The 144,179-nt window shown below is 43.6% G+C and overlaps 2 protein-coding genes across 4 annotated transcripts; one reads left to right on the top strand and one right to left on the bottom strand.

Annotated features, from left to right (window-relative positions):
• Positions 1 to 2,359: 2,359 nt before the first annotated feature.
• On the top strand, positions 2,360 to 16,114 carry XAB2 (XPA binding protein 2). Its single transcript, XM_077262300.1, has 19 exons — positions 2,360 to 2,492; positions 3,139 to 3,287; positions 4,940 to 5,063; positions 5,165 to 5,362; positions 6,179 to 6,313; positions 7,370 to 7,534; positions 7,647 to 7,791; positions 8,106 to 8,257; positions 8,345 to 8,464; positions 9,368 to 9,499; positions 10,381 to 10,512; positions 11,770 to 11,883; positions 11,968 to 12,130; positions 12,226 to 12,416; positions 13,194 to 13,316; positions 13,427 to 13,607; positions 14,702 to 14,804; positions 14,896 to 14,999; positions 15,986 to 16,114. The coding sequence occupies exons 1-19, from the start codon at positions 2,469 to 2,471 to the stop codon at positions 16,045 to 16,047; spliced, it is 2,517 nt and encodes an 838-aa protein (XP_077118415.1). The 5' UTR covers positions 2,360 to 2,468; the 3' UTR covers positions 16,048 to 16,114.
• Positions 16,115 to 17,354: 1,240 nt separating this feature from the next.
• Positions 17,355 to 109,582, bottom strand: CAMSAP3 (calmodulin regulated spectrin associated protein family member 3). Of its 3 annotated transcripts, XM_077262297.1 has the most exons (19): positions 109,004 to 109,582; positions 61,716 to 61,969; positions 43,335 to 43,463; positions 42,819 to 42,902; positions 41,934 to 41,966; positions 32,978 to 33,025; positions 28,258 to 28,396; positions 26,049 to 26,188; positions 25,875 to 25,950; positions 25,701 to 25,752; positions 24,520 to 24,557; positions 24,364 to 24,436; positions 22,445 to 24,275; positions 22,174 to 22,307; positions 21,727 to 21,959; positions 21,533 to 21,635; positions 20,933 to 21,051; positions 20,537 to 20,655; positions 17,355 to 18,504 (listed from the first exon to the last, which is right to left on the bottom strand). In XM_077262297.1, exons 1-19 carry the CDS (start codon positions 109,113 to 109,115, stop codon positions 18,202 to 18,204), a joined length of 4,020 nt encoding a protein of 1,339 aa, XP_077118412.1. In that variant the 5' UTR covers positions 109,116 to 109,582; the 3' UTR covers positions 17,355 to 18,201. The 3 variants fall into 3 exon arrangements, with proteins under 3 accessions (XP_077118412.1, XP_077118413.1, XP_077118414.1); XM_077262298.1 differs by lacking the exon at positions 32,978 to 33,025 and having other exon boundaries at positions 109,004 to 109,563; XM_077262299.1 differs by lacking the exons at positions 32,978 to 33,025; positions 41,934 to 41,966 and having other exon boundaries at positions 109,004 to 109,545.
• Between the last annotated feature and the right edge of the window lie 34,597 nt (positions 109,583 to 144,179).

Below are 144,179 nucleotides of genomic sequence, written 5' to 3' on the forward strand. Positions count from 1 at the left end.
TAAATCCCCAACACCAACCAGCAAAGCACCCCCACACCATCACACCTCCTCCTCCATGCTTCATGGTGGGAACCAGGCATGTAGAGTCAATCTGTTCACCTTTTCTGCATCACACAAAGACACGGTGGTTGGAACCAAAGATCTCAAATTTGAACTCATCAGGCCAAAGCACAGATTTCCACTGGTCTAATGTCCATTCCTTGTGTTCTTTAGCCCAAACAAGTCTCTTCTGCTTGTTGCCTGTCCTTAGCAGTGGTTTCCTAACAGCTGTTTTACCATGAAGGCCTGCTGCTCAAAGTCTCCTCTTAACAGTTGTTGTAGAGATGTGTCTGCTGCTAGAACTCTGTGTGGCATTGACCTGGTCTCTAATCTGAGCTGCTGTTAACCTGCGATTTCTGAGGCTGGTGACTCGGATAAACTTATCCTCAGAAGCAGAGGTGACTCTTGGTCTTCCTTTCCTGAGGCGGTCCTCATGTGAGCCAGTTTCTTTGTAGCGCTTGATGGTTTTTGCCACTGCACTTGGGGACACTTTCAAAGTTTTCTCAATTTTTCAGACTGACCTTCATTTCTTAAAGTAATGATGGCCACTCGTTTTTCTTTACTTAGCTGCTTTTTTCTTGCCGTAATACAAATTCTAACAGTCTATTCAGTAGGACTATCAGCTGTGTATCCACCAGACTTCTGCACAACACAACTGATGGTCCCAACCCCATTTATAAGGCAAGAAATCCCACTTATTAAACCTGACAGGGCACACCTGTGAAGTGAAAACCATTCCCGGTGACTACCTCTTGAAGCTTATCAAGAGAATGCCAAGAGTGTGCAAAGCAGTCATCAAAGCAAAAGGTGGCTACTTTGAAGAACCTAGAATATAAGACATAATTTCAGTTGTTTCACACCTTTTTGTTAAGTATATAATTCCACATGTGTTAATTCATAGTTTTGATGCCTTCAGTGTGAATGTACAACTTTCATAAGCATGAAAATACAGAAAAATCTTTAAATGAGAAGGTGTGTCCAAACTTTTGGTCTGTACTGTACTTATGGTAGGACACCTGTGGCTGATACTTATGGGGGGACACCTGTGGCTGATACTTATGGGGAGACACTTGTGGCTGATATACTTATGGGGAGACACCTGTGGCTGATATACTTATGGGGAGACACCTGTGGCTGATATACTTATGGGGAGACACCTGTGGCTGATATACTTATGGGGGGACACCTGTGGCTGATATACTTATGGGGGACACCTGTGGCTGATATACTTATGGGGGACACCCGTGGCTGATATACTTATGGGGGGACACCCGTGGCTGATATACTTATGGGGGGACACACGTGGCTGATATACTTATGGGGAGACACCCGTGGCTGATATACTTATGGGGAGACACTTGTGGCTGATATACTTATGGGGAGACACCTGTGGCTGATATACTTATGGGGAGACACCTGTGGCTGATATACTTATGGGGAGACACCTGTGGCTGATATACTTATGGGGGGACACCTGTGGCTGATATACTTATGGGGGACACCTGTGGCTGATATACTTATGGGGGGACACCTGTGGCTGATATACTTATGGGGGGACACCTGTGGCTGATATACTTATGGGGGACACCCGTGGCTGATATACTTATGGGGGACACCCGTGGCTGATATACTTATGGGGGGACACACGTGGCTGATATACTTATGGGGAGACACCCGTGGCTGATATACTTATGGGGAGACACTTGTGGCTGATATACTTATGGGGAGACACCTGTGGCTGATATACTTATGGGGGGACACCTGTGGCTGATATACTTATGGGGGGACACCTGTGGCTGATATACTTATGGGGGGACACCTGTGGCTGATATACTTATGGGGGACACCTGTGGCTGATATACTTATGGGGGACACCTGTGGCTGATATACTTATGGGGAGACACCTGTGGCTGATATACTTATGGGGGAGGACACCTGTGGCTGATATACTTATGGGGGGACACCTGTGGCTGATATACTTATGGGGGAGGACACCTGTGGCTGATATACTTATGGGGGGACACCTGTGGCTGATATACTTATGGGGAGACACCTGTGGCTGATATACTTATGGGGAGACACCTGTGGCTGATATACTTATGGGGAGACACCTGTGTCTGATATACTTATGGGGGAGATTCCTGTGGCTGATCTAATACCCGTTACTTTTAGGACCTTCCTAGTACAATTGTAGGTATAGTGTGGCCCTAGCGGTGGGACAGTGTGGCTTGTGGATGGCGTGGACTCTGTGTGTTGTGCCCTCTCTGACTTTGCCCACAATCAAAATGGCGCTCTGTGCATTGATGGGCGTCATTATTCAAGCGCACGTACAGAACGTCCGATACGTCACACTTTTGGCGTGCTACGGGTTCCTTGCAGGGACATTTCCCGGTAGTGGCGTTGTATTAACGAGAGGCTGAGGCCACAACATGCCGGAGAAAGAAATCGCGTTTGTAAGTTCCCGGTGACTGAGAGACGTGTGTACCGTGTGTGATGTGTGCTGAGGGGTGAGCTGCGCGGCATGCTGGGTATTGTAGTCCCACTAGGCAGCCTGTACCATGTTTCAGGGACATAGAGTGGGACTGAGCTCTTCCAAACATTTTTAACCGCTTCCTGACTGGGCGTTTTTCGCTTTTGCACTTTGTCATTTCTCTTAACCTTTTGCAGTATGAGTGGCATTGTGTTTTCAGCCCATAATGTTTCTGTGTGAACTTTTCACAAGCCTTTCTTAAAGGGGTTGTCCAGTCTTGGGTACGAGTCTGCAATTACATTAGGTGACTGCATGAACCGTCACAGCGCGCACTGTCGGGATTCTCCGGGAGCGGGCGGTCATGTGACCACAAGGATGTGATTATTTTCTATACTTCCGGCCACAATCCAACTAGACTTCCGGCTTCGGTCAGTTCCCATGTGTAGAGCGAGGCCGCGCAAGTCTAGTCGGCATGTGACCGCATGTATATAAATCACACACCTTCACCCATAGAGAGCAAACAGACGTTTTTGGAGGTCTCCTGTTTGTTCCCCTGCCACCCCCATTGGTTTATGCTTCCTGGCAGGAGTATAGCTACTGATGGCAGCCGCTGACTATCGCTCTTACAGGAGGAAGATGACTTGCAGTTTGAGGAGGAGATCCTGCGCAATCCCTACTCTGTCAAGTGCTGGATGCGATACATCGAGTCCAAGCTCTCCGCCCCGGCGCACACCCTCAACCTGATCTATGAGCGGGCGCTGAAGGAGCTCCCCGGGAGGTACGTGTCCCCCGCAGCCGGCTCCAGCCATCCTCTGGATGTCAGGTTGTGTTCAAATGTGAATTATAATTTTTTTATTTTTGTAGAAAACCCATTTACACTAAAAATAAAGTGCACATTTAGGGTCTCTCTATACACATGTAATATCAGAGCACAGTCTGTGGCTCGCCTGTCTTATCTGGATCAGTTGATTTTTATCCAACATGGGATTTGGATATATTTTTTGGTATTACGATCTGGGCACTTTCTTTTTGGCTGATGCCACATTTTATTTATTTATTTTATTCACTTATATAGCACCATCATATTCTGCAGCGCTTTACAGACATCATCATCACTGTCCCCATTGGGGCTCAATCTAGGTTCCCTATCAGTATGTCTTTGGAATGTGGGAGGAAACCAGAGTACCCGGAGAAGAACATACACACTCCTTGCGGATGTTGTCCTTGGTGGGATTTGAACCCAGGACTCCAGCGCTGCAAGGTTGCTGTGCTAACCACTGAGCCACCGTGCTGCCTCTACATACATCACATGTGCATTGGTCAAAATTACATTGTACATGAAACCTGTGTAAGGCTACGTTCACATTTGCGGTCAGCGCCGCAGCGTCGGGCGCCGCAGCGGCGCCGCATGCGTCATGCGCCCCTATATTTAACATGGGGGCGCATGGACATGCGTTGTGCTGCGTTTTGCGCCGCATGGCCGCAAGCGTTGGACGCAAGAAACGCATCAAGTTGCATTTTTTTTGCGTCCAACTTTCGGCCAAAAAGGACGCATGCGGCGCAAAACGCAGCGTTTTAGCGTGCGTTTTGCCGCGTTTTTGTTTGCGTTGTGCGCTGCGGCGCCGACGCTGCGGCGCACAACGCAAATGTGAACGTAGCCTAAGTCGTCACATGAGGTCCCTGCTTTCTTTTAGATCTGGGATCTTCGTGATTTCAAGAGATATTCTACAAGATATGCCATAAATGTACAGCACCATGGAATCAATGGTGCTATATAAATAATAATAATAAATGTATGGTAGATGTACGGTAAGTCACACCAAAAGGGCCCAGGCGGTGGAGAGGTGGTTGCAATTCCCTTGCACCTTCCTGTGTACATGCGATTGAGCTCCCACCATCCACCCAGGACCCGTCTACCTTACCTTTTATGGCTTACCCGGTGGGAAATGCCCTTTTAGCACCATACGGCTATCTGTAGTCGCCACACTGATGTAACTCTATATGGGACCCTTGGATAATATTGCAGTTACTAATACTACCCAGCTTCTCTGCAATACTCCAGGTTCACACAACCATGTTTTCCTTCAGTCCGCTGTCCTTGGATCGCACATTGACGTTCTTGGTTTCTTTTCTTTATACAGTTTTTGAGGCCAAAGCCAGGAACTTATAAAAAATAGAAGTCACATGTGAAGGAAATCCTGGGATGTCTCCTATTTTTGAATCTTGGCTTTAGATTCTAAAAACCTAAACATGTGAACATGCCTTTAGGGCCCAGACTAGAACTTGGCCAGTGAATCTGAGACTATGTCCCGTCTCACGCCAGGTCCAGGCTGCAGATCTGATGGCACCAGGAAGACTTTCTAATTAATGGACTGTTCTGCTGTACATTCTGGTTTTACTATTAATCCTTTATACCATTGTATCCTCCAGCTACAAGTTATGGTATGCCTACCTGAAGCAGCGCAGGAAGCAGGTGAAGAGGAGGTGCATCACCGATCCGGCCTTCGAGGAGGTGAATAATTGCCACGAGAGAGCCCTGGTCTTCATGCACAAGGTAAAGACATTACATTGCCTCGGCAGTGGTCGCCTTCATGTTCATCCTTCCTCTGTTTGAGACTGATCTTCTTTATAATGTGATCTCTCTGCTCCGATCAGATGCCCCGCATATGGCTGGATTACTGCCAGTCCCTGATGGACCAGTGTAAAGTTACCCGCACGAGGAGGACATTGGACCGGGCTCTACGTGCTCTTCCCATCACCCAGCACCATCGTATCTGGCCCCTTTACTTACGCTTTGTCCGTGCACACCCCCTACCAGAGACTGCGGTCAGGGTCTACAGGAGGTACTTGAAGGTCGGTGTCTGACAACTTACGTTCCATATACTCTAGATATCGTTGGTGTGACAGCCCCCCACTCTCCAGCTGAGCGTGATTGTGTTCCGAATGACTGCCGCTGTAAGTCCATTGTGGCGGCTCATCTCCCCTGAGGAAATGAGGATTGGGCATGAAATTCTAGTGCCTGATGTTTTTATCTCCAGGTAGGAGGCCACCATTTACCGAAGGCTGGTCCTTCCAAAATTAGTGAGCTCTCTCTACTTGGGACAACCCAATCACTATGTTCCCCCCCCAGTAAAATAATAACACTTTTACTTACCTTTGGTGCAGCCGCCATTCCAATAGTGTTGGCACCATCTCTCCCAGGGCTTGCATGACATTGTCACGTGAGCCCTGCAGCGGGATCTGTACTGGTTTCACTCTCCCCTCCTTCAGACAAATCCAGAGGAAGTCAGAGCTGCTCTCTCACTTCTTCAGATCTCAATTGGAGAAGAGAATGAAGATCTCTTCATGTTGATTGGTCACTAGGATTGCGTGACATAAAAAAAAATGTCTCGCGAATGGCTCCCGGGAGAGCCAGTGTCGACACTGCTGGAACTGCACCAGAGGTGAGTGTAGGTGATATTATTTTACTGGGGGGAAACACAGGGTTTCACATCGGGATGTGTTAATCCATAGTGTATGCCAACTTTACAAACTACAGGCACATGGCAAAGGTTGTTTTCCAGCATCAAACTACTCACTGCATCATATCTGTTGAGAGAGGTGAGAATCACAAGACCCTCGGACATGTCTCCAGTATAACAGCAACCCTTTTTCTCTTGTTGGTGACAGCTGTCTCCTGAGAATGCAGAGGAATACATTGAATACCTGCGCTCTGTTGACAGATTGGATGAAGCAGCGTCCAGATTGGCAACCATTGTAAACCAAGATGACTTTGTGTCAAAGGAAGGAAAGTCAAATTATCAGGTGAGTGTGAGAAGAAGGGTAGAGGCTTCCATCTAAAAAGGTGAAGCCATCTGATTGCCACTGGTCCAGCCTCTCGCTTTGGTGCACTGCTGTCAGCTGTTCTTCATTCTCACTTATACAGGGGTGATCCAGTGTTTACAATGCCCAAGGTACTTTCTAAGGGTTATCTGAGAAATGCGAGGCTCCAGCTGGTTGCTGTCTTTCTCCCATTCTCAGAGTGAAGTAACCACACATGTATGGCCGCCATGTCCCCAATGACAGTAGAGGATTGGTCCTTGTTAGTGATAATCCGACTCATGTTCTCGTGCTCAGATAACACATTATTTAACCCCCTCTTGAGAACTGGGCCGCTTTTTATTGATTTATTTTTTCCTGCTAAGTTGTAGTTTTTCAATGGCATCATTTATTTTACCATAAAACGTATTTAAAAAAGTTCTGAAGTAAAGGTTAAATGCTGAGAAAAAAACACAATTCAGTCCTTATTTATAAGGATTTTTTCTTCTGCGTGGCAAGGTGTACTTTTTTCGGTAGTTATATATTTTTTTCCTTCTTTGTGGGTAAGTAAAGTGAGGTGATCATGTTGCAGGAGAGGGCCGATGGGCGCCTGGCAGTGAGTGGGAACCATTTAAATGCCACTGTCAGTTTTTGATAATGGTATCCAAGTGGTTTAGGGAGTTGTTCCCTTTCAATTAAGTTTCTGCCCCATTGTTATTAAACAACGAACCTGTTATACTCGCCGTCACCAGGTCCATCAGCGAGTCTCCTCTGCTGTTCCCGGGGTCTGGCATTAGCTGCGATGCTGACATCACGTCGACAGCATGGCAGGCAATTGGTGCATTCAGTCGCTCTGCCAGTGTAGACGGGTCGCCACCATCAGTGCAGCCGATCTCATTCATTGACTGCTATCCTGTCGACGTGACGTTAACGTCACAGCCAATAGCAGGCAACTGGAGCAGTGGCGGAGACTTGTTTGTGGACCTGAGGAAGGTGAAGCTCTGATCACTGCTGTTACAGGTGAATATATATATATATAACCACTAATTCTTTCCATTTCAGCTATGGCAGGAGCTTTGCACCCTCCTGTCCCAGCACCCAGGTTCTGTCCGCTCTCTCGACTCCGCAGCCATCATTCGAGGCGGCTTGACTCGCTTTACAGACCAGAGGGGCAAGTTGTGGTGCGCCCTTGCCGAATATCATACCCGCAGTGGCCATTTTGAAAAGGTAAAATCTGATATTGGCCATATTATCCCTGACATGTGATTTCAGCCCTTTTTCTTCTTTTTTTCATTTTATGTTCTTGCTAGACTTCTCATTACATTGTTCTCTATCCCAGGCTCGAGATGTCTACGAGGAGGCCATTCAGACCGTGACTACTGTGCGAGACTTCACTCAGGTGTTCGACAGTTACGCTCAGTTTGAAGAAAGCATCATTGCTGCCAAAATGGAGACAGTCAGTGAGATGGGGAAGGAAGAGGAGGGTAAGAAGCCACTTAAATGGGTTATACCTTGTCAATGTGCTGGGGAAATACCTTACTGATTCCTGGGGGGGTCTGACTACCGGGCCCCTCTATGATCCTGAGAATGGAAATTGCTAAGAGAATGGATGGAGATATGGTACTCTTGCTCGACCTCCGCTCCATTCATTTTGCAGACCCCCTTGTGTCAGAATTGCTGGGATTCTCTATGACCAGTACGTTGCCCCGTATCGATAAAGGGGGAAAACTTGGTAAAAATTCTGCAGTTATCCTCCTTGTGCTTCAGTGTCCTCATACTGCCCCCTATGTGTCGTTAGATGACCTGGATCTGGAGCTGAGGTTGGCTCGATTCGAGCAGTTGATGGAGCGGAGACCCCTTTTACTTAACGGGGTGTTACTACGACAGAACCCACACAATGTTCATGAGTGGCACAAGAGGGTGCAGCTCTACCAAGGCAAGCCACGAGAGGTGAGTTGCGCGTTAATTCTGCCTTTATATTTTTGCTCCTCTTGTTGTTTTTAGTTTTCTCTTATTAAATGCATTTTTATCTTCTAGATTATTAACACCTACACAGAAGCTGTCCAGACAGTGAACCCAGTGAGGGCAACTGGGAAACCGCACTCTTTATGGGTGGCATTCGCCAAGTTCTACGAGGACAATGGACAAATAGATGACGTGAGTGTTGATTTATACCGGGACTAGACCCTTGCAGTTGCTTGCTATCTATTTGCCTAACAAATAGGCAATCTCTGCATGTGTTCCGTCTGTCGAACATATTATTCGAGCACGCCGGAGATACTGTTAGCACCTGAGCATGCTGAGATAATACCTTATCCCAGCACATTCACTCATCACTACTAAATAAGCTTCTCTCCGGTAACCTCACTGTCTCACAGAGGGGGCAGGGGCAGAGACTTAGGCTATGTGCACACGTTGCGGATTCATGTGCGGATTTGTGTACGAGAATCATAAAAAAACTGCGGTAAATCCGCAGGTAAAATGCAGGGCGTTTTACCTGCAGATTTACCCCAGTTTTTTGTGCGGATTTCGCCTGCATTTTTAAACCTGCGGATTCCAATTATGGAACAGGTGTAAAACGCTGCAGAATCCGCACAAAGAACTGACATGCTGCGCAAAATAAACCGCGGTATTTTCCGCACCATTGGCACAGCGGATTTGGTTTTCCATAGGTTTACATGGTGCTGTACAACGCATGGAAAACTGCTGCGGATCCACAGCCAAATCCGCAACGTATGCACATACCCATATAGTTGATACTGAATCTACTTGTGACTTCACAGATTTATAGGATAAAAAAAAAGCATTTCTGCCAAAAAACAGCACCACACCTGTCCACAGGTCGTGTGTGGTATTGCAACTCTAATTTACTTCAATGGAACAGTGCTGAAATACCAGACACGACCGATGGGCTGAATTGCCACTGTTGTTGTTTGTTTGTTTTTTTTGTTTGTTTTTAAAGGAAAGCTTCCAACTTGGAGATGACAATATTACCATGTGGTTAGAAACTGGTGTGCAGAACAGACTGACTCGTGCATCTTTCCGTTTCTTCCCCTACAGGCTCGGGCCATACTGCAGAGAGCGACGCAGGTGCAGTACACGCATGTGGATGACTTGGCCTCGGTTTGGTGCCAGTTTGGTGAGATGGAGCTGAGACATGAGAATTACGATGAAGCGCTGACGATATTAAGGGTACGGAATGTAGAGTTTGCCTCTGAATTACACATGGTGTCGGATTGGAAGTCAAAATCTGTTAATCCTGTAGAAGTCCATATTTAACCCCTTCCCGACAATGTTGGGTCCCTGTAAATGGAGCGGGTTCAGCTGCCCAATGCGCAGCAGATGCGGACAGTGTAATACAGCCCACATCATCCTCTAACCGCGGCGATCGGAGCCAAGACCCAAACCTGCCGCTAACCCCATAAATGCCTCTGTTTATCAAAAGGGGAATGTAATTACAATTTGTATCCAAAACTAAGGACCCGATTCATCATTGCCTTTGTACCTGTTTTTTTTTTTTTTTTGGTTTGTTTTTGGGTTTTTTTGGCTCCCAATTCATTATTCTATTTGCGCCTTCTATTGAAGTCTATTTATATATTTGTTCACTTTTTTTAATTGCTTTTCCAACTGATTAATCAATTGCGACTTCTTAAAAAAGTTTTCAAATTTGCATCAACTCCAATCCAGTCTCCCCTTAGTGTATTTTTGAGGACGAGCTGGTGCCAAGTCACAAGACCATGGAAAAAAAAAAAAGGCCTTTTGCGCCAAACTCATGAATCACGTACACCATTTCTATGAATTTGGCCCCAAAACCTGCAGCAAATGTCATAAGACAAAAAAAGGAAAGTGACATAAAAAAGCAAACATAAATGATGGATCGGGGCATAAATGTGTTTCCGTTGTTGCGTCCATTTTTGCTGTAGTGACAGCAGCCAATTGTGATTCTGGTGGTCACATTTGCGTTCGCTTCTACCTAATTTAGAACTTTTTAGCTTTTTATTATGCAGCCAACAGTTATGTGTACGCCTCTTGTACTTTGAGTATAGGTAACGGTGTTATGTCTTTGCTTGCAGAAAGCCACGGCGATGCCTGCCCGCAAGGCTGAATATTTTGATGCCTCGGAGCCGGTGCAGAACAGACTGTACAAGTCCCTGAAGGTCTGGTCCATGCTGGCGGACCTGGAGGAAAGTCTGGGCACCTTCAAGGTACTAATATAACTCGTCTTCCTTAGGTAATACACTAACAGTAAGTATATCAGGAAATGCCCCGTTTCTGGTCAGTAGAGGGGGAGTTTAATTGGAAAGCCCAAGAAAAATCTTTACATTGACGGAAGGATTTCAAAGGTACATTCTCCCCTACTAAGTGATTTAAAAGGAATCCGTCGGTGGGTTTTTGCTATTTAGGCCATGTTCACACGGTCAGTATTTTACATCAATATCTGTAAGCCAAAACCAGGAGAGGAACAATCGGAGGATCCTGCAGTGTGAGGACATTATAATTAATCATATTTTACATTTTCTAAAGATAAACTAGGTTAGATTTGATCAGTTAACTCTTGGAACCTCTATAATTTGCATGCTCATTTCCTTATACTGATAGTGGTCCCTTAATGTAGGGGGTTACCACTGGCCATTCACTAATATGTTTCTTAACACGTAAGAGCAAAAATATGGTAACCATTCCCCTTCCTCTATGGAGATGCCCGTGTCAGTTGTTGGTCCCATGTCTATGTAGACTAATTGACCTTGGTATTTAGAAGTTCAGCAAATTGGGGCTGTAACATCCCTGATGAAAGAAGTCACAAGTTTCCGAAACGCGTTGGATTAGGAGCACAGACTACAATTCTACGCGACTATTCACACGGGAGTGATGTCACTATACCCCATTTTACTAAGTGGTGATTCACCACTTGGGTCGACCGGCAGTGATTCCCCTTGCGTCTGCCACCAACCAGGTCAGCGCTTAATCAATTAGAATCATTGCTTATAAGCCGCTTTGAACTTCTACCGATTTGCAGTAACCACTTGAAAAACTGCATTCTCAATTCATTGGTTCTAAGCGCCGTTTGGTTCCAATATTTTCTCCCTGTATAATAGAAACACGTCACCACTTCTGTATTTATCACCCACTCCTGGTTTTGGCTTACAAATACTGTTGTAAAATACTGAACATGTGACTGTGACCTGAATCTGAGAGTAGCATGATGTAGGAACAGAGAGCCTGATTCCAGAAATGTCACTTGCTCATCAGCTTTCTGTAGTTTCAGTACAACTGGTGTTTTATCAGCAGGAGATTATCACTGCAGGACTAGGTGTAGCGTGCCAGGCAGTCCAGCTCATCTGTGTAACCCCTGCCTCCACTGCTATTTGGCATCTAGACCTGGCACTGCCAGGGGTAATGGCTCTTATTTCAGGTCCTCACTTTCTACAATAAGATGTTACCTGATTTTCTCTCCCCCACAGTCCACTAAGGCGGTATACGATCGCATTATTGACCTCCGCATAGCCACCCCGCAGATCATCATCAATTACGCCCTCTTTTTGGAGGAACACAACTACTTTGAAGAAAGTTTTAAGGTAGGTGTCTGTCTTACCCCAATAGGGGTGCACACGTTCACCTCTGCCGATTATTCTGTTAATCATGATGCCCCTCTCCCCCAGGCTTATGAGCGTGGCATCGCCCTCTTCCGGTGGCCCAATGTTTACGACATCTGGAGCACTTACCTGTCTAAGTTCATAGCTCGCTATGGAGGCAAGAAGCTGGAAAGAGCTCGGGACCTGTTTGAACAAGCCTTGGATGGTTGTCCACGAAAGTTTGCAAAAAGTTTGTATCTAGCAAAATCTAACTCCCGAGATGTTGGACGGTGAACCGTCTTTACTTATTGTCGTTCACCGTCGCCTCTTTCTTATATCTGATAGATATATTTCTACTGTATGCAAAGCTGGAGGAAGAGCATGGTCTGGCCCGGCACGCCATGGCTTTGTACGAGCGAGCAACTCAGGCGGTTGAACGAGAAGAGCAGTATGAGATGTTTAACATTTACATTAAGAGAGCGGCTGAAATATATGGCGTCACACACACCCGCAGTATTTATGAGCGAGCCATTGAGGTACGGGCTTTCCTGCGAAATTTCACAGAAATGAACAATTTCCACTAGCTATCCCGCTTCTTCTGAAGCCTTCGTTATAAGGGTAGAAGACAATATCTACCTTTCGAATCCTGTTGTGCTGATAACGTTTCCACTCTCATGCTCTTAATCAGGACCGAAAGTGATGATGTCCCAACCATCAGTCATCTGACTACAGGGTTAGGTGGCTGGTGGTCAGGATATCCCCTCCAGTCCTGTCAGAGCATCAGAGGAGGCTGGGGGGGATTCTAGTGGTATTGCGTTTTTTTTTTTTTTTTCTTAATATGCTATCACCTCTGTCTGAAGAAAGTTCTCACCATTGGGAATCATGAGGTTAGCCCCACATGCACGTCTCTCTCCATTCGCTTCTATAGGAGTTCCGCAAATTACCTGGCAAGCAAGTTTAGCAATTTTTTAGAACTCCCACATAAGTGAATGGAGAGAGCATCGCATGTGCGGCCACGTCTTGATTCCTGACTACGCGAGACAAACACTTCTCTTGAGATCAATCTGGGTCTCACCTCTGGCTCCGATACCCATCTCAAGAATGGGTCCTTATTAATGACGAGCGAATGTGCTCGGATAAGGTGTTATCTGAGCATGCTCGTGTGCTAGCCGAGTGTCTTCGGTGTGCTCGATAAATATGTTCAAGTCCCCGTGGCTGTTCGACAGCTGCAACACGCCTGTCTGTTATGGAATCCCTGCATATGTTGCAGCTGTCGAACAGTCGTTTATGGTGCTTTGTGATTCTTTTCTCAGATTTTGCCGGATGACCAGGCCCGGGAGATGTGTCTACGGTTTGCTGACATGGAGTGTAAATTAGGAGAGATTGACCGCAGCCGAGCCGTTTATTCCTACTGCTCTCAGATGTGTGATCCCCGGGTGAGTCCTTGAAGCCTTTGTTATTCCCGGCCAGTACAGAGAGTTATTATTCATTTTACTTTTATAGAGGCCACCATGACCTAGTGTTAACATAAATTTTCCTGTTGCAGTTGACCGCAGTGTTTTGGCAGACCTGGAGAGATTTTGAGGTCCGGCACGGTAACGAAGATACCCTGCGTGAGATGCTGCGGGTGAAGCGTAGCGTACAAGCCAAGTACAACACCCAGGGGACCTTCCTTGTGTCTCAGAGGTTGAGAGCAGAAGGAGGAGGCACGAATGAGGACGGCAAAGGTAACCCTATTGTGTAGTAACCAGTCTACAGTGAGGGGGCAGGTAGTACGATTCACATACGGGGAGTGTAGGGTGCAAGCGGGCAGCCGCAAGAAAGAGGTAATGGATAGCCGGAAAATTCAAGAAATGCTCCAGGCAAAATCTAGTGCAAGGTCTGTGAGTGTTGTACATGAAGCAGGGGCTCGGATAACACCAGAGAGAGGGTCACGTCTGGGCCCGAGACCCTGTGTTCATTGGCTTCCCCCATGTTCACTCTATACATAGCCTTCCCTAAAAAAAAACCTTTATTTATCATCCAGAATACTACTACTTCTTAAACCACAAAATGCCACAGGAATGTCCATAGAAAGGTAAGAAAAACCTACAGCAAGACTAAAACTTGCAGGCATTATCCGGATGGTGCGGTTTTCTTGCACCATGGTATGAATGTGACCCACTTGGCAAATAAAATTTGTGCTGCAGAACTTGCCCACTCTTGTGGGATGCACCATTTTCCTTGCCTATGGCAAAACCTATAAACTTTGAAATGTCTGAACCCCTCAACTTTGCCAAGATCAAATGACACTCATCCTGTTTAGAGCGGCTCCATGTTTCTTATGGAAGTCGGGCATGTTGATGATGTCTTTGTTCTTGCGGCCTCTTCCTATATTCCTCTTTAAATATATCTTTCTACTGTAGACATATCGATAACGATCTGATTGCTCAGGGTTGCACAGACAACTAGAACAAGTGTCCTGAGCCCACCATATAGTATAGAGGTCAAGCATGGGCTTTCTTGATTAATTGTCTATGGACCATTTGGGCAGTGCCGCATGACAATGGGGCATTTCAGTTTCTGGGGGTCGGCCAGATGCCACCAGGTGATAACTTGCAGCATTAGAAATAACCCTTTAAGGGAACGTTTGCAATTCCTTTATCCCTGCAAGTGTTCACAAACCACCTCATTTCCCGAACAGATCCATAGTTTCACAATCTGAGAGGAGGGCAGTTTCTCTTGTCCTCAGCCTGTCTATCAGACCCTAGGGGTGATACCGTATATTGGTCTGATCCCACAATGAATGAGTTGTCACCAGGAATATCTCGTATCTTTTCAGAACCGGCGGATGAGATGCAGGCTCTGGAGCAGAGAGCGGCTGTGGTGGCAGCAGAGGCCGAGAAGGATAAACCTCAGATGAAGGAGAAGATCCTCTTTGTCAGGTCGGGAAAGTCAGGGTGCTGTATCCACCACTTTAGGGGCCACTGATTTACCTTGCCGTTACTTAATGGACCTCTTTACCTTTTGGTGCAGATCTGATGCCTCCCGCACAGAATTAGCAGAGCTGACGCTTCAAAACAATCCAGATGAGATAAATATTGGAGATGACGATTCTGAAGAGGAGCTGGAGCCGGACGGTGAGTGAAATGTTTGCACTTTACAAAGCCTCCAATGCGACTGGGCGTCCATGTGTGGTATTGGACAAGCTTCAGGGCTACACCTGTGGGGCTTTAATTCCGGATAGATCATTACATGGGGAAAATGGCCAACCTCTGCCTGTAAGTATTGTATTAGATGGTTCATGGTTGCGGGTTCAATCTTTTTGACAGTAAGAGAGCCATGGTCTGCTGCACCATTCTTGCTGACTAAATTACTGGAAGTTTGGTCTTGTCAACACTTAGAAATCATAAGACAGGTTATGACAGGACTGTCCTGGAGATTATACCTGCATGCTATAGTGGATATGTGTTCTATTCGTGAAAAGCATCTTATAAGTTGGAGGAGGATCGGGACGCACGGACTGGAGGTTGGCTATCCTGACCTGAGCATGACAGCTCCATAGAAATACTTGCTGCCAGGCTCAGTTGGGGAAAGCCGATGGCCAGTCCGAACACTGCGATCCTTGTCAGGCCATCTTAACACACGTAAAAAAAAAAAAAAAAAGACTGAATGATGCCCAAGCGGCTGTTCACATCTTTGTGCTTTTTTGAGGATAGACTGTCCAGAAAGAAGAAAAAAGTCTAATCTTTCATTCAAAACAATCAGATCAATGGGTTTGTGAAGAGCAGACAGAATCCAAATGGCGGTTTGTTTTCTGCATACGAGAAAAGTGAATGTCGGATGCCACACTAATGGTAGAAATGGAGACATTGACCAAAAAGGACAAAAATCCAGCACATAATGTTAGGCCCTGAACACACCTGTGTTGTAGTTTCCATTGAAGTCCCACCAATGACGGGTAGAACTAGTTTTGGGCGTTGTTTTGATTGTTGAAACTGCAGCATTCAATGAATCTTTCCCATATAAATATATAATTTGTAGTTTTGTTTTTAAGGCACTTTAACCTATACTCCAGCTTTTGACACTGAAATAATCCATTTTTGTTCTATTTGTTTCCCCCCAGAGGTGCAGCTGGAGCAGAAGTCAGTCCCTTCTTCCGTCTTCTCTGGTCTTGTTGATGACTGAACCCCCTTCTCCTGCAACTTTTTCCCCACCAATTCCAGACCACAAAAATAAAAGACAAACCACAACATTTTCATTCTCCTTGATTGATTTTTTTTTTTTATATACAAATAATTGCAAAATCATTTAATATAGATATTTATAATAAATCTGTATGTATATTATAAATACATGTGGCGGGATAGCTAGTCATCAGCTATGGAGTCCAGACTCGCTGAGACTGTTCCGCCTACGATTCATCCATGTTATCAGTAATAGGTTTATAAATAGTGTATGATGCATTGCTTGAGTTCTGTGGGGGGTGTTGCCTTTTATCCTCAGGGGTGGGGCTAACAATCAGAAGGTGGAGCTAAACAGTTTAACTTGCCTCTAAGGAGCCAAAATATCAAAATTTCTCTAGTCTCCACCCTATCGCTACTGTATATGGCTAAGCACTTAATAGGGAACTTCTAGGTTGAAAAATGTCTTAAGCTGCGGCATAAAAATCTGGCTCATTAAAGTTTCTGTTCCACGGCAAGGAGCCTACCCATCGTATTACAAAGTGTGCTTGTGCAGAGCATGGACACCCTCCCTGCAGTTTTATACAGTAATTGTTTGTGCTGACTATAAAGACATAAGACTGTAAAAGCTCAGACCAAATAAAAAAAAAAAAGGCAAGTTGTTTTAGGATGGTAGAAGAACCACAAATCTCAGCATTCTATAACAGTGGCAGGGTGCAACAGAACATCAGTAGCTATGGTTTATGCACACAGGCAAAAGTTAGTTTCAGGTAATATAGTTATATTACCCAATTCAGGGGAGATGGCTCAGTGTGTACATGCACCAGGCTTACAGACCTAATCCAGAAAAGAGCACCGCTTGAAAGCAGTTAGGGTAGATATATGTAGAGCCAGCGGCAAGCGTCTGCCGTGTTGTTCTTAACCAAGAGGATACAGACTTATAAGCTAATTGGAAAGTCGTGAACTTTCTTAAAGGGGCAGAACGCTTAGAGCTCATTTCTTTCCCACCACAATTCTTACACATTATAAACAGCTTCCATCCAGGCTTCAGCCTGTATATTTATAATATACAAATATTATCTACATCTTTTAGAGAATAAAGAAAAGGCAAAAGAGGTGCCAGCCAACTTATTCTCCAGCGGGTGGCTAGAATATACACGCCACCACCCTTTCTTACTCCGCCTTTTTGTCAAAGTCAGGGGCGCCTAGGCTACTAGGATCCAGCCCCTGTAACTTAGGATTTGTTAAAAGATTTATTACTGAAAAGAATAGGCAAGCTAGCTTACGTAAAAAAAAAGAAAAAGCCTTCCGACAAGAAGGAAAACATTTTTAAAGCATGGATTAAGGAAACACAAGACAAGGGCAATTCCTTGAGCAGATACATAGCACTGGACAAGCAGCACAACAATGAACCATGGACGACCAAAGAAGCCATGGCAGTGGTGATGGGTAGGTGAAAAAGGCAAGGCAGTGGATACCCACCATGGAGTAGTCCATGGTTGCATTACAAATGGTACAGGCAGTGAAAGGATGTGCAAAATCAGTGAAGAGCAGTAAAGAAAACCAGTGGTCCAAGTAGCCATGCAAATATGAGATGAAGCAGCCACCTAGCGACTTTCAGCAGGAAGGAGGTCACCACAAGTGAATTGGACTTATCGCTATGGACAATAACAAGCTAACCAAAAATGAAAAAAGACCAAGAATGGGTGGTAGTAGGGGGAGAACTCAGGCCATCTTCACGAGCAGATACATTTGCCATTTTGTACTGTGTAAAGTGTTGAAGGCACCGATGCAAAAACTGGTGTAGACTACAGTAGTGTTAGATATGTGGCACCAAGTTCATGGAAGGCACCAGCTTGGCACATCATAGAGGGTGAGAAGACAGAAGAACTATTTTCTCCATAGACAGGTGGAAACTACTGGGCCTACATTCAGAAATGTCATAGAACACCAGTCATCAGTTTAAGATCGGAGCCTATACAACCAACAAAGCGTCAGACATTCGAGAGAACATGTGAGGAATAGGCACGACCTGACCTACACTGTGAACTCTAGATCCCTCACTGGTGTTCAAAGAAATAGTAATGACAAACCCCAAGGAGGTGAAATTAAAAAGCGGCAGAAGGACATGACCTATCCAAGATTAAATTAGTACAGTTTATTTGGGAGTGCCAGCTTTTTTGGGTGTAGTGGGCCTCTTGCTTTGCCAGAGATGACCTTGGATTGTAAAGGCATCAACGCTCATGGACATGGTCTTGCTGGGTATCTGCGTAAATCGTTTGCGGTCCGAACTGTACTTGAAGATTTCTTCCACCATGGTCAAATTTATTGTTCGTGGACCGTAGCCGGCCAGACGAGTGAGCTCATCAGTCTCCGAGGAAAAGGTATAAACCGCTCGAAACTGGCAACTGCTGTCACGAAACAGGATGAGAAAGTGGTTGGCTTGGCTCTTGTCCATGTCCTAAGAAAAAAGAAAAAGAGGATTTTGGCATTATACATGTCATTGTTCCATAGCAGAGCCATTATCAACATTTCCTGTTAGCCACCACGTCGGATTAATAGATTTGGAGTGAACTTGTCAGCTTGGACAACACCATTTGCCTACAAATCTGCAGTTTAGTAGCATTACAATGCTGCCTGACCACCTTACTGAAAGTGTGGCTATCCGGAGCCGCCAGCTTTCAGTCATGGGGGTATAGACAAAGAGGTTACAGTCACCACTCACTATACTGTGAGCAGCAGCTGTAACCATGCCCCAGACTTTGACAGGTGGCTCTGTAGCTCATCTGTGGAAAGTGAGCCATCAAAGTGCCAGAGCGTGCTTATGGCCACTCGATGTATACTGAGCGGTGACTGAAGTCAGGTGGCCACACCTCTATGACTGAAAGCCAGAGGAGATAAGTTTATTTTCTCCTGGCAACCACACGTTCAGTAACACTGCAGATTAACCTTATAATTCTCAGGTCCCATGTGTATCTCAGACCTTGCATTGAGAATGTTAGCTCAACATTAATAGGAGTTGTCAAGGATTACACAACTAAAGCTCCCACACATTAATTTTACATTTCAAGCAACTTTTCAACATTTACCAAAAGTGAAGTGTTCCTTGCCACGGCACATGAGCTCTCAGAATAAAAATTCTACTTGTAAGGTCATGGCACATATCTTCCCACCTCATCTTTTTCATCACTTACTGTTCAATAGCATGCAGCGTCCGTAAAAACCATTATATTGGCAGCACGCATGCTCGGCCCACATATCTTACTACACACGAGTCTACGGACAAATCTCTAGGCATCATGGAAACTGTAGGATGCTTAGAAATGGCCACGATCCAGATGTAAACCAAGCAGCCCAAAGAAAAGGAAAATTTTTAATATGCAGATATTTAAAGGAGTTGTCTGACAATAAAATTACTTTTAATCAATACATGCAAAAAATGTAAATACCCCCCAAAATAAGACCTATCATAAAAATAAGCCCTAGCAAGATTTTACATGATTTTTGGGGTATGCTTGAAATATAAGCCCTATACCAAAAAAACAAACAAACCCTAGTTACAATCAGGGCCGGCATAGGAAAGGGGGGAAATCTGGGCAATTGCCCAGAGCCCCCAGCATTTCTATTCTGAGGTTAGCACTGCGTAAGGACCTTTGGTGACATCGCATTCATGTGACCAAGATGACATTAAAAGGTCCCTTAACTGCAAAAGTCTAGAGGAACTAGGCTGGTTTGTAGCGTATGTGCAGTGTATGTATATACATGTGTATGTATGCGCAGTGTGTGTAAAGTTGTGTATGATGACATTATTATTCTTGAATAAATGTTGATTTTTTTTTCTTTTTATCAAGAATAAATGTGGATTGTTGTTCATGGAAAGAAATAAAACATCCCTTGAATATAAGCCCTAACTAAAAAAATATAAGACCCCGTCTTATTTTCGAGGAAACACATACGGTACATATCTTATTATCAGACAACCCATTAGTTTAGACGCTTTTTAAAAAGATATAAAAAGCTTATGGAAAACCCAACTTATAATTAAAAATGTGCTAGTTGCTTTGAAGTATTTAGGTCAAATCTAATTTAAAACTTTTTAATTGTAACACAAATTTGCACCTCCCGCCATGACGAGACAAAAAATTAGGTCAATGGAAATCTAAGCTACTGACAACAATATGAAATCAGTGAGCTGGGATGAGCGGAGTATTTTTTTTTGGAAGAAAGACAATTTATCACAGCAGGGGTCTCCACTCCGTATACTCCGCTCATGCGGGATTCGTGCACTTCAGAGAGGTGTCTTAAGAGACCGGTGGGGTCTTGTGGACCTGGACCTCCTCTGATCAACACTTTGCATCTCCTGTAACATGTTAAAAACTTTTTTTTTTAGTTACCCTTTAACTAATTTTGCCGTAGCCTCATGTGAAGGTAAAGATGCTAACTGTTCATCTACAAAATAGGAGCAAAGAAAAGGACAATCCGCATCCACTCACCTCTAGCACTTTGTTCTTCTGCGGTTCATTGACTTTGCCTGCAAGGCAGCAGTGAGACAAAGCATTGTGGATGATAAATTTGTTTGACTTTGCACTTGGTTCTTTGTACAGACGAGGCCCTGAAATAAAGAAAAAAATATATAATAATGATTAAAATACAGACTAAGAAATATACCAGCATGAAGAAGTTGGGGTAGCCATTTCTTTTGCAAAACTGCAGTAAACAGAAGTCCACTCGGCCTCACGTGTATGGATGGAAATAGGAAAGGAGGCTTCTGAAAACTTACTGGTTTTGTCTGGACAACTGGTTGATTAGAAGTATAGAGCTGGTTTGCCCGTGATCATAACTACACGGTACAAGAAGTAAAAAGTCAGGTCCATGAAGACGTAGATTACCTGTATACTCTGGGATGGAGGCTGGCGACGATGCAGTAGAACCAGTATCCCAGTCCTTGTCTCCATTCTGCGTGAAGAGACCCCGGCTGGGAGACATTAGTCCAGAGGGGGAGACCGCCCTGAGAGGAACAGGAAATGTATTAACATATTAGGAAATTCCCTGATAAGTATTGGTGCTTATATCAGTAGTGCATGACTGCATGTTTTACATGCAGATTTCGTTGGGAATTTGCCCTTAATTTGATCCCATGATAGCTTAAAAAGGCACCATCACAACATAAACCTGATTAATAACAATAGGTTATGTAAATAGAAATCTCACAATTTTCACAGAGCCCAGTAGAGCTTTTTCAAACTCTACAATATCCTGTTTCAGGAAACAACACATGTACATTAGCGGCAATAAACAGACTCAGACACTTCTCTTCAAAAGATAGGGTCAAATGAGCATGTGCAAATGTCATTACGCAGCGAGATGGAATCAGGGTCAGCAGTGAGTGACATCACCTATTGTGATTGGTAAATCCTGTGTTATTAGCGGTTTTAGAGGTGTTACACTATCTCCATAATGCATTTTTTGTATAGAGATAAGATCTTTACCTTGGTGATCGAGGTGATTTTTTATATAATCCGCTACCATTATCATTTCCCACGGTAGAGAGGGACATGGTGGACTGAGAGTAGACTTTGCTCAGTTTGGAGCCTAAAAATTAATGAAAAAGTCACTTCTATTCTTCCCTTTCACGCAAGACTGCTGTGTAATCCACCACATTCTCTATGATCGACAATCTTACCTAACAGTCCTCTCACAGGACTTCGGGAAATAACAGAGTCATCATGGAAGACTGTTTTTGGACGAGCTTTTTTAACAGCTCTAACAGTCATAGGTTTTTGTCGAAGGACTTTATCTAGATCTTCCATTATCTTTAGTTGATGTCGGCGCTGGTACTCTTGCCTGGTGAAGTCCCCTCGACGATGCACTGCCTCTTCTTCCTTGCGTTGTAGCTCCTCCTGCTGTTGCTGTCGACTGGAAAGAAATGAAAAATAAATATATAACTAAAAGTCAGAGGAACTTACATTGGAAAGCTAGAATTGTTTCATCCCATCATGTCATGATTCACATCGCGGGGTGCTCAAGCAGAAAAATGGTTTGTGGAAAGATGATGTCAACACAGCTCCTTGACTCCCCTGCCCCCGATTCAATTCCACATCATCTAGAAGTAACAGTCCTGATCTCGTACCTGGCCTCCTCTTTCTTTTCCTTTTCATCCTCTTGCCATTGCTTCCTCTTCCGTGCTTCCTCCACCCTCTTCTGCTGTTTCTCCAGCAGAGCCGCTCTCCTTTGGGCCATTTCATCCTCTGTCCGCTCCTCACCCTAAAAACAGAATATGATTTACATCGTCAAGACCATTTATGGTACTTTATTTCTAAAGAAGTATTAGAAAATGTTCAACCGGGAGTCACAGAAAAGAGTACATTTTGGCAAGTTATAGGTCAACTTGACTTTCTTACTTTAAAGAAGAATCCAACTCCTCTCTGCAATCCTTCTTCTCCTGGAGTTCCTTCTAGTGAGTCCATCCCATCGACTTCAGCATCTTCTGTAGGCTGCAACTCAGATAATGGGATCTCAATCAAACTAGTTCTTTTGGCTTCTTCCCCGGCCAATAACCCAACGCCACTGCTCTGAGGAAACACTGAAGCCACAGGGCGCGAGTTTCCATGATTTTCATTAATTGGCTGAGTTTCCTCATTTTCTTCCTCTGCGAAATGTATGGAGGACCGTGTTTGGACTGTAACTTTGCTGGGGGAGAATTTTCGCAAGTGAGGTATAGTGTCCACATTCTGCGGAGGGGTGAGTACTCTATTCAAAGGTGGAATCTTAAGCTCAACAGGACGAGTATTTTTGGGACTTTTAGGTGCAATTGGTTGTATCTGTAATGATCGTCTGGTATTTGGCTGGGGAGATTTTGGAGCCATACGTGAAGGAGACTGTGAAGGAGATGCCGGGGAGGAACGAGGAGTTTGGATCTCCCTAGTAAGTCTAGTGGGGGGTGAGGACTTTGGCCGATGGGCTGGAGGCGAGGACTTTGAGGCTGGTATAACCCAGGCTTTACTTTCTTTCTTCATTAGCTTTTCCTGTTGATCTGAAAGTCTTTTCATATCGGTCTGGAGAGAGGACAGTGCAGTATTCAGTTTTTCTACTGCCCTATTGTACTCCCCCAGGTTGTCCTCTAGTCCTGCTTTTGTCACTTCTGGGGAAAAACTGACTTGTTTCTCACTACGACTTTTTATAGATGCATCAGGCATCCTGCTGTCATTTTTTTCTTCTTCTTCTTCACTTGGTTTCTTAAGTTTTTCATCTTCATTTTCCTTAGGAAGCCCCTCATCTGGGGACAACTTCAAATCGTCCAGTCCTTCATCTTCTCCATCTTCTTCTCCATCCCTCTTTTTTAACTGGAGGAAGGCGCTCTTTCCAAGCCGTTGTCGATGCTTTGCAAATATAGCTTCTATTCTTTTTTTCTGGGCCTCAATAGCCCTTCGTTTCTCTTCAAGCCTAGCTCCGAGCTGACTCATCTCCGAGTTCAAGGCTGGACTCTTAACTGGAGACTCTTCAGCTTTTTGTGCCCATGTGGTTGTATTAGGAGAATTAACAGGGACTGAAGATGGAGAACAATCTGAGTTTACTTTGGCATCAAGTTTCTTTTTGCGTTCAGCAAAACTTGTCATCTTTGCACTTGAGCCAGCAGAAGAATCAGCCTGGGAGCTAAGTGAGCTTCGACTGGATTCTTGAGTATGTCTTGTCTCTTCTGCATCAGAATCTAGACTATTATCCCTCAGCACAGAGTCATCATCTCTAGAATGCCTTCTAGAGCCATCATGAGTCCTGTAAACACCCAAGTTTGGGGCAAGCTCTTCTTCCACTTTGGATGGCTTAGATTCCTCAGGCGAATGAAGATAGAAACCATCTGGTGCTCCGTCTGGGAGAAGCCGGGTTTCAGAACTGTGGATAATCTGCAAAGCTTCTTCAATGGTTGGGAGATCAGTCTGTGTTCCTTGACCACCACTTGGTTTCTCCTGAACCTGTAGGTCACTGGTTCCTTTCACCGTTAATGGGACTTTTTTAAAGGTGCGGGGTTGTATTGGAAATTCTGCTCCGTCCTCAGTAGGGGTGTAGGTTGACTTTTTAACACAGTTTGGTGAGGATGGAGCATATACTGGAGGAGTAGTCAAGCTGTCCGAGCTAACAGACCGAAGAATGCTTACAGGGTTCCCCATTACAATGTCTACGTCACTGTCAAGCCCAAATGGTATACTAAAGGAGACTGCCTGAGACAAAGGATGACTATGGAAAGAGAAAAAAAAGGAAAAGTAAATACAAAGAAACTACAAATTATAACATTCTCCAACTTCTAAACAATATACCAACACACCTTAATGGGTTTTTCGACCAGGTCTTTCCAAATCCATCCATGTGGGACATTGATGATGAGTGAGGCAACGATCCTACAAGACCAGGACAATTGTGATTTAAAATTGACATATATAAAATAAATCTTAAAAATATTTCCAGGAAAAGTGAAATTTACCTGTGGTTCCAGGTCGAAAGTTAAACACAGGAGAACCCCTGAAAAAAAATAAAAATAATAATAATAAAAAACAATAGCTTTTTGGTGCTATGGACAGAGTAGTAGTAAGTGGGCAGAGAAGAGGTTAATGGGAACTAAGACTCACATGGACAGTCAGGAACTGTCAACTCTCCTGACAGATCTACTTACTAAATACCTGTATTTCATAATTAATACTGGAGTATGTTTTGGAGATTTTTTTAATTCTGTGTTGTGTCATTTCTCCTTTATTCCTGAAAATATAATAACTTGACAATGGGGTGTTACCAGTTTGAGGTGTGTCCTCGCACAACCCTGACATTGTCCAATCAGTGCTGTCAGTTTCAGACAGTATGGACACGCCCCTTTGGAATAGTAATACCTATTTGTTAATTTACTTATACATGTCTAGGGAGGGAATAACATCGAAATGGAACGACACAGGGTTATGAGAAAAGTGGCTCCAAAATAGATGTTACTGGAGGAATGCAAATATTTACCGAGATCGACAAGTCTATAAAGCTGGCAGATCCTCAAACTGACCACAGCTCAGCATATATACACAAACTCACATACTACACTTGCTTACTTTTGACAGGGAGCTCTCCAGAAACAGTTTGATAACCGATTTCAATGGTATCTGTATCATCTGGATGCAAATACAGTTGAATTCCATGGTGGAACAGGGAGCCTTCTGCTCCTTGCTCCACCATTCAGCCTGTGCACCCGAGGACTGAGGGGACTTCATACTGTGTTGGGGGACATTATACTGTGTGGAAGCAATTTGGGCTCATCGTACTGTGTGTAGTGTAATTCTCCTATGGAGTATTAAACTGTGCATGGGGAATATCATAGTGTATGGGAGCCATGAAAAAGGTGTCGTAATGGGTGAAAAACACTAAGCGACTTCAGTAGAGGTAGAGGTAATCTTTAAGTGCTTGGGAAGCAGCACATGTCCCTTTCTGTGTCTTTAAAAGTTGGGAGTAATGCACTTCTGTGACCGACTATGTTATGATCTAGCCCAAAAATGTTTTGGGTTTTTGTGATTGACTTATGCCCCTAATTCCGATCCTGAAGAAGGTACTTTAGCTTGGTGGCCAACAAACATGCCATAATGTGAGGTGAGCTAGGTGCCGCATATAAAGCCGGCAGAGTATACCTACCCCCCGCTGTGTGCACTGGACGGTGTTGTACTCTCGTTTCCAAGCTGCAAGTCTACAATTGAATACCAAAAGTCAAAAACAACAAGACAAATGTGAAAGAGACTAAACTTGATATTTTTATTGCATAATATCTGTTTTGGGTCAAGTATGATTAACCGGATTAGATCTCCTTACCTTTAGGTTGCACAAAATCTGGCTTGGTGACCTCAAAGCAATAATACAGATCAGCTAAGAGCGAAAGGAGATTCACCTGTCCAGAAGGGCAAAAAAAAAATAAAAAAAATTATGCTATGCATGTTCAATCTCTGGCATAAATGGTGGAAGAAGTCATGAACGTCTGTGTCTCACCCGCAGGGCAGTGGGCACATAAAGGAGGTCCTCCAGGGAAAGTGGGCAAGATGGCGGTAGGTGGTTGGTATAGAAGTCTCTCAGGAGCTGCAGGTTGTAGAGACTATCAGCCACGGACATCGTATCCTTTAAGCAGACATCTAAACAAAAAATTTAAAGGACTGAATATAGAGGATTGTATATTGTCATTGGTTTTCCGAGAGGCAAAATCTCCTCCCAGACGTCAGATCAGATTGATCTTTATCCAGGAGGTTCCCCAAGACTGCTAGCTCTGCAAAAATAGACCAGACAATCCGCGGAAGAGAATAAATAAGAAGGAACATACTGGCAAGTTGGCGTTTAGCTTTACGGGATGTGTCATCAGAAAATGGCTTATTTTTATGTCACGTCAGATGTATTTTCTTTCAAAATTTTCGATATCACTATATCAGAGGCGGAAGCAGACACCAGAAGACTCCTGTACAAGAAAGATATTTGGGGCCTTCACGGTCCAAGAGTTCATCATAATGCCCCCTTTATGTGACAGAAGCTGCTTACAGCTTTGGATGTGTTAGTGGCCCTCATATGTCTTAGGCCCTTGTACAACTGCACAGGTTGCACCAGTGACATGTCCGCCCCGGATCTATATGGAAAAAAAAAAAAGAAGAAGCCAGAGGTCCTGCAATTTTCACACGAGCCACTAGGCCTCATACTACACACTACGTGCACCCACCTTATCCTGTTTGATGTATTGTGCAAACTGATGAACAAGAAAAAGCAAAGATTTAATGATCGGTGAGACCACTTTTAGCCCTTTTACTGCTGCTTTTTTGGATTTTACTTTCCAAAAAGTACAGCAACACCCTTATCCATTCGCCTGCCCTCAACCAAACCTGAGGCCCTCACATGCTTGTTATGGAGTAGTGCTGGTACTCCTTCACTTGCAGCATGGTGGCTCAGTGGTTAGCACTGCAGTCTTGCAGCAATGGGGTCCTGGGTTCAAATCCCACCAAGGACAACATCTGTGGATTTCCAGCAGTCCCATTATCACAGACATGATTACAATGTCAGCTCTAAACACAGCCGATAAAGGATCCACCATTCACAATGGGCAATGTTACAGATCACCTCCTCCTCATGATGAGAGCATGCTTATTAAATTCTTCAATAAACAGATCAGCAATGCCCAGTGCAGTCCCCTGCGCTACTTTTTACTTCCACACCCACCATCCTCAGAATGGCATCAGACCATGAGGATTCGGGGGGGGTCAGAGAGTCAGTCTATGGCAGCTAATGTCCATGTGAAGAACCAGAAATACAACTGACCGGAGATGATAATTCTCTTCCAGTATAGGCATGCTCTGTGATCTGCGCAGAGGTCACTGTGCAGGGAGGAGGGAGGTGGCGAGTTGTGATTGGTGGATCCTGCCTTATATAGAGGCGTTATCTGTTCTGCCTGTGGTGTGGAGACGACTGAGGAGAAATGATCTCTGCAGAAAAATTAGACTTACTAGCCAAAGTGAAAAGATTTTAGGATTACATTAAAATATGGAACATTAGAAATTATTAGCATATGGTTAATGTAAAAAAAATACTTGGTTTAAAAAGGACACACTTTTTTCTTTTCTTTTTTTTAAAAAAAGGACTTTTGGGTCAATAGAGGAGCATTGCAATCCAGATTTCAGCTTGACGCACAGAACAGAAGCTCGTGCTATAAGTTGACATTTTAAATAGATCTTGTGACATTTCTCTTAAGCCCAGAGGTCAGACCTCCATTTTCCATTACGAAGAGTTACAACTTTTAACTACTAAACTAAACTTTCCTGCTTTTAAACAGGTAGGAAGTTAGTTTATTGCATACAGACAGTAAATTTAATAACCCCATATGTCAAAGGCAAAAAACACCACTCGCAATCCAAAAGAACAGAATAGTAATTTTTCATCCACTGACCGAGCAGGGGGTGTTGGGACAATGAGATCTAAGATAATAACCACATACACATAGTGTACATGCTGGGTTACACATTACTGTGATTTTCAATGTATTTTTATTCATTTCTCAGGAATTAGAAGGGTTAAAAAAGATCAATTTGCCATTTTTTCTATACAAGTGATAAAATGCATCTTAGTAAGTGGAAGATGACAAATAGGTCAGGTCACATTTTTGAGCCATTTTGGATAACTTGGAAATTGAGCCGTGATAGAAGGAATAGTCTTCGCTTCTACTCACCTTGTAGTCGGAGTTCGGCTGGGCAGTAATAGTGGACCAAGGCGGCCAGGGCACTCCCGTTGGACAAGTCTCTCAAGGACGATACGGATGTAAAACATGGAGTTTGCCTGGATAGAGCTTTGTCTTTCCGATACCGGATCTGGTGGAGAAATCAGGAGGGAAGGAAAGCAGGATGAACAGAGTACCCCGAACAAGCATGGCTGTCTGCTGCAAAGTGCATAGTGTCCAAGCATGTAAAATATACTAAAACACGTAGGTAGAAGCAACTGAAGTGATCCGGCAGTCGGCCAGCCCTCTCTAGTGTTACACCAATGCCGATTATATACGAGGCTTTACTAGCAACCTACAGCATTGAGTGCAGGGTGTGGAGCCTGTTTTATAACAAGCCCCAAACAATTACTTCAAAACGGTGTGTGCGCAATAGTCATCATATACATTACAGGCCGGCGTGCGAACAAGACATGCAGCCACTACGAGGGTGTGTGCGCAAACACAATATACATTCAGCAAGCTGCGGAAAATAAAAAAAAAATACACGAGAACCATCTAAAACATCTATACAAACTGCACATGGAACCAACAAGATATCATTCTGTTAAAAGGGGTTAACGGGACATTCACAAAAGTAACCCCCACAAAAAAAAAGGTAAAAAAAAAAAAAAGTAACTTTTCACCAAAACTGTTTTTCTTCCTTTTACGCTTATTTGCATATAGGAGATTATATTATAGCCTGGAGAAGATTGTAAAGAACATTGAGGTGGTTCATTTGGTCTTACGAGAACGTGACCAAGAGATGTATCTTCCTACAATTCAGCAGCTACAAAATATGTATTTTTCTCTCAAGAACCATGAAATCTAGAGTTGGTCACTAGAGTTGGCCATACACTTTAGACAACGGTCAGTTGAATGCCCGCTCAGTGGTCAGCCATTGCTCCCGACTCCCCGTACACATGAATGCTCGGCTTGGATGGAAATATTAAAACTGCACGATCCAAATTTTCAACCACATCATCCATCAGGAGAGCTCCAGAAATGTCACCATACACATGGCCTGCCAAAGTCATCATGTTTTGAATGATTTATCTAATGTGGTAGGGTCTTAAGGGTTTACCGGACTCACAAGAGGATCTTCCATTATGCTCCAACATAAAAAAATGGTCCCAAAAAGGCAACCCCATTTAAAAAGTGATTTTGAAACTAATCAGTTGTCACAAACTATTTCTTATAGAATGACTTACAAACAACCAACCAATCAAACCTTAAGGTGGGCATTAACAGACTTTAGTTGATTTTGACCTTAACAAAAGTTTCTTGGATGAAATGTAAAGCAGAAACGATCATTATAAGGCCCTAATACCCATTACTGTAGATATTCTGCAAGACTGGCCAAGCACCTAACGTGAACTGGATCACCCAACACTCTCCAAACAGATGATGTCGGTGGGACAAGGATAGGGCTTATTGAATTTCAGCAGCTGGTTCTCTTGTTCCCCAAGACAATAAGTTGCCCCCAGACGTGTTTGAAAGAAGATTACTCTAATCTCTCCATTGAAAAAAGGAATTGAGGAGAGAGAGTTTTTCATCTCAGTGTTTTCCAAGATGAATGGACACTTTTGGGCAACTAATGACCCACCATCAAGACCTAGAAAAAGATAATGTGTCCTCCTTCTGGGGTAGCTAAAAAGGAATTATCAGGTTGAACCACTGTAATGGCCAATATGGACTACAATACACACGACTGCTTTGGAAAAATGATGGTTCTGGGGAAGATTGTTCGCTCAACGGTTGTTTAGACATCAACCTACTTCTATCCAATCTCTACGGCCACTTGTACCTAGGATATGTCCGGTGTTTACAATGATAAAAAATACACTGAGATAAGTAGTGTGTACATGTTCTGTATAAATGGAAAGTGGACCCGCAAAAACATTTTCTGCTAGATCCCAAGATCTCCAGTTCAACAAATTGAAGTCGACAGAGAAGCAGAAGAGCCAAAAGGGGATTGGAAGTCCCAAAGTTTAATCTGTGGGAACTGCCAACAGGGTACATTTATATTTTCCCAATGGCCACTCTGTAAGGCTGGTTTTACACATCCGACAGAAACCACCTCAGCCCCTGGACATCATGGCCCGTACTGAACTACCTCATATGCGTGTATGAGGCTGTCGGTTTCATGTCAGTAGATCTGCGGCTCTGTCTAGACATAGTGATCAGTACTGAACTTGAACCATGAATATCAGAAGTGTGAAAAAGCCTTAATGGTTGGGTGTTCTTGCCAATTCCAACCAATTTAGGTCCTCTAGTGTGCCATTTATTGTCTTGACTTGACCTTGGTGAAGATGGTCATCTATCAACCATTCTTGACAGTCACAACACACAATCAAAGTGTCAACCAAAAATCACTGTATGATGCCCATATACAGACTGATCGCATAGCGTTGTAAAGTGGCCATGTTGATGGATGATAGCGCCAATACGATTGTCTGCCAGTGATCAGAGGCTCCACAAGTGAATATTTACCGACATTAAAGAAAATCTGTATTTGCTCAGAAACAGGATGGATATTTATTTCTCTTATTATGTGCATCGTCAACATTTTGGAATTATTATTATTATTTTTTTTTTTTTTTTAATCTAAAATTGGCACATTCCCCATCAATCATCAGTATTAAAAAGAGCAACTTTTTATTTTATTTTTTCTTATAAAATTTAGTCCAGTATGGAAAGTTTGGAAATTTTGCAAATCACATTAATTGGAGATTTGTCTTTAAACGTGTAAAAAACAAAATGGCATATAAGTGGCTTGCAACCCCCTTTTCCCCAGTTTATTTGCCTTCCTTTAGCTGCATCGATAACAAAAAAATACTTGTTGGAGTACAGATGATGGCAGTCATGGTTGTCTCAGCACCAGTTTTTCACTAACTCTGGGGATAAGCTGCTGCAGGAGATTTCTCTGATCAGCCCAAGACTCAGAAGAGGACACGGATATTGATCTTTCACTGCCACTTACATACAATTATCTTTTTATAGGAATAAGAAAAATCTGCGTATATAACTGTATATAAATAGATAGGTGGCCTTTAATAACTAATGAAAAATAATAAAATAAATTATATTATAATATATATAATAAATAAATATAAATAAATATTATATTAGTTTTTAAAGGCTGTGTATCTATTTACATCTACTCTAATGCCCGAAAACAACTATATAGTAATTGGACCAATATCACGCCAAGGTCTTAATGGTGTCCTAGGGTGGTAATGACACACATTACCGTTAATATCACCTCCGACAGTGGAACCACAAAGGAAACCTAAGCACTAGAGAAGCACGCAAGCTGAGATCATATCATGTGTGAAGTGGCCTTACCGGGTCACCAGATGGCCCATTTCTGGGATCAGTCAAGAATGTGCCAGGCATAGTAGGAGATGACAAGCAGACAAGGCAGAGAAAATTATCGAAATGTGTGCCGGATGTCTATATTAACAAGACCAGAACTGCAGAGACATTGGCTCTACCTTCAGTAGCTCTCTGTAACACTACACCAATCCCCGAAACAATATTTAGACCACAGATTCTCCATTTGATGCTTCTTCATTTTATACTTGGAAACAAACTGAAATTTACCATTGCCAAAACTATTTCTACTGGGCCTTCAAGAAGATCAACCTTAACCTAGACACCATACCAGCCAAACCAAAGAAAGTAGAGGGGTGACATGAAGCTCCTCGGAGTTGGGGGTCCTCATTACAGATTTGGCACTGTCTATTATTATAGATTACAGGAGAAGATTTTGGCCCCTTCAGGAACAAATGTACCCATACACATCAGACTAGACTAGAGACGGGCAATCCCGACGATATCATCTGACCATCTAACGTCTATGGGATTCTTCTGACTCTCCTGATTGATGATTTTGAGGCGGATAAGGATCCTGTTGAATTTTAACAAATGATTTTAACAGCTGATCCTTTTGTGCAGGGCAGAGATAAGTCAACAGTGGCTTTCTCGGAGAAAACAGGAGTTGTAGCCAAGCCAACTGTTTCTGTGTATTGGAAAGTCGGGAGATACATTTAGAGGACCTTTCACTGGATTTTTTTTAATTTAAACTGGACTACCTCCTTCGATTGCCACTGCCTCACTGATTCTGGAACAGTTTTTCTTTTTCTTCTGGGTCCTTCCTTTCCCAAGTTATTTCCCTCCAGAAAATGAAGGTGCAACTTTTCCCTTCATCAATTGAGTGTATACCACAGAAATTCTCTGCGGGCAAGCCGTGTTTTGATTGGCCAGTATCAGATGAGAAAAAAGCAAATGTCCACATATAAGAACTATGGTATACGCTCAGTTAGCTCAAGAGAAAATTTGCATCTTTATTTCCAAGGGGCATAACTTTGGAATGGAGAGTCTTGGAAGAGAAAGAAAAACGGTTCCAGAATCAGCGGGGCAGCACGGCACCAATTGGAGGAGATGGTCACTTTCCATTTTGAGGTGCAAAACCAATTGTGGTCCACTAGGTGTCCTCTTACCACTAAGGATATTCTCAAAACCGTCAAAAATCTAAAACCATTTAGATTTTTTTTTTGAACCAGCAAACAAGGAAGAAATACAGATTTGATTAAAAAAAAGTATATGTATTGAAAAAAAATGTATTATATAGCAAACAAAAAAATGGAAATTGGAACAGTTGGAAATGATGGCGTGCACAATACGTTACCACAGGAGGCTTATTCCCAGACTCCTTTAAACAAAAAGCGATGGCATGCTAAACGCAACGGAAAAGAGCAACGGAGAAAAGTCAGGGCAGCTTCATATCAGAGGGAATGACAGACAGAGAGGCTGAGCAGTAGGGCCTACAGCAGGAGTGTCCTTTTCTTAGGCAGCCATAATATGTCATTTAATGAAGAAGGACGAGGCAAAATGGTCGCCAGATTACGAAGAAGACAAACATTGACATACAGCACTTTAGAAAACAATCCGACACCTACTGCTAGATCCAGACAGTAGAAAAATAGAATTGGACTTGATTCATCAAAGTGCATTAACCATTTAAAGCCCAATTCCACTCAGTGCTGGAATAGCTTTGACAAAAATTAGACCCTATAGTCCCCTTAGACTCTGAATCTGAATGGGGTCAAGAGCGCTGAGAAATAAGGTCCTCACTGTAGAGCCGCTTTAATGTTTTATCACAGGAAGGAGTAACAGTGAGCACGTGATACTCTCTTCCTCACCAACATATTACAGTAAAAAACAATTTTAAACAGAAAAAAATAATATATATGTGTGTTTGTGTGTATGTATGTATGTACATACATATAAGATACACATGTAAAACATATGTATAGTGTATAATATAGTGTATTATATTACATATGTGTGTATGTGTATATATATATATATATATATATATATATATATATATATATATATATATATATATATATATATAGGTGCACACATGCTGCATATTTAAGAAATATATACGGTATTTTTTTAAAAAATATGTAGCTTACATGTACACATACACGACACGTGCGTGTATACTGTATATATGCTGCATATTTTAAATAAACTATATAATAAAAACGTAAGTGTGCATATATACACATACATACACACACTCATATATTACATATATTATATAGAGCCATTACATTATATTATATAGAGTGATCTATTTTAAGTGCTTATTTCTGTTAATGTTGATGATTATGGCTTACAGCCAATGAAAACCCAAAAGTCATTATCCCAGTAAATTAGAATACTTTATAACACCAGCTTGAAAAAGGATTTTAAAATCCGTAATGTTGGCCTACTGAAATATATGTTCAGTAACTGCACTCAATACTTGGTCGGGCTTCTTTTACATCAATTACTGCATCAATGCGGCGTGGCATGGAGGTGATCAGCCTGTGGCACTGCTGAGGGGTTTTGGAAGCCCAGGTTGCTTTGGTAGCAGCCTTCAGCTCATCTGTATTGTTGGGTCTGGTGTCTCATCTTCCTCTTGACAATACTCCATAGATTCTCTATAGGGTTAAGGTCAAGCGAGTTTGCTGCCAATCAAGCACAGTGATATTGTTGTTTTTAAACCAGGTATTGGTACTTTTGGCAGTGTGGACAGGGGCCAAGTCCTGCTGGAGAATGACATTTCCATCTCCAAAAAGCTTGTCGGCAGAGGGAAGCATGAAGTGCTCTAAAATTTCCTGGTAGACGGCTGCGTTGACTTTGGTCTTGATAAAACACAGTGGACCTACACCAGCAGATGACATGGCTCCCCAAACCATCACTGATTGTGGAGACTTCATACTAGACCTCAAGCTGCTTGGATTGTGCCTCTCCACTCTTCCTCCAGACTCTGGCATCTTGATTTCCAAATGAAACGCAAAATTTACTTTCATCTGAAAATAACACCTTGGACCACTGAGCAACAGTCCAGTTTTTCTCCTTGGTCCAGATAAGACGCTTCTGGCATTGCCTATTGGTCATGAGTGGCCTGACACAAGGAATGTGACACTTGTAGCCCATGTCCTGGATACATCTGTGTGTGGTGGCTCTTGAAGCAATGACTCCAGCAGCAGTCCACTCCTTGTGAATCTTGGATACAGCACTCTGTGAACAGCCAGCTTATTTAGCAATGACCTTTTGTGGCTTATCCTCCTTGTGGAGTGTGGCAATGACTGCCTTCTGGACATCTGACAAGTCAGCAGTCTTCTCCATGATTGTGGTGAGTACTGAAACAGACTAACGGACCTTTTTAAACGCTTAGGAAGCATTTGCATGTGTTTTTTGTTAATTATTCTAATTTACTGAGATAATGACTTGGGTTTTCATTGGCTGCAAGCCATAATCATCAACATTAACAGAAATAAAACACTTGAAATACATCACAGACTGTAATGACTGTTTATAATATATGAATTTTTGTATTGAAGAACTGAAAAACTTTTTGATGATATTCTAATTTGTGAGAAGCATAATATATATATACATATATAAATATATATATATATTTATATATGTATATATATTATGCTTCTCACAAATTAGAATGTCATCAAAAACTTACTTTATTAAAAAAAAAAATAATAATAATATACATACACACATTTTCCCCCTCGCTCCTCTCATTTTCCTCCCAAAACACCTGTCATTTTTCGATCACTCCACTATTTTCCCCTCACTCCTCTCATTTTTCAATAGGCAACCTTGGCATAACAATGTCACAAAAAAACTTCGACAAGCATCCAGGGTTGCAGAGCGGCGTTGGAAGAAAACACGCCTGCCAGACGACTTCACTGCCTTCAAACAAGCTACATTTGACTTCAAATCAGCCCTCACCTCTGCTAAACAGACCTATTTCACTAACCTTGTATCTTCACTATCCTACAACCCAAAACAACTGTTCAGCACATTTAACTCTCTCCTCCACCCACCACTGCCACCTCCAACTCCCTTCATCTCTTCCGAGGACTTTGCCACCTACTTCAAAAACAAGATCGACCAAACAAGGCAAACCTTTACTTGTCCACCACCTCAACCACTCCATATACCAGACCTCTGCCCTTCCCTAATAACCTCCCTCTCCAACATCACTGAAGGAGAGCTTACTCGCCTCTTTTCCAAATCACACCTCACCACCTGTGCACTTGACCCCATGCCTTCCCACCTGCTCCCCAACCTCACTAACACGCTTATTCCAGCCCTAACCCATCTCTTCAACCTATCGCTCTCTTCTGGTACCTTCCCCTCTGCCTTCAAACATGCCACCATCACACCCATCCTCAAAAAAACTAACCTTGACCCAACTGCTATGCCCAGCTATTGCCCCATATCACTGCTCCCGTTAGCTTCAAAACTCCTTGAGCAGCATGTCCATGGTCAACTTTCCTCCCACCTCTCATCTAACTCTCTCCTTGACAACCTCCAATCTGGCTTCTGCCCCCACCACTCCACCGAAACTGCCCTGACAAAAATTACTAATGACCTAGTCACAGCCAAAGCTAACAGACAGTTCTCCGTCCTCCTCCTTCTTGACCTGTCCTCTGCTTTCGACACAGTCGATCACTGCCTACTGCTACAGATTCTTTCTTCCCTTGGCATCAAAGACCTCGCCCTGTCCTGGATTGCCTCATACCTATCCAACCGCACATTTAGCGTTTCCCACTCCCACACTACCTCCTCATCCCGCCCTCTCTCTGTTGGAGACCCTCAAGGCTCTGTCCTAGGACCCCTACTTTTTTCCATCTATACCCTTGGCCTAGGACAACTCAAAGTCCCATGGCTTCCAGTACCACCTGTATGCAGACGACACTCAGATCTACCTCTCTGGCCCAGATGTCACCTCCCTGCTGTCCAGAATCCCGAAGTGTCTGTCAGCCATATCCTCCTTCTTCACCTCTCGCTTCCTAAAACTCAATGTAGACAAAACCGAATTCATCATCTTTCCCCCACCTCACGTATCCCCACTACCCAATCTATCTATTATGGTAAATGGCATCACGCTCTCTCCCGATCCTGAAATCCGCTGCCTCGGGGTAACTCTTGACTCTGCCCTGTCCTTCAAACCTCACGTCCAAGCTCTTGCCACCTCCTGTCGCCTCCAACTCAAAAATATTGCCAGAATCAGTTCCTTCCTCAGCCCACAATCTACCAAAACTCTTGTGCATGCTCTCATCATCTCCCGCCTCGATTACTGCAACACCCTCCTCTGTGGCCTCCCCGCTAACTCTCTTGCACCACTCCAGTCTGTCCTCAACTCTGCTGCCCGCCTAATCCACCTCTCTCCTCGCTACTCCCCTGCTTCTCCCCTCTGCAAATCCCTCCACTGGCTCCCAATCCCCCAACGAATCCAATTCAAACTACTAACACTGATCTACAAAGCCATCCACAACCTGTCCCCTCCCTATATCTCTGAACTAATCTCCCACTATCTTCCCTCACATAATCTTCGTTCATCCCAAGACCTCCTACTCTCCTCCACACTTATTCGTTCCTCACACAATCGCCTCCAAGATTTCTCCCGAATATCCCCCATCCTCTGGAATTCCATGCCTCAACACGTCCGATTATCCACCACCCTCGGATCCTTCAGACGGAACCTGAAAACCCATCTCTTCAGGAAAGCCTACAGCCTACAATAACCAAGCCGCTGCCTCACCACCGCCAGAGCCGCCGCCTCACCCCTACCTTCTGTCTCTTCCCCACTATCCCATAGAATGTAAGTCCGCAAGGACAGGGTCCTCTCCCCTCTGTACCAGTGTGTCACTGTAAACCTGTTTACTGTAAATTATATCTATAACCCTGTATGTAACCCCTTTCTCATGTACAGCACCATGGAATTAATGGTGCTATATAAATAAATAATAATAATAATTTTCCCCTCAGTATATACCTGTATGTCATCTCCTCCTGTATATAGTATATACCTGTATGTTATCTCCTCCTTATATAGTATATACCTGTATGTTATCTCCTCCTGTATATAGTATATACCTGTAGGTCATCTCCTGTATATATTATATACCTGTATGTCATCTCCTCCTGTATATAGTATGTACCTGCCTGTATGTAATCTCCTCCTGTATATAGTATATACGTGTATGCCATCTCCTCCTGTATATAGTATGTACCTGTATGTCATCTCCTCCTGTATATAGTATGTACCTGTATGTCATCTCCCTCTGTATATAGTATATCCTGCTCTGCGGTTTATGTCGCGTCTTGCAGGTATACCGGCGTCATTTTGTTGAAGCAAAAGTTTTCTTTTAACACAATATCAACCCCTTAGCAACTGCCGATACGACCTAATGGCGGCAGTTAATGAATGGGCCTTATAACTCCTGCACCTCACGCTCCTCCTTTATACACAGCATTTTTCTGGAGCACAGCTTTTCTCCTTTATTAGTCGCCTCCTCCGGCAGCACCTCACACTCCTCTTCCATATACAATTGGAAACACTTGATCCCGACAGAAATTGCACTAATTGCAATAAAGCGAATCATATACACAGCCTACGTCTTCTGCAGCACCACACTTTTCTCCTTTAGACCCCGTTCACACGTTATTTGGTCAGTATTTTTACCTCAGTATTTGTAAACTAAAACTTGGAATAAAACAATCAGAGGAAAAGTATTATAGAAACACGGCACCACTTCTGTATTTTTCTCCCACTCGTGGTTTTGGCTTATAAATACTGAGGTAAAATACTGCCGAAATACTGAACGTGTGAATGTGGCCTTATACACAGCCTCCACCTGCAGAGCCTCACTCTCTATACACAGCCTCATACTGCAGCAGCTCCTCGCTTCTCTCATTTTCCCCCACATCTCTATCCATGAGGCTTCTCCCGTTCTCTTGCCGTCATACCTCACAGGAGCAACTCCATCCTAGACACGACGGAGATAGACGTGGCCTGTGCCTGCTATGTGGAGTGGGCGTGGCTCGATATATACAAACACAAATATTATATATATATATTATATACACACAGTTAAAATGGTTCCTCCACGTCAAAAATACTCTCAAAAGACAACCAAAGCAGCTCTACAATGTAAGGGAGGGAGTAAGGAACGTCTTATCTCAGCTTCACAGACCCCCTATACATATAGACATGAGTAAAGTCGGTCCAGTGATGCCTAAGTTTTCCTACTATGGGTGTAATAAGGCTTTACTTGCTGACATACATAATTTTCAATGGTGCACAACATACTCAGCCAATTGTCACAACATGATCAACAGAGCAAAAAGCTTTTCATTCAGCACAAAATGGAGAAGCCACATGCCAGTGTGGTCGGCATTCAGCCTTTGAGCACTTTGGGCCGAATTCATCACTTTGTTTTTTGTTTTTTTTTAAATTCACTTTCTTTTCTTTTTTGACTTGCAATTTTGCTTAAAGCCAAAATTTTTAATTTTATTTTGCCCATCACTGTTCTTGCAACTCTCTAATGCAGACGAGTTGCACGTTTTGTAAAATCTCTCAAAATATGCGACTTTTTAATTGGCGTGACCTGGAATTGAATTGCGCCAATTTTTTTTACTTCCTTTAATAAAATTCAACTTTTTAATCTGTCTAAAACATCTGAAAAAGCCACAATAACATAAAAATCATAAAAATAACTAAACAGCAAAAGGCAACTTGAAAAAAAAGGGGCAAATCGTTTGAATACCTCTCAGGCAGTTGACTTTGTGATTGGCGACGATTTTAAGCCACGGGAAAAAAAAATTCTGGAAATGCAGTGATGAATTGGGCCCATGTGAAGTAGTAGTTCTTTTTATTTTATTTATTACACATACACAATCCCACGGACGCGGAAACGGAGAACCACAGCACAAAACCACGGGAAAAAAGGCTAGGACTGCTACAGTGACGTGTAGGCCTCAAAGGGCTTTCACAAAACTACTGGGCTTAGTAAGACTCCTCATGGATACGGGTCCTCCTGATTCAGATCTCCACACGGATCTCTCCCGCCGAGACAGCCATCGAAGATGGTTTCTAGGAGACAATTTTCTTTAAGGAGGAGGAACTTCTATGTAAGCCGCCTGTGCCAGAAAGCTTGTGTGTCCATTTTTGTAGTGGAGAAAACAATGAGACAGCTTGGAGCCACAGTTGCCAAGTGTTCTGAAATTGCCCAACTGGCTTGAATTTACCAGGATCATTTCAGAAAATTCAACTGAAAAAAAGCAAGATTTATGCAATGCCTACATGCGGCCACCTTCAGAAGAGCAAATGCAAAGTCTTCTATTTTTCATTCTGAAAATCCCCACATCCATATTGTATCAGAGTGTCAGTTTCCTACGTCCGCTTGCCATACACATGTCAGTTTCCTACGTCCACGTGCCAGTTTCCTACTTCCGCGTGCCAGTTTCCTACATCTGCGAGCCAGTTTCCTATGTCCGTGTGCCATCCGTGCATCTGTTTTCTACATCCACGTGCCATCAGTGTGTCCGTTTGTTAAGCTTGCGTGCCATCAGTGTGCCAGTTTTCTACGTCAGTGTGTTAGCGGTTTCCTACCTACATCTGCGTGCCAATGTGTCCGTTTCTTAAGCCTGCGTGCCATCAGTGTGCCCGTTTTCTACGTCCACGTGCCATCTGTGCGTCTGTCTTCTACATCTGCTTGCAATCAGTGTGTCCATTTCCTATGTCCATGTGCCATCCGCGTACCAGTTTCCTACGTCCGCGTCCCAGTGTGTCTGTTTGTTAAGCCTGCGTGCCATCCGTGTGTCAGTTTTCTACATCTGCGCGCCACCCATTTGTCCTTTCACTACGTCCGTGTGCCATCCGTGCTTCCGTTTTTTACGTCTGCGGATGTCCCTTCACTACGCCTGTGTGCAATCTGTGCATGTGTTCTACGTCTGCGTGCGTCCCTTCACTACGTCCATGTGCCATCCGTGTGTTAGTTTTCTACGTCTGCGTGCCAACCGTGCGTCAGTTTTCTACATCCATACGGCATCCAGTTTTTACATGAACAAATTTAATAAATAAAAAAAGTCAAATAAAGTTTTCCATCTCAATAACTAATGGATCTGTGAAAAATGCATGACAAATTGGATGGTAACCCGCATGTGATCCTTTTTTGCGGCACCCACTGACTTACGATAGGCGAATCTGCTCCAGAATACGGATAAAAGTTGTGCACACAGATTTTTCCATTTTTTGTTTTTGTTAACACACCCACGTACATTGGTCGGCGAGCTGTTCGTATGCTACCCGCTTTGCATACGGATAGCGCACAAATGTTTAATACGCTTGTCTTTTTGGATATATCTACCAATTTAAGGCAGAGTGACTATATATTCTAGAAATCTGTGCCCTCTGATTAGCACAAGCAGCTAAAACCTTTTAAAAAAACCTATAATTTTTGACTAACAAAAAAAAAAGTACGCAATTTTAAAAAAAGTCAAGTGTTATTTACATATCATGAAATGCTGATAAAGACAGGACATTTCTGCTTTAAACCCTTAAAAGCGGCACCAGCACTCTCACAAGAACAAAGAAAAATGGGTTTAAAAAATAAATAAATAAAAAAACAACAGGAGCATGCAACTAAGGATTAATCTTTTCTGAATAAATTGACGGTCTCTTGCAGCGTCCCCTCTTAGCCCATCAATGGCGGACCTTAATTTTTTTTTTTTTTTTACTAGAAATATTTTAAAAAAGGACCTCACAAGCCAAATTGACCATAAAATAGTCAAAAAACTAAAGGATTTCTCAGTCTACGGACCAAGAGGAGAGGTGGGATGCAAAGGATTCTGGGATAGCAGCTGTACTGTGGTAATAAAAGAAAAAAAGGCATAAATGAAAAAAAACAAAAAAGACATACATGAGCAGATGGATAAAATATTGGAGTGAAAGTGACAAAAAAATTAAAAGGCGAAAATATAAATAATTGTGATAAACTGCAAAAAGGCTACCAAAATTTTAACCAAAAAAAATAAAAATAAAAAAATTAGGAAACAACCATACACAAATAAAAAGTACATGATGATATAAATCACATATCCCACAAGCCTTTGCTAACAATACAGATCAAGCAGCATTACACATGCATTTCTTTGGTTAAGAAACGGAACGTTAACAGGCGTCGACTGATAGGGGAAAGGGCATGGTACGCCAAAATAAGACGCATAACTGCCACATAGGTACAAAGCGTCAGGAAACAAGAAAAGCCACTTACAGGGACCAGCTTCCAGTACCAGCGGGAGGGGCACTGGAGAGAAAGAGAAAAATATGGAGGGATGGAAAACAGAGAAACATATAGGACAGAAGAAATAGGGGGCATTATAGCGGAGAAAAATAAGAGGGGGATTTAAAATATCTGTTGAGTACACACTGCGGAGACATCCACTTTGTCTCAACCCTTAATGATTCTACGTTTCTGAATAAATAGGCTACATATCTGGAAGACTACAACAAAATGGCTACCTTTGCACTGTGTAGGCAAGGGGTACAGATTAAAACAGGATTGCAGTCTTAACGCGCTAGGAGGAATGGAATTATTCTTAAAAAAAAAAAAAAAAAAAAGAAAAGGAAAAATTAATAAATAAGAGAAAGAGTAATATGGTGGATCAGAGAAGAGAGAAAGAAGACTGAAGAAGAAACAGAAGGAAGCCATCGTAGAATGATATGATAAGAACCAGAAAGAGTAGCTAACCGAGAGAAGACAGATGGAGGAGAAAAAAAAAAAAAAAAAAGAAGAAATATTTGAATTGATCATGGGTAGAGAAGGTTGGGGAAAAAGAAAAGTGAAAAAAGTCCAAGGAGACAGACTGGGAGACGAGAAGAAAGACTAAGCATATCCTATAATACATACTGTCCACTGTTTTCAGAGATCTACGTAGAACCAGAGAAATTACAGAAATTAGCTTTATCTTGAATTTTTCAGGAGCATAAAAATGGAGAACACATGACAGACTAGGTCCTATATATAAGCTCCTAATAAACAGAAGGAGGTCTACAAATGTTTGCCAGATATCTGAAAAGGAGAATTCACTCTACAGGTTGAACAAATTAATTTGAAACTAACCTACAAAGATTAATTGGACAGTTCTACTCTACTTACCCCAGCCTGATTTTGACCCTCTGGAGCTGCAAGTTGCTTTCGACCTTGTTCCCTTTCAGCTTCTTCTAGTAACTGATGATTTATCTGGAAACACATGTTATTAAAACATGAACACCATGAATAACGAAGATGGTCTTCATCTGAAGAACAAGACAGATCACTTCTAGAGTCATCATCACCACCATTTCTTTTCTATGTAGAAGGAATAGGCAACCACTCTAAGGCCACATACACACGTAAAATGCTGACCAAATACTGAACATCAGTATTTTGCTAAGCAGAAATCAGGAATGAAACAATCTGAGGAAATAAAAACACATCACCACTTCTGCATTTTTCAACCACTCCTGATTTTGGCTTACCAATTACTAATGTAAAACACTGACCATATACCGAACATGGCCTAAAGACCACAAGAAGGTGGTGGGTAGTCCACCTTCCACCATTTAAACACAAGACATAAATAGGTTACAGCCTAACGAGCACTCACTTGCCCTAACCCTAATATGTTTTTACCTTATCAACCCAAGAAAGCAGCTTGACCTCCAAGCCTCCCAGTCCAGGCTCCTCGGTGGAAGGAAGAGACTCTGAGCACCGATTGGTATATACAATCATCATGGAATCAATCACAGACAGGTGGGCAGCCTGGAAGAAGAGAAGGAAAACTCATTTTATTTAAAAGACAAAGTACTTCAAGCAAACATTCGAGACTCATTCTAATATCCATCTAAGGCAGGGATGTCAAACTCAAAACCCAAAATTCGAAAACTTGGACAACGTCATGGACAAACCTTGATATTTATTAAAAAAATGTCTACAATTATGGAAATTTTTATATGGAGACAAACTTAAAAGGTCTTGTCCCTCTCACAAACAATGTACAAGTATATAGAGTATATAGGCAGGACAGCATGGGATCACAGCTGAGTTTGTGATGTAAAACAAGCTTTTAATCAGACAGGGATAGGTTTTTCCTTACAGAAACCAGCAGTGGCAATCCCATGCTGTCCTGTCTGTATATTCTCTTTTATGTTCTCCCTGCCCTGAAGCCGCAGTATGTGGACTCCACGTTCCTTCACGGTTAGACACGGCAATTACACAGTACATATAGCAGGGGTACATTTATCCGAACACATCCAAATGTGAAATGTATTTTTATTCCAAAACCTATTGATTAAAGTGTACTTTGTTCATGAGAAACATCCTTTAAGTTTTGCTTTAACACTGAATCTGCTGATCTTCTCTGATGCACACTAGTCCAAGCCAGATACCTGGCATCTCTTCTTGGAAGCAAATTTGACTCTCTAAAGCGCCAGTTCTTTATCGCTGAAAAATGTGTGGTTGTTCTGTACATCCCAATAGGTTTAAATGGAGCTGTGGAGCTGCTTCCTCCTCCAACACTTCATTTATACTCCTCACTGTAGGCAAGAGATTCTGAAGGCCCCAACGATCAGACATTTATCAAATATCCTGAGCATAGCTGGTAAATGTGTTTATTTGTGCACTATATTGCCAAGGAGAAAACAACAAATAATCAAAATACCTCTTAGCCAGTAGCTAGTTTTATCATAGGGTTAAATTATTATTGATCATCTCTTCAGCTGTACTCTGACATCTTCTGCACGTTGGGTAAGACAGTGGTCAAAGAAACTGTCCAAAGATGGCTTGCATCATGAACATGTCCTATTTGAACTTAAAAAAATATATAATTTACGAAACCTTGAGAAATGTCCAAATGTGCCTCAGCAGTACCCCTGAACGACCAATGTCAGACCAGAGAGGGGCTCAGCCTCAGCACAAACCCCTAGGGAGGAATTGCCATCAATTATCAAAAGTTACCCAAAGGGTAGGAGAAACTAATAGACTGGTCTCAATGAAATGAGACTGCCAGGTAACAAAATGCAGCACTTCACTTTTTCTGGAAGTTCCTATCAAACAATTAATCTGGGTGCATGAGTCTCAGCTAAACCTTGTGGAGATTACCCTCCTGCCTCAGATTTCAATTGCCATGATGGATAACTTTGCAGAAATGTTACAGCCGATTTCATTAGTGGAGAGTAGAAAGGCACGAGTCAATAGTAAGCAGCGTAGTGTGAACCAGAAGAAAAAGATGAAAAAAATCCCATTCATTGGCGATGACAGGACGGCATTGGGGACATTACCAAAATGCGTCTTGACTGTCGATGCGACCACGAGACCCAAACACCCGCCAGCATAGAGAGAGCCAGCGGCCAAATCACATGACTGGAGCATCCTCACGGGCGAAATGTAATTACCCATCGGGTATTTCCTCGCAGGTCAAATGTAATCACCCTGTGGCCCAGATTTGGCCCACGGGCCAGAGTTTGACATATGTGATCTCAGGGTTCATTCAGACGTCAGTGCTTTTCTCAGAATTTAAAAAAAAAATCTGAGTTTCTCCACTGTTTTTGATCAACATTTCATCAGAATTTGGTCAGTATTTCAGTTTTCACCATCAGCATTTGATGGGATTTTCTCGACTAAAAAAAATAATAAAAATGGGGGTTTCTTAAGCGTCTCCTAGCAAGAAGTCAGTGAAGAAAACAAACAGCACTTACATGAGATCCTAGTGATTTCCAATTTTTTTCACTGACCCATAAACTTGTATTGGTGATTTTGAGCCAACACTCGGATCAATATTGAACGAGTCTCCGTGCTTTTAAGCGGTTAAAGGAAAAAAAATTACCATAGATATGTAAACTGCCTGAAAGACTAGCATAGGTAGGTGTGTCATCTGTAAAGACCACGATAGCACTAGTATGAGTAAAAACGATGTCTGAGTGAGCCCGCAGATGGTCTTCAACACCTCTATGGATATTCTTGATAAGGGCATCTTTGCCAAGAATGTCATAGTAATCTGGTAAGAACCGCTATCAGTTTATCCTATATGTCTAGTTGCGTTTGGCACGATTGGTAACCTTGAGATAGTATGGTTGCCTACTACTGTAAACAGGTTGGGGATCTCAGATTCAAGAGATGTCTGTGCATGGCTTGATTTTTACAACAATGCGAGTATTCTGAGGTCAGTGGATCCCTTTCTTAAAAATAAATATAATTCCTTTAAAAATAATAGCCAGAAGAAACTCAGGCAAATTTTGGAAGCCACACGAGGTTGCGTGAAAATTTTACAACTTTTCGCATTCTGAAGCCATATTTACCCAGCACTGACAAAGTAGGCAGAGCTGGGGTGGGACAAGGCGTGAAGATCCCAGCTCAGCAACTGGAGTAAGATTTGTGGTGCACAGCGCTTCACACTTCGAATGAATCATAAAAGGGTTGTCAAACACTAGGACAACAGCTTCTCATTTCCCATGTTTGGCCTATTTATAATAAAAACACATACTCCGCTCCCATGCCAATGCTGTTCCAGCACTCGTGTTCCCGAGGCTCATGTGAGGTTGTTATGACATGTGAACCCTGCTTCCAATCAGCACTGTATAACTAATCTTAAAGAAGTGAGCAGCCAGCCGAAGAATGGACCACCTGTTGATTACTTATAAGTCAGAAGGCGAAGACAGCGCTGATTGGGCACAGGGCTCACGTGTCGAAACAAATTCATGTGAGCCCTGGGAATGTGAGGGCCGACACTGCTGGAAAAGCTCCGTCACTGGAGGAAAGTATAGGTGTTTCTATTTTAACGTGTCCATATATGAGGAATGAGAAGGGCTGTCCTAGTAGTGGACAACCACTTTAAAGATTCGGGAGCCTTGCACTCCCACATCAATACAGGCGTGAAAAACATTGATCTTGTTGAATCGAGAGCCAAAAGCGTTTAACAGGCTGAATAGAAAGTCTATGGGTCCATCCATGATTCCGATTCTTGGTTTGACCAGTTAGTGAAGGGCACAGTCCCAAAAACTACACAACTGAACACGGGCTACGACATATCCAAAATTATTTAAAAGGTTTAGTTAACATATAATGACCTCTTCTGATTAATTTTTACAGTTATTGACAATGAACGGTCTTCCTTCATTACCAACAACCTCATTATTTCCATGTTCCGATTTCGATGACTCCTCATGACAAAAGGAAGCTTTGAATGAATATTACGTTCCTCATTAAACAGGGAGCAGTGTTCCTATAATACATCTTTATTTGTTACATTCACACAAGTTTGTTTGAATACGGTCCAGCAAATTACAGAGGAGAGTAATACCGGATAATCATGTCAGGATCTGTGGATAGGCCTGATGGGCGCAGGCCTGCTCCGGCAGAGCACTGGTGGAGGTTTCGTCATTAGATCACCTTGTTTGTAAGCATGCCAGTATTAAATCATTATTATGATGTTTATCTTATCATACAAATGGAGTAATTGTTTGGGAAGATTTACCCTTGGGTGCACCTTCATGGATATTAAAGAGACTTGCCCGAAGACTGTCTGATCTATCATGATTGGAATACACATATTATGATCAATCCTATAGGTTATTTTTTTCAACTCAGATCATTCCAAAAACAATATATTTTTAGCCACCCAATCAACACACATTTGGCGGACTGCTAATTTTCAAGACTCCTCACAAACGTAAACTCTGCATCCTTTTTTCAATAGTGAGCAAAAGGAACAAGTAATCAGGCATGGTCAAATGCAACATTCCCAATCCTGTTCTTCCACCAATAACTGCCATCAGGAGAAGTTGGGACACCACACGCACATTAGATATTCTGTCGATTCATCCAACTTGTGTCTTTGGGCCCGTTATGTAGCGATTTCCCCCAACCTCTTCTTGTGTTTAGCTTCGCCAAGTAAAGGAGAGGCTTGGCTTGTTTGGTTTCTATTACAATCAGAGAAACTGCACCACCAGTTGATGGAGTGAGAAAAGGGTACAGCAGTTCAGCTGTCCCTGCTGTCAGGTGTGGCACAAAAGATCCTGGCACCTGGAGTTTGTGACAGTCACAAATTGTAACTGTATAAACGGTTGTATTGGCTTTAAAATGCTTTATGTAAAGCGCTGTCATTTTGCCACCGTATGATCGTGTCACACGAACACTGTGGTGGTGGTGGCAGGGGCGGCAGTCACACGAGCACTGTGTGGTGCGGGAGGTGTCACACGAGCACTGTGTGGTGGTGGTGGTGTCACATGAGCACTGTGTGTTGGCGGAGGCGTCATCACACGAGCACTGTGTGGTGGTGGCGGCGTACGAGCACTGTGGTGGTGGCGTAAGAGCACTGTGTGGTGGTGGTGGCATACAAGCACTGTGTGGTGGTGGTGGTGGCGTACGAGCACTGTGGTGGTGGCGTATGAGCACTGTGGTTGTGGTGGTATACAAGCAGTGTGTGGTGGTGGTGGCATACAAGCACTGTGTGGTGGTGGTGGCGTACGAGCACTGTGGTGGTGGTGGCGTATGAGCACTGTGTGGTGGTGGTGGTGGTATACAAGCACTGTTGTGGAGGTGGTGTTATACGAGCATTGTATGATGGTATTTACATAGTGTGGCTCGGATATTTGGACACATTATTTTTACTGTATGTAGTGGTGACAGCACTGTATAGTACTGTTATTTTTGGAAATATATAACACTACTTTTTGGACACCTTAGAACAGAGACCTAATAATTAGATACTGTATGACTATTTGCATACACTATTGCCATTCAGGATAAACGATACCTACAGTAGGTATAGCACAGTGCAGTGTTCAACATAAGGGCGACCTTGAGCAATGGGGGAAAGAATTCTTCTACAGCACGTTGCCTCCTGGCCAAGGACAAAGGAACCCAAGATCATCAGTTTTTCTTAAGCGTTTTATTTCTGGATAGGGAGTAACTTGAAACTTTAACAAACAATACACACAATACAAAAATCTCGTGTATTGTAACTTTCTTTGGACTATATTTGGAATGAGTAGGCATGTACGGATCACCCATACGAAGCATATTTACATCCGGTTGGGGACGGTGTCGTTGAATAATGGCATAAAGCACAATAGTCAGGGTGGAGCAGTCATGGCTGACTGGCAAAGCAAGTAAGTTATTCAACCTCCATGAAAAAACAGGAATGGAAAAAAGCTTTATCTAAAAGTTGTGTGCCAGTTTCTCCGAGAACAAAGAGCCCAGTACCAGAAGTTTCTGATGTCGGCTGATGACATCAGTGCAGAATGAGGTCTTTGTATACCTGACACATCTACAATTACTCCGGCTCTAGGTTTTTTCTTTTTGGTGAAATGAGAGCCAAATTCCACAACTGTAAATCGCTTTAATTAAATTAAAAAAAAAGGAAAAAAGAAAAGCTCTTCAAGTCAATCAATAATACACGTGAAAATAAGAAACGTTGTAATATATCTTATCAGAGAAATCTGCTTTTTTCTTGGTTGTCTTACTTGGGTATACAGTAACTGTGGGATAGTCTGCTGCCACCTGGAGGTGCGCGTGTTTGTATGGAGCAGAATATGGAGTCTGGAATGCCCAACTTCTAGCTACAGGATCAAGCTTCTTCAAAACAAATTAGTCAACTTGGTCCCTGGCTTCAGCCCTGCATTTCGCTGGCTTCCCAGTGATCATTGTTAGGCGTAGTAGCAACTCCTTTTGTGGCCTACTGTTAACCCCATTTTACCCCTGCCCAGTGTTTTTTGTTTTTTTTTGTTTTTGGAGTCCATCCTCTCCTCAGACCTCCTAGTCTCCCTCAGATCTTTGGGTGTTTGCCCTTGGGTTGGGGTTGTATGAGTGGGGATGGGCTCTTTTTCGTACCAATAAGGGAATGTGTGTCAGTTGGGGTAGAGATGGAGCTCATGTGTACGATTGTCACCTTAGGTGTTTAATATCATAGCCTGTGTATGCTGCTAAAATCACGTGCGGTATGGGAAATATCAGGCTTGGGTGTAGCCCTGCGCTAATTGAACTCTCTATATTATTAATTTACGATCAGTTTGTTCAGTGTTCTCACACCTCTAGCTAATCAATGTATATGGTTGTCCCAGCTCGTTGGTTAATCAGAGCAGGCAATTGACCCACAGGTCAACAGGGCCCCGCCCCATCCTCTTCCTCTGATGGGGTGAGCGCCATTTTCCTTGGGTATTCACCCAGGATGATTCTTCCTCCATCTCTCTTCGGCTTGCTCCATGTTCCTGCATAGGCCAACCTCGGCGCCCTCTGTCACAACCCTATGTGGGCCTCACTCTGTCCTCAAACCTTAACAGCCATCAGACCAGGTAGGTTGTTTGTTATTTGATGGACTTGATGCTGGCAGAATCCCTGCGGTGCCCTTCTATCACCAGTTGAGTTTCCTTGGTATTCCGTGTGTCTTCTCTGGCCCTCATAAGGTCAAAGTTCAAGAAGACCATGCACTCTTGGCTATCCAGCCTGCCCTAGTATGCTTGCATCTCGTGCACGTCCGGGTATCTGTCGGACCACGCTTAGCATATTGCACGCTAGTACCTCCTTCCTCCTCTGCAGATTGCTGCTCAGGGGACCCCTGCGGTCTGGGTATGAGGAGGCTGCATTTTCCCCTGTATGTATCTAACCTTTAGCTTTTCTGTATCCTACACCCTGGTAGCGGTCGTTACTACCCTTAATACCATGGCCACAGTCCAGTGTCACATCCACCAGCCTGTCCTAGGCTTTCAAACAGCCTTGGATAGGGTTCACCAGACTGCCTTGGTTAACCTTCGGTATGCTAAGGTTTTTCAGGAGGTTCAATCTGTAGCGATTTACACGTTTAGCACCACCTGCACCGTGTAATCACTCATGCACTCAACTTTTAAATAGGCTGTAGCCTTGTCTCCTCGAGGGCAAAGTTTGCCGGAAAAGGAAGGGGGGAGGGGGGGGGGGGGGGGAAATCGCTGTCCTGGTTTTCGGTTGTAAAGCAACTAACAGTTTCCTACTGTTTCTTGGTATGCTGACCATCTAACTGAGCGAGTCAGGCTTACCAGCTGAGGACATAAAGTCGGGCGAGCCTAGCAGAAAACCCTGTAACAGAGTTCCTGCTCTGTCTGCTTTCATAAAGAATAGACAATACAGCTGAGACTTCCTACTTGGGCGAATCCTGCAGGTGACATTGCAATTCAGAGTTTATTCTGGCCACCTTATAGAGTGGATAAAACCTACCAGCTGAGGCCTTTCAGCTGGGAGTATCTCACACAGAGGACCCTGAAGACCAGAGCTTATTCAGACCGCCTTTCTGAGAGAGTCAAACCCTCCAGATTAGACCTCACAGCTAGCGTTGAGCGAAACGGATTGGTCATTTTCATAAATCGCCGACTTTTAGGCAAAGTCGGGTTTCATGAAACCCGAACCGATCCTAGTGTGGGATCGGCCATGCGGTCGGCGATCAGAGCGCCAAAGTCGCGTTTCGTATGACGCTGTTACCGCCGTTTTTCATCCAATGAAGGAGGACGCAGAGTGTGAGCAGCGTGATGACATAGGTCTCTGTCCCCACCATCTTAGACAAGGGCATGGCAGTGATTGGCTTGCTGTCTGCGGCATCACAGGGGCTATAAAGGGGCGTGCACGCCGACCGCCATCTTACTTCTGCCGATCTGAGCATAGGGAGAGGTTGCTGCAGTTAGTCAGAAGCAGGGACAGAGTTAGGGAGGAAATATAAACCCCCAAACCGCTTGTGCTGGAGCGATTTTCACTGTCCCACACCACCTTTTTGTGCAGGGACAGTGGAGGTCGTAATTTAGTGCAGCAGCTGCATAGCTGTGCGCACGGTGCTGTGCAAACCAACTGCTTTTTTCAAAGCAAAAATCCTGTTGCTCCTTTCTACACAGTTACCTGTCTTGATTATTTGTCTACCAATTTTTTTGTTCAGCAGTCCTTTTTATTGCTGCCATACTTGTCCTGAGATCATTGTAGGAAGCTTGTTATTGCAGTAATTTTTTTTTTTTTTTTTTTATAATAATTACAGCCACTTTCTGCCACGTTCATAGTGTCGTGTTATACCACTGGGCCAGAGTTGTGGTTCAGTGTCTCCCCCCAAAAGTGAGATAGTAATTCTCTCACAGTTTATATTCTGCTGTACTTGCTAGTGTGTCATATATCTGGCAGCCACTTTCTGCCACGTTCATAGTGTTGTGTTATACCACTGGGACAGAGTTGTGGTTCAGTGTCTCCCCCCAAAAGTGAGATAGTAATTCTCACACAGTTTATATTCTGCTGTACTGCTAGTGTGTCGTATATCAGGCAGCCACTTTCTGCCACGTTCATAGTGTTGTGTTATACCACTGGGACAGAGTTGTGGTTCAGTGTCTCCCCCCAAAAGATAAGGAAGTCTGGTGGAAGAGGCTGTGGGCGGGGGTTGCCAGCTAGTACTGATGGTGGTGGTGGTGTTGCATCTGGTGGTAGTGGCAAAAGCACAGTAGCACCTAAGGCTGGAGGTGTTGAGCCCGAGTCATCGTCTGGCTACACAAGGCCTCGAAGGCTCCCTTACCTGGGAGTAGGAAAACAGCTTTTAAAGCCGGAGCAGCAGGAAAAAGTTTTGTCTTTCCTTGCTGACTCAGCCTCTAGCTCTTTCGCCTCCTCTTCCCAAAGTTCAAAATCTAAGAGCAGCCAGTCGTCAGTGGATGCTTCCGGTCCGGAAAAAGACGTTTCCTTGTGTCCTTCTCCCAAACCAAAAGTGAAGGATGCGTCAGGCGACACTACAGGTTACTCCATGGAGCTCTTTACCCATACCGTGCCAGGGTTAGAAAGGGAAATTGTACACTGCCTATTACAAGAAGAATCGGACATGGAGTGCATTGATGCACAGCCACAGCTAGATTATGATGCTGTTCCATTGACTCAGATCACTACATTGACCTCGCAGTTTCCTGAGCCAGAATCTGACCCTGATGAGACTATGGTGCCCTGTCCCCAACGCTATAGCACCGGCTTACACGGTGACACTGAGGAAGGTGCACATGACATTGTGGAGGAGGAGGTGATAGATGACCCAGTTCTTGACCCAGATTGGCAGCCATTGGGGGAAGAGGGTGCCGCTGGCACTAGCTCACAAGCGGAGGAGGGTTATCCGCAGCAACACCAATCTACATCGCAACAGCTGTCATCAGCCAGGCCCGTATCAGGCCCAAAACATGTGACAAAAACAGTTTTAGGACAGCGTGGCCAACCGCTGAAAGCGTGCACAGCGTGCACGTGACAGCGTGCAATGCCTGAAAAGGAATTCCATAGTAGGAAGAGTGCAGTGTGGCATTTTTTTGACCAAGATCCCAATGATCAGTCTAAAGTGATCTGTAAGAAATGCTCAAAGACCTTTAGCAGAGGGAAGAATCTTCTAAATTTAAATACAACGTGCATGCGTAGACATTTAACCAGCATGCACTTGCAAGCCTGGACTAATTACCAAACGTCCTGTACTGCTGGTGCACCTGGTCAGAATGAAGATAGTCAGCAACGCTACATTGCTTCCCTCACTGTAAGCCCACCGATTCGGACACCACCAGCAGCAAATGTGGAGGGATCGTCGCAAGGCCAAAGCAGGCAGGGAATCAGAAGGTTATTGGTAGGAAGCACTGTATGTAGGCCAACATCACCAACTCTCTCTCAATCCGGCATGTCCACCACCACCACCACCGCTAGTTCCACCATCTGCAGGTCTCCTGTCCAGCTCACCCTAGAAGAGACTCTTGTGAGGAAAAGAAAGTACTCATCCTCTCATCCGCGTACACAGGGTTTGAACGCCCACATTGCCAGATTAATCTCGTTAGAGATGATGCCCTACCGGTTGGTCGAAAACAAAGCTTTCAAAGACCTGATTGCCTACGCAGTACCACGCTATGACCTACCCAGTCGCCACTTCTTTGCGAGAAAAGCCATCCCAGCCCTCCACCAGCAAGTCAAAGACCGCATTGCCCATGCACTGAGGCAGTCTGTCAGTGGAAAGGTGCACCTCACCACAGATGCATGGACCAGTATGCATGGCCAGGGACGTTACGTGTCCATCACGGCGCACTGGGTTAATGTGGTGGATGCAGGGTCCACAGGGGACAGCCATAGTGGGACAGTTCTGCCTAGCCCACGGTCTAGGAAACAGTTGGCAGTAGGCGTTCGACACCCCTCCTCCTCCAGAAGCGACAGCTCGTCCACAGAGCGCAGTCGCCTGGCAACTCCATCCGCAGCTGCCAGTGTTGCACACGAGATGTCTCATTATGGAATAGCTAGTGGTAAGCGTCAGCAGGCTGTGTTGGAAATGAAGTGTTTTGGCGACAACAGACACACCGCGGAAGTACTGGCCGAGTTCTTGCAGCAAGAAAGTGAGTCATGGCTGGGCAGTGTACATCTTGAGGCAGGCAAGGTAGTCAGTGATAACGGAAGGAATTTTATGGCTGCCATAGCCATTTCACAACTTAAACACATACCTTGCTTGGCTCACACTTTGAACCTGGTGGTGCAGTGCTTCCTGAAAAATTATCCGGAGTTACAATTGTCCTCCGCTTAACAACGCTCTGCCACCTGTGTACCCCTGTAACCAATGTTAAACTGCATTGAGCCAACTTTTTAAATTTAGGCCTACTACATGTGTCTGTCTGCGCCACTCAATACAGCTGTCCTTCACTGCACAAAGCAGAGCATCAATTTGCAGCCGATATCACATATTAAAGTGCATTTGGCCTACTAGTTTGGTTGGGCCTACTAACGGTGTCTGCCGCTCCTTGGTATTCTCCTGTGTTTTTCTCCTGAGCTTCAATCTTCAGGCTTTTGGCCTATAGGAATTTTAAAACTGCATTTGGCCTACTGGCTTGGTTGGGCCTACTAACGGTGTCTGCCGCTCCTTGCTGTTCTCCTCCACTGAACAAAGCAGTGCTGCCTGTTTACTCCTGTTACCAATTTTGAACTGTATTTAGCCTACTTTATTCTTTGGGCCTATATCTGTGTTTCCTCCTCATCCTGCCCATTGCCCAGCCACTGCTAGATGAGTCTGCCGGTACACTGACCCAGACCACTACATTCCCCTTGCACTCTACATAGCCAGTATCTGACCCTGCAGAAAGTCTGGTTCCCCTTCCCGCATACTATACCACCTTACACGGGGACAAAGAGGAAGGTGCAGATTAAAGTGCAGGTTCCTTCAACAGGTGGGGGGGGCATACTCGTTGGCGACGTCACTGGCACAGGGCCCCTCATAGTACGCAAAAGTGTCTCTGCTGGTGGGAGGCGCCCCCGCCGTCAATCACAACGCCGTACTTTGAGGGGCCCTGTGCCAGCGGCAATGCGAACGAGTGTGCCCCCCTGCTTGCTCAGGATCACAGCACTTGCAAAGTTGAAATACTTACCTCTCCCTGCTCCACCGCCGTGACGTAGTCCGCGTTTCCTGGGCCCACGAAAAACTTGAGCCAGCCCTACTCCCCCCACAACTGTTGCCAAATGACCCCCAAATTTTCAATGGCTAACTATTATTATAAGGTAAATTAAGATTGACAAGCTTAAGTAACAAGAATTGATGTTTTTGGCATTAAAATGGGCTCTGTTGGTATTTTCCTGTCCTCCACTCACTGCCGACTTTGATTCTCCATTGACTTGCATTGGGTTTCGTGTTTCGGTCGGATCCCCGACTTTTCGAAATAATCGGCCGATTTCACCCAACCCGACTTTTGACAAAGTTGGGTTTCGCGAAACCCGACTTGATCCTGAAAAAGTAAAAGTCGCTCAACCCTACTCACAGCCATGCAGATTCTACAGGTGAACCTACAACTTGGACACTTTGTGAACCACTTTCCACAGCAGGTAAAAGGGGCATGTCGAAGAGGCGATTTAGATAGCACTACCTCTTTCCTGGGTAAATCAGTCCACTGGAGGTTCTTTATAGAATGTACCTCCTATTTAGCAATCTATTGGCGCTCCCAACTCCTTCCTCAGTGGCTCTCAACCCGTAGCTGAGACTTCTTGAAGAAGGTCGGCAGACGAAATCAGACAGTGCAAGTGGTACCTTACTATGCTTTTTACTACTTTCCACGGTTGGTCAGACCTACAAACGGATGGGAGCTCAGAAGTGTACCCTGTTCAAGAAGTGAGTCACAGTAACCTGTGTAGGCCTCCATGTGGAGAGCAGCCATGCTGTGCTCTCCCTTAGGGGTAGTTTTGGGTACCATGCCAGATGATAGTCGGAACACGTCACTAGTGTCCCCCTTTGGCCCTGTCAGATTACTCAGGGTACTCTGTCCGCCCTCTCCCAGAGAGGTAGAGTTCTCAGGCAGAGATTTGCAAGCGAACCTGACACTACTCAGTGAGTGTGACTTTTAAATAGTGTCTTCTCTCTTTTGTAGGTTTTATCCCACAAATGAGCTACATGGCATGGAAGCAAACCAGGGGGTGCTCCAATTACCTTAGCACGTTCAACTAAGAGAAATTCTTGCAGGAGGTATCGTAATAGGAGATCAGTTAGTACTCTGATATCTTCCCTTGAGGAATCCCACCATCAGACTCATATTTCTCAGCTGAAGGTAGCTTGATCAGTTCCCAGGACAAATGCCTTGCTAGAGGGAAGTCAGTTAGGCCAAGAGACCGTCCGTTTGGCATGCTGCACAGGCATCATTTTGACCATTTTTTTTTCACAGCAAGCCATCACCACAAGCGAAGCCTGTGGCTGATCATGCAACTAACCAGTTGGCACCCGGACCACTATCCAATTCGAGTCACCTTCCAGGGGGGACTGCTTGGTAGGTCAGTTGGCACACATGAACCAGGGAGTACCTTGGCTTTATCCTATGAGAGTCCATCCAGTTAATTCAGACCCCTCGGTAAGGGACATTTCAGGTGAACAACAGGTCTATGATCCCGTCCTAAGTGACTCAGACCTATCAACAAGGACCTTTCGGTTTGACACACTTGCAGGACTTCTGTGCACTTCAACTTTGAGCCAGTATTTTTGTCTCAGGAAGAGACCTCTCCGCTTAGTGCATCCCTTACGCGGTCCAAGTAGCCTGGCTCCAGACTTTCCTCTGAAGGCTGAGGGATCCCTTTTTATTGACAATTCCAGCCTTTAGTAGGAACACCGACTTATTCTAGAGGCAGGAGTCACTGAGTTAGGCCGGGGGTCACACTTGTGAGAAATTCACAAGAGTCTCGCGTCTCAATACCCGGCAATGCCACCGGCACTCGGACCGGAGCGCTCAGCTGCATAGAAATACATGCAGCCACATGCTCTGGTCCCGAGTGCCGATGGCAGTGCTGGGTATTGAGACACGAGACTTGTGCGAGTTTCTCGCAAGTGTGACCCCGGCCTTACCCAGCAAGTCTTTTTCTTGGGCAGTGGGGTGCAGGTGTCTTACCCTTACCTAGGCTTCTTCAGCCAATAGGAGACCTTTTATCAAGATACACCAGTAAGGCGGTACATTTTAGGCGTATTGGGTGGCTATTGAGTCCTCCTGCTAGTTCAGTACTCGGTTTAATCCTTTATGCTTTTTTGGTTTCCACCTTAGTCCTTTTTTACCTACCATCCTTGAGGACTGGGTTGTAGAGTATAGTAGTGCTCCATCTTTTCACTTACTGTGGGAGCGCTGGCCAAGTCAATCTCATTTGGGGTTAAGGCAGGTCATTCAAATGATTGACTTCTGCTACAATTCTTGGACAGGGCATGTGGAGATCTTAGGACTCTAAGAGTATCCCAAATAGCCCATCGCCTACAATAGAGCTTCCCCCCACTAGGTCATGGGTCAGGGCAGACATATGGGCGGGCTGTTCCAGATTCCAGAGCAATCTTGGTCTTTCCTTATTAGAGCAGGATTCTCCTTTCCCAGCTTGGATTGAGTATTTTGAACTCTCTAGTTTGAGTCCAGAACTCTGACAAAGTCACTGGCAACGTGCTGGATGGCAGATACATTACACTGAGGCTATTAGCTTTAGTGATTTGAAACCCAGAAGTTTGCTCCAGCACACTATGTGTTGAGAGGGGTTAACTGGCCATTTTACGGGCTGGGTTTTTGTGGACAACCATAGAGCAGGTCGGAGGTTGTCCACCTTATCTCCATCCCAGGGTGTGATCTGAGGTTTAAATAGTTGGCCTTCTGAGGCATTCAGTGTTCAGCAGGACTGGAGAGAGCATCTCCAGAGCTTTGTGTCCTGATAAGGAAAAGCTAAACCAGTATGTGGTTGTTCTTCACAGCGGGCGCATCCCCACAACAACACAGACCGTGCAGTTTTTGTTATATTCTGTTTTCCTTAAGCCAGCTTATGCAGCATCTTTAAATAAACGAGTGAGAGATTTAAAGACACAGCGTTCATGTCTACCTACGTGTGCAACCGAGTGAGCCGATCTACCAAAACTCCCTTTCATCATGGTAAATGCTCCCTGACATCTCCCATATTATCCAGACAGACCTTTATCAGGGTTGATCTTTTTTACCCAATTTCTTGGTAGGACTGTCAGGTCCGCAATTCGGAAAGCTCCTGTCCTTTCAGATTAAGGTTGAATGCAGTCTCGGACTGACCCATAGGGTAACAAGGGAATCTCCCGGTGGGCTCCTGTTCAGATCTGGGTCCCCAATCCCACTGAATAGGCAGTACTTGGCATAATGCACTTCATTCACTCTGTACAGAAAAAAGCAGCATCTCATCATTCATTAACCAAACTAACCAGTTTATTATTGTATAGAGGTATAGATAAATTTACGAATGAAGGAAGTGTAATATTTGTATGCAGGTGAAAAGTGGGCTCGCCCAAAGTCAATGTTACTGGTGGGCCCTTGGCAACCCCAGTCCGACACTGGTTGTCTGACTAGGTTTAAGGAACAAGATCGCTTTTCTGACCATTTAATTTAGCACCAGTTTCATAGGCGAGAACCTATGGGCAGCGCTCCTAGGGCAATATCCTTCTTTTTACCACTTGCAGGTGTAGCTTGAACTAGGGCAGAAAGATCAGTCCAGGAGGAGAAAGAAGCAGATTTTCTCTGATAAGATATATTACACAGTTGCCTATTTTCACTATTGCTGTATGAAATAAAAACTAAAAATGACGGTTACTCTATAACTTCATTCACAACATATGACGTAAACTTAAGTTATATGTCGTGTCCCTGCCTTTGATGCGGGCTCGCATGCCGAGCCTGCATCTGTCCCTGCAAATTTTACACATGTCGGCATTGAGCGCATCATTCCACGCTCCCATTAGCGCGCCTGTGATGTGATCTCAGGGCGCCGATGGGTTGCGATGACGGCCGGGGGGTCTGAAGACCCCCATGCCTGTCATTAAGATCCTTCTGTGAAAGCCGGATAGTGTTCTTGGAAGATCATTGTTTTTTTTCCATACATAGCAGCGCTGATGCACTTTTACGTATAGCATAAGCGACCACACAACCGCAGCTTTATGTCTAAGGGGATTATTTAATACAGTAAAAATTGAAAGAAAAAAAAAAAGTGTTTAAAAATATGGAAAAAAAAAATTAAAACAAAAACACAAGTTCAAATCACCCAACTTTTGCTTCCTGTATTAAAAGTAAAACAATTTAAAAAAAAAATATATACACATTTGCATTTATTAATGTCCAGTCTATCAAAATATAAAATAAATTAATCCAATTGGTAAACGGTGTAATGAAACAAAAAAAAAATCCAACACTAAGCCATAATTACGCTTTTTTTTTGGGCTGCAACACTAACTGTAATAAAATAAAATCAGGAGTGAATAAAACATTGTATCTACCCCAAAATGGTATCAGTAAAAATGTCAGCACAGAGAGCAAATAATAAGCCCTCACCAAGCCCCAGACCCGAATAATGAAAACGTTACGTCTTTCAGAAAATGGCGACAAAAGCAAAAACTTCTTAGAAATTTCCAAATTTTTTTTTCACCACTTAAAATAAAAGAAACAAAAACCAAACCTTATACATGTTTGCGATCTGCGTACACGTACTCACCTGAGAATCAAGCAATTTCAACGCAATTGGATCCGAAATCTTACTCCAGTCAACTTCACCATAGTGGAAAATACACCCTTTTTTCCTCCCAGTGGGAAGTCAGCCGGCCACGACGACGTCCCGTATCCTAGTCATCCACTCACTGCTGTGACATTACACGTGTTAACCCTGTTACTCTCAACGGGCAACAGCTCCGCATCCATCACTGTCAGCAAGTAACAGATCACAAGCCGGTGCAGTGACGGGGGGCCGGCGACAGGACTGGTAAAAAGCTAAATTCTCACAGTCCAGCATCCTTGGCATAAAATGGATAACGGACTATTGATTTTTTTATTTTTTTTTCATATCCTGATGCTAAAATGTCAATAGTCCGGAATTAAAATAAAAAACTTTGCAAGGGAATCATCTGATAACACCCACTTCCCCCAAATCACCCCCTCTGACATGTGATTCAGACTTTTCCTCTGGCTACCCTATGATTATCTAAGCTAATCAGGACATACAATCCTCATGCCAAGCAGATCCTTGTTTATTGAATTTTCCATTTTTTCCCCATAAATCATATACACATTAATGTCCTTTAACTGCAGACACAGTGCAAGCAACAGCTAAGGGTTCCCTGCTGGGATACCGTCTTCATACTTTAAAACTTTGAAAAATAAGAAAAATGTAAGCAATTTATATTTTAAGCCAAGCATGTACCCGTTACATGTGCCCAGACAGAAATACTGCTCCTAGTGAAGCCCATTTGTGTTCCCATACAGTATTGTATCACTTACATGGCTCCATCCCTATAGTATAAGATGCCCCCGCAGTACCCCACACATAGTATAATGCCCACACACTTTAAGATTCTCCCACAGACTCCCCCCGTCCCATCAAACAAAAAAAAAAAAAAAATAGGAAAAAGGTTTTGTCCAGCTCACCCGTTAGAAGTGTGCGATTCCTCCGGCAGTGCAAGGATTGAGTTGGCAGCAAGTTAGAATCAATTACAAATGGGTATATCCAGCAACAGATCCGGGAGGGGGGGGGAGGGGGAAATATTATATAAAAACAATTAGAAATGTTATTAAAAATAAATAGTCGTAAAAAAGTGCAGTTCCTTGGGATATGACGTGTTTCGAACTACTATGATTAGGAACGCACTAGTTCAAAACGTGTCAATTTGTGCATATCCCAGGGAACTGCACTTTTTTACTTTGACTATTTTTTTTTAATAGCATTTCTAAAAAATTGCTGTTTTTATAAAATGTATATTTTTCCCCCTGGATCTGTTTCTGGATACTCCTATTTGTAATTTATTCCCCCATCAAACAGTGTGGTGCCCACAAACACCCCACACACACAGTCTGATGTTCCCCATAGTGTGCATACACCTTTTTACTACATCAACACACGCAATTAGCTCTGCTATGTATATACATACAGCTCTAATATAGATATATTATATATACACACAAACATACATACATACACACAGCTCTGCTACATACACACAGCTCTGCTACATACACACAGCTCTGCTACATACACACACTGCTCTGAAAAAAAAAAAAAACATACGGTGGAGAACTTTTATTTCCTTGACAAAATTGAACAGCAGTCCGGATGCCTGACTGCAGCTCAACACATTCTTTATGAGACTGCTGGAAAAAGCAGAGCCCAGAGCTCTACAGTCCCTAAGGGAATGACTGGAGCAGCGGTCCAGCTTGTGCACCGTCGGGTCACTGTAATGGGCATATAAGTTACTCGTTCGGCCAATTGGTGCAGGTCCCAACGGTCAGACCCCAACGGATCAGCAAGTTATCACCTACCCAGGAGATCGGAATTATCTTGTTTTAACAGGAGAACCCCTTTAATAAAAGGCATAGTACTGTTCGTAAACCCATCCAAGACGAGTGGGGTTTGAAGATTTGTGTCTATCCTGTTAATATCACAGATGTCAGTCTTAACTTTATTTGCATTTATATTACACAATCCCCCCACAAGGATAAAGGCCTGTTTACAAGTACAATGTCCCATAATTGCCACAGTTTTAGACTAAATGTGATGAATAGCAATGAAGCCAAAGACCCCTGATCTTACCATACGAATGGGCTTCTCCCTCAGATCGCTGGTCTTCACAGGCTCTCCTTGGTGCACAGGGGGGAACCCCTTTCGAGACAGTAGGAGCAGCAGGCCGGCATTGTCCCTGGGAGGGGAGCTGTCATGAGGCAATGCTCTGCGGTAGGCTCTGCAGTACACATCCGCTGATAATAGGAGGCTGATCACCGCTGGCTTCACATGCTCCTGTTCATACTGGTCTGTGTAGCACGGGGAGCATAGTTCTTCTGGCACCTCTGAAAAAGAGAATATAGACAACGCTAATTAGCCATTTTACTTACATTGCTTTCTCATGAAAACGAGTATCTGGAAAAGAAGGCGACAGCTCTATAATGACATCCACATTTGCAGATACACCCCTTGGTCCGTTATTATTGCTCACATTTTCCATTCAGTCATACCCAACAACTCTCCCGAGACGTCCGAAAAGTTCCAAGTAAAAGGCGATATCTCACGGAAATTTAGAGTATCTCAATCATGTTTCCTGAATGCGATGTCGCCATGTTCGGACAAAATCTTGATGTGCATACGCATATTCATGGGGCAGTAAACATATCAATAGGCCTGCATGATCTAGGACGAAGCTTCTACTGTGAGGGATGATGCCACGGAAATGGGCTAAGCATCTTCATAACATTGCAGAACTCATACCCAAGCAGCTATGCCCGTGTACTAGTAACTAAAGAGTGGATGGACTGCATGATGGGGCTGTGTATACAGGGGGCAGAAAAAAATATACCGCAGGATGGGGCTGTATATAGATGGGAAAGATATACATATTGCAGGATGGGGCTGTATATAGATGGGAAAGATATACATACTGCAGGATGGGGCTGTATATAGATGGAGATATAGTATATAGTAGAGTATATATTGCTGTATATAGTAGAGATATATTGCTGGATGGAGATGTATATAAAAGGGAGAGAAAGGGGAGATCCAGTGCAGGATTCGGCTGTATACGCAAAGCATAGTTATGCCATATACTTCTGAAAGTTGGCATGTATGCATTTAGCATACTGGGAAACCTGCAATGGTGACCATAACCAATCTTTTCTGAAAACAACTTGGAAACCTATGTACTAGAAAAAAATGCATTCTGAAAGGGCGAAATGTTTAAAGGGTTATTCCCATATTCACAATGTTGTCTTATAATAATGTATAAATATATTTATTCAATTGTGCCTATATAGCCCCCCCTTTTTTTTTTTAATTGAACCTCATTCGTTTTGCACATATCACCCCTCTTGAGGATGTCCCTCCAGGCTCTATTGACCTTTAAATTGACATTGGCACCTTCCTGTAATTCCAGTTCTCCTGGCTAACACAGTACAGTCTCTCAGCATGGCTGTGCTGTGTTTAGGAAAGAGCTTCTACTGTGATGGATTAAAGGTACCGTCACACTCAGCGATGCTGCGGCGATATAGACAACGAGCCAACCTAAACTAGATCGCTGGAGCGTCGCTGTTTAGGTCGCTGTAGAGACGTCAAACACAGCAACTCCAGAACGATGCAGGAGCGATCCAGTGAAGTAACGGCGACTCACTTCTCGTTCTCGCTGGTTGTTAGCTCCATTACATCCATTGTTAGCGTCGTTGCTTTTGATGTCAAACATGACGATACACACCGACCTGATGACGAAATAAAGTTCTGGACTTCTAGCTCCGACCAGCGATGGCACAGCGGGATCCAGATCGCTGCTGCGTGTCAAACACAACGAGATCGCTATCCAGGACGCTGCAACGTCACGGATTGTTGTCGTTCTCTTTGCAAAGTTGCTGAGTGTGACGGTACCTTAAGTCACGAAAAAGGGTTAAACATTCACATAACATTGCAGAGCTCATACCCAGAAGCAGCAATGCCTGTGTACTGGAAACTAAAGAGTGATGTACTGCAGGATAGGCTGAATATAGGGAGGACAGAAAATATATACTACAGGGTGGGGCTGTATATACAGCGGATAAAAAAAAAATTGATATACTGCAAGATTGGGGTTCTGTATAAAAAGAGACCGAATTAAGTTATGCAAAACTTCAAAAGCTGTTCTTTTGATGCACATTGCAGAGGATTATCGTCTGCCATATGCATCAATAGGAGCATTTGTAGTTTCACAAACCTGAACTCTCTGCAGCAGGCAATAAAGCAGTTCTAAGCCGACGTTGTGAAAGAGTGCAGTACAGATGACCAATGCTAAAACCAAATACTGATGTAAAACCACATGGCAGCCATACTGATGTAGAAGGCAGAAGATGAAGTCAGACAGGCAGGAAGCACAGAAGCTTAAGCAGAATTCTACATTTGGTTAAAGCCTGATGATAATTCAGAGTGGGACTAATCAAGAGTGCACAGACAATGAGGGGGTTGGTCTCTGCAGAACTGAAGAGAGGCAAGGTGCTTCCTGTAAATGTAGTTTTAGCAGATAAGAATAAGACCGAACATTCAGCTTTGTGAAAACGGAGGCACAGAAGGGCAGAGAGAGATGAAAAAAAAGACATAAAGGGTAGAAGACAGTTTATATTTATTAGTGTATATTACCAATGAGAATTCATTTGCTGTGATTTGTGAAATATAATGGGATTCTGGGAATAACCCCTTTTAGTACAGCCATATATACGGTATGTCAGAATTGAGTAACCGGCACCTCTGTCAAAATGCTATATCATGTTGCACAGCCGCAGTAATGGTATGACATCCGTCACCTAATGACATCCAGCACAGACGTGGTTAAGTACCCGGAATTCATAATCCGGTCAAGTTTTATACAATACAGAACAGAAAACTGTTGAAAGAGGATAATGAGAATTACTGATTTATAAACCTCATTATATATTAAACTACAAACACAGGACAAGGGGATCTGTGCTACTGATGAAAAGCTCCAGTGTCGCCCACTTCAATTAGAAAATGTGCATTTAAAGGGCAAATATACCTTGTGGGGCAGCAATGGGTAAACCAGAAAAGTAGGTGACCAGCAAAAAACCTGGCGTAACACCCCATTGTGGCAGTCTCCTTAAAGACAAATATGGCTTGAAAGTTGAGTGTTCACTAACAGAGAAGGTCTATTCCCATTCCTATACATTTATGGCAGAGCCATAAAATATCCAAAACTGCTGAAAAACAAGGATCTGGCACTGTTCTCATTCATAGGGTTCTTTACAGTCAGAGCAGCCCAATATACCAGCTTTTAAAAAAGGGATGGATGCTTTCCTCCACACAAATGGCTTTGTGCGGTATAGACAATTTAGTGACAAAGAAATTATAATTGGTGGAGAAAGATTGGTTTTGATGGACCAGAGTATTTTTTTTGCACCCTATGTAACTATATATGCTGCACCATTAACAATTAAGTAAAAAAAAAAACAAAAAAAAAAACAACCCTGTGGTGCTCACCATAGAGTTCAATGGTAATAGTGATAAAGATTGCAGAGACAATTGTGGCCGTTTCGCGTGAAAGGCAAGCTTCCTCTGAGCTTTCCCTCTGAGGCTCAGAGGAAGCGTGACTCATGCGAAACGGCTGTCAAACACAATTGTCACTGCAGTTTCCATTTATGGAACCGCAATAAAGTAGTATTTTAAACACAAAATAGTGAGTGCCTCATTTTCCTTGTGTAACACCCCAGGGGACCGGTTGTTACAGTGATGTTGCCTTCCCTTCGGGGAGGGCGATATCACGCTTGGAGGCAAGGAGAATTCTCTTTACCAGGTAAGCACACACATGCACCACATTCTCAATCCAGGCCAGAAGGGGGAGCTCTGAACCCGTATTCAGGGGAGCGTCCCCAGCTATATGTGGTCTGGCCTGGAGGAGGAGTTAGGCAGTTGATGAGAGACACTGAACAGAGAAGGAAGTCAGAAAGCAGACAGCGGGGCTGGCAGCCAGGATTGAGCTGCAGCCTCTGGAAAGGAGAGAGAACCTGAAGGGTGGAATTGCAGTGGAGCATTGAGGGAAGGAGCACAGGAGTGGAAAAGGACTTAGAGGGGAACTGTGACGGGGCACCCTCAGAGCCTAAGCGCGGAGGCCGGGTATCGGGAGCCCGAGGCTTTTGTGGGATGCCGAGACACAGAGCAGAACCGGAGGGCATTGAGCTGTATGCGATTTGCCCACACCACGCCTGAGGCGAAGCAGCACCTAGAGAGCCCGGGTCGTGATAGAGACCCTGTAAAAAGGCTCAAGCTGGCCGCCATGCAGGTACCTGTCCCAGGACAGGGGAAAAGAGGACTTGGCCAGTAAGCTTCAGGCAGCAGGGACCTCATATGACTGTGCTAGTTGGAAAGGCTTACACCATCTGGCCCATACACCTTGGGAGCCCTGGGACCCCGCTTGACCTGTGGGAAGCGTCACCCTCAAGCCGCTATACCATCACCCCAGAGGACCCCCTTAAGCGGCGTCTGTCCAGACTGACCGAACACCACAGGTGGCGCCACGACAAACTTTATTCAATTTCCCTTAATAGACCGTTCCCCTTTAATTGGGCGTCCAGGGCCACGGACCGGGTCGCAGCCACCGTGACATCCCCTTTAAGATCGGAGCCGGTACCGAGTACCCCACTTACTTGCATCACTGCAAAATATACCATAAATCTATGAGAGATGGGACCCATTTATCACACTCCAACGACAGCGGAGAGGTTGGTCGTACGTTCTCATCGGTCTCCATTTATTTGTGTGGCAGTGACTGCCGCCTATCCACCGACAGCGTCAGCGGTCCATTCTGGAAATATATGTGGGTCCCTACGGTGGGACCTGCATCCATCTTACATTTATGGGACCTGCACTTACACATTCATCCTGTCTTGATGGGAACATACAACATCCACAATGGTGATCTGTCATCTAACCCTTCCCAATTTCCTGCACAGCAAATACGTCTTGGTAAAACCATGGAAAAATTGGAAACGTCATACACTCAGATTTTTTTTTAAATCACCTCTTCACTTGAGAAAGTAGGGTGCCCAGCCACATAACCGCCATCACAGTACTTACTCAGGCTTTTTCAGAAGAATGACAAAGGAGATGGAACGTGACAGCGGTTGTCTTACATGTGCCGTGTGTCCAAACAAACATGAATGAAAATAAAGTGGAGGCTGCGGCCCAAAGCCAACTGGTTCTGCCAGAAAAACCGGTCAGACGACTTTTCTCTCTTATTTTTACGAGCTTCTTTACATATGTAACATCGTCAAGCCCAGTCCTAAAACAATTACCCGACAAGGTACACACAACACATTTCATCCATCACAGATCTCCTCAACACTGACATTTCAAAACCAAGAAAAGTCATGGAAATATATAATCCTACAGGATGAATAGACATGTTACTGATCTCCAAACAATGGGAAAAAAAACATGGGAAAACATTTTCAAAACTTCTCAATTTATTTAGTATGGAGTATCAGCGCCACCATAGAAATCCCCGCACTTATGCGCCTTGTCTGTTATCATTAAGGTTATTAATGGTTGTCTGAGGAATGTTCTGCCGCGCTGAATGCAAAACTTGGGCAAATCATCAAGATCTGCTGCTGGCAGCTTCCTTTGCAACTGCCGACCAATGATGTCCCAGATGTGCTCGATAGGAGACAAGTCCGGAGACTCTGCAGGCCATGGCAGCAAGTTTAGGAAGGAGCTTGCAGAAAACCATGTAACAACCACATTCAGATCTATGGACTTGATTTTTGGATCCAGAAATGGTCGGCGGTTTAGTTTCACAACAGATGGAGATCATTTATCATCCTCTAAAAACAACACTTGTGACCATTTTTTTAAAAATCCAAGAAGCAGCGAAAAGTTTATCCTGTAAATCCAAAAGGCAAACTTTTATATTGGAAACAAAGACTGGACAAACTGGTTTGACACCAGTGAGCTGGCTTAGGGCCCCAGTCTCAGGAATTCTGGTCAGAGGTAAAATGAAGGAGAAATTTGACCTACAAAACGCAAAGATTATCCCTTTAATCTCTTTCAGCCCCCCCATCCGACGTCGCTGGAATATTTTATCAGAGGCACAAAGCACACAATGGCCGAGTTCTTGTTGATCAAGTCACTCAATATAATGCATCTATAGCCTGTACATGACTTCGCTCTTGGCGGCGACTCCTCCAAGTACAAGGACGTTAATTACGACAAGGAGCGGGTTCTCTCCAAATCCTATTAAAGTGGTAATTTCATATGAAGGACTTATACAGAGGAAACATATACAGCTATACCAGACAGTGAATAGGTTGTTGGAAATTACAGAGGGGTCTGCTTTATTTCCCAAAACAGCACCACCATTGCCTATTGGTGGTGTCTGGTATTGCGGCTCCCAGCCTTATTCTCTTGAATTGGGTTACGCTGTTCTGTTCTGGAGCAGTTTCTGTACATAAAGTAGATAAGCTCCTTAAAGGGGATGACTTGGATTAGGAATACATAGTTAGTGTCTTCCCCTCCCCCTCAAAAAAAGTGCCACATCTGTCCAAAGGTTGTATATTGTGTTACCACAGGTGAACACGGACCAAAAAGGGCCCTTGTGTAAGATCAATATATGGGCCTTTTGCAGTTCAATAGCTGCAGTGCAAAATTCCACCTGCTTTGGAGATTAAAATGGGTCCCCTTAGCTCTTCGGCCCGTGTTTTACTACTCCTTGAGCTCACACAGAGCCTGACTAACAGGGGACAGTTTAGTGGGCACAACTGCACCCAAGGGGTTTTCTGGTTTCGCAATACCCCCGTCTGCCAACTATAGTTAGTTAAAAAAAAAAGCCTAAAAAAAAACAAAAAAACCCTCATCTTCACTCACCCTTCTTGGGTCCAGTGCAGAGTGTCCACTGCTGCTCCGAGTATTGATTGTCTGCAGCGTTAACGGCAAGTCCACATGCAGCAAATAACTGACCTCACAGAGTTGCCGGCACAAGCTGCTCAGTTCAGTTATTATCTGTCCATGTGATGTCGGCGCTACAGACCATAACAGTCAACGGGAACAGCGGTGGAAACTCTGCGCTGGACTAGAGGAAAAAATAAAAAAATTGTAGCCGTGAGATGGAGGTTTTCGAAAACTGGGAAAAGTAGTTCAAGGCTAAGTAAAACCAGAGTTATTGGGGAGTTTTTGGAATAGATAAATCCCAATATCCTACTCAAAAATGCTTGGAAAAAAACTATTTTTATATATATGTAATCCATTTTGCTGTTGATTATTATTTTTTTTTTACATTTAAAAAAATAAACTCAAATCATAAGGTAGCAAAAAAGAAAAAAAAAAATACGAAAAAAATAAAATCTTTAATTTTTCCAGGAAAACATTTTAAAAAATAAGCATTTCTTAAAGTGGCTTCGGTTTTGAAAAAGCGTCCGTAAAACAAAAATGCCTAATTATGATCAAAACCAGAAAATTATGATTTGTAACCATCATAAATGTTCTCAGACTGAGAATAGTACTGGTAACCATATCAGCTGACTTCACTTCTAAGGGGTGAAATACTCGGATGTTCTTGGCACTTTCCCATCATGAGAGCATAAACTCTTGAGCTTTATTTTACTCCTCACACCCATTCCAGGGATGAGGAGGTGACTCACGGCTCCACCCGACCCTCCCATTCTTGTCTCTCCATATCCTACAATTAAGATAGCCCATCCGACAGGTTGTACATTCACCGGAGACAACACAATGAAATGTGCACCTTCCAGCCAATTAGACCCAACTACAAATTACCCCGGACAGCCGTCAGAAACCGCATAGTAATTAAATAAGACAGACGCTTCCCCTTTATAAAGGTTGTCTAAAACGTGAAAATTTGAAAGCCAATATTAAAGCAATAGCGCCATTCTAGTTCCTGGCTTTACATGTCACTCTCTTCATTAGCCAAAGCCCATGCAATAGCTAAACAAAAATTCAACTTACAGTAGACATCATGCTCGAGGACACTTTGAGCCTTCAAAAGGCTTATTCCCCTGTTTATAAATGGGCATTGTCACACAGTGCTTGTAAATATAAGCAATTTTGCATTTTACAGCCAATGAAAATTTTGAGATATTAAATACTTTTGTTTACAACTCGTTGTCTTGGAAACAGACCACCATTGCTAGACACTACAACATGCACAGTGCTTACAGGCTTTTTTATAAGCAACATTTTGAAGCTGGCCAGGATCACAGGAGAGCGCAGTTACCTCAATCTCGGCCAATTACAGAGTACTGCTTACAAGCTAGACAGAAGTGGTGGTCAGTCTCCTAGGAAACTAACTAAACAAAGGAAAAGTGTTAATATCTCAAGAATGAGTGCAAACCCTTATACGACTTGTCTGTTATCAATGAGGTTATTAAATAGTCAGTGGAGAATGGTCTGCCATGCTAAATGAACTTGGGCAAATCATCAAGATCCACTGCTGGCAGCTTCCTTTACAATTGCCGACCAATAACGTTCTCCAGATGTGCTCGATGAGAGACAAGCCCGAAGATGCTGCAGGCCAAGATAGCATGTGCATGATTGAGCTTGTGTTTACCTGAGTATATAACATTGATGACCTATCCTCAAGATACAGTAGGTTATTCATATCAGATTGAGAACTGCAGATCAGCCGTTTTGTAAACCCTTAACTTAGGTTTTATGTCACTTTTATATCCAAATTCGTTCATCGCTACCGGTTCTTATGTAGTGGCCCTCCTGATGGTCTACATAGGTCGGGACAGCCCTCAGGTAGTGCATACCCCTGCAATTTGTCTCAACTTTCTGTAAGCTAAAACTTCACTATTGAGCTAAGAGGATTTGTTGGGCACCTAGGCAGACACCGGTGTACAGATGGGTCATCACCCAATTTTCGTTACAATTGTTCTTCAAGAATAGAAAATAAAATAATGTAATTATGAATATACAGTGTGTATATAAATATATGTATATATATATATATATATATATATATATATATATTCTATATCTATCTCAATCATAGGGGTCTCAAAATGGCCACTCTGTAATGTTTATTGCTTACAAGATTAAATAAAAAAATTGTACCACTTAAGCTTAAAAAAAAAAAAAAGTAAAAAATAAAAAATGACTGTATAAGTTTGGCATTACTGTAATTGTACCGATCTGGAACATCAGGTTACCGCATAATGAATACCGTAAAAATCAACACTCAAAAAACAATGGCAGGATAGGTGTTTTTTTTGTTTGTTTTTTAATAAATTTGTCCGTACTTTCATTTTTGTTTTCCATTTTCCAGTACATTGTCGTGCAAAACTACAACTTATCCCCCAGGCAAAAAAAACCCAAAAACATGTCCTCATAGGGCTATGTCTCTGGGAAGAAGGGATGAAAAAAAGGGAAACACAAAAATGAAAATTGGCTGGGGGCTAAACAGCTTTTCCATAATATGACAATGCTGGCCGGTCTATTGGATAGACAATCAATGTAAGGAGGTTTGAAGTCAAATTTCTGACCGACACAAATGAGGCAAAAATCCCCCTTAATGGGTATCCTTGTCCCCTGCAGGACCAGACGATTCGGCGGGGATTACTACAGAACACGTGTGCTTTTTATTGTGACCCACTGAAATTACACTGTAGTGAAAAATGTACAATTTCAGGCCTTCAAAAGAAATAAATGTCTGCGGCAGTGACAGGCAGTTACACAGGAGCTCCCGGGGATCCGCCATCACTCTGCACTGGGATCTGCTCTTGTTCTGCTCAGCACCTGACTAGAATTAACATTTTATAAGCACGGGCATCCATGCTGGGTGAAAAAACCTGATTTGGATTGGATTATGGGTGCGGCTTCCCACTCCAGCCCCCTACTACTACAATCACCATGGCAACCAAGTGGGCAAACTAGGTCACCGTAAGCCCAGTCTGCCCCAGACTGTCCTCCGCCAGCCGTCTCAAGTTCACTGCATGATTCGCCTAAATCACACACAGATGAAGTGATCACTCGCTCGGTCCACGTCCTACAGCACTCAGGGACTTCTCTGGAGGCGTTCTTCCTCTGGTTGCACATTTTCTATTAAATATGCAGCGTTACCTCCTTATAATCTGAGATTTCCTCATACACCCTCCTCTACAATTTTACATAACACCGCGAGCAGTCGCAGCACAGCCCAGTTTGTCATCTCATACACCTCAAACATAGGATCATTGATTATTTTTGAGATTTACATAGGGCTGCAGATATGCTTTACTCCATTTACCTTTTTTTTTCCTCCCCAAAATCTTTTATTAAATGAAAACATCAAGGCCAATGAACTACATGACAATAAAACAAGTATATTAATGGCATTGTCAAATCTTTGGGACCGATATACTATGCAATTTGTAGGGGGATAGAGGGCCACACTATTCTCTACTAAAAACAGTACGTTGAGAGAGAAGGATCAGATGTGTCCCGTCCCTTTGGTCTCCCTAGGAAATAAACAATCACCAAGGGTTTCCGTTATCAGTTTACTCGTTTGCGTCAGACATCATTAGGCTTGACAGACCATCTAATGTGTATGGGTGGGCCACCGTATTTTCCACCAAAGCATGAGGTGGGGGTGGGCAGAAGGATCAAACATTGTATTCCCTGGGGGATAAACCATCAGCAAGGGTTTCCGTTAATAGCTTACTAGTTTAATGTCGGATATCATTAGGATCGGTGGACCATCTAATGTGTATGGGGAGGCCACGGTATTCTCCGTCAAAGCATGATGTGCGGGGTGGCAAGGGGGGTCAAATATCGCCAGCTCCTTTGGTTTCCTGGGGGAATAAACTATCAAGGGTCTCCATCAATAGCTTACTCACTTTTATTGAATATTGTTAGTATCGATGGACCATCTAAAAAGGCATGGGGGGGGCACCATATTCTCCACCAAAGCATAATGTTGGGATGGTGGGAAGAAAAATCCAACATGCCCCAATCCTTTGGTTTCCCTGGGGGATAAACCATCATTCACCAATGGTTTCGGTCAATAGCTTGCTTACTCTACCTTGCCGATGAAAACACGTGCATGCTCACTAAAACCAGCAGATATAGCTGGGGGTAGCTGTTCGGCCAATCATTATCTTAAGGCATAATCAAATCTGTACATATAGATAACCAGTAAGTAGGTCAGAACATCAATATCTGATCAGTAGTGGTCCGATACTGCACCCACACCGATAAGCTATTATTATCGGCTCTCGCAGTTGCTGTAGATTAGCAATGTATAGCGCAGAACACACAGCCCCGTCCAAGTGTAGGACCTCCATCCTTCTAATATTGATAACCTACCCAATGGATAGGTCATCATTATTTTTGTCCTGACAAACCCGTGTGATTTAATGTCCCCTCTTTACCATAGTGGTAAAAACAATGCGAGTCGGAGGACAGATCTTTGTGACATTCATGATGGGATCATACATCTCCTTAGAAGCCCTTTGATGCTTACTTCTTTCAAAGATCCATCAATGGACAAAGAGGACCTGTCACCACATCGGCCAGTTTTTGTTCATAATTTATTCCTCATTGCTCCACTCACTATTCCATTTTTGTTTTTGAATTCAACATACAGTATTATGAATGAGCCTTTTTATGAATATTAATTTTTTATTTTTTTTATGGACTTCAACAAGGGATCTGCCATGTTTGTTGTCCTCCAGCTGAAAAAAAAAAATCCGAACAAGGACTCCTCCTCCTCCTTGGGGTATAAACGCCCTTTAAGTTTGGCATTCAGGACTTCAGGTGATTTATGTAATCCAGATCTTTTCAACAAAAATAAGTTGAAAATTACAGTGTTAGAAAAAGAACAATTTCCTGAATCTTTGCCACAGTCCCTTAATCAGTGGTGGCTTCCTAGGTTTACGATGAGAGCAGTGTCACAAGCAGCCACCTGTCCTCAAGGCGTCAGCTTTAAAGTCGGCACTCCTACGACAGAAAGCTAAGGGTCTGTAATTAACAAGGAGTCAGCGGCACCGCACAGACCCGGGCTATCCCTGGCGGAAGGCCCACAGCCCTGCTGTGCTTCATGCATTATTCATTTTATTATGAAACATGATCTGGACAAACTGGTCGATTCCTCCACAAAACACTCACATCACATCTACTAGACAGCAGGGAATTGAGACCATTTGAGAAAAGGTCAAACGATGCAATGTCTCCCATCTTGAGCTCCTTCCTGTTATAAGGTCCCTCATTCGAAGCCCTTTCAAGTAATCTTCCCCGTTCCATTCATTATTACTTGAAAGGGCTTCGAGTGAGGGACATTATAACAGGAAAGAGCTCAAGATTATAATAAGACATTATAGGAACGGGCTCACGATGGGGGACATGATTACTGGAAGGGGCCAGGATGGGGGATATCATTACGTAGGGAGCGAATACGTATGTATTTAGAATCTAACACTCTGCAAGGGCCCATACATCTGGCAGGCAGGTGAGGGCCCAGACCAAAATGCTGCATCGGGGCTCATCGGATTCTAGTTACACCACGTCAACCCACCATCCCCGTTACACGTCCAGTGATCCTATCTACCCGAAAAAGTTAAAGAAGGGCCAAACACTTAAGGTGGGTATGCAAAGGCAGATTTCTGCCCATATTGAGTGCAGATATAACAAGTCGATAAAAAGAGAGTAAGGTAGAATCCAGTCAGAACAGAAAGCCAAAGTGGATGAGAACCTGTATCTGTGTACACGGATACAGAAAAGTCAGGAAGTTGTATATGAGGCTTTATATTCACACACAACAAAATGGTGGCACAATTTCTGTCACTGTCACATTGATCTGAACAGTTCTGGCAGAAATTAATGTGCTTGGCACCAAAACAACCCCATCCACATTTACAGAATAGATGGTCAGTAACAGAAGTTTCTGCAACTAATTTGCCAGAAGTAAAAAATACCCCCATAAGACATGCCGATATAATTGTGTGTCACTGATGATACAAGTAAAAATAACTTGGTGTTCATCACTTCACTAGATTGAATTACTATTCATCAAAAAAACACTAAAAGCCTGAAGCAAAACATATTTTATGCACAACAAAGTTAACAAAAATGAGATTCCTACAGAGATAAATTTCTGAAAAACACATAAAATATTCATATAATTAGCATTGCTCTAGGAAACGCAGAGACTGCTACTTAATAAGAGTTTAAGGTGTTGCTTGGTTCAGGCAAGTCCTTGGAACTTGAGAAGAAGTGTGAGGGGCGGTTTTGCATTTGGAACCCTCCATTAGTAGCCGGAGAGTCTCATACTCTGGATTATCTGGGAACACTGAAAATGCAGCGTGTAAATGGAAACTTCCTACACCACAGTACCATTGCAGTCCATTCCCATGAGCAACCACCATATATGTATGGAGAAAACATGATCTAACTCAAAATCAACACAAAACTATAAAACAATATCTAAATAAAGGTATAAATTAAAATGTATTTCTAGGTTTAGCATACAAGAGATTCTGCGTTCCCTGTTAGTCTACAGTATTTTTCGACATGATCCTGAATGGTCAATGAAGGGTGTGCAAACTTGGAGTTCTATTGTCCTACAGTGAACAATATATGGGGGGGGGGGGGGGGAATACTGTAAAAACACTCGGCACTCGATTTGGTGTATTCAGCAAGAGTTCAGCTCTGGCAAACATTAAGAGATCACTGCACGGTTGTATAAAAATCAGCTTCTCTACATGTCTGACAGCCATTCCATTCCAGTGTCAGTTGAATTCCACCTCATTCTACTTAATGTGCTTCTGATTAGGTGATCACCTGAACCAAATCTTATTTAATGAAGGAAAGTATGAAAAAAAACCTGCTGTGGTGTTCACAATCCTCTTGCAATAGGACAAGCTGGATGGCAAAACAAGTGCTAGTAATATTCCAAAAGTAATAGGAACGAAAATATAACTTTTCACCATGCCAAAGGAGTTGAAAAGAGAAGTCTTGAGTGAGGAAAAGAAGGCCTCAATTCTGGCTTTACTAGCAGAGGGACACAGTGAGCGTCATGTTGCCTCCATCCTTAAAATTTCTAAGACAGTAGTCCATTACAACAAGGTCAAGAAGCAGACATTGGGGACAACAAAGCTACAGACCAGCAAAGGGCGAAAACGGCCCTCCAATGACTGGGAAGACCGTCATCTTATTCGAATGTCATTCCATCCTTAAAATTTCTAAGACAGCAGTCCATTACAACAAGGTCAAGAAGCAGACATTGGGGACAACAAAGCTACAGACCAGCAAAGGGCGAAAACGGCCCTCCAATGACTGGGAAGACCGTCATCTTATTCGAATGTCATTCAGCAACCGCAGGATGACATCAAGTGACCTACAAAAGGAATGGCAAATGGCAGCTGGGGTGAAGTGCACGGCAAGAACAGTTTGTAACAGGCTACTAGAGGCATGACTCAAGTCAAGTAAAGATAGGAAAAAGACTTTCATCAATGAGAAGCAAAGGAGAGCCAGGCTGAAGTTTGCCAAAGACCATAAGGATTGGACCATAGAGGACTGGAGTAGGGTAATCTTCTCTGATGAGTTTAATTTTCAGCTTTGCCCAACACCTGGTCATCTAATGGTTAGACGGAGACCTGGAGAGGCGTACAATTTCACAGTGTCTTGCACCCACTGTGAAATTTGGTGGAGGATCGGTGATGATCTGGGGATGCTTCAGCAAGGCTGGAATTGGGCATGTTAATCTTTGCGAAGGACGTATGAATCAAGCCGCATACAAGGTTATCCTGGAAAAACAGTTGATTCCTTCTGCTCAGGCAATGTTCCACAACTCTGAGGACTGTTTTTTTTCAGAAGAACAATGCGCCAATGCCACACAGCTAGGTCAATCAAGGTGAGGATGAAGGACCACCACATCAAATCCCAGTCATGGGCAGCCCAATCTCCAGACCTGAACTCCATTGAAAACCTCTGGAATGTAATCAAGAGGAAGATGGATAGTCACAAGCCATCAAATAAAGAAGAACTGCTTAAGGTTTTTGTACCAGGAGGGGCATAAGGTCACCCAAAAGCAGTGTGAAAGACTGGTGGAAAGCATGCCAAGACGCATGAAAGCTGCGATTAAAAATCATGGTTATTCCACAAAATATTGATTTCTGAACTCATCCCGAGTTAAAACATTAGTATTGTTGTTTCTAAATGATTATGAACTTTTTTTTGCATTATTTGAGGTCTGCAAGCAATACATTTTTTTGTTATTTTGACCATTTCTCATTTTCAGAAAATAAATACAAAATGTATTGCCTGGAACTTCGGAAAGATGTTGTCAGTAGTTTATGGAATAAAAGAACAATTTACATTTTACTCAAAAAATATACCAATAAAGAGAAAAATCAGACAAACTGAACATTTAGCAGTGGTCTCTTAATTTTTGCCCCAGCTGCATTTATTCGTTGTGGCAAATCCACAAAAAATAGAGACGTTTCGGTCACTACAAGACCATTAGTCGAATGGATAATAAGGAAGGAACTGTGTAGCGCAGCGCCATGTGAGGGTCTGCGGTGTCCACTGCTCAGACTGGCGCTCCCAGTCTGAGCGCTGAACACCGCAGACCCTCAATGAGTGCAATTTACTAACTGAAAGGTATTTCGGATCTATTGATGACGTTTTTTTTTAAAATTATTCTTTTCTATTACAGGAGAACCCACTTTGGCTTCTGTATGATGCTAAAAAAGATGCTACCATACTTAACAACAGGGGGGCTACTCAAAGGTCCAGTATGGAGCCATAGCAGCCTATGTATATTGTATTACAGACCTGTACAATATAATATCTGAGGTTTATGAGGTCTAAACAAAATTGTCACACATCATCAACAAACATATGAATGACCTTCTCTTGGTCATTAAGTAAAAGCTGAAGTCTTAAAGGAAAAATCCAATTTTTTTATAGTCTATTACAATGTACAAGTCAAGTTGCTTTCCTTCACTAAAATAAGAATTTCTCAGCTATTTTTTTTTTTTGTTCCTTCCTGGAAACACTATTTTGTTTAGCTGCACTAAGAACACAGCCACATTCAGCATTTTATGGGAGATTTCAACTGTTGATTGTTCAAAATGTGACGTGCAGAAGGATATTCTTCCTCTAAGGTACGTCTTATTATTACCACCAAATGGCTTTAAGGAAGTTCAGGTGGTTTAGTCTATTCCAGTAAAGTTCGACTACACAGGAGATCCCAAGAAATGCCAAGTTCACTCCTGTCCGACCCGCTGATGAATAGCCTACCAGACACTCCATGCTGAAATCAACATTTTAGCAGCCTCCATAAAGTGACAGGTGACACTGCGATAAGCATGTCATTTCCAGAGAGGACTATTCTATGTGAATACACACGATATGTGCACATATTACTGAACTAAAGCCTATTCCGAAACTTTGAGATAAATGCCTAATTTTATTTTATTTTTTTGGAGAGGGGTGGGGAGTGGGGTTATAGTAGGGTCATATCTATATATACACACCTATACACCTCAGTTTTTCATGGAAAGAATTCGTACTCGTTATTAGTCTATGGGACGGCTTACATGTCTATGTATTTTTTAATGGAGCAATAGGTTCACACTAAAAAACAGAGACGTACGATTTTGATGAGAGCAAAACTCGAGAAAGCAAGTCTACTGATCCATATAAAAAAAAAAAAAAAAGGAAAAAAAAAGTTAGATATTCTGATCAATCCATCTATTGTGTCTTTCACTAATTGATTGAAAAACCTTCATTTTTAAAGGAGGGGGGGGGGGGGGGGGGGGGTTTGCATACAAGAGAAAGAAAAAAACCCTGACGGAAATCTGATACAAAACACAGATAAAATTTGTTGTTGTTTACTTGTAGACAGAAGGTCCCCGCTCCATGGTGTCCCAATAGGGTTTAGCCAGGTCTTTATAAAAAAAGAATAAAGAAATCCAGGTGATGGGCCAAAAACAGCACCAGTGAAACCTTCCGAAGAGGTTGGCTTCCAATTATTTCTAAGCTGTCCATTCGTAGTTTGGAAATCTTTAGGAAAGATGTAGATCCTCTCTTTACATTGCATTTTTTAGTCCCCATTCCCACGAAAATTAATTAGCCCTATGAAAGGGAGCAGAAGCAAATAAGTACAGGAATCAATATGCGAAACAAAAAAAAAAACCCGACAGATTAAAGAAAAGCAAACAAAAAGATTGACCCTGGTGACAATCACCCCAGAACCAGCCACCCTGGTATTGACACTGTCCTCTGGTTTAGTCATCTGTTTGATTAGACTGGTTTCAGGCAAGTAGGTCGCATGGGGATAGGAGACTAATGGAGGTACACAAACATGTGCTTAAGATGCAATCGTTCGTTATAAACCTTGTGGATGTAAGATCCAGGTCAAGTTGTAAAACCTTTAAAAAATGGACTCACAAAATACCTGTTCAAACCAAGCACAGGTGTTCGGTGCACCTTTGGTGTAGCTAAACAGTTCACAGGACCTTCCTACCTACTTATTTTCCATCTATCCCTACTCTCCTCTTCCTTGATTGACTACCCTGGAGTTATAGAAGGACACAGGTAGATGGAAAACATGGCGAGAAAGTGCACACTAAGGGTGCATCAAGACACTCTGCTTGGTTTGGACAGTCATTTCACCAGCACAGTGGCTCAGTGGTCAGCACTGTTGCTTTGCCGCACTGGAGTTCTGGATTCAGATTCCACAAAGGAGTTTGTACATTCTCCCTGTGTTTTGTGGGTTTCCTCTGGGTTCTCCGGTTTCCTCCCACACGCCAAAGACCAATGGCTAAACTTGCAAAGTACTTGTAAAAATATGCAACCTTGAAATTTACCCTTTAAAAATCCTTTCCGCTTGCAAGAACAGAGGGATTTTTAAAGGTAATAGTTTACTGCTCATCGACTAGGTAACCGGCCACCTCTGCGATCTAACAGAAGTGGTTGGTTTCCTAGTCAAGAAGCGTGCACTTGCAAGCGCTGCTCTAAAACTGGCTGGATTGCTTGGGAAAGCGCCCAGGTCGGACCAGCGACACGACCATGCCGTTGGTCAGAACGGTCAGTCAATCTTTAGGTGTGCAAGAAGGAAGCTGGAAAGGAATGAGTGGGACGCTCCAGAAGAAAGTAGAGAAAACTTCTACAAGAAACAGTTCATTTTCTCTCGCATAAGCAGATCACGTTGCAAGATATTGCAGCAATAACAGACTCCAACAAGGTAGTTCATTCATATCCGATCAGCATTGCAAAAAAATGTCAGCTATGTCACTGGTGTATTCAGATGACCACATAGAATACAGTATTGATAGACCCACACCTCTATACAAGGGACCTCTTCAGCATGGGGGGCTCTCAGATACCTTGACTAACAGGTTAGGCTCTGTTCCCATCTCATATTATCCCGCCACCAGTGTCTCAGTCGGGGCTCATGTCAGAGGCCACGAAAAAAGGGATTCGGACATCTGTGCTGACAAGGCCAACGACTAATAATGTTGAAGTTGGGAGTCACTTTTGTGCTCCGTCAGACATTATTTTTGGAAGTATCCAACTATTTGAAGTAGGCACCAAAATGCAGTTGACCACGTTTTGATGGCTGACGAACATTATGTCCGAAAGCGCAGAAAGTGACTATCTGCATTATTAAATCAATGGCCTTAGTCAGCACAAATGTCCAAATCCCTGTTTTAAATGGTTTCAGACTCAAGACCCAAAGGAGCCACTAACGAGAGGATGAGATGTGATGAGTAGACGTGGCTTTCAAAATACTGATGGACTTCTCAAGATTCAGAACTCTTGACAGTCACAGTGGAAAAGATTTTGGTGCCTGGTACATGCCCGGGCTCCTTTAATTAGATAATAAAGATCCAAACTCACAGACCTCAGAAGATGGGTCAAACGAAAATCAAAGACTACCTATAAATGCAGCTTCTCCTCACCATGATATGGATAGAATAATACATAAGATGAACCGGATTTCACTTATAATAAATGCTGAAAATGGAGCCTGCTTGGAGTTTTGTTTAGTTTCCCATCAATGGACAGGAAGGCCTGGCTTCATCTGTGTAGGGTCATGGTGTGACATTGAACACGTCCAATGGTTTTGGCCCTTTCTACATAGCAGCTGTGTAGGCTTAAGGCCTACATATTCAGAAACAATCAATATTGCGGGCAAAGGCAACAGTCTAATGTGTAGAGAAGGGGGTAGATAAGGATTTGACCTTGTCCGATTTAGGATGCCAATCCTTTTGCTGTCCACTGCCAAAGAGTCTCTTGTAGAGAGCACAGAAGACCTCAGCAGATCAAGCGCTCAAGGGTGTGTAGGAGCGTTCATGGAAAAAGATCAGCCAAACCATCGCTTGGCCGACATATCTAATGAGAATAGGTGTTCACTTGCAACTGTATGTTGGAAATTAGTCAGTTTATGGTTATTTTATTGATTAGTTTATGTTACCTTCCTATCTGTTAAAGTCTAAGGAGGACATATCGAAGGGGAAGAACGTGAAGGTTGTAGCTGGAGATGACCCATTTGTAGTAAATGCATCTCATGCTCTCAGCCTGAGTCCCATTAGGGATAATGCATCGCATATATTACCACTTCCAACCCACGAGCCAGGACATCATTCAGGGCAATAAATAAGCTAACCACTTTTTTTTTTTTTCCTGAAGCACAAACTCAACAAACAAGTCTACAATAGGCAAATATGAGTGGAGGAGGGGGTAAATGGAAATTCTTACAATGTGCCATTGTAATAATAAACAGGAAAAAAAATTCTGCAGAACATAATTGATAAGGAAATGGTTTGTAATATATTTTGGTTGCATTCTTTCTTTTTTTGTAAGAGAAATGACAGGTAAAAGGTCAGAGCCCTGAGTGATCACATAGGAACGGCTGACTCATGGCCAAGGCATGAAATGTGACGAGCCAGCAATAAACCATCACCTAGTGAGAGTGGTTTTCTCCGTACTGAATACTGTCCGGCTGGTTAATACTCTACCGAAGTAATGCTGAATGACAACTGACCGCAGTTAAAGCAGCTGGGAGACGGCTGTCAATCAGTATGACGTCGGCAGTCACGTCCAGTCAACAGATCAGGGTGGAAGAGAAGCCACTGTTCTGTCGACATGATGTCGATTATAGCAGCAGAATCGCCGGCAGAAGCAGTCAGTGACAAAGCAAATATTAATTGCAAAATAATTATCATAATCATGAGGAGGTGGGGGGGTTACAATTATTGATGGCTAGGGTTCAAATTAAAGGGGTTTTCCACAACGCCAACAACTTCTCAATTGCAATAATTCCCTCTTGTAAAATTAGAACAACCCATACAAGCTCCAGATTCTGGCGTCGCTCCATATGGGTCTCTTGAGGCTCCCGTGATGTTGTTACGTCACATCAGCCGTCTCACTCACTTTGGACATAACGGATACTCAGAGGAAATCAGAAAGCAGCACTTTTTTTACCAATGTCAGTTACGTTCAAAGGAAGTGAGACTGAAGCAGCTGATTGGCTGTACGGATCACGTGACACAAAATATCACGTGAGCCTCAGGAGACCTGGAATCAATGTCGCTGGAACGGCGCCAGAGACGAGTACAGGTTGGTTTTATTTTACATGGGGATATATGGCAATTGAGAATGGGTTGTCAGAGTAGTGGACAACCCCTTGAACTCAATCCGCTCCATAAATCATGGTGTAGAATAGAAACACCCAGTCTCACAACCTTACATGGCGTTTAGTTGGTATGGGCAATCTGGTCAAATGTTGATGGTCCTACAGAATATTGGAGCACCTAAAGCTGAACACAGCCTGAAGGTCATGTTCAAATGTCTATGCCGGGATGTATCAGAAGACTCCGATGTAAGCCAGTCAGCTAGGGTCCTATTACTGCTGGTTTGGAGGATTCCAGTAGCGGAACAGCCTGGAACTAGCTATAAAAGGGTTAGTCGATGCTGCTCGCTTCCACAACAGAGGTTGACGTTACGACCCCACTTGACAATCGGCCACTATTGTCCACATGTCTTAATCTAACGAACAGGGCAGGTGGCAAAATACCTGCATCTTGGGATCGTAACATTATCAGCACCGCTCACCTCTGGTGCAGAAGTTGCACCAGATAACACCTTATAAAGGAATCTACCAATTGATTAAATTATAGGATATCCCTTGAATATGCCGCTGATTTAGAGGTTTGACTTTTTACTGCCACCCTTACAGAGAATATAGGGCTTTAGTGTTGCATTTCCTTTGCCAATGCACATGGGGAAACAAGAGTGAAGGGGTCAGAACTAAACCAGCGCTGCGTCCCCTTCATTCCTAGGATCGGTTGGAGACCCAGAGGTTGGACTTCCCACGATTATAAATTCATAGCATATCCTAGTGATTTAATTCAGAAGGCTCTTCTAAAAAAGGGGATTGCCCAAAGACCACAAACACAAAAAATATTGTATGAAGTTAGAAAAAAAAATGGGCGCACTTGTATTTTTAGAAACAGACTAGCCCACGGCTGTGTCCGATACTGCGGCTCCGAGCCAATTTACTTGGGCCAAGTTACTACTAATTACCACATTAACATGTAGAACCAGATAAAAGCTGATCTTTTCCAATCTTGTCTTCACTGTGGCAGGGTCATGATTAGAACAAAAAGCATCATAATATATTAGTCTATTTTCATAAGTAGCGGAAATGCTGCATATTTTTAACCCCTTAATGACAGCCAATACGTCTTTTAACTGACCTGAGATATAAGAGAATAGCCTCCCCATACAGGTGACAATCCAGCAGCTGTCAGCTGTACACTATAGCTGACAATTTTCTGTATCGTCCATGATCAGTGTTTGCACCGTCCAAATCTGTTTAACCCCTTAGATGCTGCTGTCAATAGTGACTACATCATTACAAATGGTTAACAGAGTGCGGGGGCTTCCTCTTTATCCCAATTGGTGCCCTCAGATCACGATTTTGTGGTCCTGATGCTTGCCATGGCAATTCACGACTGAATAGCGGCCTTAGAGTCTGTCGGCTGAGGTAATCTGTTTAGAAGTTAGCGACATTTAGGTGGTAAAAATGCACTTTTTTATTTCTGTCATGCCACTTTGCATTAATTCCTGAAAAGCACCTGAAGGGTTAATAAACTATCTGACAGCAGTTTTCAGTATGTCAGGGGGTGCTGTTTTTAAAATGGTATAACTTTGGGGGGTTTCCCAATATATGGAACCCCTAAAGGCACTTCATATATGGACAAGTCATAAAAAAATAAATTTTGTACATTTTCTTGATAAAATGAAAAAATTGCTGCTACATTTTTAAACCTCCTAAAATGCTAACAAAATAAAACAACATTTTACAAATGGTGCTGATTTAAAGCAGACATGTGGGAAACATTATTTATTAATATTTTGCTGTGGTATTACTATCTAGATTAAAGGGATAATCATCCAAAGTTTAAAAATTGCTATTTTTTAACATTTTTCGCAAATTTCTGATATTTTTTATAATTAAACACAAAACATATCGACCTAAATTTACGATTACCATAAAATATAATGTGACCTGAAAAAACTGTCTCAAAATCACTGGGATTTGTTGAAGCATTCCAGAGTTATTACCACATAAAGTGACACTGGTCAGATTTCAAAAATTTGGCTCCGTCACTAAGGGGTTAAGAAAGCGTCTGCCCTAAAATAGGAAATAGTTTTCACCTATTATTGCAAATTCTGCTGTTTTTTATGTTTTTACCCCCTTATGTGATGTGGTTTTGGTGCCGATTTGAAGCAGTATTTTTTGATGCATTGTTTAGTATAGAAAAGCTTTGATTCTGCAGTTAAAAATGCAACTCCATTGTAACATGCAGTTTTTCAGGCTCCCCAAATAGGAAGGAAAACAGACTCCCTAAAAAAAATTTTTTTAAATGCACAGTTAAACAGAGTCTTTAACCACATGAGTTTTCATGATGTCACATCCACTTAGCTTGGACAATAATTCATGAACCAAAAATGCATACTTGATGGTTTTCCTTTGTCACGATTTTGCCAAATTGTGATTTTACCAAATTTTTGTAAAATCGCAGAAAATAAAAAAAATAAAAACACATTGTGTTAACATGCCCTTAAACCCTGCAGATTTTCTGCACAAAAGACGCAGCTAAAATAAAATATAAAAACAAAAAAACAGCATTTATGATATGTGGGAACATGACAAGCTGAAAACCACCTGCCACCAATACATCTCAACCAACTTTCACATGTAACGTAAAAGCTGAGAAGAGCTCATAAAATACATCTACACATTATATTCATATATTACAATTGCATTTTTATTACTACACTCTAACCCTTCATTATTACCTTGGTTTGGGATAATTATACGCCCTCCCTCCTTATATTAAAACTGAAGAACCGCAAGAACTTGTCCAAATATTTTGTGCTTTTTTCCCCCGCCCTTATCTGTTTATACATCACAAGTTCACACAGGAGCGGTGGTTTTCTGATGCGCTGGTGTCTCCCAGTCACACAATGTGTGCGTTGTGATGCCCTCCGATTTAGAGATACAGGGTTGCATGCAAGAAGAACATAAACATTTCAAGAAACTTCATTCATCTATAGACAAGCTGCAATCAATCATATAAAAAGTCTTAACCAAAATAAAAAAAAAAAAAACAGGCCCCAACCAAAAACTGAAACCAGGCCCCAACCGATAAACTCAAAACCAGGCTCCAACACGAAAACTCAAACCAGGCCCTAACCCAAAAACTCAAACCAGGCCCCAACCCAAAAACTCAAACCAGGCCCCAACCCAAAAACTCAAAACCAGGCTCCAACCAAAAACTCAAAACCAGGCTCCAACACAAAAACTCAAACCAGGCCCTAACCCAAAAACTCAAACCAGGCCCTAACCCAAAAACTCAAACCAGGCCCCAACCCAAAAACTCAAACCAGGCCCTAACCCAAAAACTCAAACCAGGCCCTAACCCAAAAACTCAAACCAGGCCCCAACCCAAAAACTCAAACCAGGCCCCAATCCAAAAACTCAAACCAGGCCCCAACCCAAAAACTCAAAACCAGGCTCCAACCCAAAAACTCAATTTTATTTCAACTACTGTTAAAAACACAGAAATATAGTCCATATTGAAAAAGTGTTGTAAAAATATTTTTTTGCGTCAACCAACGTGTTTCGGACATCGCCTTTTCCTTAATGATGGTAAATATATGAACTAAGGAAAATAATAATATCTGAAATGCATTCATTGATGCAAATATTTTCATGACGCTTTCAATATGGACTTTGTTTCTGTATTTTAACTGCTGTTGAAATGAAAAGATAAAGAAGTTTTTATCCGTAGCGGTTGGAGTATTTGTATATTTTACTTGCGGATCACATAAAGGAAGTGTTGTCTGTGCAGAGGATTGAACAAAAGCCTCTTAAATAACTCAGCTGGGTTTCACTTATTTATGCAGATTACTGCAACCTACTGCAGTCCATGGTGAGGGGAAGGAGAAAGAGGCACAGGGAAAAAAATGCTGCCTTTTAGTAAGTTTTTATCCCATAGCTGGATTCACAGTTACACTTCTCAGTACTACTGCATAATCTCCTCCATGATGCTGCTGGGCATGAAATATGTAGAAACAGGAAAGCAGGAATCTCAGGTCTTGTGTGCAGTGTATGAGAAACTTAACAGCTGGTCTACACCCACTAGCTCAGAGACAACTGAAAATTAGAAATAGTGTTTGCAGATGAGAAAACATGAACAATATATGGCAGAAGTCAGACCGTGCTGTCTAGTTGTGGCCTAGTCTCCCCTTTGAAAACACATACATGCTTGGCTGAATCGAGTGTGCATATGTTTGGAGTTGGAGGGCATCGAGAGGCATAGCTGTCCCGGCTGGCAGCTACAGAAGGTGAGCGGGCATCTGTAGACCAAGGGCAAGGCAGAGCTTTGCAACTCTAATGCTGGATTATGACCCTACTCAGCTACATTATGGACTATATACCAGGGTTTAAAGAAGGTGCTGGGAAATTTTCACAGAATACATCATCGCTTTCCCAGGAGCTGAATAATTACTACGGTAGGCGTAAGACAAATGACAGACTAATATTATTGTTAATTATGATATAATCCTTTATGAAGATTAAATTACTATATTAAAACAAAGAACAGAATATATTTCTCGCTCAACGAAGGGCTCAACCCCTTTTGCTCATGGTAGAAACATTAAACATACAAATTACCATTAGGGAGGTGTTACTTGAAGTCTGCGGGTCCTGGCGTCTAGAGATGGGCCCTCACACGTCTGGTATAGCATTGGTGCCCTCTAATCAGGCAACAGAGTCTTGGCAGGAACAAAATTCTATTACCACTATAGATACACCACCTCATATCAACCGGTAGGAATACAGAGCTAGGTTCAGAAGAGGAAGCAACCTACATACTGAAATGTCAAAACGCCCATTTCTATGAGATATTATCCCAGGTAGGAGCAAAGTAGGAATGGATGATTGATTTTACCTCCAATCCCAATGGTAACAAATCAAGTAACCTCCACTTGACAAAAATGACACCTGTCCATCAATGATCAATCATTTGCTCGTTAATCTTGAAGGTCACAGGATACCTCAACAATCAATGCTAGGAGAAAAAAAAAAAAAAGGATAGCCTGAAGTGTCCTCTGGCAAAAGAGAAATGGTGAAAGGGCTTGACAATTGTCTCCAGGTCTGATAAATTAGGGCTACAATTATCTAATAGATGGTTAAACCTGGCTACACTAGGATTGTGACCCTAAAGGCAGCTAAACACATCAGCTAAAGTTGACCAAACTCATTGACAGGGATGACGATCTAAAAAGTAGCCATACACGGGAAATAGCCAAAGGCTAAAAAAGCGGTCAATCGAATGCGCCATCTCCTGACTTCCCCATACTCATTCATGGGTTTTCAATGGGCATAGGAGAGAAAGCTGCTTGCCAGACATCTGATGAAATTTCGACTCCCCAATCCTTCTCTGCCCCAATATCAGTCAACCGAGTCAGTAGGACCTTATATACATCAGAAGGTTGGCCAGTTCTAAAAACTAAATGTTCAGGTTCGGGTAGCTTTCATGCAATGTGTATGGGGACCTTTCGGCTCCATTCATGTTGCCATCAGATCTTTCATTTGTAGTCCTGTCAGATTTAATGGAAAGAATAACACGGCTTGTGGCGAAATCGTTAAAGTAAAAATGACAGAAGCCACAATGAAAAAAAATGAATGGAGCCATGATAAGTCAATGGAATCTGTTGGGTTGGACACCACTGAAATTAGTCATATGGTGGATGCCGCAGAGCTTTGTATTTTCTGTTAGAAACAGAAGTCACAGAAATGCGATTGTGACTAGAGCCTTACGTGTATGGGGAGTCTCCCAACAACACCCTCATGGCAGATATTGGATAAGGAAGCTTTAGGCATGCTCGATTTCATGCTTTGTTTTCGCGGGAGATAAGCTGCTACCAGACAATCACCAGTTAAAATGAAACATGAACACTTTGCCGAAAAAAGCATACATGTTAATAGTTGAATAGTGAAGACTTTCAGAGGGCCGTCCGGTTGTACGTTTTTGAATTTACAATACCAACTGGATTCAAAGGGAAACCATAAAAAATGATGATTGAGATCAACTCTGGCTGAAAGACAAGGACTCGCCGCTATAGAGCCACTTATATCCAATGCTCCGGTTATCACCAATGGTCAGTGTTTATATTTGTTAATATTCAGCTTTTACCTTCTCTCGGTTCCTTGGAGAAAAAAAATCTTTTGTAAGATGTAGACACAACACTGACACATGAGGACTTGTGCGGCGGCATAATAGAATGATACAAGAAGACTTCAAGAAGTCTATGACCTTGGAAATCTGGACATGTCAAAAAGTCCTTAAGCCTCACAAACTCTGAACGATGGTTTAGTTGGCAGCCATCTTGCCTGGCTCCACCATACACTGTGGCGCTCTCTTCTGTGTTCTCAAGGAGAGAGCTGCTGTCACACTTCTCTGATGGCAGGTTATCTTTTACAGAACAAAGGATCAGCAATCCAAAAATCAGACAAGTTGACTTTGGGGGCATTAAGGCCTTAGGGACATTTGTATGGTTAAGCCACTCGTTACAGCTGGTAAACGAACTCTCTTACACATTCAATAGTTTTTAGACAAATGAAGCATATCATTCAAGCTCAGTGAAGATGGTACATTGCCTGGAGCAGAAGCAGCCTAACCCCACAGATATAGGGCAGAGGCAGTAACAATTGGGGGGGCAGAGGTGCCCATGCAGAGAAGCCGCCATTCTTAAGATTGAGGACTACTATGGGGTCTATCATCCAGTGCAGAGGGGAGCGGTGGGCTCATCATACTGTATTATATTAATTGTATCACTTAATATTGAGCAGAATTAAGTATGCCAAGAACCCCCTTACACGTATGAGCCCATGCACAGCCTCCCTTATACCGTATGAGAACTCACATAGCCCCCACAGATACAGTATGAGCCCCAAATAGCCCCCTATATACAGTATGAGGCCCTACATAGTCTTCTATATACAGTATGATGCCCTTCATAGCCCCTATATACAGTATGAGCCCTCATATAACCCCCTATACATAATTACTTTAAAAAAAAAGAAACACCACCACACTTGCCGGCACTCGGCTCCGGTCTCCAGTGCACTGACTCTCCGCACAGCAGACGTGACGTAGGGATGTCAGAGTCTACCGCTTGAGACATACACAACAATTAGTGGAAAAAGGAGTGGACGGCTCTATCCTCTTTCAATGTATGCATCGCTGTCTGTATGCTAAGGATGCAGTTGGTAGTAACATCTGAAGCGAGCCATGGAGGGCACGGTGCAGTCTGTGGGCCACTGTTTTCAGCCCTTTAGTGGTCTCGATCCGTGGGCTGGACTGAAACAACCAGAGCGCCGCATGTTGCCCATGGACCGCACTTTACCAGGTCTGCACTAAGTGGCTCCTCAGTAATGCCTCTAGAGTAAATTGCAGTATTAAGCGTACTGTCCACATTATTACCCGTGGCAGGATGAGCTACTTGTTAGGACATCAGACAAGGGCGTGTTCTTTCAATTGGGAAAGGGGAATGAACTGGAATCTGTTTCCAGCAATTTATATTACTTATATGGATCAGGCATGCCATCTGCATTTTTTTTTCTGCATTATCTGCCATCAAGGGCAAAGTCAATTGACCCAGATATACTTTAGTTAGCCAAATCCAAATCAGGTTTGGCTGAAGTGTATCTAAAGTGTATGGCCTGCTTTACACGTGGTTGTTAATGCTACATGTTCTCAGCAGTATTATTTTACTATTGGGTTTTTATGAAATTGAGATCTTCTTCCAAGGCTCGTCTGGGTACATGACATTGTTAACAGAAGACTTATGGGATAAAGGGAAATCACAAGACTGGTTTCCCATTGCTCCTTCAACCAAAATCGGTCCATACAGAATTCCACCAACATGTTAAAGAGTCTTCTTGCTTCCTCCACATTTTCTTTTTTACCAGATATGAATTAAGACCTTCAAGCCTGAGTTCTGTGCCCATTGCGGTGCCCTGCCCAAGGCATTGAAGACTTACCCATCAACAAAACCAGCCTTTGGGCTCTGGTGCAGTCATTGCTAAGGCATTTTAGGATTCTGTTTCAGCCATCGTAGGCTTCTAGAACACCACTCTTAATCCCAGTGTTTATATTCCTGGCAAGATTTAACAAGCCCTTTGGTTATTACGATTAATTAAACACTCAACCTTCTGGCAATATTAATTAACAGCACACCCCACTTCTCGGCTGTCACCTGTGAGCGCTACACCCAATATGATATCACTGGTAACCAATCACACGTCCGTTTCATACAAAAGGGTGACGACTGACAATAAAACCCTCCCTGCCAGACCTGTTGGATATGGGACAATACAACTCCCCACCCTGAAGATCTGACAGTCTAATGGGCCGTAGCACAGACATGTCAACACGGAGATTAATTTATATAAATCAGTTTTAGTGTCTGTGCAGGTTGAGCCAAGGTAAACACTTTATACACTTGACAAAATGATAAAAATTACATACATAATAGGATAGAGAGGTTTAGGACTGGAGCAGCGTTTAGGAAAAAGGTTGAGTTAGGATTAGAAAACATGGCCATTTTCTTGCAAAAAAAAAGCACCACAGGATGTGTGCAGTATGTATTTCAACTAATCCGCATTTACTCCAAGGTCAGGCGATGGAGAAAACTCTCAGACAGATTTCCAAACCCCTAACCACATGGAGCAAATCCAAGTCCTTCAGTCCCCTATCTTCTCAGTAATAATTGGCTTCGTTCTCTGCCTTCTGGCTTGGAGCACCTGTGGAGAGACTTCTCAATAGCTTCTCACCGACAATTAAAATAAGTAATTCCACCAACCTGGTCTGTTTTTGGCAAAATTTGACAATTTTGACAATCAGTCCAGATTACCTTGAACTTGTAATTTCCTATGGAAGAATAGGAGCTAAGAAGTCTTTTTTTGCTAGCTGGGAGCTCTGTTGTTGGCATTAGGGACATTGCGTCAGGTGCCAGCCACTACAGCTATTGTGTTATTGTACCCCAGATGGGGACATGACAAATCTGATGAATCAAACTACACTGTCATCATGAACCTCTTGGATCAGAGCTGCTCAAACTGTAGGGTATGTGCACAAGACGTCTTTTACTAGCAGGTGAACCCGCTGATTTTTCCAAGAGGAGGATGCTTCAGGAAACTTTTGCTCAAGGCGTCTCATTTTTCAGCCTCCCAAGCATTTTTCCATAATTTTTAGCAGTCGGCAGGGGTTTTTTTTTGTAGTCATCCCATTTCCTTGTATTGTAATATATTAATTTTCAGATTTTCATTGCGGCTTTTACCCTATTTCATGCATACTATATGGGGTAGGGTGAAATCCTTAGCCAAATCTGTAAGTAAGGGTATCTGCACATGTTGGCGTTTGCTCTTTGATTGTTGGCAGAAAAAAAAAAAATTAAATAACACCTGTGACGCTTTTCTGTGACTTTTTGATTTGATTTCGCATGCTTTTTTTTTTTTTTTTACTTGATTCATTTTAGTGGGTAAAAAAAAAAAAAAACTAAAAACACAGGATAAATTGAAATGCTGCAGATTTGAAAAAAAAACAAACAAACAAAAAAAACCCGCATCTATGGTTAAAATATGCAATGGGGAAAAAAAGCAGCATGTGCATAAGATTTCAGATAGCTCAGTATCCTGGTATTGTAAATCAGTTTTGTTTTTTTCATACCGGAAAAAAAAAAAAAAAAACTCACTGAACAAACGTTGCAAATACTCGTGTGCACAAACCCTTTCCTTACATACACACGGTTCAGGTAAACATGTGTGCGCTCATTGCTGGGAGAGAAGAAAAACGCTATCAGACACCTCTGGGGTTTACATCTAGGGAAAAAAAAAAATTGGCTTCATGATTTTTTGCTAGCTGGGTAAAGGCCCATTTACATTTGCCGACCGAGGCCATTCAATGACATTTGATTGACCAATCTCCTCCAAATGGGCCTAAACTCACAAGATAAGAAGTGGCTTCCAAACTGCGGAAAGGGTGAGATGTTTAAAATATTAGAAACCATCTCTGCACCAGACTTTTAAATCTCATTTATTTTTTTTTATTTTTTATTTTTTATTTTTTTAACATGACCTTGCAGTCCCCAGCCGCTAGCGCAATGTTTCTAGCATTCATGGGGCAAACTATCATATCCAGCTCACAGGAGCACAGTAGGCTGGGAGACCCACTGCCATCTTTAGATTAGCTCCTGATTGTTTTACATTGCATGTAAGCAAGTGAGCTCAACAATTTCTAAGGGATCGTTAAAGATACATAGGGGGTCCTTGATAAGGTAATGGCGAGCAAGGAGACCATATTCTATTCATCAAAGGGGGTCCATTGGTTCCAACGGTGCTACTTTCATAGGTCTGCACTCCATAATATGATCAAGCTGAAAATATTCAAGATTACATCCCTTCTACAGTGGCATGTAAGGGCTTGTTCACACGATCCTTTTTTGCCTGCGGATTTTTCAGGTCCTGATTTTGAGAACCCGCAGTGGAAATCCGCGGTGCATTTCCACTGCGGTTTTTGGTCCTGTTTCTACTGCGGATTCCACTGTGGGTTTCCAACTGCACTTTCCTATTGGGGCAGGTGGAAACCCGCAGCGGAATCCGCAGAAAGAATTGACATGGTACTTCTTTTTTTCCGCAGAAAATCAGCGCGGATTTTCTAGCGGAAAAAAGGATCGTCGGCACAGCGGATTTCGTTTTCCATAGGGTAACATTGTACTGTACCCTGCATGGAAAACGTCTGCGGATCCGCAGCAAAAACCACATCGTGTGAACATAGCCTAAACGTTTGGGCACCCCTGGTCAAAATTACTGTTATTGTCAACAGTAGGAAATGATCTCTAAAAAGGCCTAAAGTTAAAGATGACACATATATATATATATATATATATATATATATATATATATATATATATATATATATATATATATATATATATATATATATATATATATATATATTTGCCAAAAGGAAATAATGGGTCGATGCAAGCATTTGGGCACCCTGTGTGCTCAGATAACTTTGACCAAGGTTTCAGACCTTAATTAGCTTATTAGGGTTGAGGGTATGTCCACATGTTGCAGTTTTTGCTGCGGATCCGCAGCGGTTTTGATGCTGCGAATCCGCAGCAGTTTTCCAAGTGGTGTACAGTCCAATGTTAACCTATAGAAAACAAAAACCGCAGCGCACATGCTGCGGAGAAAAACGTGCGGAAACGCAGCGGTTTATTTTCCGCAGCATGTCAATTCTTTGTGCGGAATCCACAGCGGTTTTACACCTGCCCCATTATAGAAACCCGCAGGTGTCTAAAACCGCAGTGGAAACCGCACAAAAAAAACGCGATAAAATCCGCTGTACTTTTGGCACTGCGGATTTATCAAATCCGCTGTGGAAAATTCTGCAGCGGAATCCGCAACATGTGCACATGGCCTGAGGCTTGTTCACTATCACCATTAGGAAAGGCCAGGTGATGCAAATTTCCCAGCTGTATAAAACCCAGTCTCCTCTAACATTGTGCCAAAAAAAACCAGCAGCCATGGGTTCTCCTAAGCAGCTGCCTAGCACTCTGAAAATGAAAATGGTGGAGACCCACAAAGCAGGGGGAGAAGGCTATAAAAAGATAAAGTGTTTCCAAGCTGCCCTTTCCTCAGTTTGAAATGTAATTAAGGAATGGCAGCTAACAGGAACAGTGGAGGTCAACATAAGGTCTGGGACACAAAGCAAAATTTCAGTGAGGTGTTTGTAGGAGGCAAATCAGAACCCCCGCTTGATGGTAAAAGACCTTCAAAAAAATTTAGCAGACTCTGGAATTGTGGTACATTGTTCTACTGTTAGAGACACGAACACATATATGGCCTTCATGGAAGAGTCATCAGAAGAAAACCTCTGCTGTGTCCTCACCATAAAATAAATATGTAATATCAGAAGTATGCAAAAGAACATCTAAACAAGCCTGTTGCATTTTGGAAACCAGTCCTGGTTAAAATAGAACTCTTTAGCCACAATGATCAAATTTATGTGTGAAGAACAAAAGGGCACAGAATTTCAGGAAAAGAATATCTCACCAACCATTAAGTATGGGGGTGGATCAATCATGCTTTGGGGTTGTGTTGCAGCCAATAGCACGGGAACATTATATGAGTAGAGAAAAGAATGGATTCAATGAAATTTCAACAAGTTCTTGATGCAAACAGAACACAAGCTATAAAAAAAAGCTGAAGTTGAAAAGAGGATGGCTTCTACAAATGGATAATGATCCTAAACACACGTCAAAATCCACAATAGACGACCTCAAAAGGCACAAGCTGAAGGTTTTACAATGGTCCTCACCATGCCCTGATCTGATAATCATTGAAATTCTGTGCCTAGACCTCAAATAGCATTTTCCTTTTTGTAATTTTTAAAATTTAAAAGATGAAAATATACGGTATTTTGTGGACCTTAAGACGCACCACACATTTTGGGGTGCAAAAAAAAGAAAAAAAGAAAAAAAAAGGGGAAAAAAAATAAATGTTTACCTGCAGTGGAGTGGGGTCACAGGAGGCAGGGTCGCTGATTCAGGAGGCCAGAGATGCTGCGGTGCCTGGAATCTCAGACTGTGTGGGTGCCTGTGAGAGATGTCCATTATCCCTATGATATCCCTGTGGTGGGCATAGAGAAAAAAAAAAAAAATCATTGCCAGGGGAGGCGCATGTGCAAATTGAGATCTCATCTGCTGAGATCTCAATCTACGCATGCGCTGCCTCCCATGGCCATTTCCCAAAGCCCACAGCAGGGATGTAATAGGAAAAATGGACTCCATTCACCGGCGCCAATACCTTCTGAGATCTCAGGCACCGCAGCATTGCCCCGTATCTTCCATTCCCCGGTAAGCTCACTTTGGATTATTTGGAGGGGGAAAAAAAGAAGTGTGTTTTATAATCCAAAAAAATACAGATAAAATTAGGCTGGGGAGACATCGCGCAAATAAAGGTTTTATCTGGTGTAAAAGAGGGAAAACAGAAAACGGTTTATGTTCACCTTATGGTGTTGTGACGATAACTCCCATTTTAGCACATGAGGGCAGAAGGCTGCTGCGGATCCATCGAGGCAGATAAAATGTAGAAGAATGGAGCGATGAACGTAAAATCACGTTGCCAAACTCCCACCAGACGGTGAAGGAACAGTGAAGGGTATTTGGAAGTGATTTTTGTCAAGGCATTTCGAAGCAATCTTCAATCGCGCTGCCAAACCATATAGTGGATTATCCTGATGAAGTGTTGTATACATCGAAACACGTTGACACTTGAAAACCGCTTCCAATACCCTGAACTGTTCCTTCATCGACCGGTGGGAGCTTGGCTGCGCAAATTTAGATAAATTTTTCCATTTGTCTACAATCCAAAATTATATAAAATATATAATATATAATTTATTTTTTTGTCTTAAATACAAACGAAACGTGTCATCTTGAACTTTAGGCTCTATTAGAGATCATTCCATCTTCAACTTACTTAACTGTTCACAATAACAGTAATTTTGACCAGGGGTGCCCAAACTTTTACATGTCATTCTATATCTAATACATATGGGTGATGACAAAAGCGCAATAATAAAAATGTAGACAATTTAATTTTTCAGATTATCAGGGCCACCTTCATAGATACCGAAATAGTAAACACAGACCGACTGTGAGAACAGCGCACATGTGTGAGAACAGGGACAGGGCTGGCTGAGCCTGGAAAAAGTTACTCACAAAACACCAGAAGCAAGATAAGTGCAGACATGTTTGTTATGAAGACGTAGGAAAAGGTGGAGAGAAAACCACAACCGTATAAGAAGGATGAAATTCACATTAATTTCCATCAATAGACAAAAGGACTTCAACAGATCTAGAATGTACGGGGGCTATAAGGCACCTTGATGAACTGCCATCATTTGGCCACACCACCCCCCTCGCCTAATTAGATAAACATTCCTAGAAACATTAAATCCAGGTCAATGATTTTACTAATTGTCCTGTCCTGAACAGGGCATTGCACAACTCTAGGCTTGCAAAGAATCTTGAAGGCTTGTTAATTTTTCATGGTCTTCATAGACAAGTCCCTATATGTATAGTTGGGTTGTCCACCAAGATCTCTTGAACATTGGTTGCCTAAATGACATATTAGTTAGGCATGTTTGACTTCCAGAGGCATTGTAGATCATTATGAAGACTCCGAATCTAAAACTTAAATCTTTTTACCTTCATCCAAGGCAAAAAGTTGAAGGACAGCGGGCTTTGGGTCAAATATAGGAACTAGAAGTCATTTCGGTGATCAGCTGACCCCTACTAGTCATGAGTTAACACTTTTGGAGATCAGATGCTCACAACATTGCTCCCCGATTAATCCACTTCTCCCTTCATTGTCTTGCAATTCCCCAATGAAACCAGTTCAAATTACCAACATTGACCTACAAAGCGGTCCATAATCTGTCTGCTCCTTATATCTCTGAACTAATATCTCAATATCTTCTCACTTTCCGGTCCTACCCAAGACCTTCTCTCTCCTCCACACTCATACGTTCCTCAACCAACCGCCTCCAAGAATTCTCCTGAGCGTCCTCCATCCTCCGGAATTCCATGTCCCAAAACATCAGATTGAATGTTCTAAATGTGAGCGAGATGGGAACTAGAAAACATCTCTCTTCAAGAAAGCTTACAGCCTGAAATGATCCCCTACCACCTCAACACCACAAGAACTGTCGCATCTAACTGACCTGCTGTCTCATTCCCCATTACCCTGCAAGGGCAGGACACTCTCCCACCATGTACCAGTTTATCATTGTTAATCTCCATTTGTGAAACTTTTCTATGTTGATTGGAGTAGGGCAGTTGACATGTCCCATTCATTCAGATAATATAGGTCTCCTACGGCTTTCTTAGCCCACCCAACCCCTCTACCATGGGAAGTATTAGAAGGGAATTTCAAAACCTTCAATGTCCTTATTTCAGTTTTCAAGATAAAGTTTTAGTACAAATATTGTTAAGAACACATGTCATGACAGAATGGTACTGGTTGCCCATAGAACTGATGATGTACGAATAAGGTGGAGTGTGAAAAGGCAATGAAAGGTCGGCATTTGGTTAGCGCCCGATTTCCGGGGGATGTTGTAATCCTGTATTACAGTAACACTAGGCACATGTGAGCTAGCAGGTGACTTCATTAATAATAGTGCAAGAACCAGTCGCTCAGCCAGAGCTGGTGTAAGCTATTTATAATATTCTCTGCCTGGTGTTAGATTATTGAGGTTAGTTATCAGTAAGTCGCCGTCTTCTACGTGTGTGGATCACATCTGAGAGGCAAGAGAATGCAGATACGTCCGCAAGGTTCCTGTAAACCTAACTTTGCTCTGTTTCTGACCCGAGTCTTATTGACTGGTTTGCCACAGTAATAAACTAAGTTATGTAGGACGCCCCACTCATTATTCCTATATAACCACAATGGCTGCCATGTTACAGTTCTGTTGACCCATAGGCTGGTACAAGTCTTATAAAAAGGACCAGTCACTTAGCATAAATATGTAATTTTCTTACCTGGTGTAAATGCCGCCGTTCCAGTGAATCTAGGGAGGTTTTTCTTTTGTTACTGCGCCTCTCCATTACGTAGATATGGCCCCCTCTTTCCTGTATATAAAACGTACTCATTTTATACCAGTGGGTGTGGTCTTCAAGAAAACAACCCCAGAAAAGAATTGATTACCACACCCACTTGGCTAAACAGACTAGATTTACATAAAAGGAAGAGGTGGCCATGGCTCAGAAACAGAAAGGAGACAGAACGAAAGAAAAAGAGTGCCGATTCAGGGGAACAGTGGCATTTACAACAGGTACAAAAATACATATTCATGGATTCATGGCAAACTGTTCTGGGATGTATTAAGAGAAGCATAGAGTCTAGATCACATGAAGTAATTATCCCTCTCTTCTCCTCCGTGGTCAGGCCTCATCTTAAATACTGTGTCTAGTTTTGGGCACCGTATTTTAAAAAGGCATCGAAAAACTGGAGCAAGTTCAGAGAAGAGCGACCAGGATGGTGAGCGGACTGCAAAGTATGTCCTACAAGGAATGATTGAAGGATCAGAGAAGGCATGTTATGTGTCCACATGGGTCTCAAGTGTGTGTCTCTGTGTGTACACATGTAAGGAAGGAGGAAGACTGGACCGCGGGTACCTGTACCGAGCCAGGTCCGAAACTGTTGAGGCTGCCTCCCTTGTTGCCTGCGGGAAGGAATGAGAAGCGGGACCGACCTCATGAACCGGGTAGGAGGGGCAAATTGAAAAGCAAAGAGCGCAAAGTTTGGCGGGAACCAGCAGCCGGGTGAGCAGCGTGCTCCGTCCTCTGAGCACCGGCGCCACGATGGGCTGCGTTGTTTGGTCCCCGCCGCCTCCAGCAGGAACGCTGCAGAGAGAAGTGCTGTGCGCTCAGTAGCTGCAGAGACAGAAGCGCCATATGCTCAGTATCTGCCAGAAACAGAAGTGCCGTGCGCTCTGTGACTGAGTACCGCGTACGTGCAGAGGGGAGAAGGCAGAGTACCCTGCAGTCTTTTGTGGCCAAAGTTGCCACTTGCTTCCCACCCGTTTACATTTGACTCGGAGAGTGCCGCGGCCTTGTTTGTTTTGGCCGCACGTGCTTATGGACTAGGGGCTCAGCGCAAGGTACCGGAGACCGACCACTGCTGCCAGAAGACAGACCATCGCTTAAAGGACCCCATCTGAAGACATCGCCCGGCCGCTGCCGGCTCTACAACATTCCCTCCTGCGGGATCATCTGCTGCAGAGGACCATACAGAACACGATAAGTTACTTCATTGGACTGCTATTGTTTTACAGTTGCTACCCCTATTATCCCTCCTTCAACCTCCCTGCGAGGAGTGAATTCACTGTTTATTGTTATATCTTGTTAACCCTTGCTCTGCCTCGTCTGTCACTGCATCCTGCTTACACACACTCTCGCTTAGTAACTCTGATCGCATGTTATTACACACACTGTAGAGATACATGTCACTACACAGGGTTCCTGAGCACGTGGATGCATACACATTATACACACACTAGAAATACATGCATACACCCAATAACCCAGAGTGATCACATGTATCTCTAGTATATACCTATGTATACAAACACCCGCATCGTGCCCAGTCGCCCTGCGATCACATATACTGTATGTGGCGTATATCTTTTTCTGCACACATTACACGTGCACGTTCAGCCGCCATGCTCAGTAACCTTGTATGTGTCCATATGTATCTCTTGCAGAACTCGGTAAACACTTTGCTCTGTATTCAAAGTCCATGCAAATTCCTAGATGTTGTTTGTTCTTCTTCTTCCGTATACCCAGGGAGGGAACGCAGGCGACAGTACTGGGCTACAATAGGAAGATGTCCTGGTGTGCTGGCCTCCTCTGCACATTTATTGCAAGAAAATGCAGAACCCTCCATAGCTTTATAGGTCACATATCAGGCCTTGACACTGGAAAGTTTGTATCTTCCCGGACAATGTCCTGTTTATCAGCAGAATGCGGAGAATTCACTTACATTACTCCATTAACCTTCTAGAATATTACTTCTAGTACTCGGGGCCCGGAGCGTTCAGCATCTCCTAATATACAGGTAACAGATATAAAGATGTTCTACATACAGAGCGCACCCCTTTCATATTCTCCAAAGAACCCGGTCCTCTACGTTATTACATAGTCACATCCCTTCTCATATCAGCGCTACTCCCCATACACAGCCCTGTATCCAGCATTTTTCCATCTCAAGAACTCTCAGGGTATATTCACATATTATATTTTTGCAGCAGTTTCTATATATAATACTTGTGCATTTTTTGCAGCGTTTTTTCTTCGAAAGCCATGAAGTGGCTAAAAGAAGCGACTGGTCCATTTTTCTGGCAACTTGGAAGAGCTCACTTTCTTACATATGAAATTGAGCAAAAATGAGAAATAAAGTAGAGGACCGTAAACTTTAGGTTTAGCATTTACTGGCCATAAATCTACACCATTTGTTACGTTTTTCTAAAAGAGTGCCGCTTATTGCACGGAGGACTAAATCAACATGTGCAAACAAAGCTGCTGGGTTCAGGTTGGAGACCTTCAGGAGGTTTGGAGGTCCGGACATTACAGTACACACTGTCGGGCATATAAAACCGATCCTTCTATGTACTCAATCGAAATATCAGATTGCGGCCCATAATTATCCTACAGAGCGATCAGTCGATAAATCATCCTTCAGATTCATATGACGGATCCCACCAGTAACATGGCAGATTAAACTGTCAAATTAAGCATAATGGGGGAATTTACTACAGACTCGACAGAAAAAAAAACAAAAACGGAGAGGACGTAAAGCAGACAGAAAAAAGGAAGAATGGGCGTAAAGCAGACAGAAAAAAGGAAGAATGGGCGTAAAGCAAACAGAAAAAAAAAGAACGGGCGTAAAGCAAACAGAAAAAAAAAAGAACGGGCGTAAAGCAGACAGAAAAAAAAAGAACGGGCGTAAAGCAGACAGAAAAAGGAAGGGGCGTAAAGCAGACAGAAAAAGGAAGGGGCGTAAAGCAGACAGAAAAAGGAAGGGGCGTAAAGCAGACAGAAAAAGGAAGGGGCGTAAAGCAGACAGAAAAAGGAAGGGGCGTAAAGCAGACAGAAAAAGGAAGGGGCGTAAAGCAGACAGAAAAAGGAAGGGGCGTAAAGCAGACAGAAAAAGGAAGGGGCGTAAAGCAGACAGAAAAAGGAAGGGGCGTAAAGCAGACAGAAAAAGGAAGGGGCGTAAAGCAGACAGAAAAAGGAAGGGGCGTAAAGCAGACAGAAAAAGGAAGGGGCGTAAAGCAGACAGAAAAAGGAAGGGGCGTAAAGCAGACAGAAAAAGGAAGGGGCGTAAAGCAGACAGAAAAAGGAAGGGGCGTAAAGCAGACAGAAAAAGGAAGGGGCGTAAAGCAGACAGAAAAAGGAAGGGGCGTAAAGCAGACAGAAAAAAGGAAGGGGCGTAAAGCAGACAGAAAAAGGAAGGGGCGTAAAGCAGACAGAAAAAGGAAGAAGGAGCGTAAAGCAGACAGAAAAAGGAAGGGGCGTAAAGCAGACAGGAAAAAAAAAAGAAGAAGGGGCGTAAAGCAGACAGAAAAAAGGAGGGATATAAAGCAGACAGAAAAAAAAAAAAAAAGGACCCATTCGTCTGCCAAGATGGTAAAAAATGGGCCATACAATTCTAATCCAGTCATATATTGGCTGTTGCCAGAGTCTTGGTAATAGAAAGAGGAGAGGAAAAAAAATAATTGACTGATCAAAGCATAAACTTCAGGTTATGACTGATCACCTGATCACCAGTCAGAAAATCCGCCATTACTTGTTACCTTTTTTTCAGCAGATTGTCATTTACTACACGAGGGATCTAACCAATTAATGGTGGAAACTCATCTCGGTTTCAGCTGACGTTTAGGCATGGAACATAGGGGTGCATTACACCTGCCTATGTATCAGTGATGACAGGCAAGCAGAAATCCTATAGCCATGCAGGAAGATAAATGGTGGGGTGGCAGAGCTCGGCCCGCGGAGGGTTCAGCTTGCACAGCAGCCACAATCCGCAATGTTTAATTCATGGACACAGAACAAAGGGGAAGAGAAGGAGGAAGGCAAAGTATCACTGAGCACATGCAGGGCATCGTAGGAAGAGCGTATACAGCACGACACACCGTACATAGCTGGTATACGTCATCATATGCATAGCTACTCAGGTTCTGCCCACACAATACAAGGGGGTGTACCGCAGCGTGGAGAGACGACAGCCTCCATACAATACATACCACAGCCGAAAATCCATCTCCCCCATCAGCTGCACACGTAGATTACACGTATCCATCACTTGAGCTTGCAATCTAATTTCTCTACCCCAGGCATTAATGCAGCTCAATTAATCCATGAAGACTTCATTAACTGGGCTACCAGAGGATGAAAAGAGGCAACCTGCATGCAGACAGCGTCCTGGACACATCTGCACTAAGGGCTGAGGGATGCCATGCTTACTGTATGAATGCCACCATAGAGGAGAAAGGGGGCACATAAGCGTGCCCCGCAGATCTGTGCTAAAAGCCCTCGTTTTGGGACAGGACTCGGGGAATAGAAGACCAGAGAGAATTTTGGCCACGTCCCAATCTTACCGGGATAGCTCTACAAGAAATCCATTAGGAGCATCTGAGGATAAGCAGGCCCCCATACACATCCCAATCGATTACCGCCCTATAAAGGGCTAAAATTTAACATATATATGTACATACACACACACACACACACTATAAAATGTATTGGTAGTAGTCATCCTTTCCCCATAGAAAACAGCAAAGGTGGAGAACAGACCCAATGGCTGCTAAAGGATGGTCAGAAATTGAACCCGATCCTAAGGGGTTGTCCAGCATTAGACAAACATATCCGCATTCTTCTAAGAAAGCAGCCTAATTGTAAAACCAGGCTAACTGTGGGCAGGTGCGGTACTATTTTATTCATTCATTTTTTTTGGGGGGGTGAAACCACCATGTTTATCTAATTCTATAAAAATCCATTTAGGAATTCTGATGCTCTAGGCGAGAGTCAGACGACTATTTTACTCGGACAAGGATTGGAACGCGATGCTCCGACTGGCTGGCGGCTCTCTTGACCCATAGAAATACTTGCCGTCACTCTTGGGTGCGGAGAGCCGCCAGCCAGTCCAAGCATTGTGTTGTGATCCTCATCCGAGTTATATGGCTGTGTGACTCTCTCCTTGTGGTCAGAAATTAAAAAATATAGAGTCAGGGCCTCTATAGAGTATGTATAAGTTTACACAATGTAATATGATCGCAATCCTTCAGATTAATTGTTTAGGACCCGGATAAAGGACCAAGACATGAGAGATCCACCAATGTTCCCTGTTAATCACGTGTTGGCAAGAGTGGTTAACCACTACCATCTTATAAAGTGATGGCTGACCTTTGGCACCCCCATTGACTCGTAGAATGATGGGGTCGGCGCACTGGTTTACCACGGTGCCCTCTTCCATAGGCTCATGTGTTTGCAAAGAATGTTTCGCCGAGTATTTATGTATATGGGGAAGTAAGGAGAGACAGCTGATGCACCAGTGAGCGCTGGGCCATCAGATATCACGCGTATGGCCGCCTGCACTGCAGGTTACCTAGATGTGCTGTAGTCACCTATATAAAAAGTGCCAGGGAAATGGAAGAAAAAAAAAAAAAAGGTGCAAATAATTCAGTACTACACCAGCGATGCATGCCCTTTATTATCAGGGTGGGTAGGAGTGCCACAGGTCAGACCACTACAGATCATAGAGTGAGGACATAGCTTAGCAATTTATCACTTACAACATGGAAATGCCCTTTACGTCCCAAGGGGGTCATTTTTATAGACGTGAAAGAGCATCGTATTAGACGAGACCCGAACCTCACCAACTTCACAAAGGGTCAACAGTATCACTGAGGGTTGAAGAAGGAAATCCAAATCTGCATCAGTGTTTGATTCCCCGGTAGGCATGTCCCATAATTTAACAAAAACCCATTCTAATAAAAACACATAATAGTATATGGTATTTTGGGGCACACATGGACCAATGATATAATAGGGTGTGATAATGGTCATTTATGGCCCATTTAGAAAAGCGAACAATTGGGTGACGAGCATTTCTAGGAACGCTAGCTCCGGACTATCGGTGCCCCTAACTGGCAATCACCCGACACACTCGCTCACAAGAGGCGATCGTCTTTAAGCTTGATTATCAATTATCGTCATTGTCAGCCCTGAGAACCTGATGTTCTATGTGCACAGAACTAACGACAATTCCGCGAGTATAGAACGTTCCTTGGCCCGTCTAACCAGGACAGTAAAGGACCACCGATTGGATTGCATATAGCCCATAGGCCATTAAATTACTGGATAGAACTGCAACCAATGAGTATTGGGATAATGTGGAAGACAAAAGACAATAATGGGAACTTCCCCTCAGCTTATAGGGAATCAGTCAATAGGTTTTTACTATGTAATCTGACAGCAGTATTATGTAAGGGTTAAGACCCTGATTCCAGTGATGTATTACTTGCTGGGCTGCATGCTGTCATTTTGATACAAACCACAGTTTTCTCAGTTGAAGGTCTAGCAGTGCTATTACTGCTGAGCCCTGTATAATCCCACCCACATCACTGATTGACAGAAAGCTGGGGGGCTGGTTGGACCAGGGGGCACAAGACACCTAGTCCTGTATTGATAATAAAAGCTGATTTTAATGAAACGGCAACACATCCCAGTAAGTAACACATCACTGGAACCAAGGTATCTGCCCTTACATAGTAGTGTTCTCAGATTACATAGCAAAAACCTGCTGACATATTCCCTTTAAGAACATTAATCGACATCGAGACATGATTTTCCCATAGGAAAGGCTCCTTCTGTGTTGCCCAAGATCTAGTGATCTCAGTGGCACACAGGTTAATACTTTCTAAGCACCAGGTGAAGGAAAACTAAATTAAGATAGTCAGTGTCATGACTTGTCAGATTTCCCGAGACCAGGGGCTCCTTCCCCATCCCCAAAGCTAGGGGCACCCTAGCTCACTCTGTTCCCCGGATTACTTCTGATGGTGAAGATGCCAGGGCCACGTACCTTGCCTTAGCTCCTGAATTCGCCCTCAGTCTGTACCCTTCCCCCACCCAGGGGAGTAGTAGTGTACAGCAATACACCAACTAGAGTCTAACAAGGTAGTACGAACAAGGATAACAGAAAATAAGAAACATACAAATCTACTCACCCAGACAACAAAGGAATGCACCGGAGAGTGGAGGATGGGGCAAAACCAAAGTAGGAGGAGAAAGGGAATTATCACACACTCAAAACCTAGCAACCGTCACAGATATACCCACCATAGGCCTTCTCCAATAATAATCAACAACCTCCAGCCATGCAGCATAAGCTACTCTGACAATGAGTGCTAGCCAGGGACCAGATTATATAGGAGATGGGAGTGACTAAGTGCACAGCTGAGAATCTTAGCTCCAGGAGCTGATTAACCCCTGCACTGCCAAAATAAATTTACACCGTTTAACAAGAAGGTGAAGTACTTCTAATCAGTGCAGGAGTAAGAAAAAAAAAATCAAATGCTGCAGTCTTCTGGCTCCTCTCCGTCGCGGTAAACCCGTGACAGTCAGTTTAGACATTCTGAAGTCCACGCCGTTCAAGAAAGCCCAACGTTATGCATAACGCGTGGACTTAAAGGACGGCCAAGTCTATCTCACTACATACTTAACCTACTGAGGATTAGGCTGGTTCCACACGTCTAACGTTCATGGTTGGAGAACAGATCACGATGCTCGGGTCTCCTGACTTGTACTCAACAGCCTCAAAGGCATATGACATGTGAAACTGGCCTTAATGAAATGTTCTTCAAGGTGCTTACCGAGAGGATGTCTGCCGCCACGATCACTACATGTCCTACATGTGAAGTTCTGAGAAGGTCCAGAATTATAAAGATATAGTAAGAATATAGACAACTGCAAAGAGAATATCTCTGGTCTAAGCCACCTCCACAGGCCTGCAATAGGCTAGGCTTTCTCGTGGCTTTGGACATGTGTCCCATGGTTCAAACTGGCCACATTTTACCAGTTTCATGGCAATTTCCAGTGAATCATTTATAAATCCTGTCCTTTACCGGGACCTTCCACGAATAACATATACAGAAGAATTTTTCTGGAACTTGTTGTGAAAACAGGGCAGTTGGATCCATGCAAAAATCCAACTTAAGGGAATGTGCACACAGTTATTTTTCCTGACTTCTTGGAGCAGAAACTCCTAGTATTTCAGGAGCCTTTGGAGAGTTTCTGATCCAAAAACTCAACACAAACTCCAAAATCTTCCTCAAAATGCCCAGAAAACTAATATTATTATATTTATCTCCTTAAAACCATTCTGATTTTTTATTTTATTTTATTTTTTTAAACAGATTTTTTTTTTTTCTTTTAACCTAAAAATATTTGGAAAACTCTTCTTATTCATTTTTACAAGAAACCCACTTTGATAAATGGCTGGTGGGGGAGAAAAAAAAAATGCATTTTTTGGGGAAGTGTCTCCTGATGGAGCCAACTGCAAACTTGATAGTAAATCAACAAAAAGCTGCAAAAAAAATAAATAAATCCCTGAAAAAGGAGCATTCATGAAGAGGTTTCAGCTTGAAAAATCACCATTTTTTGAAATGTCTCCAAGGCTCAATGTGAACATAGCCTTATGGTATTAGTCAGATACAGCGGCCAGCGAGTACATTTCTAAAGGTCTAGTGGCTCCTTTAAAAATATATATTTTCTTCATAGCTGACATTTTACACTATTGCGGTCATTGCCAAACTTGTATGATACAGTGTGAAACCGATGTGTAATATATGTGTCCAGGTAAGAGCTTTCCTAGTCACATACAAGCACATATGTTGTCAGTACGTGGCACCGAGTCATGTGGGTAGGCGTCAGCGGTGTAATACAGGGAACGTTCCTGGAATGACCGAGTCATCTGTGACAGGTGACATCACACCTGCTGCGGCCCTCGGGTCGGGCTCCGCATGAGTCAGTGCCAGCTCTGTCACCGGGAGGGGACCATACTGACATATATACATATGTATATCATAGATAGATAGATAGATAGATAGATAGATAGATAGATAGATAGATAGATAGATAGATATAGGAGTGAATGCTGCTAAAATATAATATACACATACATACACACAGTAGATGTACATACATTACATACATATAAACACACACAATAGATATACACACATACAATATATACACACACACACGATTATATATATATATATATATATATATATATATATATACATACATACATACACACTAGATATACAGACATTTACATGTGCACATACACGCGCGCGCACACAATATATACACACACATTGAACATACACATACCGTATATATATTTTACATATAAATATATATTATATATACATATATACACACACACACACACACATATATACATACATATACACACACCCTGTTTCTGGCTATAAAGAACACACATGGTTGTCAAAATTAACCCATTCATCTTTGACAGATTTAAAAAAAAAAAAAAAAAAAATGAAACCAGGACCCCATGACTATGACACACCCCGAACCACAAACAATAGGAGGACTCCATTATAAAACCATCATTCAAAAGACAGAGGTGTAAAAAGAAAAAAAAAAAAAAAAAAAAAAGCGGTGGGAGGATTTAAAAAAAATAATATAAAAATTATTATTTTAACTACGGCTTCAGCAAACAACCCTGAAGGCGTTTTTGTATGAAAGGAGAGGCCCTTGTAAACCGCTCGCACCCACCCCCTTGTAAAGCGATGCGGCCCTGTACGGGGTGAGGGTGTGAGAGGCAGGTAGATTCATCTGTTAATGTCCATCAGCCATTAACATACGAAAAAGTCCTGTAAAACAAAAGGGCTTTTATATAGGACCTATCTACATAAAGAGAATACAGTGACCTCACTGCAGCAGGGGCCATTATATATATTTTTTTAGTTTCTCAAATATTTTTTCTTTTATATACCTGCCTTGTATTCATATTAATGTTATATTTTTACATCTTTATATTGCATTATATTGTATTCAGGAATTTTATATTATATACTGTACTATATTATGTAGTCTTACATGAATGTTTATTATTTTACAGATAGATTTTATAAATATACTCTGTAAAATATAAATATACCCTGTAAAATATAATATATTTATTTATTTATATTTATTTATTACACAATTTATAGTACATAGAATCTATTTGCAAATATTTTTAAGATCCTATGTTTAAATTAAAATAAATAATTCTATTAGAAAAAAAAATGCCTTAGGTAGAAATAAAAAATAAATAAAAACATACGAAAATAGGAAAGCGTCACCCAGGCCAATGTCATTTCCTATTAAAGAGCCTCTGTAGGAAGTGCAGACAGCAGGGCACAGAGGGTTAACCAGATACTCCCCTTATTATTAATGAAGCAGCCATAACCAAGCCATCCCTGATGCATCTGAATGTAAACATGGGGTGGGTCTCCAGACCTGAACTTTCTCCCCTTTTTTATAAGGTTAGATACCTATGGGGATCTGGGGGTCATCCTATATTATTTAGGAATACAGGTGCTGAGTCTATAGGATGTGAATGATGCAGGAACCTCCAGGCCAGGACGTATGGACTGGTGAGATCTAATGATGACTGGTAGATATATACCGTATGTATATACAGTGTGTGTGTGTGTGTGTGTGTGTGTGTGTGTGTGTGTGTGTGTGTGTGTGTGTGTGTGTGTGTGTGTGTGTGTGTGTGTATTTAAGTATTATTAAAAAATATATATATATATATTTTATTTTTTTTTTAAAAAAATAAAAAATAAAATTACACATATCCACACACACTAATTAAAATAAAAAAAATAATTATACACAAAAAAATATATATATTATAGACACACACCATGGCCTTGCTATATTACTAAATGGCATATGGATATGGCATTGCCCCTTTATGGTGCATAGTCATGTATTATTACATATCATATGGAGTCGGGGGGCTATGGCGCCCAGGTGGGCATCCTTTTCCGCCCCTTTAGCATATAATAGCACATTTGACACCCATGATCGCCCCCGTTAATGATGTAATATAATGGGATAGTGATAGGGTTCGGATATACAATGCTTATTTCCCACCCATGCAGACCACCAGGATGCCCCCTTACCTTGGCCATAGCATTTGTAGATGAGCCAGCTGACAGAGGCAGAGGTCCTGGCCTGCTGTACATCATATATATCCAAGGGTTTAATCTCTGGCACCAGAAAGCTCTTTTTCATCCTTGTCCTCCTGTGTGGGTGGCAGGGCTAGTGCAGAAGACCCATCAGGGGAGGGTGGGCATAGGAATGGGGAAGGGGGCACCCAGGGAGTCCTGCAGGCAGTGCACACAGCACAATGAGGCAGCCTGGCTGCTCCCCCCTCTCTGTGCTCTGTGCTCCCACCCTTCTGGCTGGGGGTAGTGGGGTCCTGCAGCAGAGCTGTCCTTCAGCACCACATGGAGGGGATGAGGATGGCTGTGGGGGGCACAGGGCAGCGCTGGAGGTCTCTGCTGGCAGCTGTCTCAGGTGCACTGGCTGCTGTCTCTCTCCTCCCTTCCCCCTCTCTCTTGCTATGTGACCTCACTGCAGGGAGGAGTCTCTGTGCTTCGCTAACAGGTAATTCAGAATGGACAATGGAGGAAGTCACAGGCTGCTAATAACCCAGTGATTCATCATGGCTGCCTGAGGAGAGGAGCCCAGTGCCGGAGAGGCTCTGACAGAGGGAGATGGCGCTGTGTGGAGGGGCAGGGCTGTGGGTTCTGTACTAGTGAGACATCAGGTACAGACAGAAGACCATTGTTACCCTGGGTCCCATCATGGAGCTCACTGCTTCTCCTTGGGATAAATGCACACAGCGCCGAAACGGTGTGGATTTCCCACGCAGAAATTGTTTTCCAGACATTGTTCTCCACGGTTATTGTGACCTGCTGTGCTGATTTTTAAAATTGCGCGGTGTCACTTATTTTCGGTAAAATTCGCTGCAGTTTTAGGTTTAGGCTGTGTTCACACGTTGCTTTCGGTTACAGCTTGTTCACACGCTGTATTATTTTTTTTTTCAGTAAAAAAAAAAGCAGCGTTACACATTACCAGCAGAGTGAATGAGATTTCTGAAATCCCATGCACATGCTGATTATTTTTCTTATTTAATTATTTATTAAATAATTTATTTAATTACATTATTATTATTATTATTATTCTTTGCGTATTTTAAAGCTTTTTTTTATTTTTTTAAATCATCAGTATTGTCAATTCATTCAGCGTTTTTGCAGCTTTTTTCATCCATTCTAATGAATGGGGGGAAAAAAATTAAAAAGCAAGTAAAAACGCAGGCAGAAAATGCAACAAAAGCAAGTATTTTAGCAATTTTTCTGTTTTTAAGGCAGGAAAATTTGCTGCAAATATTCAGCGTGTGCACATACCCTAAGGGTGAGTTCACACCACCGATTTGTCCACTGTCGTGAAAAACGGTCCAATTCTGATCACGGTTTGATCAGGACGGCATCAGTTTTTCTCATAGGTGGAGTGGAAAAAATAGTTTCTTCACCTTCTCCTTTATGACAATCTGTGAAAATCATACCGCACTCTGTCATCTTTTATTGTACTATTACTTCATGTCTGCAATGTGGAATCGGAACTGCAAATCTGCGACATGTGAACTTGGCCTTACTCTTGTAATGCACAGGGTGCAATGCGAAACAGAATCTGCATGTAAGGCCATGTTCACATGTTGCCCATTATTTGCAGCATAGATTCCATATTTACAGTAATATACAATACAAGTTAATAGCTATTTCAAAATCCATTGCACAGATTGTGGATAAAAAAAAAATTAAAAATTTGGATTTTCATTGCAGAGTGCACCCTTTTCAATGCTTAGCAATGGGGTAAAATGAAATCCTTAGCTAAGTCCACATGGAACTCTGCAAGTAACATATGTGGATGCAGTCTGCAGATTTCTGACCAAATCAGCAGCGGAAATGTAAAAAGTATATGATTTTCATACATATGGTTACGTGCCAACTAGACATGAGTGGCCTCACTCAATACAAGTGTCACGGATTTACTGAGACAGAGGAGCCAGAAGACCGAAGCGTCTGATTACAAGTATTACTGCACTGATTAGAAGCAATGCTTTGTTGCATTAAATGGTGCAAGTTTCTTTTAACAGTGCAGGGGTTAATCTGCTCAGTTGAGAGCTCCTGGAATCTTTCCTTCATAAAGGCTCTCAGCAGTTCATTGTTAGCTACTATCATCTCCTATATAATCTGGGCCCTGGCTAGCATTCATTGTCAGAGCTAGCTTATGCTGCATGGCTGGTGGTTGTTATTGGAAAAGGCATTTTACTAACGACTTACAGCCAAAGCTAACAGACAATTCTCTATACTCCTCCTTCTAGACCTGTCCTCTGCCTTCGACACAGTTGTCCACTGCCTCCTACTACAGATCCTCTCTTCCTTTGGGGTCAAAGACCTCACCCTATCTTGGATCTCCTCATACATTACAAACCGCACATTTAGCGTTTCCTACTCCCATACTACCTCTTCATCTTGTCCCCTCTCTGTTGGTGTCCCTCAAGGCTCTATCCTTGGGCCCTTACTCTTCTCAATCTATACACTCTGCCTGGGACAACTCATAAGGTCCTATGGCTTCCAGTACCATCTATATGCTGATGACACTCAGTTCTACCTCTCTGGCCCAGATGTCACCTCTCTGCTCTCCAGAATCCCAGAGTGTCTATCAGCCATATTCTCCTTCTCCTCTCGCTTCCTCAAGCTCAATGTGGACAAATCTGAACTAATTATCTTTCCTCCATCTCGCATACCTTCCCTACCTGATCTAACTATCAAAATAAATGAAATCACACTTTCCCCTGTCCCCAAAATCCGCTGCCTCGGAGTAACCCTGGACTCTGCCATGTCCTTCAAACCGCACATCCAAGCTCTCGCCACCTCCTGTCGCCTCCAGCTCAAAAATATTTTCAGAATCCGCCCTTTCCTCAACCCACACTCTACCAAAATGCTTGTGCATGCCCTAATCATCTCCCGCCTCGACTACTGCAACATCCTCCTCTGTGGTCTACCTTCTAACACTCTCTCACCTCTCCAGTCCGTCCTTAACTCTGCTGCCCGACTAATTAAGCTCTCTCCTCGATGCACTCCTGCTTCCCCTCTTTGCAAATCCCTTCACTGGCTCCCAATTTCCCAGCGTATCCAGTTTAAACTACTAACACTGACCTACAAAGCCATCCATAACCTTTCTCCTCCGTATATTTCCAAACCAATCTCTCAATATCTTCCCTCCCGTAATCTTCTCTCCTCCATGCTTATTCGCTCCTCACCCAATCGCCTCCAAGACTTCTCCCGAATATCCCCCATCCTCTGGAATTCTGTGCTCCAACACATCCGGTTATCCACCACATTTGGATCCTTCAAAAGAAACCTGAAAACTCACCTCTTCAAAGAAGCTTACAGCCTGTAATGACCACCCGGCCACCTCAACACCATCGGAGCTACTGGAACCCCCGACCTACTGTCTCCTTCCCCATAATCCTGTAGAATGTAAGCCCGCAAGAGCAGGGTCCTCTCCCCTCTGTATCAGTCTGTCATTGTTTGTTTTGTTTACTGTAAGTGATATTTGTATTTTTATGTAACCCCTTCTCATGTACAGCACCATTGAATTAATGGTGCTATATAAATACATAATAATAATATTAATTTGGTGGATTTATCAGTGACTGTTGCTAGGTTTTGGTTGTGTGCCAATCTCCATCCTGTTGTGCATAATGTTGGGCTTTCTTGAACGGTGTGGACTTCAGACCAGCAAATCTGACTGTCACAGGTTTACCGTGACAGAGAGGAGCCAGAAGACCACAGCGTCTGATTTCTCCTCCTCCTCTGATTAGAAGCACTTCACTTTCTTATTAAACGGTGTAAATTTCTTTTGGCAGTGCAGGGGTTAATCTGCTCTGTTGAGAACTCCTGGAGCATTTAGGCTCTCAGCTGTGCACTGTTAGCCACTCCCATCTACTATATAAATTGGGTCCTGGCTAGCACTCATTGTCAGAACTAGCTTATGCTGCATAGCTGGAGGTTGTTGGTGGTTATTATTGGAGAAGGCGTTTGGTGGATTTATCTGTGACTGTTGTTAGGTTTTGGGGATGTGATAATTCCCTTTATTTGCCTACTTTGGTTTTACCCCATCCTCTACTCCCCGGAGTATACTGTTGTTTGTGTGAGTATATTTGTATGGTATTTTCCTTTATCCCTGTTTGTATTACCTTGTTAGTCTGTTTGCTGTATTATAGTACACTACTACTCCACTCTTCCCTGTGTGGGGGAAGGGTACAGACTGAGGGAGGATTCAGGAGCTAAGGCAAGGTACATGGCCTCAGCATCTTCACCATCAGAAGTAATCCGGGGAACAGGGCGAGCTAGTGCACCCCTATCGTTAAGGGCTGTTGTGAATTTGCTTTTTGCTCCCTCTAGTGGTTACTAGTTTTTTGACTCTGGTTTTTCTGTCATTCCTTTTATCCGCACCTGGGTCGTTAGTTAGGGGTGTTGCTATATAAGCTCCCTGGACCTTCAGTTCAATGCCTGGCATCGTAGTTATCAGAGCTAGTCTGCTGTGCTCTTGTCTACTGATCCTGGTTCCAGTTATATCAGCTAAGTCTGCCTTTTGCTTTTTGCTATTTGTTTTGGTTTTGTATTTTTGTCCAGCTTGTTCCAAATCTATATCCTGACCTTTGCTGGAAGCTCTAGGGGGCTGGTGTTCTCCCCCCGGACCGTTAGACGGTTCGGGGGTTCTTGAATTTCCAGTGTGGATTTTGATAGGGTTTTTGTTGACCATATAAGTTACCTTTCTTTATTCTGCTATCAGTAAGCGGGCCTCACTGTGCTAAACCTGGTTCATTTCTGTGTTTGTCATTTCCTCTTACCTCACCGTCATTATTTGTGGGGGGCTTCTATCCAGCTTTGGGGTCCCCTTCTCTGGAGGCAAGAAAGGTCTTTGTTTTCCTCTGCTAGGGGTAGCTAGATTCTCCGGCTGGCGCGTGTCATCTAGAATCAACGTAGGAATGATCCCCGGCTACTTCTAGTGTTGGCGTTAGGAGTAGATATATGGTCAACCCAGTTACCACTGCCCTATGAGCTGGATTTTTGTATTCTGCAGACTTCCACGTTCCTCTGAGACCCTCGCCATTGGGGTCATAACAGTTTGCCAGGCCAGTATTAAATGTTTAATGCATTGCAGAAGAGGGATTATAAGAAAGAAGATTCTGAGTTTTTTTTTTCTCCTTCCCCTTTACCTCAGAGTGGCTATGCTTGCTGCAGACATGAATGTCCAGACCTTGATTACAAGTGTGGACCAGCTGGCTACTCGTGTGCAGGGCATACAAGACTATGTTATCAGAAATCCTAGGTCAGAACCTAAAATACCGATTCCTGAACTGTTTTCCGGAGACAGGTTTAAGTTTAGGAATTTCGTGAATAATTGTAAATTGTTTTTGTCCCTGAGACCCTGTTCATCAGGAGATTCTGCTCAGCAAGTAAAAATTGTTATTTCGTTCTTACGGGGCGACCCTCAGGATTGGGCTTTTTCGCTGGCGCCAGGAGATCCGGCATTGGCTGATCTTGATGCGTTTTTTCTGGCGCTCGGTTTACTTTATGAGGAACCCAATCTTGAGATTCAGGCAGAAAAGGCCTTGCTGTCTATGTCTCAGGGGCAGGACGAGGCTGAAGTGTATTGCCAAAAATTTCGGAAATGGTCCGTGCTGACACATTGGAACGAGTGTGCACTGGCCGCTAATTTTAGAAATGGCCTTTCTGAAGCCATTAAGAATGTTATGGTGGGTTTTCCCATTCCCACAGGTCTGAATGATACTATGGCACTGGCTATTCAAATTGACCGGCGGTTGCGGGAGCGCAAAACCGCAAATTCCCTCATGGTGTTGTCTGAACAGACACCTAATTCGGTGCAATGTGATAGAAAAACCGCAAATTCCCTCATGGTGTTGTCTGAACAGACACCTGATTTAATGCAATGTGATAGAATCCTGACTAGAAATGAGCGGAAAATTCATAGACGCCGGAATGGCTTGTGCTACTACTGTGGTGATTCTACACATGTTATCTCAGCATGCTCTAAACGTATAGCTAAGGTTGTTAGTCCTGTTACCGTTGGTAATTTGCAACCTAAATTTATTCTGTCTGTAACTTTGATTTGCTCACTGTCATCTTATCCTGTCATGGCGTTTGTAGATTCAGGTGCTGCCCTGAGTCTCATGGATCTCTCATTTGCTAAGCGCTGTGGATTTACTCTTGAACCATTAGAAAATCCTATTCCTCTTAGGGGTATTGATGCTACACCATTGGCAGCAAATAAACCGCAGTATTGGACTCAGGTTACCATGTGCATGACTCCTGAACACCGCGAGGTGATACGTTTCCTGGTTTTACATAAAATGCATGATTTGGTCGTTTTAGGGCTGCCATGGTTACAGACCCATAATCCAGTCCTGGACTGGAAGGCTATGTCAGTCTCAAGTTGGGGCTGTCGTGGTATTCATGAGGATTCCCTGCCTGTGTCTATTGCTTCTTCTACGCCTTCGGAAGTTCCGGAGTATTTGTCTGATTATCAGGATGTCTTCAGTGAGTCTGAGTCCAGTGCACTGCCTCCTCATAGGGACTGTGACTGTGCTATAGATTTGATCCCAGGCAGTAAATTTCCTAAGGGAAGACTGTTTAATCTGTCGGTACCTGAACATACCGCTATGCGTTCATATATCAAGGAGTCTCTGGAAAAAGGACATATTCGTCCGTCTTCTTCCCCTCTTGGTGCGGGATTCTTTTTTGTGGCAAAAAAGGACGGATCTTTGAGACCTTGTATTGATTATCGGCTTTTAAATAAGATCACTGTCAAATTTCAGTATCCTTTACCGCTGTTGTCTGACTTGTTTGCCCGGATTAAGGGTGCCAAGTGGTTCACCAAGATAGACCTTCGTGGTGCGTACAACCTTGTGCGCATTAAGCAAGGTGATGAATGGAAAACCGCATTCAATACGCCCGAAGGTCATTTTGAGTACTTGGTGATGCCTTTTGGGCTCTCCAATGCGCCTTCAGTTTTTCAGTCCTTTATGCATGACATTTTCCGGAAGTATCTGGATAAATTTTTGATTGTTTATCTGGATGATATTTTGGTTTTTTCTGATAATTGGGATTCGCATGTGGAGCAGGTCAGGTTGGTCTTTAAAATTTTGCGTGAAAATTCTTTGTTTGTCAAGGGCTCAAAGTGTCTCTTTGGTGTACAGAAGGTTCCCTTTTTGGGGTTCATTTTTTCCCCTTCTGCTGTGGAGATGGACCCAGTCAAGGTCCGAGCTATTCTTGATTGGACTCAGCCCTCGTCAGTTAAGAGTCTTCAGAAGTTCTTGGGCTTCGCTAACTTCTACCGTCGTTTTATCGCTAATTTTTCTAGCATTGTGAAACCTTTGACGGATATGACCAAGAAGGGCTCCGATGTAGCTAACTGGGCTCCTGCTGCCGTGGAGGCTTTCCAGGAGTTAAAACGCCGGTTTACTTCGGCGCCTGTTTTGTGCCAGCCTGACGTCTCACTTCCCTTTCAGGTTGAGGTGGATGCTTCGGAGATTGGGGCAGGGGCCGTTTTGTCGCAGAGAGGCCCTGGTTGCTCTGTTATGAAACCTTGTGCCTTTTTCTCTAGGAAGTTTTCGCCTGCCGAGCGAAATTATGATGTGGGCAATCGGGAGTTGTTGGCCATGAAATGGGCATTTGAGGAGTGGCGTCATTGGCTCGAGGGTGCTAAGCATCGTGTGGTGGTCTTGACTGATCACAAAAATCTGATGTATCTCGAGTCTGCTAAACGCCTTAATCCGAGACAGGCCCGCTGGTCATTGTTTTTCTCCCGCTTTGATTTTGTTGTCTCGTATTTACCAGGTTCAAAGAATGTGAAGGCCGATGCTCTTTCTAGGAGCTTTGTGCCTGATGCTCCTGGAGTCGCTGATCCTGTTGGTATTCTTAAAGATGGAGTTATCTTGTCAGCTATTTCTCCGGATCTGCGACGTGTGTTGCAGAGATTTCAGGCTGATAGGCCTGAGTCTTGTCCACCTGACAGACTGTTTGTCCCGGATAAGTGGACCAGCAGAGTCATTTCCGAGGTTCATTCCTCGGTGTTGGCAGGTCACCCGGGAATTTTTGGCACCAGAGATCTGGTGGCCAGGTCCTTTTGGTGGCCTTCCTTGTCAAGGGATGTGCGGTCATTTGTGCAGTCCTGTGGGACTTGTGCTCGAGCTAAGCCTTGCTGTTCTCGTGCCAGCGGTTTGCTCTTGCCCTTGCCTGTCCCGAAGAGACCTTGGACACATATCTCCATGGATTTCATTTCTGATCTTCCGCTATCTCAGGGCATGTCCGTTATCTGGGTGATATGTGATCGCTTCTCCAAGATGGTCCATTTGGTTCCTTTGCCTAAGCTGCCTTCCTCTTCCGATCTGGTTCCTGTGTTTTTCCAGAACGTGGTTCGTTTGCACGGCATCCCTGAGAATATTGTGTCAGACAGAGGATCCCAGTTCGTTTCCAGGTTCTGGCGATCCTTTTGTAGTAGGATGGGCATTGATTTGTCGTTTTCGTCTGCTTTCCATCCTCAGACTAATGGACAGACGGAGCGAACCAATCAGACTTTGGAGGCTTATTTGAGGTGTTTTGTCTCTGCTGATCAGGACGATTGGGTGACATTCTTGCCGTTGGCTGAGTTTGCCCTTAATAATCGGGCTAGTTCCGCCACCTTGGTTTCGCCTTTTTTCTGCAACTCTGGTTTCCATCCTCGCTTTTCTTCGGGTCATGTGGAGCCTTCTGACTGTCCTGGGGTGGATTCTGTGGTGGATAGGTTGCAGCAGATCTGGAATCATGTGGTGGACAACTTGAAGTTGTCACAGGAGAAGGCTCAGCGCTTTGCCAACCGCCGCCGCGGTGTGGGTCCCCGACTACGCGTTGGGGATTTGGTGTGGCTTTCTTCCCGCTTTGTTCCTATGAAGGTCTCCTCTCCCAAATTTAAACCTCGTTTTATTGGGCCTTACAAGATATTGGAAATCCTTAATCCTGTATCTTTTCGTCTGGATCTTCCTGTGTCGCTTGCTATTCACAATGTATTTCATAGGTCCTTGTTGCGGCGGTACATTGTGCCTGTAGTTCCTTCTGCTGAGCCTCCTGCTCCGGTGTTGGTTGAGGGCGAGTTGGAGTACGTGGTGGAGAAGATCTTGGATTCTCGCCTCTCCAGGCGGAGGCTTCAGTACCTGGTCAAGTGGAAGGGCTATGGTCAGGAGGATAATTCCTGGGTGGTCGCCTCTGATGTTCATGCGGCCGATTTAGTTCGTGCCTTTCATGCCGCTCATCCTGATCGCCCTGGTGGTCGTGGTGAGGGTTCGGTGACCCCTCACTAAGGGGGGGGTACTGTTGTGAATTTGCTTTTTGCTCCCTCTAGTGGTTACTAGTTTTTTGACTCTGGTTTTTCTGTCATTCCTTTTATCCGCACCTGGGTCGTTAGTTAGGGGTGTTGCTATATAAGCTCCCTGGACCTTCAGTTCAATGCCTGGCATCGTAGTTATCAGAGCTAGTCTGCTGTGCTCTTGTCTACTGATCCTGGTTCCAGTTATATCAGCTAAGTCTGCCTTTTGCTTTTTGCTATTTGTTTTGGTTTTGTATTTTTGTCCAGCTTGTTCCAAATCTATATCCTGACCTTTGCTGGAAGCTCTAGGGGGCTGGTGTTCTCCCCCCGGACCGTTAGACGGTTCGGGGGTTCTTGAATTTCCAGTGTGGATTTTGATAGGGTTTTTGTTGACCATATAAGTTACCTTTCTTTATTCTGCTATCAGTAAGCGGGCCTCACTGTGCTAAACCTGGTTCATTTCTGTGTTTGTCATTTCCTCTTACCTCACCGTCATTATTTGTGGGGGGCTTCTATCCAGCTTTGGGGTCCCCTTCTCTGGAGGCAAGAAAGGTCTTTGTTTTCCTCTGCTAGGGGTAGCTAGATTCTCCGGCTGGCGCGTGTCATCTAGAATCAACGTAGGAATGATCCCCGGCTACTTCTAGTGTTGGCGTTAGGAGTAGATATATGGTCAACCCAGTTACCACTGCCCTATGAGCTGGATTTTTGTATTCTGCAGACTTCCACGTTCCTCTGAGACCCTCGCCATTGGGGTCATAACAAAGGGCATAGGGACAGAGAAGGAGCCCCTGGTCCCGGGACACCCGACAACAGAGTCGCAACAACAAGTATATTGAGCGGGGCAAGACAATGTCTAGTCGAAATGTAGCTGGGAGTATGTAAATAAGATATTTGCGGTCACATGACTTTCAGAATCCTCACAGCGCACTCTGCACATGATGTGTGGACTGACAAGTCTACAGTCATGTACAGTGACTTCAGACGTACCGCAAGGCCGGACAACCTCTTTAATAATGGCATTCACTTGGATTGAACTCCTCGGAGTACTAAGTGAAGGGGATGCATGACTAAAGGAAGGCGGGACCCTCAAATCTTGTAGTTTTTATTAGCTATATCAAATTTTGCAATCTTGGTAGCTCAATAATGGAGCCACGGTTGCCAATTTAAAAAAAAAAAAAAAAAAATTAAAAACAATTTACTAGTTTTTCTAATTGTGATACCCAAGTGGCGCCACTATAGCTGTAATGGTTTTGTAATGGTCTTGTAGTACTGCCCCAGATTGGTTATTTAAATCTACTTTTATTACACAGGTTTCCTCATTACACTAAGCAGGTGATGCTACTGTAGCTGGTTTGGTTTTGCGTTCAGGGGTTTGTGGTATTTGTGGAAAAGTCAAAACAAAAGGTTGTCTGTCTTCAACCGGTCTATAGTCTTGTTAAGCTGAAATATATAATAGTACACTGTATAGCACTGGTGTCCCTGCATGCTTCCCTCCTCTCCCGGCACAGATGTCGACTTACCACCACGGCCCCTGTCCCGCACTTCCTCCTTCTGCTGCCCGGGGTCTGCACACGGCTCGCAGATCCCTGGGCACTGTGCTTTGGGTGTGTATTCTCCTGCCTTTTTACAGCATACTAAAGCGTCTCCTGCCAATGGTTGGGAGACACTTATTATTTAAGGCACCTCCATCTGATGGGAGGTGCCTGGGTAACATGTTTACTCTGCTTGTTTGCTAGTTCTCAGGTCCCCTGTTCTAGTTTATCATCCAGTACCAGCTTGTACCTCAGGCTGTGCAAGATGTCTCTGATCTGGTCCCGCAAATGAGCGATGCACTTTCTCCTTGCGACGACGAATCCTCCGAGTTCTTCGGCACGCGATCTCCTGATCCGTGCACATGGTGAGGCAGAGGTGATGGTCGGCACACAGAAGAAGAAGCAGAGAGTTTAGTGAGCAAGGCCACAGTAGGAGCACACAGTTCAGCAGACACAGGCATGGGCCGGTCCTCAGCAGGCACCGCAAGGATGGGACTAAGCGGTGCCTCTGCGGTGGTGAGCAGAGCAACGGTCCATACTCTATCCTGGTCACTACCCGGTGAGGTAGTCTCTCTGGGCTGAGGGTAGGAAGCGTCGGCAGTCTGGCTAGCTGGGGTTATAGGCACAGTTAGTGGGCGTGGGTCCATGAAGAGAGAGTTAACCATCTTACTACTCACAAGCTTGGTCCCCGCCAAGTGTCCTGTCTTCCTGCTCAAACTGCTATTTAAGTCCGACCCACCCCTGTTGTGAATTCCGTTCTCGGGCTCCCTCCTGTGGTCGTGAATGGTACTTTGGTGAGTTCTGTCCTTGGACACCCTCTGGTGGCTTTGAGTGGAACTGCTGATCTTTGAGGTTGGCTTTCTCAGCTGTCCTCGTTTATTGCTGCTGCTGGCTTCCCTATTTAACTCTGCCCAGGTCGTTGGTCCATGCCAGCTGTCAATGTTTCAGTACTGGTTCAGATCTCTCTTGGATTTCTCTGATGACCTGTCTACTCCAGCAGAAGCTAAGTCCTTGCTAGTCCATTTGCTGTTCATTGGTTTTTTGAATATATTTCTCAGTACATGCTATGTTTTTGTCCAGCTTGCTATTATGATATTTCCTTGCTAGCTGGAAGCTCTGGGGGTGCAGAGCTGCACCTCCACACCGTGAGTCGGTGTGGAGGTCTTTTTGCACACTCTGCGTGGTTTTTGTAGTTTTTAATACTGACCGCATAGTTCCTTTCCTATCCTCTGTCTTTCTAGAGAAGATTCGGCCTCCTTTGCTAAAATCTGTTTCATTCCTGTGTTTGTCACTTCCCTCTTAACTCACAGTCAATATTTGTGGGGGGCTACCTTTACTTTGGGGAATTTCTCTGAGGCAAGGAAGGCTTCTATTTCTATCTTTAGGGGTAGTTAGCTCTTAGGCAGTGAAGAGGCGTCTAGGGAGAGTTAGGTACGCTCCACGGCTATTTCTAGTGTGTGTGATAGGATTAGGGATTGCGGTCAGTAGAGTTACCACTTCCTCAGAGCTTGTCCCAGGTTTTCTATTTTAACCATCAGGTCATTTCGGGTGCTCCTAACCACCAGGTCCATAACAGTACAGCTGGCCCATAAAGTGTTAATGCACCTCAAAAGAGGGAAAAGAGAAGTTCTGAGTCAATTTTTTTTTCTTTGCAGCTTGTTTTGTCTTTCTTTTCCCCTTAACCTCTGGGTGGTTCAGGACTCGGGTGTAGATATGGATATTCAAGGTTTGTCCTCTTGTGTGGACCAACTCGCTGCTAGGGTACAGAGTATTCAAGATTATGTAGTTCAGAATCCGATGTTAGAGCCTAGAATTCCAATTCATGATTTGTTTTCTGGGGATAGATCTAAATTTTTGAATTTCAAAAATAATTGCAGACTGTTTCTTGCTCTGAAACCCCGCTCCTCTGGTGATCCCATTCAGCAAGTAAAGATTATTATTTCTTTGTTGCGTGGTGACCCGCAAGACTGGGCATTCTCTCTTGAGCCAGGAAATCCTGCATTGCTTAATGTGGATGCATTTTTTCTAGCGCTTGGATTGCTTTATGACGAACCTAATTCTGTGGATCAGGCAGAAAAGATCTTGCTGACTCTATGTCAGGGTCAGGATGAAGCAGAAGTGTATTGCCAGAAGTTTAGAAAGTGGTCTGTGCTTACCCAATGGAATGAGTGTGCCCTGGCAGCAATTTTCAGAAAGGGTCTTTCTGAAGCCCTTAAGGATGTTATGGTGGGGTTCCCCACGCCTGCTGGTCTGAATGAGTCAATGTCTGTGGCCATTCAGATTGATCGGCGTTTGCGCGAGCGCAAAGTTGTGCACCATTTGGCAGTGTCCTCTGAGCGGAGGCCTGAGCCTATGCAATGTGATAGGACTTTGACCAGAGCTGAACGGCAAGAACATAGACGTCAGAATGGGCTGTGTTTTTACTGTGGTGACTCCTCTCATGCTATCTCTGATTGTCCTAAGCGCACTAAGAGGATCGGTAGGTCTGTCACCATTTGTACTTTGCAGCCTAAATTTCTCTTATCTGTTACTCTGATTTGCTCATTATCGTCCTACTCTGTTATGGCATTTGTGGATTCGGGCGCTGCCCTGAACTTGATGGACTTGGAGTTTGCCAGGCATTGTGGTTTTTCCTTGGAGCCTTTGCAGAGTCCTATTCCTTTAAGGGGGATTGATGCTACGCCATTGGCCAAGAATAAACCTCAGTACTGGACTCAGCTGACCATGTACATGGCTCCCGCACATCAGGAAAATATTCGCTTTTTGGTGTTGCATAATTTGCATGATGTTGTCGTGTTGGGTTTGCCATGGTTACAGGTTCATAATCCAGTACTGGATTGGAAGTCAATGTCTGTGTCTAGTTGGGGTTGTCAGGGGATGCATGGTGATGTTCCTTTGATGTTAATTTCTTCTTCCACTCCTTCTGAAGTCCCTGAGTTTTTGTCGGATTACCAGGATGTATTTGATGAGCCCAAGTCCAGTGCCCTACCTCCTCATAGGGACTGTGATTGCGCTATTAATTTGATTCCTGGTAGTAAGTTCCCTAAGGGCCGACTGTTCAATTTATCTGTGCCAGAACATGCCGCTATGCGGAGTTATGTAAAGGAGTCCTTGGAGAAAGGGCATATTTGCCCGTCTTCGTCGCCGTTGGGAGCAGGGTTCTTTTTTGTGGCCAAGAAGGATGGCTCTCTGAGACCCTGTATAGATTACTGCCTTCTCAATAAAATCACGGTCAAATTTCATTACCCTTTGCCTCTGTTGTCTGATTTCTTTGCTCGGATTAAGGGGGCTAGTTGGTTTACCAAGACTGACCTTCGAGGGGCGTATAATCTTGTGCGTATTAAACAGGGCGATGAATGGAAAACAGCATTTAATACGCCCGAGGGCCATTTTGAGTACCTGGTGATGCCATTCGGGCTTTCTAATGCTCCATCTGTGTTTCAGTCCTTTATGTACAACATCTTCCGGAAGTATCTGGATAAGTTCATGATCGTATATTTGGATGATATTTTGGTCTTTTCGGATGATTGGGAGTCTCATGTAAGGCAGGTCAGGATGGTGTTCCAGGTCCTTCGTGCTAATGCATTGTTTGTGAAGGGCTCTAAATGCCTCTTTGGAGTTCAGAAGGTTTCCTTTTTGGGCTTCATTTTTTCCCCTTCTACTATCGAGATGGACCCTGTTAAAGTTCAGGCCATTTATGATTGGACTCAACCTACATCTGTGAAGAGTCTTCAGAAGTTCCTGGGCTTTGCTAATTTTTACCGTCGCTTCATCGCTAATTTTTCTAGTGTGGTTAAGCCTTTGACTGATTTGACGAAGAAAGGCGCTGATGTGGTGAATTGGTCCCCTGCGGCCGTTGAGGCTTTTCAGGAGCTTAAATGTCGTTTTACTTCAGCCCCTGTGTTGCGTCAGCCAGATGTTTTGCTCCATTTTCAGGTCGAGGTTGATGCTTCGGAGATTGGGGCAGGGGCTGTTTTGTCTCAGAGAAGTTCTGATGGCTCCTTGATGAAGCCGTGTGCTTTCTTTTCTAGAAAGTTTTCGCCTGCTGAGCGTAATTATGATGTCGGCAATCGGGAGTTGTTGGCTATGAAGTGGGCATTCGAGGAGTGGTAACATTGGCTTGAGGAAGCCAAACATCGCGTGGTGGTCCTGACTGATCACAAGAATCTGACTTACCTCGAGTCCGCCAAGCGGTTGAACCCTAGACAGGCTCGATGGTCACTGTTTTTCTCCCGTTTCGATTTTGTGGTCTCATACCTTCCGGGATCTAAGAATGTGAAGGCTGATGCCCTTTCTAGGAGTTTTTTGCCTGATTCTCCGGGAGTCCCTGAGCCGGCTGGTATTCTTAAAGAGGGGGTGATTCTGTCTGCCATCTCCCCTGATTTGTGGCGGGTGCTGCAGGAGTTTCAGGCTGATAGACCTGACCGCTGTCCAGTGGAGAAACTGTTTGTCCCTGATAGATGGACTAGTAGGTTTATTTCTGAGGTTCATTGTTCAGTGTTGGCTGGTCATCCTGGGATTTTTGGTACCAGAGATTTGGTTGCTAGGTCCTTTTGGTGGCCTTCCTTGTCACGGGATGTGCGTTCTTTTGTGCAGTCCTGTGGGACTTGTGCTCGGGCCAAACCTTGCTGTTTTCGTACCAGTGGGTTGCTTTTGCCTTTGCCTGTCCCGAAGAGGCCCTGGACGCATATTTCCATGGATTTTATTTCTGATCTTCCTGTCTCTCAAAGGATGTCTGTCATCTGGGTGGTTTGTGATCGGTTTTCTAAGATGGTCCATTTGGTACCCTTGCCTAAATTGCCTTCCTCCTCTGATTTGGTTCCATTATTTTTTCAGCATGTGGTTCGTTTGCATGGCATTCCGGAGAACATTGTGTCGGACAGAGGTTCCCAGTTTGTTTCTAGGTTTTGGCGGTCCTTTTGTGCTAAGATGGGCATTGATTTGTCTTTTTCTTCAGCGTTCCATCCTCAGACAAATGGCCAAACCGAACGAACCAATCAGACCTTGGAAACCTATCTGAGATGCTTTGTTTCTGCTGATCAGGATGATTGGGTGACCTTCTTGCCATTGGCTGAGTTCGCCCTTAATAATCGGGCTAGTTCTGCTACTTTGGTTTCGCCTTTTTTTTGTAATTCTGGTTTTCATCCTCGTTTTTCTTCAGGGCAGGTTGAGCCTCCTGACTGTCCTGGAGTGGATTCTGTGGTGGACAGGTTGCAGCAAATTTGGACTCACGTGGTGGACAATTTGACGTTGTCTCAGGAGAAGGTGCAACGTTTTGCTAACCGCCGTCGCTGTGTTGGTCCCCGACTTCGTGTTGGGGATTTGGTTTGGTTGTCTTCTCGTTATGTTCCTATGAAGGTTTCTTCTCCTAAGTTCAAGCCTCGTTTCATTGGTCCTTATAAGATTTCTGAAATTATCAATCCTGTGTCATTTCGTTTGGCCCTTCCAGCTTCTTTTGCCATCCATAATGTGTTCCATAGGTCATTGTTGCGGAGATATGTGGCGCCTATGGTTCCTTCCGTTGATCCTCCTGCTCCGGTGTTGGTTGAGGGGGAGTTGGAGTATGTGGTGGAGAAGATTTTAGATTCTCGTATTTCGGGACGGAAGCTTCAGTACCTGGTTAAATGGAAGGGCTATGGTCAGGAGGATAATTACTGGGTTGTTGCCTCCGATGTCCATGCTGCCGATTTGGTTCATGCCTTTCATTTGGCTCGTCCTGATCGGCCTGAGGGCTCTGGTGAGGGTTCGGTGACCCCTCCTCAAGGGGGGGGTACTGTTGTGAATTCCGTTCTCGGGCTCCCTCCTGTGGTCGTGAATGGTACTTTGGTGAGTTCTGTCCTTGGACACCCTCTGGTGGCTTTGAGTGGAACTGCTGATCTTTGAGGTTGGCTTTCTCAGCTGTCCTCGTTTATTGCTGCTGCTGGCTTCCCTATTTAACTCTGCCCAGGTCGTTGGTCCATGCCAGCTGTCAATGTTTCAGTACTGGTTCAGATCTCTCTTGGATTTCTCTGATGACCTGTCTACTCCAGCAGAAGCTAAGTCCTTGCTAGTCCATTTGCTGTTCATTGGTTTTTTGAATATATTTCTCAGTACATGCTATGTTTTTGTCCAGCTTGCTATTATGATATTTCCTTGCTAGCTGGAAGCTCTGGGGGTGCAGAGATGCACCTCTACACCGTGAGTCGGTGTGGAGGTCTTTTTGCACACTCTGCGTGGTTTTTGCAGTTTTTAATACTGACCGCATAGTTTCTTTCCTATCCTCTGTCTTTCTAGAGAAGATTCGGCCTCCTTTGCTAAAATCTGTTTCATTCCTGTGTTTGTCACTTCCCTCTTAACTCACAGTCAATATTTGTGGGGGGCTACCTTTACTTTGGGGAATTTCTCTGAGGCAAGGAAGGCTTCTATTTCTATCTTTAGGGGTAGTTAGCTCTTAGGCTGTGAAGAGGCGTCTAGGGAGAGTTAGGTACGCTCCACGGCTATTTCTAGTGTGTGTGATAGGATTAGGGATTGCGGTCAGTAGAGTTACCACTTCCTCAGAGCTTGTCCCAGGTTTTCTATTTTAACCATCAGGTCATTTCGGGGGCTCCTAACCACCAGGTCCATAACACACCCCCATCAGTCAGGTGCCCTGTACTGCTCCGGTCAACAATCTCTTCCCCCGGAATCACTGGTGTCAGCCCCAATGGTTCCGGCCCAGATATGCAGGAGAGACCATCAACTTGGTTCTCCTCCCTACACCTATAGCAGCTGAACTTTCCCTTCTAGGTTGTTCCAGCTTTCTGCCCTTTGGGAGTCAGCTGTTGTGGGTCCAAGATCCGTCCTGGTGTAGCAACTGTGTGCAAGTGGAGCTAAGTGTAACCCCACCATCAGGAGCTCTAGCGAAGAGTCAGGTGTTCACCTAGTTAGAAGCCTCCAGGCTCTCTTAGGACCATGGCACAGTGATTCCACCACCACTCCCATTACACACGGTTTTCGTACTGGCAACACCCAGATGGCACCACTGTACCTAGGCTGGGTCTGTGGCTGGATTGTGGTGGTTTCAGACAACTTAGTTATTAAGAGTCTGGCTACATGTTATTAATAAGGGTTCATAATTTTCAATGTAGGCAATACAGAAACATGTTTGGCTAAGTATTTTTTTTCATAGTCTTGTGTTGTTAAACTTTGTTTTTTTCCATTATTGAGTTTTTCTTAAGGTGTCAAAGGTAAGTTGAGATCTCTACATCTAGATTCCAGTTTACATTTACCCCACTGCTTTGGCAGTCTTGAGTTTTATAAGTACTGACGCAATACTTTACTGACATCCAGAGCGAGGCCAGGATATTATTATTTCACTATTTATTTCACTTAGTTTAAACTTTAGCAATAATCAGGTCTGGGGCGTTGTATGAATTTATTGCCATTAATCTAGTACTACAGATAAGTTATTGGAAATTGAGATTGGTTAATTTGTTGGGGCTCGAACCATTTAAGGTGTCAAATGGCCTCTCCTGTGGCGGTTGGGGAGTCACGTGTAAGTGGGTGGCACGATATGGTGGACTAATTCACCAAGGGCAGGGGGCAGAGCAAAGTACTGCAGTGCGCAGGCACCGGGAAAGGTCAGAGAGGCCCAGCGCCTGCGCACTGCAGTACTTTGCTCTGCCCTCAACAGGACAGATAAAGTACGCCTGCACAGGAGACCCGACAGGAAGCAAGGAAGAGGACGGCACTGCATGAAGATGGGAGGCGCCGGACCCGGACCGTGATGCCCATTGGACCGGACCGCACCGGGACCGCCCCTGGGTGAGTATAATCTAACTTGTTTTTCTTATCTGTCAGGTTACATCGGGGGCTTAACTACAGCATTACAGAATGCTGTAGATAAGCCCCTGATGGCGGTGGCCGCAGCTTATAGGCGAAAAATGGGGTGACAGATTCCCTTTAATAGAAACTGTTGCATAATGTTGGTGAATAGACTGAGCTTTGGTGGATAACCTGAAGGATGTGATAATGGTAACGTTGTAAGGTGGCGCGGGTTGGTAGCCGTGGATGAGGTACATGTATTCTACACCACAGCACACTACATGAAAATGGGGGTCCTGGCTGGGTGTGCGGACTTTTGCTATGGAGGCGTTACGCTCTTGCAGGTCGCATGATGACGGTGACTTTGGTTTGCCAGGACGAGGTCTTGCAATGATCATTGAGGGAAACCATCACTTAAGTATAAACTGTCTTTTACTGAACAGTAACTTGGTGGGAATGATGCACCAGCCAGGGCTGGACTGGCCATCGGGCACTTCTGCCAAATGCCAGAAGGGCCGGTGCCAGTAGTGGGCCGCTGCACGCCGACCCACCCCCCCACCAGCGCCGCCGCCGCCACATTCAACTATACCGGCGTCTATGACGCCGGTACAGTTGAATTCAATGATGGAGGATAGAGCGTCTGCTGACGCCCCTTCTACCATCATTCCCCGCTCTGCCTCTGACACTGAGGGTGCGCGCGCACTCACTGTGTGCCAGGCAGTGCAGCAGCAGCCGCCAAGACAGGAGCAGGGAGCAACACAGGCACGAGGAGAGGTGAGGAGTGTTTTTTTGGGTTTTTTTTCTGGACTGTTGGGGCCATTCTCGGGGGGGGGGGGGGAGGAGAGATGGGCTGTACTGTATACTGCTACGTGGGCTGTGCTGTATACTGCTACGTGGGCTGTGCTGTATACTGCTGCGTGGGCTGTGCTGTATACTGCTATGTGGGCTGTGCTGTATACTACTGTGTGGGCTGTGCTGTATACTACTACGTGGGCTGTGTTATCTGCTATGCAGGTTGTGCTATATACTATGCAGGTTGTGCTATATACTATGCGGGCTTTGCTATATACTATGGGGGGTATATTCTATTCTATGGGGGAGGCCGTGTTATATACTATGAGGGGTATATTATATTCTATGGGGGAGGCTGTGTTATATACTATGGGGGCTGCATTATATTCTATGGGGGCTACATTATATTCTATGGGGGCTGTATTAGATTTTATGAGGGATGATTGCATCATACTCTTTGATGGGGCTGCATTATATTCTGTGGGGAGGTGGGCTGCATTATATTCTATTCAGGGCTACATTCTATTCTATGGGGGGCTGTGTTATATTTATATTCTTTGAGGGGTGATTGCATCGTACTCTGAGGGGGCTGCATTAAACTATGTGGGGGCTGCATTATATTCTATGGGGTGGCTGCATTATATTCTGCAGGGTGGTGGCTGCATTATACTATATGTGGGCTGCATTATACTGTATCGAGGACTATGGGGAATACGTTATACTATATGAAGAACTATGGGATGCATTATACTATGGGAAGTGAATTGTACTACATGGATGACTATGGCGGTGCACTATATGGAGCACTATGAGGAGTGTATTATGCTATATGGAGGATTGAGCAGTGTATTTTAATATATGGAGGACTATAGGGAGTGTATTATACTATATGGAGGACTGTGGTGCACATTATAATATATGGAGGACTATGGGGTGTATTTTACTAAACAAGTAAAATGCTGCATATTCAGATTGTTTTTGCTGGAATAAAAATCATTGTTCTCAGCAGCACATCACCGGTGTAAACTGTAGATGTGCTGCTGATAACATGATACTGTATGGTGATCTGTTAGTGATCTATTAGTGATCGTTCTGTCCAGGGCCGGACTGGCCATCGGGCAGTTCTGGCAAATGCCAGAAGGGCCGGTGCCAGTAGTGGGCCGCTGCACACTGTGCCATTGTCAGAGGCGCCAGCGCCAACTCGCCCCCCCGCCAGCGCTGCCGCATTAAACTAGACCGGCGTCTATGACGCCGTTACAGTTGAATGCAATGATGGAGGAGAGAGCGTCTGACGATGCCCTCTCTCCCATCATTCACCGTTCTGCCTCACACTGACACTGCGGGTGCACGATGACGTTATATCATCGCGCACCTGCTGTGTGGCTGGGCAGTGAAGCGGCAGCCGCCGAGACTGGAGCAAGGAGCAGCACGAGGAGAGGTGAGGAGTGTGGTTTTTTTGTTTGTTTTTTAACTGGACTGTGGGGCCATTCTCGGGGGGGGGGGGGGGGCTGTGTGTGTGCTGTATACTACTGTGTGGGCTGTATACTACTACGTGGGCTGTGTGTGTGCTGTATACTACTGTGTGGGCTGTATACTACTACATGGGCTGTGTGTGTGCTGTATACTACTACGTGGGCTGTGTGTGCTGTATAATACTGTGTGGGCTGTATACTACTACGTGGGCTGTGTGTGCTGTATACTACTGTGTGGGCTGTATACTACGTGGGCTGTGTGTGCTGTATACTACTGTGTGGGCTGTATATTACTACGTGGGCTGTGTGTGCTGTATACTACTGTGTGGGTTGTATACTACTACGTGGGCTATGTGTACTGTATACTACTGCGTGGCCTGTATACTACTACGTGGGCTGTGTGTGCTGTATACTGTGTGGGCTATATACTACGTGGGCTGTGTGTGCTGTATACTACTGCGTGGGCTGTATACTACTACTTTGGCTGTGTGTGCTGTATACTACTGCGTGGGCTGTATACTACTACGTGGGCTGTGTGTGCTGTATACTACTGCGTGGGCTGTATACTACTACGTGGGCTGTGTGTGCTGTATACTACTGTGTGGGCTGTATATTACTACGTGGGCTGTGTGTGCTGTATACTATGTGTGCTGTATACTACTGCATTGGCTGTATACTACTAAGTGGGCTGTGTGTGCTGTATACTTCTGTGTGGGCTGTATACTACTACGTGGGCTGTGTGTGCTGTATACTACTGCGTGGCCTGTATACTACTACGTTGGCTGTGTGTGCTGTATACTACTGCATGGGCTGTGTGTACTGTATACTACTTGGGCTGTGTGTTCTGTATACTACTGTGTGGGCTGTGCTGTATACTACGTGGGCTGTGCTATATTATGCAGGCTGTGCTATATACTATGTGGGTTGTGCTATATTCTATGCGGGTTGTGCTATATACTATACGGGTTGTGCTATATACTATGCGGGCTGTGCTATATACTATGAGGGCTTTGCTATATACTATGGGGGGTATATTATAGTCTATGGGGGAGGCCGTGTTATATACTATGTGGCTGTGTTACATACTATTGTGGGGGTATATTATATTCTATGGAGGAGGCTGTGTTATATACTATGGGGGGCTACATTATATATTATGGGGAGGTGGGCTGTATTATATTCTATGGGGGGCTGTATTAGATTTTATGAGGGATGATTGCATCATACTCTTTGATGGGGCTGCATTATATTCTATGGGGAGGTGGGCTGTATTATATTCTATTCGGGGCTACATTATATTCTATGGGGGGCTGTATTATATTTATATTCTATGAGAGGTGATTGCATCATACTCTGAGGGGGCTACATTACACTATGAGGGGGGCTGCATTATTTTCTATGTGGGGTTACATTATACTCTGTGGGATGGCTGCATTATACTCTGTGGGGTGGTGGCTGCATTATACTATATGTGGGCTGCATTATACTGTATCGAGGACTATGGGGAATACGTTATACTATATGAAGAACTATGGGGTGCTTTATACTATGGGAAGTGAATTGTACTACATGGATGACTATGGCGGTGCATTATACTATATGGAGCACTATGAGGAGTGTATTATGCTATATGGAAGACTGAGCAGTGTACTTTAATATATGGAGGACTATAGTGAGTGTATTATACTATATGGAGGACTGTGGTGCACATTATAATATATGGAGGACTATGGGGTGTATTTTACTAAAGAAGTAAAATGCTGCATATTCATATTGTTTTTGCCGGATTAAAAATCACTGTTCTCAGCAGCACATCGCCGCTGTAAACTGTAGATGTGCTGCTGATAACATGATACTGTATGGTGATCTGTTAGTGATCTATTAGTGATTGTTCTGTCCAGGGCTGGACTGGCCATCGGGGAAGAGGCCGGGAAACAAGCGTTGAACAACTTCCGTATTGTTGATCAAACTCATTTAGCGGCCTGAGATCATCGCTTGTAAATACAACCAAAATGCTTTTGTGTGATGTGCAATATGTTAGCATTTGGGGCCCCATTATAAACTTTGCCTAGGGCCCCACTTTGCCTAAAACCGGCCCTGCCTACAAGTGTACAAAGATATTATACAGTCACCATGTGACAAGTGTGCCTGTGTGACTTCAAATGCCAGGGCTGAATTTTAGTCCCAGTCCGGCCCTGGCACCAGCCATCTACTTATGTAACTTCATGAAAGTTTCTTTTAGTACATGGAACATATTTATACACATTCTCTCCATCCTTTCCAGAATGACTTTTTTTCTGCCTTGCTTAGTCCTCTGTCTTCACCACAACCCAGCACAATACTTCAGGAACTTCCCTTTCCCCAATAACGGTTTTACAATCAGTGTGAGTCCTGTATTTCACCCTTTTATCCCTTAGGGGAGCTAGTTTGCCACTATGGACATTACTCAGCTTCTCTGCTTGTCGACCCCTTGGAACTACTGATTGGGGCACTCTGATCGACTCACGTTCCCTGCTCTGATCCATCTCGTTACCTTCTGGACTTGGAAGCTCGGCATTGCGTTGCTAGGTTTCCTGCCCCTAGATTCCGTCTCTGGATATTCGCTCACACCTTCTGTCACTTTCTTTTGCCTCTTTCCTGGATCTTGATATCCTCGGTCTCCACTCACCCCAGGGACACCCACATCATGCCCCCTGCTTACTTATCAGACCATAGGTCTGCTTCTGCTGCAGGCTGTGCCCCATTTGACATCTTGACAGAAACTGTGGCTGTCCTTTCACTTTAACCCTTCCCACTCTGGGCTAGTCACAACTATCAACTCTATCAACCTATCTCTAATAATATATATTACTAATACAGTGCACATAAAAAAAAAATTGCAACAATACACTTGTCTTCAAAGGGGAAACATGGACAACACTTCCATCTTCTTACGTCATCCAGGGCTTAGCTGTTAAGCACAGGATTGAAGATCTTTGGTTGGGTCTTTGGAGGCCTTGAAGTTGACTGACTTTGCTACTGTGGCAAGTCAGAGCATGCTGTTCCTGGATTCTTGCCTGCTGATTGCTGTATGGCAGACAGCTCGGGGATCTCATGGTATCCGTGAATCTCAGAGTGTACTTGCGTACTTGTACTTGTTCACCTGACTCTTACTATACACATGTGATTTGAAATAAACCCTGTGACCTTTTGATACCAAGAAAAATAACGTGTTGTGTATTTTATTTTCTTGGGCTACGTAGTTTGGGTCATGTGTTAATAAATGATGGTCCATCCCATAGCCAGAAGTCATGCATTATTTTATTTATTTTTTGTCATTTAAGGTGCTGTGATATAATGGTCGTCTGTATGACAGTGGTGCCAGGAAGCCAGGTTATACTGTGTGGATCAGGTTTATTGGCTGCGCTTGAGCAACACTTGCATACTCAAAAATGGCGGTCATGTGTGGTCTGTGGATTATGTGATCCCTTTGTACTATTTAGGGACCCTGTGTAAAGTGACCGCGGGCGAGCTGCTGCTAACGGCCTGGGACTTTACAGGAAAATCGTGTACTAATCCCAATGTGCTGTCTAGTATGGGGTGTATCACACTCTCTTGTAGGCCGCAGGCCTCCGCTGTCTCCAGGCCTCCATCTTGCGGAGCCGCCGCACGTGACTCAGGGAAACACACAGTTTGTTCCAACACACAGAAGTTTACTATAAAGTTCAAGTTCATCAGATGGTAACATGGAGTATCAGGCACAGCACTTCTCATTTCTTGTTTCCTTAATACAGCACATGTTCAGCACTACTATCCTTTTCTCTTGGACTATCTCTACGTTTACTGGCTAAGTCAGCCCCAGGGATTTTCCCGTCCAGTTCTGCAGTTCACCCGGGATCCTTTACCTTCGCTTAATGCGGCTCCACATTCAACTTCTTCTGTACGCACTATTCGTAGTGCCTGTAACAAGGATTGAGCACCGGACGTTGCATGAATGTCGGCAAGGGATTCCTGTAAGGCTACTGCCCCGAAAGATAGATTCTAGCTGGCGCTAGCAGCCCACTGCACTTCTATCTACTAATAAGCAGTCCCTCCCACTATGGGCTAGTCACAAACTTTAATTATGTCTGTCCCTGCAGTATGTAGATAGGCAGATCACTTTCACAACATTATGCATTACAATTTCCTTGTTTGAAGACCTATTATACCCGCAATCTTATTCCCTAAAACTTAGCCTATGTATTATATCACTTATCACACTCTATACAGTAAACGCATTACAATTGTTACCTACCAAGTATATCTTATGTCCTAAACCTTAACCTATATTATACATTATTACACATTGTCATATTACAATATATGTGTTTGGAAGACGCATAACCTTATTCACACTATATTGCAACGCGATTGGTGACCTCAGGGACAACCTCACAGTCCACCACTCTTAGACCTGAATGATCAAAATAATGAATAGTGAAAATAACACATTTTTTTTGTCACACAAAAATGCAGTGATTGGATTAGCCTCATCTCATTAGCCATACCTTATTAATAAAGTCTATTTATAACAAATTCATTATATGCCATATTTACTGAGCCAAATGCAACATTTACAGGCATGATGAAGGCGGTAACCAGGTATTGGGTGGCGGGGTTGGTGCTAATAAGCCATCCTTTCTTTTACCTGGTGTATAAAAATAGGGCTAGAGCAATTAACTGAACATTTGCCCCTGCTGAAGAAAAGCAAGAGATGGTATAAATTTCCAAATCGAATGTCGCAAATTACACCAAATTCATCACAGTGGTGCTTGTGTAAGAGGAAGCACCGATACCCCTGAAGAGTCCTCATGGGGATGTGACCACAGTGAGGAAAGACTGCCATCTGCTGGCCAATCAGAATCGGGTGGAACTAATTTGTACCGGAAGAATTGCCGGAGGGGCAGTATCGCGTGTCGGACCTGGTCAGGTGACTCGCAGGACTGAGTTCCAGGATATAAAAAATCTGTGCGCCAAATCGCAGGCAAATTTGGTGCCAATGGAAGAAGAGGGGCAGACACGGACCAGGGATGGTGCGGAGGTCAGCATGACAGGCCTCAGCGGGAAGTCTGTGCCACCAGGGTGGCGGTCACTGCCTGACAAGTTCAGACTATGTTTTGGAGGACCCTGCGCCCTACGCCAATCAAGACCTGCGCCCTAAGCCAGTCAAGACACAGACCAGACGTCGCCTGTCAGGAGTCGAGCCCCAGTCTTCTCTGTTCCAGGCCCAGCAGAAATTTGACAATGGTTAATCAGCAAAGATCCTCGAGGAGATGACCACTAAAGAGGTACGCCTGCGGTTGCAGAGGGATAACGCCAGTGAGCAGGACCATCACTTCCAGTTTTCACATACGGTACCGGGGCTGGCCGGGGACAGGACAACAGATTGGGAAGGGGAAGGTTGGTGTGTGGGAGGTTCAGACCGCTCTAATAGACTTGGTCAGAAAGACTTGTGGCTTAGCGGGAAAACCTGATGACCCCCGCTAGGACCAGCGTAAGGGCTTGTTTCCACTTGCAAGAAACACGTCCATGTCTCGCATGTGGAAACCAAGCTGTGGCGCCGGCACTCCAGAGCGGAGCGTGCGGCCGCATAGGAACACATGGAGCTGCATGCTCCGCTCCAAAGTGCCGGCGCCAGAGCTTGGTTTCCACATGCGAGACACGGACGTGTTTCTCGCAAGTGGAAACAAGCCCTTAAAGAGAGAATCTACATGTTAACACACGCTCACGGGCGTGCCACCTTTGTGAAGACATTAGTATTATATCGTGAAGAATTTTCGCTGCTATTACGCTTGTATCATTATTTGGTTTATTGTTTGATTTGCTTGGTTATAACCAATCACTGTACATTACTATTGCATTTAAACAGAATGATATCTTTCAGAGCCTTATATCTGCGCCAAACAAAAGTATCTGCCATTAAGATTCAATAGGCGGCATCCTTCTCCCCCCCAATATCATCTGTTGCGGGAGAGTCAGAAGGCCTCCATACACATTAGGTGGTCTGCTGAAATTGGCTGGTTTGGCAGACTTTTATCTAATGTGTATGGAGGCCTTTAGCTACGCTTCATTCTCTAGATACTTTGCAAAATTGTCTGGGTTTTTTTGACACAATTTGCAGCACTGGGGAACACAAACAGATGAACAATAACAGCATATGGGCCCTTTGTAGTCCATCAGAATGCACAATTCCACCTGCTTTGGAGGTAGAAATGGGCCCCCTTAACTCTTTGGCCCCTGTGTGGCTGCACCAATGATATATCCGCCCCTGATTTGCGGTAGAGACTTGGCTATTTTAAAAATATACTTAGATTTTTTTTTACAGCCACATTTATTAATAATTTTCAAGACTATTTCCATTTTCTCATGTTACAGAAATGCAATGTATTCGCAAAAATCGGATGTTCGCAGTGAAAAAAAAATTGCTCATCTACACAACCCCATTAAGTAAAATTCGGTCACAGTGCCATCCATTGTTTCAAGGACAGCAATCGAATCGAAAATTTATCTGTGTGAACGATCACTTGGGGTATGTACACACGACACAAATTGGATCAACAATGGATGTGTCTCCATTTATTTTTTTTAGGGGGACAATTGAAAAAAAAAATTGGACATATGAACAACATATCTGTTCGTCATATCTGACTAAAAAGGGATAGAAGATGTATGTGAAAAATGGACGTTTGAATGAGGCCTTACTGGGCCTTCACTGTTAATAAATAATTTCAGCCTTCGTTACAATGTGTTTTCTCCAGAAGTTACACAAATGTGACCTTGATGGCAGGGAGCTGAGTCTATGAAATCGAGGGCTATTTGTGGAAAAGTAGATGGCTACTGCACTGGTCTTCATAAAACATGGTGATCCAGAATTATCAGAAATGTGGTGCTGACAAGCAAATCCAGAGTGTCAAAAGAATACTTGGGCCCCGATTCATGAATATTTGCGTTTTAAACTCCAGTCTTGGTGAAGGGAGCGCTGGAGTAAGAAGTGCCAAATTAGTTGTAAGGTGCCCAGGGCGGTAGCTGTGAGCGAGCTGCTGCTTCTCCGCTTTTTGGCACCCCACAAATAAACAGTGTCCCAGTCCATCAATGTTGTGGTGTGTACTCATTTTCAGGCCGGAGGCCTGCCCTACATCCGTGTCCTTTGGTCCAGGATCAACCGCATCCACATTGGAGGACACTCGGTTCGTTATAGCAAATTCAACTTTACTGGACAGTCCATATACAACAGTCTTTTAATACGAAGTATCGGGCACAGCTCCCTACAGTTCCAGTTTCATAAGTAAGCCTTTACATTAAGCTCGGATTATCCCTACGCTTGATCCTCCTGTCAGCCCCATGGATTTCCCATCAGGCACCACAACACTCCCGAGATGCGCTATGTTTCCCTCACGTGGTTGCCAGTCCAGCTTCCTCTGTATAGAAGGGATTAAGATACACTCTTCAGCAGAGGTGTCAAACTGCATTCCTCGAGGGCCGCCAACAGGTCATGTTTTCAGGATTTCCTTGTATTGCACAGGTGATAATTTAATCACCTGCACAGAATGATTCCAGCACCTTGTGGAATGCTAAGGAAATCCTGAAAACATGACCTGTTGGCGGCCCTCGAGGAATGCAGTTTGACACCTCTGCTCTTCAGTGCCTAGTTCGGGCTGTTGGCCCTAGACGTTACAGAAAGGTCCACAGGAAATTTAGTACCACCTCATGCTGTTAGAACGATATATACTCCATGTGCTTCCAGCCCACTGGTCACTGAACCTGAACTTCAGACGAACCTCTTACTAACTCAGACTGACTAAACCAGGAAATGATTCCCCTTGTTGGTTGACAATCCCCCCTCCCATGCTGGGTTGGTCCCAAACATTTAACTGTATCTGCTCTTGCAATCTGATGCTGGGACGATCTAACCTTTCAGTACAGTCCAACACACAGCTTACATTACTTTTCTACATTAATACTATACTAACAGTACTTATACCTATCATGTATACACTAATATGCCCACCACTGTTTATCTGCCCAAATGTTCCTATACCTGAGTTGAGTGTACCCGGTTACCTTAGGCATTAACAATACAATACAGTACCCACACAGCAGCAACTGTACATGTAACACTCTATGCATTTTACATTACACCATCAAAACAACCGCATGTTAATGAATGAAATAGAAAACAGCTGACCACCACTTCAGCAGACCGTGAACACTTCAGGCCATCAAACTACAGCCAGCCCGCAGATCTCGGGTGTTTCAGCAAGAGAGACAGCTATCGTAGATACTTAAATGAAGAAAAACGGCAGCACTCACCAATCTTCGCATACAGGTTCAAACCCGTTGAAGCGCCAGGTGGGCGCGAAACGGCCGTCGTTCGGCTGCCACATTCTTATGTAAATACACCCCCGTGCCTTGAAGATTTGTCACAATAAAGGAACCTGTATGGGAAGATTGGTGAGTGCTGCCGTTTTTCTTCATTTAAGTAACCGCATGTTAATATTCACACTACAAATGTCTTCAGGGGAAGGTATATGACAGTTCCTGTCACACCCTTACATACCTCCTCTCTTTAAATATGGTCGTCCTCGTCCATAACTGAACCTGCAAGACAACAATTTACACCTAAACACATAAAATGCACTTTAATTTTAAATGCATATATAAACTTTAATGCTCCCTCTGTCCAGGGGCAAAAAAATACTTTTTGTTGGTCAACTTTGACCTGGTCCCTCTCGAATAGGACCCTAGAACTTAGAGTCCAAGTCCTTTTAGTAATAGCGGCCCTTTAGCCCCCACACAAGTAGCTACCAAACCGTCCATGGGCACAGGCCTTTTTCCTTTTCAGCCTAGCAGGCACATTGGGTCATCCATTTTTCCAAAGGTCCGCATGACCCTGGTCCCACAGCTATGGGAACCCCACACAGAGTGGCCAAGTTCCTGGAATAAGAAGTCCGCATGACCCCAGTCTCGTTGCTCCGGGGACCCCAACACAGAGTGTCCAAATTCCAGCAATAAAGGCCGTTGGCCAACTCAACACCAGCTCTGACAGTCCAGGAGTACTGTCGAACCTTGAGTTACCCATTTCCTACTCTCCGCCCTTTTGCAAACAACTGTCCTTTCAAGAAGTGCATATTGCTGCCTTCCAGTCCCTGGAGAAAAGGTCATGGAAAATATGGGGCAAAGTCCATTGTGAAAGTGAGACAGATTCCGTGGGGCAGTTGCACACAGTCCATAGGGGCCACAAGGGTTTCAGTCCCTTTAGGAGTCCATGAGTCTGCAATCCAGTAGGGGTGTGCGCTAACGTGAGCAAAATAACTGGTAGGAGGGTGAAGCAACACCCAAAATAAAACCTTCGGCCTTACTCGCCAACACCAGGGTTTTCGGTCAACACAGAACAGTTCCTTGTTTCTCTGTGCAACAAGCATAAATGCACACAGCCGTCACTTTAACTCCGGATGCCATGTTCAGTTTTCCTCCTGCGGCCGTCTTCAGACCAAGTTTCTCAGGCTCTGGTCTTTCCAGCATAAGTGGGCAACTGGGGACCCTAGGACATCTGTCTGGGATGATTTAGTGAATCCTGTTTTGAGCAGGGGGGTGGACCAGATGATCCAGGAGGTCCCTTCCAACTCTAACATTCTATGATTCTACGTGAACTGTGATCGGTGTCTTTTTGGGGGGCTGTGAAGTATTCATGGACCATGTCGCCATCAGGGACTTCAGATGCTCCACCCTGCCGCAGGGCTTCGGCTATACTGACACAGCCGCTTCTGTTTTGGGGTCCGACTCCTGACTCGGGATCTCTGGTGGGACCTCCAGCTGCACCATCTCCAACTGTTTCGCAAGCTGACACTTCCATTCAGACCTTTCTGGTTCCCCATGGTGTGCTATGCCATACTGCCTTCCGTCTCTCTCCAGAGTAAATCTGTGATGCTCCATCTCAACCTGTTCACTCTTCCTCTCTTTCACCAACAATGGCGCCAGCCCGCTCTGCTGTGGGTGTACTTTGCTGCTCCACCTTTTAAAGGGTAGGGCTTCTTCCAGCTCACCTGCCTGTTTTCTGAAAGTCCACGCCCGTTCTCCATTGAGTCACTGCGTGGACAGCCATTTTCCGGTCTCTCCAGAGATTCTCAATTGGGTTTAGGTCAGGGCTCTGACTGGGCCAGTCAAGAATGGTCACAGAGTTGATCTGAAGCTGTGTGCTTAGAGTTATTGTCTTGTTGGAAGGTGAACCTTCAACCAAGCAAGTCTGAGGTCCAGAGCACTCTGGAAGAAGTTTTCATTGAGGATATCTCTGTACTTGGCCGCATTCATGTTTCCTTGAATGACAATCGTTCTGTCCCTTCAGCTGAAAAACACCCCCACAGCATGATGCTGCCACCACCATGTTTCACTGTTGGGATTGTATTAGGCAGGTGATGAGCAGTGCCTGATTTTCTCCACAGATACCGCTTAGAATTATCACCAAAAAGGTCTATCTTCCTCTCATTAGATCAGAGAATCTTATTTCTCATAGTCTGGGAGTCCTTCATGTGTTTTTTTTGGTTTATTTAGCAAACTCTATGCGGGCTTTCATATGTCTTGCTCTCAGGAGAGGCTTCCGCCGGGCCACTCTGCCATGAAGGCCCGACTGGTGGAGGGCTGCAGTGATAGTTGACTTTGTGGAACTTTCTCCCATCTCCCTACTGCATCTCTGGAGCTCAGCCACGGTGATCTTGGGGTTCTTCTTTACCTTTCTCACCAAGGCTCTTCTCCCACGATTGCTCAGTTTGGCTGGAAGGCCAGGTCTAGGAAGACTTCTGGTGGTCCCAAATTTCTTCCATTTAAGGATTATGGAGGCCACTGTGTTCTTAGGAATCTTGCGTACTGCAGAAATTATGTTGTAACCTTGGCCAGATCTGTGCCTTGCCACAATTCTGTCTCTGGGCTCCTTGGCCAGTTCCTTTGACCTCATGATTCTCATTTGGTCTGACATGCGCGGTGAGCTGTGAGGTCTTATATAGACAGGTATGTGCCTTTCCAAATCATTCCTATCAGTTTAATTAAACACAGTTGGACTCCGATGAAGGAGTAGAACCATCTCAAGGAGGATCACAAGGAAATGGACAGCATGTGACTTAAATATGAGGTCTGAGCAAAGGGTCTGAATACTTATGACCATGTGATATTTCAGTTTTTCTTTTTCATTACATTTGCAAACATTTCTACATTTCTGTTTTTTTTCAGTCAAGATGGGGTGCAGAGTGTACACTAATGAGAAAAAATGAACTTTTTTGAATTTACCAAATGGCTGCAATGAAACGAAGAGTGACAAATTTAAAAGGGTCTGAATACTTTCCGTACCCACTTTACATTGTAATTATTAACCTCGGAAGCTATTTCATCATGTTCATTTTAAAAAGTTGGTGGATAAATACGGATGCCACATAGGTGGAAAAAACAGACACACGGTTCCTAGTTTTCTGGATGATAATCAAATCCTCTTTTGAAAAGGTTCAAATGATGAATCAGGCGATGCATTAGCTGGAAACCCTTCACTCTGCCTAGAGCGGCATAAAAAAAAAAAAAAAAAAAACATGAGAACTCATATAAAATTAAGAAAAAGGAGGAACATGACAAACAAACACAAAAAAACTAGATAAAAAAATGTACAAATGCAATAATGAATTGGGCCCAAGGACTGGAGGCCTGATGTTGCTTGCGCCGTTCATTTCTAGCTTCCAAATGCAAGTACAGTGAAGAACAGACCCGTAAGGTGCTACAGCTCTCCACAAGTAACAACATCGCCACCATCAGGATGACTTTACACATGACCTTTCGGTTTTTCACAATTGGTGACATTAGCTGTGCTTGTATTACATCGATTTTTGTTACCGATTCATAATTTAAAAAAAAATAATAATAATTTTATGATATTTGTTTTTATGTCAATTTCTTCAAAATTGCGTATATGGTTTATTTTGTGCAAAATCAAACACACTATTTTTGTCTTTAACCTGTTTTGGAGCTTTTTACTACAAAAAGTCACATGTTTCGCTAAAATGTCCCAAATTTGTGTTACAAAAAAAATCCAGCATATATATAAAACCACTCCAGGGGTAGGTGGGAGTACATTTGGGCAAAATTTTTGAGACTTTTTACAAAGTCGCAACTGATGACAAACTAAAAAAAGCCAGTACTTAAAATAGACTTTAAAAAAGGTGCAAAATAAAGAAAGAATAAGAAGCAAATGAAAAATGCCAAAAACTAGATCAAAACAAGGCACAAATACAATAATGATAATGAATCACCATGGTGTGGCTTTTATGCTCACAACGAGGGTTTACATAGTACACTTTACAGTATCCTCCTCTCTTCCCTCTTCTTTTTTTTTTCAGTTATTTTTGCAGTTTTCAAGTGATAACTTTCTGGGAAAGCTGCCTGAAAACTGCTCATCACCCAACTTTCCAAGAGGCCTGAATGGCAGATGTGTGCAAGATATCTAGAGCTGCTGTGTTACAACATTTAGACTGTAGAAAAGATGGTTAACACCTAATGTGGCTGCTCTTAGTGCTCCCACATGGCGGATTCACCCAGCTTTCCAAGTGTCCTGAATGGCAAACAGGTAGAAGCGCTGGAGTATAAGATTTATTACTGTATAACAACATAGAATTGCCATGCAGGAGCATTGGAAAGATACTTGTCATCCTTTGTGGAAGCCATATGGTCTGCCATATTGGTGGCTACTCAGTCTTCTAATATTGTAAACTTTTTTATACATATTATTATGAAGTGCGACTGATGCGTTCATTTAGGTGTTATTTTTGTAATTTTACAGTCTTGCGTACTCACACTGCACGCTGTGAGAATTCGCCGGAAGCGGGAGTGGGCAGTCACGTGACCACAAGTATGTCATTTCCATATATGTGGTCACGTGTCGACTAGATGTGCACAGTCGCACTCGATACTGATGGACACGTCTAGTTGGAATGTGGCTGGAAGTATACAAATCACCGCCACACTGCTGGCATTGGTCCCGGAGTATTCTTAAAATGTGCAGTGCCCAGTCTGCGAATATTCACAAGTCTGTGGTCAAAGAGTGGATGCAGACTTAAGCCCCAAGCCTGTAACAACCCCTTTAACCACTTCACGACCTTAGACATATCCATATGTTATGGAAGGGAAGGAGTTCCTGACCTTGGATGTATAGATAAGTCCTGGCTAAAATGCGATACCCAACGCACAGTGATAGCATTAAGGTGCCTGCTGTTTCTGACAGCAGGGTACCTGTGCTTTTTGCCACAGGGGATGTTGCCGTTCCCCCCAACAACTACGATCGCTGTCACTACGATCGCTACGATCAATTGTGAACAGCCAGTCACAGCACTCTCAGTGTTTCAGGCAATGAAATTGCCTTCCCTTCCACACCCCTCCTTCTACCACCGAGCGCAGATCAGTGCTTGAACGCTTGGTTTTTGGCAGCTTTTTCATGTGTTCTGCAACCACCAAGCACTGATCAGTGACGCACATCACTGATGGGCACATGTGCTCGCTTATGGCCAGGACTTTTTTTTCCTTTCCATCCACCCCCCCATTTGCCACTCCTCCGTGCATGCATCCCGTAGCCACTGGGCGATGATCAGTAATCCACATCACTGATTGGCATCCGGTTGTAAGTTTTTTTTGGGGAAAAAAAGAATCAAATAAAAAAAATAATCTAGTTGATAGGGCTAGATTCGGGACAGTAAAAATATACTGTAGTATTCAGTGTCTACTACATTAATTTTTCTGCTGAATAAAGTCAGGGTTAGGGTCAGTAATATATTTAAAAAATAAAAAAAATAATAATTTAGGTTAGTTGATAGGGTCAGATAAGGGACAATGAAATCTGTAGTGATCAACGTCTACCACAGTATTTTTTACTATAGTCGGTTAGTGACAGATAGTTGCGGGCACTCAGTATTTTATTTTTTTTTACTGACGTGTGTTTAGTTAGTTTGTTTTTTATTTTACCAAATTTTTATATTCTTTTTTATTTTTATACTAGCTATAGAGCCCGGCATTGCCTGGGCATATAAATATCTGTGGTTAGTTATAGCACCTCACTTCTCTTATTTTCCCATCACGCCTCTCATTTTCCCCCTCACATCTCTCATTTTCTCCCTTACACCTCTCATTTTCCCCCTCACTCCTTTCATTCCCCCCTAACACTTGTCATTTCGACCTCACGTCATTTTCCGATCACTCCACTATTTTCCCTCACTCCTCTCATTTTGCACTCACACCTT

Source organism: Ranitomeya variabilis, chromosome 5, assembly GCF_051348905.1.
Source record: "Ranitomeya variabilis isolate aRanVar5 chromosome 5, aRanVar5.hap1, whole genome shotgun sequence".
NCBI lineage: Eukaryota > Metazoa > Chordata > Amphibia > Anura > Dendrobatidae > Ranitomeya > Ranitomeya variabilis.

Excerpts from the sequence above, each read along its gene's own strand:
- CAMSAP3 (XM_077262297.1), bottom strand. The coding sequence starts at position 109,115 with ATGAAAAAGAGCTTTCTGGTGCCAGAGATTAAACCCTTGGATATATAT. Across the intron at positions 43,464-61,715 it reads GGGAGAAGCCCATTCGTATG|GCTGCCCACCTGTCTGTGAT; the intron begins GTAAGATCAGGG and ends CTCTTCTTCCAG. Across the intron at positions 21,052-21,532 it reads AAATCACCTCGATCACCAAG|GGCGGTCTCCCCCTCTGGAC; the intron begins GTAAAGATCTTA and ends TGTTCCTCTCAG.
- XAB2 (XM_077262300.1), top strand. The coding sequence starts at position 2,469 with ATGCCGGAGAAAGAAATCGCGTTT. Across the intron at positions 14,805-14,895 it reads GAGAAGATCCTCTTTGTCAG|ATCTGATGCCTCCCGCACAG; the intron begins GTCGGGAAAGTC and ends CTTTTGGTGCAG. Across the intron at positions 15,000-15,985 it reads AGAGGAGCTGGAGCCGGACG|AGGTGCAGCTGGAGCAGAAG; the intron begins GTGAGTGAAATG and ends GTTTCCCCCCAG.